This window comes from Strigops habroptila, chromosome 9, assembly GCF_004027225.2.
Source record: "Strigops habroptila isolate Jane chromosome 9, bStrHab1.2.pri, whole genome shotgun sequence".
NCBI lineage: Eukaryota > Metazoa > Chordata > Aves > Psittaciformes > Psittacidae > Strigops > Strigops habroptila.
Genome location: NC_044285.2, coordinates 22,947,187 through 23,084,693, shown reverse-complemented (window position 1 = coordinate 23,084,693; position 137,507 = coordinate 22,947,187). Strand labels below are relative to the sequence as shown.

Genomic DNA, 137,507 nt, shown 5'->3' with positions numbered 1-137,507 from the left:
GGCTCTACAGCCACAGGAGACTCGATGTCCTCAAGTGCTGCAGGCTTCATTGCTCCTTTCGACATGTCCACTTGGCTTTTGTCAATCTCCTGGTGTTCCTGAGGCTGCTCATCTATTTCCTGGATGACCGCCAAAGCCTTATGCACGATGCCCTTCACAAAGCGCCTGGCTATTTCATGCCGCACCAGCTCAGAGGCTGTTGGGCTGAGCAAGGCAAATGCCTTTCTTTGTGCCTCTGCTTCTGCCTCCTGCTCGTCAAAGCCATGGGAAACTGGCGCCAGTGCCTTCTCGTCTTGTTCCACAGCAGCAAGATGTGTGCGGTGCTGCTCTTCCTCAGCAGCTCCAGCCGGGGTAGGAGCTGCAGGCTCGGTGTTCACTGCAGCGGCCGGGGCAGGAGACACGCTCTGCAGGTCTCCGGCTGCCTCTCCTGCCGCATCCATGCCCATGCCACTGGGGCTGCTGGATCCCTCCTGGATATGAGCCTGGGGCTTCTGGTAGAACTGTGACACCAAGGAGTTGACCCAGATGTTGCGTATGTTTATGACTTTCACTTGGGCCAGCATGTTGTCGATGTCCCCAACACACTGTTTCTCTTCCTCCTCAAGCAAGTCCACTAGCTCCTCCTGTAAACACACAGCAGAACATGAGGAGCTGACAGCTCTCCCCAGCTGTGTCTCTCTTGGGAGTGCAGGTAGTTGTGTGGGTACCGTGCCGTGGGCTGCCTTCTCCCCTGCGGCCCTGTGACCAGCGCCAGGGCTGGGGGGTGCATTGGCCCATCACTTGGGCTCTGGGGCTGATGCTGGTGGCTGCTCACTGGGGAGGTCCCTCACGGGCTGCTCTCCTTCCGTGCCTTTGCTCCAGAGGAGGGGTGCGGGACGGGAGAGCAAGAGCAGAGGCAGGGGAGGGAGGGATTGTCAGTGGGATGGCGCAGGGAGCACCAGCAACGTCCCTGCCACACACACCCCAGGATCTGGGGCTGTCTCTAGCAGCTCGGGATCCCCGGTGCTGGCCACACGCGTGTCACTCACCTGGTGCTGAGAGTCCTGAGCCAGGAGAGAAGCTGCTGCTTCTCCTTCATCGTCTGCTCCAGGGGCAAGGTGGGGTGTTCCAGCCTCTGCCCCAGGGATCTCAGTCAAAGAAGCTGCCATATCTCCCACGTCTGCTGCCAGGGAGACAACGGTTCTGCTCACCTCTTCTTGTTGGTCTCCAGGCATGGGAGACTCCATGCCTTCTCCATCCTCATCTCCTGCTGGGCTGAGAGGGGCTGTGCTGGGCTCTCCCTGAGGCTCAGCCTTTCCAGAGTCCTCAACTGGTGCAGGCAATGGTGCTGCCATGGCCACATCTAAGTTTTGGCTCTTGTCCTTTTGTTCCACAGCAGTGAGCGGTGCGTGGTGCTCCTCTTCTTTAGCAGCTCCAGCCAGTGTCGGAGCTGCCCGTTTGGTGTCCATGGGACCGGCTGGGGCGGGAGATACGCTCTGCAGGTCTCCGGCTGCCTCTCCTCCTGCACCCGTGCCCATGCTGCTGCGGATGCTGGATCCCTTCTGGATATCCACTCGATGCTCCTGGAAGAGCTCTGGCACCAAGTGGTTGACCCAGATGTTGTGTACGTTTACGACCTTTACATGGGACAGCATGTTGTCAATGTCCTCAACACACTGTTTCTCCTCCTTCGCGGGCAAAGCCAGTGGCTCCTCCTGTAAACACACAGCAGAACATCAGGAGCTGACAGCTCTCCCCAGCCGTGTCTCTCTTGGGGCTGGAGCTAGTTGTGTGGGTGATGTGCCATGGGCTGCCTTCTCCCCTGTGGCCCTGTGACCAGCACCAGGGCTGCGGGGTGCATTGGCCCATCACTTGGGCTCTGGGGCTGCTGCTGGCGGCTGCTCACTGGGGAGGTGCCTCATTGGCTGCTCTCCTTCCGTGCCTTTGCTCCAGAGGAGGGGTGCGGGACGGGAGAGCAAGAGCAGAGGCAGGGGAGGGAGGGATTGTCAGTGGGATGGCGCAGGGAGCACCAGCAATGTCCCTGCCACACACATCCTGGGATCTGTGGATACCTCAAGAATGTCGGGATCCCCGGTGCTGGCCACATGCGTGTCACTCACCTGGTGCTGAGAGTCCTTAGCCGGGAGAGAAGCTGCTGCTTCTCCTTCATCGTCTGCTCCAGGAGCAAGATGGGGTGTTCCAGCGTCTGCCACAGGGATCTCAGGCAATGAAGTTGACACCTTTTCCTCATGTTCTGCCAAGGAGACATTGGAACTGCTGTCCTGTTTTTCATCTTCTACAGACATGGGTGATACCATGTCTTCTCCAGCCTTACCTGCCACTAGGATGAGAGGAGCTGAGCTGGGCTCTGCCTGAGGCTCTACAGCCACAGAAGACTCTGGGTCCTGAACTGTTGCAGGCGTCATTGGTGCCATGGACAAATCCACATGGCTTTGGGCCATGTCCTCCTGTTCAAGATGCTGCTCATCCGTTTCCTGGATGACAGCCAAAGCCTTGCACACGATGCCACTCACAAAGCGCCTGGCTATTTCATGCCAAACCAGCTCAGAGGCTGTGGGGCTGAGCAGAGCAAATGCCTTCCTCCGGGCCTCTGCTTCTGCCTCCTGCTCATCAAACACGTGGGAAGATGGAGCCAGTGCCTTCTCGTCTTCTTGTGCCACAGCAGCAAGAGCTGCACGGTGCTGCTCTTCCTCTGCAGCTGAGCTGACATCTACTGTTTTGGTCTCTTCTTGGTGTTCTCCAGACATGGGAGACACCATGTCTTCTCCAAGCTTGCCTGCTCCTGGGATGAGAGGGGCTGTGCTGGGCTCTGCCTGAGGCTCTACAGCCACAGGAGACTTGATGTCCCCAAGTGCTGCAGGCCTCATTGCTCCCTTTGACGTGTCCACATGGCTTTTGTCAATCTCCTGGTATTCCTGAGGCTGCTCATCCATTTTCTGGATGACCGCCAAAGCCTTATGCACGATGCCGCTCACAAAGCGCCTGGCTATTTCATGCCGAACCAGCTCAGAGGCTGTGGGGCTGAGCAGGGCAAATGCCTTCCTCCGGGCCTCTGCTTCTGCCTCCTCCTTGTCAAACACGTGGGAAGCTGGTGCCAGTGCCTTCTCGTCTTGCTGTGCCACAGCAGTGAGAGCTGCGTGGTGCTGCTCTTCTTCTGCATCTGGGCTGACATGTGTTTTGGCCTCTTCTTGGTGTTCTTTAGACATGGGAGACACCATGTCTTTTCCAGCCTCACCTGCTCCTGGGATGAGAGGGGCTGTGCTGGGCTTTGCCTGAGGCTCTACAGCCACAGGAGACTCAACGTCCTCAAGTGCTGCAGGCTTCATTGCTCCCTTTGACACGTCCACTTGGCTTTTGTCAATCTCCTGGTGTTCCTGAGGCTGCTCATCCATTTCCTGGATTACAGCCAAAGCCTTGCACATGATGCCACTCACAAAGCGCCTGGCTATTTCATGCCGAACCAGCTCAGAGGCTGTGGGGCTGAGCAGGGCAAATGCCTTTCTTTGTGCCTCTGCTTCTGCCTCCGGCTCATCAAAGCCATGGGAAGCTGGTGGTGCTGCTTCCTCCTCCTCTTCTGCTACGGCAGCGAGAGCTGTGCGGTGCTGCTCTTCCTCAGCAGCTCCAGCCGGGGTAGCAGCTGCAGGCTCGTTGTCTGCTGGACTGGCCGGGGCAGGAGACACACTCTGCAGGTCCATCTGCAGATGGGATGTTCCAGCATCTGCCACAGCGATGTCAGGCAATGAAGCTGCCACTTCCACCTTGTGTGCGTCTGAGGAGACAATGGCTCTGCTGTCCTGTTCTTGATGGTCTCCCAACATGGGAGACACCACATCTTTTCCAGCCTCGCCTGCTGCTGGGACAAGAGGGGCTTTGCTGGCCTGTCCCTGAGGTCCTGCAGCCACAGGAGACTCTATGTCCTTTGCTTCTGCATGGGACATTGCTGCCATCGCCACATCCTCACGTTGGGCCATGTCCTGGTGTTCTACTTGCTGCTGGTTGGTTCCCTGGACCACAGCCACAGACTGGACCAGACGATTCCTCTCTTTGCGCACGGCTGTCACCTGCAGAGCTGCATCCATGATTTCGGTGCTCTGCGGGGCAGGTGCCTGTCTCCGTGCCTGTGCTGGTGCCTGCTTGCCAAAGTCAGGGGATGCTCGTGCCGGTGCCACTGGAGGGAGAGGTGCCTGGTGCTTTTCATGAGCTCTGGCCAGGCAGCTCTTCTTTGGCTGCTCTATAGGCTTGATCTTGCTGGGCAGTGGGGGCAGGCACTGGGGAAACACCTTCTGGTGCAGCCCCAGGGACTTGCTGTTGAGGCTGCCCTTGCTGCCTGCCACCGGCACTGCTGGCAGGTGCTCTGCTGCTGGCTCAGCATTCCTCAGTGAGGGCTGAGTGGCTGGGGCCTTGCTGGTGTCGGCCGCCCGGACAGTGTCCCTTCTTGTTTGTGTCCCTGCAGCCCTGCTTTGTGCTGGGTTCTGCCATGCTGCTTGCTGCTGCCAGGGTCCCTGGCTTCCAGTGCTGTACCTGCGCACGACTGCACTCATGATGTCTGAGGTCTTACTTATCGGGGCAGAGGCTGTGGACCTCAGTGGGGCACACTGACTGCTGCTTGAGCTGCCAATGGCCGAGTTGCTGACACTGCCAGAAGGTAGAGAGGCTGCTGGTCGAACATGTTGCAGCCCGCAGTAGCTGACAGCTGCTCTTGCTGAATGAGGTGGTGGCCGGGGTGCGATTGCCACCAATGATGGCAGTCGGGGTGTCTGCCCCTGTGTTGACCCGCTGGTGCGGGGCAGTGCCACTCGGTGCCCCAGGCTGCCCACCTGCAAGAGAAGCCGAGGAGAGAGGCTGCGTGACGGTGTCCCTTGCGCCCACGTCCCAGCTGGCTGAGCTCATGCAGCCGGGTGCCCCTGCCAGCCCCAGGGCAGGGCTCAGCCCTGCAGGCAGCTGCCGCCTGCTCCCAGAGCCGGCTGGGGACAGGGCTGGCCACTCGCAGCCCACAGCCACTGCCCAGAGCATCCCCGGCACGCCCGGGCAGCCTGCTGGGCACGGCACAGGGGGCTCAGCTTGCTCCCTCCTGCACCTCCCGCCTGCCCGTCAGCAGCTCCCAGGGACAGGAATACATTCGGCCCCGTCTCCCTCAGGCTCCCTACCTGTGCCTGCTGGTTGACGACAGGCTGAAACCTCTCCGGGTAGGGCACCCGTGGCAGCGTGATCCCATGGTGGGACGCGGCCTGGCTCGGGCTGCCCTGAGGCGCTTCCTCGGGCTGCCTGTTGGCCACCTGCGGGCAGGAGGAAGAGGAGTAAGAGGTGTGTGATGGAGGCGGCTGCCTTGGCACAGCGGCCCCTGCAGTGGCAGCAAGCCCGGCCCCGGCACCGAGGCAGCTCCGTGCGGCCCTGTCCCACCACCAGCCTCTCCCTCCTGCCCCAGCTCTCACCTGGCACATCCTCTGCGCACTTGGCCTGCCCTCAGCGGGCTGGGAACGAGCGTTCGCCTCTTTACCCACGGGCATCTTCCACGGCCTGGGACGCTGACCTGCCATGGGCTTCCAGGGAAATTGCTGCCTCCTGAGGGAGGCTGCTCCTCTGGACTGGGCTACTCCAGGGCTCTGGCTTCTTGCATAATCCACGCTCACCACGGGGTCACCCCTGTCACAATGGCCTTTGGGCACGAGGAGCCCCCCCTACATCACAAAGCCCCTGCAGTCGCCATGGAGATGCCCACGCCCGTGACCCATCCCAACCGGTCCCAACCAGTGACGGGCATCTCCACAGTGACCACCAAGGCTTTGTGATGTTGGCGGCATCGTGCCCATGGCCACTGGGCACACCAGGGCTGCTCCTAGCAGTCATAGAGTCAAACAGGTTGGAAAAGACCTTTAAGATCATCAAATCAAACCCTTGGCCCAGCACTGCCAAGGCCACGACTAACCCCTGTCACTGAGAGCCTCGTCTACATGGTGTGTGAACACATGCTGAATCCACCACTGCTCTTGGCAGCCTATTCCAATGCCTGAGTAGACCTGAAGTGAAGAAATGCTTCCTAATATCCAGCCTAGACCTCCCCTGGCTCAGCTTGAGGCTGTTTCCTCTTGTTCTATGCCTTGTTGCTTGGGAAAAGAGACCAGGCACCTACTGGCTCCAGCCTTCTTTCAGGCAGCTGTAGAGAGCGATAAGGCCCTCCTTGAGCCTTCTCTTCTCCAGACTAAACCCCCCCAGGTCCCTCAGCCATTCCTCATCACACTTGTGCTCCAGGCCCTGCACCAGCTCCGCTGCCCTTCTCTGGCCCCGCTCCAGCACCTCGATGACTCTCCTGTAGTGGGAGCCCAGGTCTGAACACAGGATTTGAGGGGTGGCCACACCAGTGCCCAGTACAGGGGGACAATCACCGCCCTAGTCCTGCTGGACGCACTAGTGCTGATACAGGCCAGGATGCTCCCAAGTGCAGGACCCAGCGCTTTACCTTGTTGAACCTCATCCCATTGGCCACAGCTCATTGATCCAGCCGGTCCAGATTCCTCTGCAGAGCTTCCTGCCCTACAGCAGATCAACACTCCCACCCAACGTGCTGTCATCCGCAAACTTACTGAGGGTGCATTCGATGCCCTCATCCAGATCATCAACGATCTGGTTCTGTGATTCTATTGATGACTGGAGGAAAGGTAATGATGACTGGAAGAAGGGTAATATAACCCCCATTTTCAAGAAGGGAAAGGTGGAAGACTCCGGGAACTACAGACCAGTCAGCCTCACCTCTGTGCCTGGCAAAATCTTGGAGCAGATTCTCCTGGAAAGCATGCTAAGGCACACGAAAAACAACGAGGTGGTTGGTGACAGCCAACATGGCTTCACTAAGGGGAATTCCTGCCTGACCAATTTGGTGGCCTTCTATGATGGAGCCACGGAACTGATGGACAGGGGCAGAGCAGTTGACGTCATCTACCTGGACTTGTGCAAAGTCCCGCACGACATCCTTATCTCTAAATTGGAGAGACATCAATTTGATAGATGGACCACTCAGTGGATAAAGAACTGGCTCAATGGCCGCACGCGAAGAGTTGTGGTAAAAGGCTCGATGTCCAGTTCAAAAACTGTAACAAGTGGTGTCCCTCAGGGGTCGGTGTTGGGACCGGTCCTGTTCAACATCTTTGTCGGCGACATGGACAGTGGGAGAGTGTGCCCTCAGCAAGTTTGCCGACGACACCAAGCTGTGTGGTTCAATTGATACGCTGGAGGGAAGGGATGCCATCCAGAGGGACCTTGACATGCTTGTGAGGTGGGCCGATGCCAACCTTATGAAGTTTAACCAAGCCAAGTGCAAGGTCCTGCACCTGGGGCGGGGCAATCCCAGGCACTGCTACAGGTTGGGCAGAGAAGAGATTCAGAGCAGCCCTGCGGAGAAGGACTTGGGGGTGTTGGTCGATGAGAAGCTTAACATGAGCTGGCTTCAGTGTGCACTTGAGCCCAGAAAGCCAACCATATCCTGGGCTGCATCAAAAGAAGCGTGACCAGCAGGTCGAAGGAGGTGATCCTGCCCCTCTACTCTGCTCTCGTGAGACCTCACTTGGAGTATTGTGTACAGTTCTGGTGTCCTCAACATAAAAAGGACATGGAGCTGTTGGAGCAAGTCCAGAGAAGGGCCACGAGGATGATAAGAGGGCTGGAGCACCTCCCATACAAAGACAGGCTGAGAAAGTTGGGGCTGTTCAGCCTGGAGAAGAGAAGGCTGCGTGGAGACCTCATAGCAGCCCTCCAGTATCTGAAGGGGGCCTATAAGGATGCTGGGGAGGGACTCTTCCTTAGGGACTGTAGTGGTAGGACAAGGGGTAATGGCTTCAAACTTAAACAGGGGAAGTTTAGATTAGATATAAGCAAGAAGTTCTTTACAGTGAGGGTGGTGAAGCACTGGAATGGGTTGCCCAGGGAGGTTGTGGATGCTCCATGCCTGGCGTAGTTCAAGGCCAGGTTGGACAGAGCCTTCGGCAACACGGTTTAGTGCGAGGTGTCCCTGCCCATGGCAGGGGGGTTGGAACTAGATGATCTTAAGGTCCTTTCCAACCCTTACTATTCTATGATCCTATGATTCTATGATTCTATGATTAAGATATTAAGCAACACTGGTCTCAGTACCGAGTCCTGGGGGACACCAGCAGTGACCAGTCACCAACTAGATGTGATACCATTCACTGCTGCTCTTGGGGCTCAGCCATCCAGCCAGTGTCCAGCCCAGGGAAGAATACACCTCTCCTGGCCATGAGCAGGCAGTTTCTCCAGGAGGGGCTCTTTGGCTGAGGCAAGCAGCTCCAGAGAGGACGCTTCAGCCCCAGAGCATGTGGACATCGCAGCGCCCAGGAACCTCATTGCTGTATGGCCAAAAGCACCACAACGGAGGAACAACTCATTGCTGCACCAGTGAAGAGGAAAACTGCGAGTGCAGCCAAGAAAGAGCAGCGGGGGATAGCAGTAGGAGATTCTACTTTGAAAGGTAGAGGCATTGCAGCAGGTTGCCCAGAGAAGTGGTAAATTCTCCATCCCTTCCAGCGGAGGAGACGAGGGTTGGAAGGGACATTAAAGCTCCTCCAGTTCCAACCCTCTGCCATGAACAGGGACACCTTCCACTAGAGCAGGTTGCTCCAAGCCCCATCCAGTCTGGCCTTGAACACTGCCAGGGATGGGGCAGCCACAGCTTCTCTGGGCACCCTGTGCCAGCGCCTCAGCACCCTCACAAGGAAGAACTTCTGCCTAATGTCTAATCTGAATCTCCCTCAAAAGCCCCTCTGTGTGAATTAAGCTGAAAGAACACCCAAGGTCCGTACACAAACACCAACTTTCATAGAACAAATATTCTGTAAACGTTCACCCTCTCACAGCTATACTCCACCTGAGCTCTGCAGCTTCATGAGAAGTCAAGGTGGGCCTTGTGCTACTTAGCAACTTTCAGAAAAAAGAGAAAGAGAGAGAGAGAAAGGGGGGGGGTGGGGAGGAACAGATACTGAGAGATCACCAGTCTGCCAGTGGAGGTGTTCAATGTGGAGAGAGTGCCCCAGGGGCTCACAACATGCCCCTATTTATTGGCCCCGGTTCCTGGACTTCTGGAAGCTTCTCTCACCCCAGTTTCAGGAGTGACTGACACACCAGTCAGTCAAGAGAAATTGCTCCAGGCCCCTCCCCATGACTTCCCTTTCCGACTTCTGGAACCTTCTGTTGATACATTCTATCTCTGCCTTCACAGCCAGAAAACCCAAGCGAGGAAATAGCCAGGCATATGGGGACAGGGAGGGAAGCCAAGGCCACGCACATGCTCATGCTACACTGCAGCTTCCCAGACACAGCCTTCAGAGCTGGTTTGCAGCAAGATCAAGTTGTTCTCCGCTTGCTCCAGTTGCACTGTGGAACTCTGCATGCCAGCCATACAAAGGGTGGCCAGCAGTACAAGGTGGTTTCCCATCCCCAAACACAAACCAAGAGCTCTGTCCGTATTCCTGCACAAGTACATCTGCAGCCTCAGGCCCACCTCCCTGTCATTCCTCTGCTGCAGCTGCGGAGACACAAGGCCATGGCTCGGGGCAGCTGCAAGGTCCCCTGCGCTTGGGCACTCAGAAACTGCAGGATGGGAATGGGGGGGATCGAGCAGGGTCACCCGTCTGCTTCCCATTTACAGTTCTGCGTCTGGAAGCTTCTCACTGCATTGCTCCAGTGCTTGCGCGTGCAAGAGGAGCAGGAGAATCGCAATCCTTCGTCCCTTATCTCCGCCCTTAGCAACTCCAAGCCTCACTCCTTATTCCTCCCATCCCTTCTACACCCCTCTCATTCTGGTCACCGGGCTGCAACACGCAGCAGGCTTCAAAAGCCAGCTGGCATGGGAGCCACTGCATCACACCCTGTTTCATCCCATCGGGATGCACTTTCCCTACATGTGCAGCACGCTCTGCCAAGAGCCAGCAGAACTGCAAGCTCACCAGCTGGGAAGTGCTGCAAGGAAAGAGGTGGCTCCACAGGCATCTCTGCTACCGACACGAGGGAAAAACTGGACCAGGCAGAGTCGAGCACTGGGGGGAAAGGGATATGGTTTATTGGCCTGAGAAAGTGTCCACAGCGAGCGCAGGCTGCAGCACGATGTCCTCAGCGCAGCTCCCTCAGGCCTGGAGCTGGCAGTGGGGCACTAATCCTCCACTTGCGGGTTCATGCAGGAGCAGCAGAAAGCCCTGCGCAGAGCCTTCAGCACCCTTCTGAAGCGGGGTGGTCGTCGCCGTTGGACTGTTCCTGCGCCTGGGAGGGCAGCGATGCCTGCGGGGGAAGGAGAGATGTAGGTGCGGGGCTGGGCGGGCACTGGGAAAGCTCCTCCTGCCACGTGCCACCGAGGGCTTTCTGCGGGGGCTTTCCACCGAAGGCTGTCAGCTCTCGCCCAGGGAGGGGAGGCCGGGGCACGGCCGAACTCATGCACACACTGCAGCCGGCCTGGCCTGGGTGCCCCTCGACTCAGGGACGTACCTGGATCGTCCTCAGTGTCCTGAACAGCTGCAGGTGACACTGCCAGTTCATCCTTATGTAATGGCACGGAGGCAGTGGCTTTGCTGGCCTCTCCTTGTTGCTTTTTAGGTGCTCTCCTCGCTTTGTGCCTGAATGAGACCTGGAGAGCTCTGTCAATAAGTGTGCGCCGCCTTGGGGCAGGTGACTGTGCTGGTGCTGTCCATGCAGTCCTCTGCTTGAGGCTCTGCTGCCACAGGTGGTTCCGGCTCATCAAAGCAAGAGGAAGCTGGTGTCGGTGCCTCCTCCTCTTTTGCCACAGCAGCGAGAGGTGCGCGGTGCTGCTCCTCCTCAGCAGCTGGTTAGACATCTACTGTTATGGCCTCTTCCTGGTGTTCTCTAGACATGGGAGACACCATGTCTTCTCCAGCCTCATCTGATGCTGGGATGAGAGGAACATTGCTGGGTTCTGCCTGAAGCCCTGCAGCCACAGGAATCTCCATGTCCTCAACTGCTGCAGGCCTCATTGGTGCCACTGGCACATCCATGCTTTGGGCCATTTCCTGATGTTCAAGAGACTGCTCATCATTTTTCTGGATCACAGCCAAATCCGTACACACGATGCCCCTCACAAAGCGCCTGATTGTTCCCTTTCAAAGCAACTCATGGGCTGTGGGGCTGAGCAGAGCAAAGCCTTTCTCCATGCCTCTGATTCTGCCTCCTGCTCGTCAAAGCCTCCTCCTGGTCTTGTGCCACAGCAGTGGGAGGTGTGTGGTCCTGCTCTTCCTCAGCAGCCAGGTAGACATCTACTGTTACGGCCTCTTTCTGATGTTTTCCAGACATGGGAGACATTGTGTCTTCTCCACACTCCAGAACAGAGCCTGGCTGTTTCCTGTTGTACCAACTCAGAGGCTGTGGGGCTGAGCAGGGCAAATGCCTTTCTTAGTTAGCTTTCTTCCTTAACTTCATTTGTCTTCCAACACAACACAGCCAGCTCTGGGGCAGAGCACAGCAGCAGCGCTGCGGCATGGACACAGCTACATCTGCTCCTCTGGATGGGTTGGGTTATGAAAAGGTGCTTGTCTAGCTACTCCTCAGCCATTCTCGTTTCCTTGAAACGCGTTAGTCCTTCAGAAATGTCATCTGTTTGTAAAACATTTGCATTTCAGTGAAAGCTAAGCTAAAAAAACCCAACTCCAACACCTGGAAAATGTTTTGCTTTATTTGCAAGTCTGCTCTTCCTTTGTCCTCTCTCTGGTTTTTCCCTCAACAAGATGAAAAGGGGAATGAAGAGAAGAAAGAGAGGGAGGTAAAAGAGAGAAGGGAAAAACAACAACAGTAACAAAAACCTTGGTAACTAGAACTTTCTCATACAAGTTTTGGCAAGATATGCAAGCATGAATTTTTAGAAAAACACGCTGGGAAAGCACTTGGGAATTAATTAAATAATAAATTTGTGGACACTTTTTGCCATATTTTGGTTAGCTCTACCAGCTCTTTCAGCTGAGATTGGACCTTCTCTGTTCCCTTTTCCACTGCAGTTTGACCATGAGGATGAGCATCAGTGTCACCCTTACAAATGGATGAACCTGGTGTCATGGTGCTGTGGCCATCGGGGTTCAGCTCTGCTGCCCCTTTGGATCTCGCCTCGTTGGCAAGGGGAACAGAAACTGCAGGCAGCAAAATGCCCCTTCTTTCCCTTCGGAGCAGTGGTCTTGCAGGCGATCCCCCTCCCCAGAGGCAGTGGCTGAAGGAGTCTGTGGACTTTCCAGCTGGTGAAGACTGCTGCTGGATGCTCTTCTGGAAGGGCTCATCTCCTGGATCCTCTCCCTTGCATCCTGTGGCAGGCAGAGAATTAGCTGCTGCCAGGTTCAGCAGGGGGCAGAAAAGGTGAGGGCTGGTTCCTTGGTTGCAGCCTCATCCAGATTTGAGCCTTCCCTTTCCTGGGCTTACACACTCTTCCCTGAAGGACAACCTCTCAGGACAACAACCGTGCCTGGCTAGCAGGAGCTCACCTGCCCTGGGGAGGGGGAAGATGGAGCTGATAGAAAGCCACGAGCTTCCACTAAGGGTATATGCTCCTCTAAGCCATGCAGTCCCATGCAATCCCTTTCTTGTGCCATACACAGGTGGGGTGAGCATCATCCCTGGGTGGAGAGCCTGGGGCAGACTTCCCAGGAAAAAGTGAACTGGGGGGCTTTTAGGGCTCCTTAGGTCAGGTTTGTCACACAGTGAAGCAAAGTTACTGCCCATCTCTCCCTGCCATGACCAGGAGGAGATTCCACACCATCAATGGTCTACCAGACATACATGGGGCCTGGATCTTATCCCGGCTCTCTGCCCAGGGACAAACTGTCCCAGTGACGGAAGGAGATGATAAGGGATGTTACCAAAGCTTTTCTTTGGCTTTTTCAGCTGGAAATTGTCATTCATGGTCCTCTCCCACTCCTCCTCATCCCACATTCATCTCAAAGTGACCACATCTCAACCTTCCTTCCCTTTTCAAACACATCTCCCCATCCCGCATTTCCACCCAAGACAAATGGCCATAAGTCATTTGCTTTTCTGGAAGGAAATGAAAAATCATGTGAGGATCTGCATCCTCTTCCCTCTCCTCCAGAAGTGGCTCAGACCAGAGGACGGATCGGCATGGTACAGAACCTGTGTTCACCTGTGTTGCCACCATCGCCACATGCAGGCTTTGGGCCATGTCCTGGTGTTCCACTTGCTGCTGATCGGTTCCCTGGACCACAGCCACAGACTGGACCAGACGATTCCTCTCTTTGCGCACGGCTGTCACCTGCAGAGCTGCATCCATGACTTTGGTGCTCTGCGGGGCAGGTGCCTGTCTCCGTGCCTGTGCTGGTGCTTCCCGCTTGCCAAAGTCAGGGGATGCTCGTGCTGGTGCCACTGGAGGCAGAGGTGCCTGGTGCTTCTCAGGAGCTCCGGCCAGGCAGCTCTTCTTTGGCTGCTCTGAAGGCTTGATCTTGCTGGGCAGGGGGGGCAGGCGCTGGGGAAACACCTTCTGGTGCAGCCCCAGGGACTTGCTGTTGAGGCTGCCCTTGCTGCCAGCCTCCGGCATTGCTGGCAGGTGCTCTGCCGCTGGCCCAGCGTTCCTCAGTGAGGCCTGAGTGGCTGGGGCCTTGCTGGTGTCAGCCGCCCGGACAGTGTCTCTTCTTGTTTGTGCCCCTGCAGCCCTGCTTTGTGCTGGGTCCTGCCGTGCCGCTGGCTGTTGCCGGGGTCCCTGGCTCCCAGCGCTGTCCTTGCGCACGACTGCGCTCATGATGTCTGAGGTCTTATTTGTGGGGGGAGAGGCTGTGGACCTCAGTGGGGCACACTGACAGGTGTATGGCCATGCAGCTTTGCTGCCATAACTGGGGAGGCGGCGCAGCTGGGCAGTGGTTGCGAGAAGCTGCCATTGGCTGGTGCTTGAGCTGCCGATGGCCGAGTCGCTGACACTGCCAGAAGGTGGAGAGGCTGCTGGTGGAACAGGTTGCAGCCCGCAGCAGCTGACGATGGCTCTTGCTGAGTGAGGTGGTGGCCGGGGTGCCATTGCCACCACTAATGGCAGACGGGGTGTTTGCTCCTGTGTTGACCCGCTGGTGTGGGGCAGTGCCACTCGGTGCCCCAGGCTGCCCACCTGCAAGAGAAGCCGAGGAGAGAGGCTGCGTGACAGTGTCCCTTGCGCCCGCGTCCCAGCTGGCTGAGCTCATGCAGCTGGGCTCCCCTGCCAGCCCCAGGGCAGGGCTCAGCCCCACTCTGAGGTGGACATCAACCGAGAATGAGTGAGGGTCACCCAGAACGAGCCTTTCAACTACAGCAGAACTGGTGAGCACATGCCAGCCCCACGAGCTGCTTCGCAAGGGAAAGGGGCCTCTCTGGCACCTCTGCGGGGGCCAAAGGGACCTCAGCATCCTCAGAAGGAGCTGGGGAGATCTGGGGAGGGAGGAAGGCATGGAAAACCCTGAGCCAGCAGGAGACCTGCAGTGGGAAGCTCTGGGTCAGCTCCAACCACAGCTTTGCTGAAACCCATCCCCTCCCCAGGCTCCTCATGGCTTTCAGGGACCTCCAAATTCCCAGGAACAGTGCAGAAGGACTCTGCCCCTCACAGAGTGGGAGAATGCTGCCTCTGCCTGCATCCCTGTGCTGGAGAACAGGGGCTTGGGACCTCCTGGAGGTCAGGCTGAAGGTCTCTGCCCAAGGGACTGGCTCAAAGTGGGCAGTTTGGGGCTGATCCAGGTGAGTTCAGGGGACAGGACAAGGCTGAAAAGCGAAAGCTGAATGTAAAGGATTGCTGGGATCCCATGTTGTGCACTACCTCATGGCCTGACAGCGCAGCAGTGGAGGATGCTGCGTATGACATGGTGCCATGGGGAAACTGAGGCAAGGAATCGAGCCAAGCCATGGATTGTGGGGAGGAAGGGAATCCAAGTTAGCACTCTGCAAGCCATGCTTCATGACACCTGAGAGCATTCAACAGAGGGGCACTAAGCAGATGGAGTTTAGGTGGCAAAGCAAGGGCAGATTGCCATGTTGGTAGCACTGTTCCAGAGGTCTCTGTGAGTAGGTGATGCCCAGCATGGCCATTAACGGCCATTAATACACAGTGTAAAGGCAGAGTTTCCTGTTGCCGTGCTGTTTGGGGTACGGACGTGTTGAGATTTGCTTGTGCACGCACACAGGCTCCATCAGGCACACGCACTTGTGCACGTTTTCCCTCTGCTCCACTGTAGCCAGTGCACCAAAGTCACCATTACAAGGGGCACATTAGATGCAGAATTTTCCGGTGAGGGAAACTGCTCTGGATGGGATGCCTAAAGGCATTTTCAGTGCTGGGAAATAAAGGCTTACTTATTTCCTTTAAAATTGGTGCTCAAAGATGAATAGCAACGATGAAACCCTGTCACAGTGCAGACAGGTTGTTGATATTTCCGTAAGTCCTCAGAAACCCCACGGAATTATTTTTGATGGGCTTCAGCTCCAGAATGAGCAGTGAGATGAGTGGGAGCAATGTGCTCACAGGTGGGCTTGGTTATCCTTACCAGGCACCAGAAGTTTCTCTGAAGCTGTTGATTGTTCTGAGAGGGTTGGGCTTGCAGAGGAAGGTGTGCAGGGAGCTGGGTTGTTTTTTTTATTGTGCTTTCCTGACATGAGAAGTATGAGGTGAACTTGGCTTTGCTCTGGGAGGAAAGTAGTTCTGGTTTTGTTGGAGTGCTGGGGTCTGCTGATGTGCATGGGCTTCTCCTTGACTTCTCCACTTGCTGCCTTGAGCCTTCTGTGTGCTCCTGAGGGACAGTTTAGTGCTGCCTTCTTCCTTGAGGACTAAGAACAACAGCATGGCAGAGAAAGGAGGTGAGGAAAACTGGAAGGAATTTGCATGCTGCCCTTAGAGTGGTATGCAGAAAGCAAGCTGGCTCTTTTCTGAAGGTCTTAAACCTCTGAATGCTTAGTTTGTGCTGTGATGGTGCCCTTCTTGGAACAGGGTTTGTCTGTGCCCTGTGCTGTGGTGTGGGTAGCCAGTAGGGTTTGCGCTTTGCTGGCTATGTTTTAGAGTCTGGTTGTGCTACTATTGTTAGTGTGAATGATGCTTGCATTAGCACCAGGCAGTGATCAAACACGTGTTGTGTCTTTGTTAATAGATGCTTTTTGCTTTGCTAAGTGACTCTTGTTCCTTGCACTGACATATGTAAGAGTCTAAAAAATTATATTCAGCTCCGTGCCTGTGGTTATTGCTAACAGTACCGACTTGCTGGCTGCAAAACCCTTTTTGCTCTACCTCTCCTTTAAATAGTCCGTATATTCTTTGGACTATGCCTTGCTTACAGCATGCAGCAATAACATGAGCTGTGTCTAATCGTGACTTTGTGTTTCAAAGCATTTCATGTGAGTGGCTGGTGTCACTGTCACCAAACAAAGAAGGAAAGAGAATGACTCACTGGCTACCCAGGTGCTGTAGAAACAAGTGCCTGGGCCAAAGGGCTGATGAGATCTTACCCACACCTCATCTCTGTCTACCTTGGGCCCCCTTGCTCTGTCTGTGAGAGGGAAAACTGAGGCACGGAGCTGCTGCATCATCTCCAGGGCTTGCCAGATCCCTGCTGGTGCAAGCATCACGTAGATGCCTGTTGGAAACTACAGCACTTGTAATGAAAGATACTGGGTGGCAGAGTAGGTCCGTGTTCTCGTTTGGCATAACTGGCATTAACTTGTGGGGTTTCTCCTCTTCTTTAGTACCAATAGGGAAGCACCTTCCAAAGGCTTTGTCTCCTGTTTGCACCTGTCCCATTGTCCTTCTCGAGACACTCAGAAGCAGTCACCTCTTCTTCTCCCTTCCAAATTCAGTATGAAGCTGCTTTTCACACTGCCTAAAATCCCTGATGCAGGAGAATTCCCACCCTGCTGGGACCATTCGCCTTCCTGGTGTTCCAGGATTTGCAGTCAACAGGTAGTTCCTTTGTTGTTGTTTTGGTGCCTGGTTTGGGGTTTTTTAGTTATTTAGTGAGGCTCCGTGACTCCATCTGACTGTCCTGGTCCACAGGCTCAGCCTTCCATGTAGCCTCAGCAGGGGTCCGATAGCCTCAGATATAACCCCATGGAAATCACAACAGAGACACTGAATGCTCTTTGTTAGTAACATGCATGCGGTTAAAATGTGATGGTCCTAATTCAGGACAAGGAGTGAAGAGGTTCCCACCTCTCTTTGTGTTTCACAGGGAGGTTGCTCTGTGCTGGCTGAGGATGTTTCTTCAGCGCAAGCGCAGGGAGGGTCGGGATTGAGGAGGATTGACCCAAGATACGTCACTGGCTGGTGATCTGCACAGTGCAACAGAGTGATTTCTAACAAGGTCAAACACAGGCTTCTTCAAAGTGGCAGAAATAGACCTGTGCAAGACCGGAAGAGCCGCTTTGCTGGCTTGATCCCATGCTTTCTCCTTGCTATTCAGGAGGGCCGAAGTGCCTTTGGGTGCCTTTTCTTCTGGCCCCAATGTGAGCTCATGGATGCACATTCAGGAGGAATCATCCCCTCTCCTGCAAACAGCAACACTCAGGATCACCAAGAACAATCCAGCCTGTTCTCAGCCCTTTGATCTTAAGCAAAGGGTTTACAGCAGAGTCTGCTCTGCTGCCGGGTTGTGCTTTAAGGAATCATTTCATGTTGATCCCAGTGCCTTATGGAGGCTTTCTAGTTGTTAACAAGAACTGAGTGCCTACTGTACGGAGGTGAATTTGCCACCTCGGCCATCTGTTGGGTGAAAAAGCACATGAGGATGCAGACAGCCCAGCTATTAGCATGTTACCGGGATGAATAGTATGCATAGAGTGGCAGCTTCTATGTCTTTGCAGATGGTACAAAACACACCAGCAGGACTTAAGAATATGAAGCATCTGGCTGGGAGCTAAACTGAGGAAAAAACCATGTCTCTCTAAACCCATGTCTTGGCATTTCACACCATGATGGGGGTTTCTGGCAAGTAAACACCTAACTATAGGCTTTGGTTAAAGCTGCCAAGTAGCACTATGGAGCATGGAGCATCTCTCGTCCCATGCTCAGTCTCACCTTTTCTTTGTCTATTGCCCTCAGAGAAGTCTTCAGACTTCTCATTGCTGACCAGGTTTCTCCCTCCAGATTTATCATCTACATTTCTTTTTCCAGAGGGAATTGGACCAGTGTGTCTCCCTACATTCCCTGGCTCATCTTGCCTAAATTCCCATGGCCACAACCTCCACTCTGACTCTTTGTAGGCTCCCTCTGTAGCTGTGCTCCATGCCCTTTTCCCTTCTCTGTGGTTCTCTGCTCAGGTATTTCCAGTTCTCTCCTTTCCTCCATACGTTCTGCAGCAGCTTCCCATCAAACCTTGTTATTCCCAGCATCCCACCCCCAAATGCCTCTCCTGTTTTCCCTCTGGGGTGTCTGCTGGCTGAGGGAGGAAGGTGTGTTGGCATTGCTGTTCTCCAAGGGAGGAACGTGATGCTATTTTGGAAGCTAACCAAAGCTTAAAGGCAAATCCTGCTTCAGGATGTGCAGCAGACAAGTAGGCGTGTCTAGATGCAATCCACCAGGAAGCTGGTGGATGTTGTGGATTGCCCAAGAGATGGGACTGGCTTTTGGCTGAGGCTGTGTTAGGGAATCCTGATGTTCTTTCTGGCTGGGCAACGTATTTCCTGTGTCTCCACATCTGGGATTTTACAGAAGCCTTGTCCTGTTGAATGTAGCTGTAGTGGAGTTATAAATGAATAATCCCTGCTTCTGGGGCTGCTCTGGAGCAAGGTGGCTTTCCTGCATGGGTGTGTAAATCAGTCATGCTGTTAAATTAGTTGTGTTCCCTGCCCGCAGCTCGTTTACCTGCTGGGACTACAAATATCCCTCCATATGGTTAGAGTAGGTGTCAGAATATGCCGAGCATGAGAGGTTCATGTCTATCAGAAGGAGTCTTTACCTCTTGTTAAATGGATCAGAAACCCTTTTGACAGAGAGGATGAGGAAAGTCTGCTGTGTTAACCGTGACACTCTTTGCCTCAGCAGGGATATTCCTGCAAACCCTTCATCTCGGGTCTTTAGATCAGAGGAAGGTTCAGGTCGTGTCCTTGTAAAGCCCTGCTCTGGGTCTTTTCCAAGCCCTTCATCTCTTCCCTTAGGGCTTTTCTGGAATGACTTCAGTGGGCGGTGACTCAGTTTCCCTACCTGTAAACCAGGAACATTAGCAATTTCCCTGCTTCTCTGGGTTTCCCAAGTTACTGGTTTTATTTAACCCCCCTCTATGTTTCTTTGGGAAGCAGCTACCACAGAAATACCAAATAGTCCTTTTCAGTCTCAGACTTGAGTCAGCTACACAGGCACCAGCCATTCTGTGCTGCACTGAAAAGAGCATGCTGGTGACACCAGTCCTCCACAGACAGTAAAAAAGGATTCAAAGGAAAATGGGGGGAAACAAAAAAGTCTAAAGCCATTTTTCAGGGTTCCAGCACATTCTCCAAAATTTTTGCATCTTTTTGGCACTACCTGATGTTTCAAAGAGCTTTGATGATGCTAGATTGTATTAGGAAATAGGTTTAGACCACTCTAGCAATGCTTTTGCCAGTCTAATCTTGTCAATTCTTGTTTGTTTTTCCTCAGCCTTGTTGCTGCTCTTGTCTGTGTGTGATCATCCAGAGCAAGACTAGAGGAAATCCAGGGAAGACTGCTGGAATCCCTTCCGTCTTCTCCCTACGTACCAGAAACCTGATCATCTGACAGTAAGTAGTATTTATATGCTTTTATACATCAAACATAACCTGTAAAACTGCTTTATTTCCAAGTTACCATCATGCATTACCCAGAAGCAGCTGAGAAATTGTGGTTTAGCTTTGTATATAAATACTGATGAGAAATCTGAAGCATGTTTTTCTGTAGAAAATACCTATGTTTATATCAGACTCAAATAGATCCAGAAAAGATGTTGTTCCTTATGCTCCTGCTAAAGTCTGTTTAGAAGAGATCCCAAGCAAGGATGGCTCCGTCTAAATAACAAGTAGGATTAGTTTGGGACCTTTCTACTCACTGGAAAGGCTTCTGGAGAAACATATACATATCTGCTCGTGTGCTCTGTTGAATGTGTCAGACAATGCCGTTATTTTGCTCAGCACAAGAGATTCTAGCAGATAGTTGTCATAGTTCCCCACTTCTGTAATGGAACTTAACTTGTGTAAAGGCTTCTCACAAGCTGTTATGAATTGTATAGAGGTTCCTGTGTTAGTATTAATGCACTAGTTCTGTAGTTCTGTGCTCATCCTAATGTGAGGATAAATGACTTGTGAAATGCAGTTTAGATTTATGAAACACACATTTCAGCTTCGTGCTCTCAAAGTCTGTGCTAGAGGCACGTTATTCCGCATACGCCTCAAACTTCCAGCAGGGATCGGAGCCTCTTGGGGTTGGGCTGCCTATGAACATGCTGTGAATGTTGGTGGGGCTGTTCCAGTGCTCGCCACGTGTAGGTGATGCCCAGCAACAGCTTTCAGGGTTGAGCTCTAACAAGCTTATTAAACATCATCCCTTATTAAACAAAGGCACGGGGATGTGACTCGGCCAAGGGTAACCAGCGTGTGGTGAGAGGGGTGTATAGGAAGGGCGAGAGCTGTGCTGCGACTGCTGGTTAGCAAACACAGAGCTTAGGACATGTCGTACCCTACCACTGGTCTTACTGCAAACCTCCCGCGTGTGCTCACAGACGTGGCTGTCTATTGGGGGCTGATTCACCCCCGTACCTGGTTTTTTCCCCTGTAAAATCACTCTCAGGCTCTGGCACCTTGTCCTGATACAGGCCGGGGAAGCACGAAGCGGAGCTGTTGAAGTTTGAGAGCTGAATTGCTTAGTTCTTGCCTTTCTTTAATTACTGCAAAGTCTGCTCTGCCTTTCAGGGAGTGGCTAATTCCACCCTGAACTCACGTCAGAGGGCAACTAATGCTGCTTTACAATGGGGATAGGAAAAAAGTGCTAATTCTGTACCTCTGGGGAAAAGGACCAGAGGCTGTGGTGGGGGCTTAGCACTTCCCTGGTGGAACTACTGACCTGGAGAGGACTTTCTGTATGCTGGGTTAAAGCAACCCAGCTACAGGTAGCATGCCAGGTCCTGACGCTGATTGTGTTAAATCCGCGTGGTTTTGGAACAGAACTGTGATGGACGGTGTTGCTGGTGATCAGAGCTTTCTCTGTCATGATAAGGAGAGAGAAGCTGAGCAGAAATTAAAGCTCTGTCCCCAGTTGTGTGTATCTGAAGCTGTCCCTGTGCTCTGCAAGTTTAGGAGGAATTCAAGGTCTTGCTTAATGCTGTTATTGTTCATTAGAACATCTAAATGCTGGGGAAATGTTCCTACGATATCAATACAATCCAATAGCTGTATTTTCCCAAGAAATACTCAAACCCTTTCAAGCAAATAGTGAAGAAAAACATTCATTGGAAGAAGAAGAAAAAAAAGTTTGACTCTCTGAAAAATGGGACTTCAAACACTTCCCAGCCAGGAGGAAATCTGGTTGTGCCCAGTGAGTACGAGACAAAACAGTTGTGCTTCCAGTGACACAAATCCCTAAACAACAAATATGGCTTGAATAATAAGATCAACTTGCTTATGAGTGCTCTTCCCTCAGCAAACTTGGAGATCAACAGCCAGTTATTTGCAGGAATAATCTTGCAAATTTCCCACCGAATAGATTCAAGAAAACTTAAGTTGCTCCAAGCCATTTGTGAGCAGAGGTAAAACTAATTCTTCTCTTAGCTCAGATCCTAACAGGCACTTTTCCCCCCTTGTTTGATGGAATAGCTGTACTTAACCCGTGGCCTTGTTTATGCTGGGAAAAAAGCAGATCCTTTACCTGAATCACTTCAAAAGCTGAGCTACTTCATTAACTGTGAGTTTCCAGTGTAGGTTCCAACGTAATTGCTGTATATAAACCAATTGCATCTGAAGTAAGGATTTGGACATGATGAACGGCCTGAACTTCTCCACAAGCCATTCTGTGAGCAGAGGAGCAGCAAAGCCCAGCTTTATAAAACTTGCCTCCTGTAAAAGCCTTTCATGCAGCAGGGGTGCTACAAAGGTTTCTTTCCCGCTGCCCAACCACGGTTTTTACAGAAGTGGTCACAAGTTAGTTATCTTTGGGGCTTCTGTCCTCCAAAATGCTGCCCTCCAACTATTGGATCTGGCTTTCTGCTGTTCTATTTGCCAAATCACAGGGGAATACAGTGAAGCTTAAAACTTAAGTGCTACTTTCTCTAGGAGGTGTCTTTTCCCTCTTAGCATAGGACACCAGTGGTCCTGGATATTTGTCTGTGGTTTTGTCTGTTCTTTCACCAAATATAAATTAACTCAAAGGGGCAAAACAACTCCTATGTTCTGATCAGCTTCTGTCTCTGCAGCCAACTTGCTGCTTATCTTATCTTGATAAATTCCCCTCCAAAATGTCTCTTTCCAGCTCAGTATGTTCAGCGTTGGCTTTTGCTGCTGTATTGCAAACAGGCCTGTTGAAATACGCTTTTATGTGAAGCCATGGGGGTGTCAAAGTGTGCAAAGGGAGAGGAATAGACCCATCCTCCTCCTTTGGAGCTGCTCTCTTATCAGCCCCAAGGCTGACCGGGAGCTCCATCCCAGCCCCAGGCTGCCTGTCTAGTCCTGTACCAAACTCTGCCTTCTGCCCCTGCCCCTTGGTGCTTCCATTCGTTGTCTTGCTATGTCTATTCAGCTCTTTCATTTTTCAAATGTCAGCCAGCAACTGCATCCAGGTTTTCTCCTGCAATGCCGGTAACATAACTCCTGTGGCTCAAGCTCTTGACAAGCGTGTTCTCTCCAGGGTGTTTTGATGAGCATAAACTCAGGATCTCTGGAAAGACACAGGCACAAAGTTGTGGGTGTTTTGTCTGTGCATATAGATTTCACCTGATAAGACTCTTTAAAAAGGAGAAATTAATGCTTTCCCTCAGACTTCATAGGGGCCAGGTCCTCATTACTCACCTACTGTCTGCACTCCCCCTTCCCCAAGGGAGGGCTCCCCTGGGTTTTTGAGACAAACAAAAGTTCTCATAATTGAGAGCAGCTTTGTGTCTTTTAAGAAGGAAAGCAGGGAGATCAGAAACCCCCATGCACATACTTCCCTTAAGCTTCACCTGCATGCAGAAGCCTGTAAAGAAAGCGATGGGTTTGTTTCTTGAAGATATCAAGTCCAACTGTTCATGACAACTCACGCAGCACCTCAGTACCTACAGTAAGAAAACTGAAATAGAGACTTTCAGAATCAGACTTTAAAATGGAGCCTTCCAGCCAAGATCTTCAAAAGGGGACAAGAGGTGCGGAAGGTCCCTCCAAGCTCTGAAACAGGGATGAAAAGAGGGGAAAGAATAAAGGTGTTTATTGGATTTAAAGCTAGCTTTCTAATGTGGGTGCAAAGTCAGTCACTTCAGATGCACCGCCTGGGATTTTTTTATATCACTTCTTATCTACCACTAAGTAAGAAAAAAAATCATTACGGTTGCGATGGAAACAGCACAAGGACTTTCAGAACCTCACGAACCTCTTTTTGCAAGTGAAAAGTTCACAGTGTCCTTCCTGGTGGCTTTAGGTCATTTACTGTGAAGCAGACATACTGACCCAGGCAGAACCAAACAGATTCTGCATAGAAAGTTGCAGGCCTGCAGCTAGAGCATCGCACGTGTACCAGAGAGAGGCAGCTATAGCCTGCTCATACCATAGTGATGCAGGCCAGGGGCTAGAGTGTCGCATGTGTACAATAGAGAGGTTGATAGAGCGCCCTGTGTACCATAGAGAGGTGGATAGAGCAACCCATGTACCATAGAGACGCAGGCGTGTGGCCAGAGCGTTGCACGTGTACCATAGAGAGGTGGCTAGAGCGCCGATCATACCACAGAGACGCAGGCCAGCGGATAGAGCATCACACGTGTATCAGAGAGAGGACACTAGAGCGCCCTGTGTACACTAGAGACACAGGCTTGAGGCCAGAGCATGGCACGTGTACCACAGAGAGGCGGTTAGAGGCGGTTAGATGCAGAGAGGTGGCTAGAGCGCCCCATCTACCATAGAGATGCAGAACTGCAGCCAGAGCATCTCACCTGTACCATAGAGAGGTGGATAGAGCGCCGCTCATACCATAGAGACGCTCGCCTGTTGCTACAGCATCACACGTGTACCATAGAGAGGTGGCTAGAGCGTCATGGGTACCACAGAGACGCAGGCCTTTGGCCAGAGTGTTCCACGTGTACCATAGAGAGGTTAATAGAACACCCCGTGTACCACAGAGACGCAGAAATGTGGCTAGAGCATTGCACATGTACCATAGAGAGGTGGCTAGAGCGCCCCGTGTACCAGAGAGACGCAGAACTGTGGCTAAAGCGTTGCATGTGTACCATAGAGAGGTTGGTAGAGTGCCTATGTACCATAGAGACACAGGCCTGTGGGCAGAGAGGTGCCTAGAGCGCCCCACATACCATAGACATGCAGACTTGTGGCCAGGGCGTTGCACATGTACCATAGACAGGTGGCTAGAGCGATACTCATACCATAGAGATGCAGGCTAGTGGCTAGAGCGTCACAGGTGTACCACAGAGTGGCGGCCAGAGCAACTTCTCTTGTGTGACTGGTGTGTCAGTCACTCCTGGAACTGGGGTGAGAGAAGCTTCCAGAAGTCCAGGAACTGGGGCATGTTGTGAGCCCCTGGGGCACTCTCTCCACACTGAACACCTCCACTGGCAGACTGGTGATCTCTCAGTATCTGTTCCTCCCCACCCACCCCCCCCCCCCTTTCTCTCTCTCTCTCCCTTTTTTCTCAAAGTTGCTAAGTAGCACAAGGCCCACCTCGACTTCTCATGAAGCCGCAGAGCTCAGGTGGAGTATAGCTGTGAGAGGGTGAACGTTTACAGAATATTTGTTCTATGAAAGTTGGTGTTTATGTGCGGACCTTGGGTGTTCTCTCAGCTTAATCCACACAGAGGGGCTTTTGAGGGAGATTCCCATTAGACATAGGCAGAAGTTCTTCCCTGTGAGGGTGCTGAGGCGCTGGCACAGTGTGCCCACAGAAGCTGTGGCTGCCCCATCCCTGGCAGTGTTCAAGGCCAGGTTGGACACAGGGGCTTGGAGCAACCTGCTCTAGTGGAAGGTGTCCCTGCCTGTGGCAGGGGGTTGGAACTGGAGGAGCTTTAAGGTCCCTTCCAACCCTGGTCTCTTCCGCTGGAAGGGATGGAGAATTTACCACTTCTCTGAGCAACCTGTCGCAGTGCCTCTACCTTTCAAAGTAAAATCTCCTACTGCTATCCCCCGCTGCTCTTTCTTGGCTGCACTCGCAGTTTTCCTCTTCACTGGTGCAGCAACGAGTTGTTCCTCCGTTGTGGTGCTTTTGGCCATACAGCAATGAGGTTCCTGGGCGCTGCGATGTCCACATGCTCTGGGGCTGAAGCGTCCTCTCTGGAGCTGCTTGCCTCAGCCAAAGAGCCCCTCCTGGAGAAACTGCCTGCTCATGGCCAGGAGAGGTGTATTCTTCCCTGGGCTGGACACTGGCTGGATGGCTGAGCCCCAAGAGCAGCAGTGAATGGTATCACATCTAGTTGGCGACTGGTCACTGCTGGTGTCCCCCAGGACTCGGTACTGGGACCAGTGTTGCTTAATATCTTCATCAGAATCATAGAATCACAGAACGAGATTGTTCATGTGACGTGCGGAGAAAGGCCTTTACAACCACTCAGCCAATAAGGTTGTAAAGTAGGTATGTTTATTCAGTGCTGGGCGGCACGTGGGTCGTCCCACCAAAGTCGTGCCCCCCGGCAGCCGTTTGTCTTCTAAATATATAGCATTGCGTTTACATATTCATGAGGTCCCCTATACATAGTCATAACCTATCCCCGCTTCGTATGCTAATTAAAACTCCTTCCACCGCACTTGCGCAGTGCCTGCTGGTGGTGGTCGTAGGGGGTCGTGGGGATGAAGGCTAACAGCTCCTCTTCGTCACCGCAGGCAACCTTTTGGTCTCGCGCAGGCTCAGTTGCTCCTTGGATCGTGTCCAAACCACAAAACTATCTTCCACCTGTTCTCGTCTTCTGCGCGGGCTCAGTCTCTCCTCTCGATTGGACGATCCCATCCCAAAAGTTACCAATGTAACTAACTTTGCATAAGTGTTAAGTCCCGCACTTTGTTAACCCTTAGGTTGCGCTAACAATACGACTAAGGTATATCATACTAATTACATTAATAACACAAATTAAGACTAATTACCCAACCAGCAACAGGTGGGGTTTTTTTAAAATCTTAGGATTCCCCTATCTCACATGATCTGGATGAGGGGATCGAATGCACCCTCAGTAAGTTTGTGGACGACAGCAAGTTGGGTGGGAGTGTTGATCTGCTGTAGGGCAGGAAGCTCTGCAGAGGGATCTGGACCAGCTGGATCAATGGGCTGTGGCCAATGGGATGAGGTTCAACAAGGCAAAGTTCCGGGTCCTGAACTTGGGAGCATCCTGACTTCTGTCAGCACTAGTGCGTCCAGCAGGACCAGGGCGGTGATTGTCCCCCTGTACTGGGCACTGGTGTGGCCACCCCTCAAATCCTGGGTTCAGTTCTGGGCTCCCACTACAGGAGAGTCATCGAGGTGCTGGAGCGGGGCCAGAGAAGGGCAGCGGAGCTGGTGCAGGGCCTGGAGCACAAGTGTGATGAGGAATGGCTGAGGGACCTGGGGGGGTTTAGTCTGGAGAAGAGAAGGCTCAGGGGGGGCCTTATCCTCTCTACAGCTTCTTGACAGGAGGCTGGAGCCAGGAGGTGCCTGGTCTCCTCTCCTAAGGAACAAGGGATAGAACAAGAGGAAGGGGCCTCAAGCTGAGCCAGGCAAGGTTTAGACAGGAGATTAGGAATCATTTCCTCACTTCAGGTGGCTGAAGTCACTGTCATATTGCACTGTCATATTGCAACCCTCTCTTAGAGAGAATATGTTGGAGGAGCTTCACCACTGCCTGTTCCTCTTTGGATAGCGAGTGCCCCATCTCCTCCCCGGCCGCTCACCTGGTCAGGGTGAGATTTCCGAAGTTTTGCAGGTACCTGACTGTCCTCCAGCATCGGGGCAGTGCTGATGTCGACCGGCTCTCCACCCCCTCTTTTCCGCCGGCTTGTCAGACTCATCTGTACGAATCGCCGATCTGAGGGTCCCTGTTCGGGCACCACTTGTAGACGCGGGAGTCACAGACAACACTGAGACGACCAATGTGATCAAGCGATTGCCAAAGTTTATTGCTGACACATCTGGTTATATAGTTACATTGCTCTGTTAGCTGTGCGTCATACACCCGGATACAATGATTTTATTGGTCCTCCCTAAAAGTCCAACATGCTTACTTGCTAAATGTTGCAATTTACTTGCTAAATATTGCATATCTGTCACCACCCTTAAGATATTCTGCTTTTGTGGTTTCACGTCTTGTTTTTCCTCTCAGTGGAAAGTCCCAACATAACAAAGTTACTCCCTTACACATAGTTTTAGCTGCTCTTGCTAAATAACCCTACAGTTGCCAAAAGGCCTAAGCTCTGCTTCAAGCAATAGTTCTGCCCATTGATCTGTGGCCTCTGCTCACCTCCGTTACCGGCTTATCCACAGGTGCCTGGTCTCCTCTCCTAAGGAACAAGGGATAGAACAAGAGGAAAGGGCCTCAAGCTGAGCCAGGCAAGGTTTAGACAGGAGATTAGGAATCATTTCCTCACTTCAGGTGTAGTCAGGCATTGGAACAGGCTGCCAAGGGCAGTGGTGGAGTCAGCATCCCTGGAAGTGTTCACACACCATGTAGACAAGGCCCTCAGTGACAGGGGTTAGTGGTGGCCTTGGCAGCGCTGGGCCAAGGGTTTGATTTGCTGATCTTAAAGGTCTTTTCCAACACGGTTGACTTTATGACTGCCAGGAGCAGCCCTGGTGTGCCCAGTGGCCATGGGCATGATGCTGCCAACATCACAAAGCCTCGATGGTCACTGTGGAGATGCCCGTCACTGGTTGGGACCGGTTGGGATGGGTCATGGGCGTGGGCATCTCCATGGTGACCGCAGGGGCTTTGTGATGTAGGGGGGGCTCCTCGTGCCCAAAGGCCATTGTGACAGGGGTGGCCCCGTGGTGAGCGTGGGTTATATAAGAAGCGAGAGCCCTGGAGTAGCCCAGTCCAGAGGAGCAGCCTCCCTCAGGAGGCAGCAATTTCTCTGGAAGCCCACGGCACGTCAGCGTCCCAGGACGTGGAAGATGCCCGTGGGTAAAGAGGCGAACGCCCATTCCCAGCCCGCTGAGGGCAGGCCAAGCGCGCAGAGGATGCGCCAGGTGAGAGCCGGGGCAGGAGGGAGAGGCTGGTGGTGGGACGGGGCCGCAGGGAGCTGCCTCGGTGCCGGGGCCGGCCTTGCCGGCACTGTGCGGGCCGCTGTGCCAAGGCAGCCGCCTCCATCACACACCTCTTCCTCCTCCTCCTCCTGCCTGCAGGTGGCCCACAGGCAGCCCAAGGAAGCGCCTCAGGGCAGCCCGAGCCAGGCCTCGTCCCACCATGGGATCACGCTGCCACGGGTGCCCTACCCGGAGAGGTTTCAGCCTGTCGTCAACCAGCAGGCACAGGTAGGGAGCCCGAGGGAGACGGGGCCAAACGTCTTCCTGACCCCGGGAGATGCTGACAGGCAGGCGGGAGGTGCGGGAGGGAGCAAGCTGAGCCCCTCGTGCCATGCCCAGCAGGCTGCCTGGCCGTGCGGGGGGTGCTCTGGGCAGTGGCCGTGGGCCACGGGTGGCCAGCCCTGTCCCCAGCCAGCTCTGGGAGCAGGCGGCAGCTGCCTGCAGGGCTGAGCCCTGCCCTGGGGCTGGCAGGGGCGCCCAGCTGCATGAGCTCAGCCAGCTGGGACGCGGGCGCAAGGGACACCGTCACACAGCCTCTCTCCTCGGCTTCTCTTGCAGGTGGGCAGCCTGGGGCACCGAGTGGTGCTGCCCCGCACCAGCGGGTCAACACAGGGGCAGACACCCCGTCTGCCATTAGTGGTGGTAACGGCACCCCGGCCACCACCTCATTCAGCAAGAGCAGTCGTCAGCTGTTGTGGGCTGCAACCTATTCCACCAGCAGCCTCTCCACCTTCTGGCAGTGTCAGCGACTCGGCCATCGGCAGCTCAAGCACCAGCCAACAGCAGCTTTTCACAACCACTGCCCAGCTGCGCCGCCTCCCCAGTTATGGCAGCAAAGCTGCATGGCCATACACCTGTCAGTGTGCCCCACTCAGGTCCACAGCCTCTCCCCCCACAAATAAGACCTCGGGCAGCATGAGCACAGTTTTGCGCAAGGACAGCACTGGGAGCCAGGGACCCCGGCAACAGCCAGCGGCACGGCAGGACCCAGCACAAAGCAGGGCTGCAGGGGCACAAACAAGAAGAGACACGGTCCAGGTGGCCGACACCAGCAAGGCCCCAGCCACTCAGCCCTCACTGAGGAATGCTGGGCGAGCAGCAGAGCACCTGCCAGCAATGCCGGAGGCTGGCAGCAAGGGCAGCCTCAACAGCAAGTCCCTGGGGCTGCACCAGAAGGTGTTTCCCCAGTGCCTGCCCCCTCTGCCCATCAAGATCAAGCCTTCAGAGCAGCCAAAGAAGAGCTGCCTGGCCGGAGCTCCTGAGAAGCACCAGGCACCTCTCCCTCCAGTGGCACCAGCACGAGCATCCCCTGACTTTGGCAAGCGGGAAGCACCAGCACAGGCACAGAGACAGGCACCTGCCCCGCAGAGCACCGAAGTCACGGACGCAGCTCTGCAGGTGACAGCCATGCGCAAAGAGAGGAATCCTCTGGTCCAGTCTGTGGCTGTGGTCCAGGGAACCAACCAGCAGCGAGTGGAACACCAGGACATGGCCCAACGTGAGGATGTGGCGATGGCAGCATCGTCCCATGCAGAAGCAAAGGACATAGAGTCTCCTGTGGCTGCAGGACCTCAGGGACAGGCCAGCAAAGCCCCTCTTGTCCCAGCAGCAGGCGAGGCCGGAAAAGACATTGTGTCTCCCACGCCTGGAGACCATCAAGAAGAGGCCAGCAGAGCTGGTTTCTCCCCAGCAGGACACATAAGGGACGTGACAGCTTTTTTGACCGAGATCCCTGGGGCAGAAGCTGGTACACCGCACCTTGCCCCAGGAACAGACAATGAAGGAGAAGCAGCAGCTTCTCTCTTTGCTAAGGACACTCAGCACCAGGTGAGTGACACGTGTGTGGCCGGCACTGGGGATGCCGAGGTTCTGGAGGCATCCACAGATCCCAGGGTATGTGTGGCAGGGACATTGCTGGTGCTCCCTGTGCCATCCCACTGACAATCCCTCCCTCCCCTGCCTCTGCTCTTGCTCTCCCGTCCCGCACCCCTCCTCTGGAGCAAAGGCACGGAAGGAGAGCAGCCCGTGAAGGACCTCCCCAGTGAGCAGCTGCCAGCAGCAGCCCCAGAGCCCAAGTGATGGGCCAATGCACCCCCCAGCCCTGGCGCTGGTCACAGGGCCGCAGGGGAGAAGGCAGCCCACGGCACGGCACCCACACAACTACCTGCAGCACCAAGAGAGACACAGCTGGGGAGAGCTGTCAGCTCCTGATGTTCTGCTGTGTGTTTACAGGAGGAGCCAGCGGACGTGCCCAAGAAGGTGGAAGAGTGTGTTGAGGACATCGACACCATGCTCTCCCAAGTGAAAGTCATAAACATACGCAACATCTGGGTCAACCCCTTAGTCCCAGAGGTCTTCCAGGACCCCCGAGCGGATATCCAGGAGGGATCCAGCGTCCTCAGCAGTGTGGTCCCAGATGTGGCAGGAGCGGCAGCCAGAGACCTGCAGAGTGTCTCTCCTGCCATGGCCAGTCCCACGGACACCAAACCGGCAGCTCCTGTCCTGGCTGGAGCTGCTGAGGAAGAGCAGCACCATGCACCTCTTGCTGCTGTGGCACAAGAAGAGGTGGAGGCACGCGCTTCTCCTGGCTTTGACAAGCAGGAGGCAGAAGTACAGGCCAGAATAAGGGCACTTGTCCTGCACAGCCCAACAGCCCCTGAGTTGATTCTGCACAAAATAGCCAGGTGCTTCGTGAGGGGCATCGTGCGCAAGGCTTTGGCTGCCATCCGGGAAATGGATGAGCAGCCTCAGGAACAGCAGGACGTGGCCCAAAGCAGAGATGTGTCAATGGCGGCAATGAGGCCTGCAGCAGGTGAGGACACCGAGTCTCCTGTGGCTGCAGAGCCTCCGGCAGAGCCCAGCACATCCCCTCTCAGCCCACGAGCAGGCGAGGCTGGAGATGACGTGGTGTCTCCCATGTCTGGAGAACATCAAGAAGATGCCAGCAGTGCTGATGTCTCCCCAGCACCACACAAGGAGGAAGTAGCAGCTGCATTGACAGAGATCCCTGGGACAGAGGCTCAGACACCCCACCTTGCCCTGGTAGCAGACAAAGAAGCCGCTTCTCCCTCGGCTCAGGTCTCACAGCACCCAGTGACCGAGGCACCTGTGACCGGCACCACAGATCCCGAGGTGCAGGAGGCAGGTGCCTCCCCCAGGCTGTGTGTGGCAGGGAGATTCGTGTTGCTCCCCATGACAGAGCCTCTGAAGGAGCAGGTGAGTGCCAAGGACAGGATGGGACAGCACAGGGGGATGAGCCTCCCTCTGCATGGGGTCAGCCACTGCGCTGCTGAGCTGCAGCACACTCATCCCAGTGGTGTGATTACAGGAGGTACTGGGAACTGAGAAGGAGAAGGAACAGGAGAAAGAACAGGAATGGGAAGAGGACATAGACCAAGAGCTGTCCCAACTGAATGATCTGGAGCTGGTCACCAACGGCAACATCTGGATCAAAGCCTTGGTCCGGGAACAGGACGTTTTCACCATACAGGACATCTATGTCAACCCCTCCGTACCAGAGCTATCCCAAGCCCCCCACACAGGTTCCCAGGAGGGGTCCATCTGCCCCAGCAGCGTGGGCACGGATGCGGAAGGAGAGGCAGCCAGAGACCTGCAGAGCGTGTCTCCTGCCATGGCCGGTCCCATGGACATCGAGCCGGCAGCTCCTACCTTGGCTGGAGCTGTGGAGGAAGAACAGCAGCACACACCTCTTGCTTCCATGGAACAAGAAGAGGAGGAGCCCCAGGCACTCGCTTCCCCTGGCTTTGATGAGCAGGAGGCGGAAGCCGAGGCCCGGAGGAAGGCATTTGCCCTGCTCAGCCCCACTGCCTCTGAGTTGGTTCTACAGGAAATAGCCTGGCACTTCGTGAGTGGCATCGTGCGCAAGGCTATGGCTGTAATCCAGGAAATGGATGGGCAGCCTCAGGAACACCAGGACAATGCCCAAAGCATGGATGTGTCAATGGCAGCAATGAGGCCTGCAGCAGTTGAGGACATTGAGTCTCCTGTGGCTGCAGGACCTCAGGCAGAGGCCTGTGTGGACGAGCAGCAGTCACCAGCACAGGCCCAGAGTCAGATGCCTGACCCACAGAGGGTCACACTTACTGACACAGCTCTGCAGGTCCTAATCAGGAGCAAATTGATGAGAGCACCCAAAAAGCCTCAAAGAGGATCCAGCATAGCCGTTACCTCTCTGATAGAGCAGAAGGAAGAAGTTCTGGCTTCAAAAACTGAGATCCCTGTGGCAGAGGCTGGAACACCGCACTTTGCCCCAGGAACAGACAATGAAGGAGAAGCAGCAGCTTCTCTCTTTGCTAAGGACACTCAGCACCAGGTGAGTGACACGCGTGTGGCTGGCACTGGGGATGCCGAGGTTCTGGAGGCATCCACAGATCCCAGGGTGTGTGTGGCAGGGACATTGCTGGTGCTCCCTGTGCCATCCCACTGACAATCCCTCCCTCCCCTGCCTCTGCTCTTGCTCTCCCGTCCCGCACCCCTCCTCTGGAGCAAAGGCACGGAAGGAGAGCAGCCCGTGAAGGACCTCCCCAGTGAGCAGCTGCCAGCAGCAGCCCCAGAGCCCAAGTGATGGGCCAATGCACCCCCCAGCCCTGGCGCTGGTCACAGGGCCGCAGGGGAGAAGGCAGCCCACGGCACGGCACCCACACAACTACCTGCAGTCCCAAGAGAGACAGGGCTGGGAAGAGCTGTCAGATCCTGATGTTCTGCTGTGTGTTTACAGGAGGAGCCAGCGGACGTGCCCAAGAAGGTGGAAGAGTGTGTTGAGGACATCGACACCATGCTCTCCCAAGTGAAAGTCATAAACATACGCAACATCTGGGTCAACCCCTTAGTCCCAGAGGTCTTCCAGGACCCCCGAGCGGATATCCAGGAGGGATCCAGCGTCCTCAGCAGTGTGGTCCCAGATGTGGCAGGAGCGGCAGCCAGAGACCTGCAGAGTGTCTCTCCTGCCATGGCCAGTCCCACGGACACCAAACCGGCAGCTCCTGTCCTGGCTGGAGCTGCTGAGGAAGAGCAGCACCATGCACCTCTTGCTGCTGTGGCACAAGAAGAGGAGGAGGCACAGGCACACGCTTCTCCTGGCTTTGACAAGCAGGAGGCAGAAGTACAGGCCAGAATAAGGGCACTTGTCCTGCACAGCCCAACAGCCCCTGAGTTGATTCTGCACAAAATAGCCAGGTGCTTCGTGAAGGGCATCGTGCGCAAGGCTTTGGCTGCCATCCGGGAAATGGATGAGCAGCCTCAGGAACAGCAGGACATGGCCCAAAGCAGAGATGTGTCAATGGCGGCAATGAGGCCTGCAGCAGGTGAGGACACCGAGTCTCCTGTGGCTGCAGAGCCTCCGACAGAGCCCAGCACAGACACTGAGCCAGCAGCTCCTACTCTGCCTGGAGCTGCTGAGGAAGAGCAGCACCATGCCTCTCTTGCTGCTGTGACACAAGAGGAGGCACCAGCTCCAGCTTCCCCTGACTTGGACAAGCAGGAGGCAGAAGCAGAAGCCCGGAGAAAGTCATTTGCCCTCCTCAGCCCCACTGCCTCTGAGTTGGTTCGTCAGGAAACAGCCAGGCTCATTGTGAGGGGCATCGTACGCAAGGCTTTGGCTGTAATCCAGGAAATGGATGAGCAGCCTCAGAAACAGCAGGACATGGCCAAAAGCATGGATTTGTCAATGGCACCAATAAGGCCTGCAGCAGGTGAGGACATCGAGACTCTTGTGGCTGCAGTGCCTCAGGCGGAGCCCAGCACAGACACCGAGCTGGCAGCTCCTACTCTGCCTGGAGCTGCTAAGGAAGAGGAGCACCGCGCACCTCTTGCTGCCATGGAACAGCAGGACATGGACGAAAGTGTGTACGAGACAATAGCGCCAATAAGGTGTGCAGCTGTTGAGGAAGAGCTCAGCATGGACAAGCAGCAGACACCAGCACAGCCACCTGCCCTAAGGTGGCGCACGCTTATTGACAGGGCTCTGCAGGTCTCATTCACGCGCAGTGTGAGGAGAGCATCCGAAAAGCATCAGGGAGAGGCCAGCACAGCCACTGCCTCCCCGCCATTACACAAGAATGAACTGGCAGTGTCACCTGCAGCCATTCAGGACACCCAGGATGAGCCAGGTACGTCCCTGAGTCGAGTGAAACCCAGGCCAGGCCAGCTGCAGCACGTGCACGAGTTCGGCCGTGCCCCGGCCTCCCCTCCCTGGGCGAGGGCTGACAGCCTTCAGTGGAAAGCCCCTGCGGAAAGCCCTCGGTGGCACGTGGCAGCAGGAGCTTGCCCGGTGCCTGCCCAGCCCCGCACCTACAGTTCTCCTTCCCCTGCAGGCATCGCTGCCCTCCCGGACACAGGAGCAGTCCAACGGCGACGACCACCCCACTTCAGAAGGGTGCTGAAGGCTCTGCGCAGGGCTTTCCGCTGCTCCTGCATCAACCCGCAAGTGGAGGACTAGCGCCCCGCTGCCAGCTCCAGGCCCGAGGGAGCTGCGCTGAGGACATCGTGCTGCAGCCTGCGCTCGCTGTGGACACTTTCTCGGGCCAATAAACCATATCACTTTTCCCCCAGTGCTTGTCTCTGACTGCTCCAGCTTTTCCCTTGTGTTGATGTCCTGGGTTCAGCCATAGCAGTCATTTTTCTCCTTCTTAGTAGCTGGTGCAGTGCTGTGTTTTTTAACTTTCAGCCTGGGAACAACGCTGATAACACTGATGTTTTTAGTTGTTGCTGAGTAATGTTTATTCCAACCAAGGACTTTCTCAGTCTCATGCTTTGCCAGGGAGGAGGGGAAGCCGGGAGGAAGCAGAGACAGGACACCTGACCCAAACTAGCCAAAGGGGTATTCCGTACCACAGCACGTCACGCCCAGTATATAAACCGGGGGGAGTTATCCGGAAGGCCCAGATCACTGCTCGGGTCGGGCTCGGTATCGGTCGGCGGGTGGTGAGCAATTGTATCCTCTCCCCTTGTTATTTCACCAATCATTATTATCATTGGTGGCAGCGGTAGTGGTTTTGTATTATACCTTAGTTGCGGGACTGCTCTTATCTCAACCCATGGGAGTTCCATTCTTCCGATTCTCCTCCCCATCCCTCCGGGAGCGGGGGGAGGAAGAGGGGGAGTGAGCAAGCAGCTGTGTGGTTCTGAGTTACCGGCTGGGCTCAAACCACGACAGTTCTTTTTGGCGCCCAACATGGGGCACGAAAGGTTGAGATAACGACAGATCTGACCAGAGTGTGTTTAATCATATTTGTGATAAGCATTCATTGTTACTACTTGTCACAATGGTGATTATTTGGCTCTCAGACTTGTTGCGCTTGATCTCAGAATTTCAGCATGTTGTACCTTACTTACAGCCACTACTTGCTGTTTTAGCGTTTATCGGCTGGGGGGCCTGGGCTAAGGTTCTTGTTTCACTGTACTTCATGGTAATGACTTGTAATACAATAGACTCATTGATCATGAAACTGCTCTGGTTTGTGCTTCCAGCATGGCCATTACCTCTATACATTGGGAGGTATATAATGAAATATTTTAGCAATTGCATATCTTTTTTTTTCTCCTCGGGGGGTAAACTTACGAAGGAAGCATTCTCTTTCACCCCCCGTTCCCCCACCAGCCTATTTGCAACAGCAGTTGAGAGTTCTGAAGGTTTTAGATGGCCTTTGAATACCCTTGAAACCTGCCTGCTGATTGTGCTGGGGATCAGCATGTTGGCAAACATATGGAGTGTGTTTTACCCACGGCCATCCCGTCGTAGGAACATCCTATTTCGTTTAATCTCAAAAATTCAGCAGTATCAGGTTCGAATCTGGTCTAGGATTAGACGACGATATAGGAGGACCACCAAGAGATTTTCCCTGAGGCTGGACAGTTATGAGTGGCAGGGCGTGTGGGATAGCATGGGCAAGTATCTAGGCCAGTGGGCCCCTCCAGTGCTTTGGAACTTCACCACTGAACAAGTGCAACATCCGGAAAAACTAGTAAAACACTTAAACGAGGTGTGCTGTCGTCCTGGTTATACCAGAGAGGGACAAATCATGGCAACGTGCTGGGGCTTGGCCTATGCCTACAGAGCCCTGCTCAACACTATCCAGAACCTTCAAAGGGAAAAAAATGTCTCTGGATCTGATGGCAAAGCAACAGACAACGCAGCTATGCCAACTACAAGCACAGCAGCTACTCAGACCCTGACTGCAACAGACAACACAGCTACTCCAAGTACAGCAGCTACATCAACCCCAGTAACAAGCACAACAGCTACTCAAACCCTGACCACAACAGACAACGCAACTACTCCAATTTCAAATACAGCAGCTACACCAACCCCAGTGACAAGCACAACAGCTACTCAAACCCCAACAGCAACAGACAATGTAGCTACTCCAAGCACCGCAGCTACACCAACCCCAGTGACAAGCACAGTAGCTACTCAAACCCCGACAGCAACAGACAATATGGCTACTTCAAGCACCGCAGCTACACCAACCCCAGTGACAAGCACAGTAGCTACTCAAACCCCGACAGCAACAGATAATGCAGCTGTTGGTGTTACTCAACTCCCAAGCACAACAGCTGCACCAACCCCAGCAATAGACAAAAGCCTACAGCACCCAGGATTCCCAGGTGCTGTAAAAAACACAGCACTGCACCAGCTACTAAGAAGGAGAAAAATGACTGCTATAGCTGAACCCAGGACAGTTGATAACAGAGAAGCCTGCGGAGCCACCTCTTTCCTTGCAGCACTTCCCAGCTGGTGAGCTTGCAGTCCTGCTGGCTCTTGGCAGCACGTGCTGCATATGTAGGAAAAGTGCATCCTGGTGGGATGAAACTGTGTGTGATGCAGTGGCTCCCATGTCAGCTGGCTTTTGAAGCCTGCTGCGTGCTGCAGCCCAGTGACTGGAATGAGAAGGGTGTAGAAGGGATGGGAGGAATAAGGAGTGAGGCTTGGAGTTGCTAAGGGCGGAGATAAGGGACGAAGGATTGCGATTCTCCTGCTCCTCTTGCACGCGCAAGCGCTGGAGCAATGCAGTGAGAAGCTGGCAGTGTTTCCAGAAGCAGAACTGTAAATGGGAAGCAGACGGGTGACCCCGCTCAATCCCCCCCATCCCCATCCTGCAGTTTCTGAGTGCCCAAGCGCAGGGGACCTTGCAGCTGCCCCGAGCCATGGCCTTGTGTCTCCGCAGCTGCAGCAGAGGAATGACAGGGAGGTGGGCCTGAGGCTGCAGATGTACTTGTGCAGGAATGCGGACAGAGCTCTTGGTTTGTGTTTGGGGATGGGAAACCACCTTGTACTGCTGGCCACCCTTTGTACGGCTGGCATGCAGAGTTCCACAGTGCAACTGGAGCAAGTGGAGAACAACTTGATCTTGCTGCAAACCAGCTCTGAAGGCTGTGTCTGGGAAGCTGCAGTGTAGCATGAGCATGTGCGTGGCCTTGGCTTCCCTCCCTGTCCCCATATGCCTGGCTATTTCCTCACTTGGGGTCTCTGGCTGTGAAGGCAGAGATAGTATGCATCAACAGAAGGTTCCAGAAGTCGGAAAGGGAAGTCATGGGGAGGGGCCTGGAGCAACTTCTCTTGACTGACTGGTGTGTCAGTCACTCCTGGAACTGGGCAGAAGTTCTTCCCTGTGAGGGTGCTGAGGTGCTGGCACAGACTTTTCCCAGAGAAGCTGTGGCTGCCCCATCCCTGGCAGTGTTCAAAGCCAGGCTGGACACAGGGGCTTGGAGCAACCTGCTCTAGTGTGAGGTGTTCCTGCCTGTGGCAGGGGGTTGGAGCTGTAGGAGCTTTAAGGTCCCTTCCAACCCAAACCAGGCTGGGATTCTATGATTCATGAATCAATATCATGTTGAGGAGAGGATGCCCTCGAAGGGAGGATTGAAAGGGGACTCTCATGCTTTCCCAGAGCACACAGAGCATTTCCCAGTCTGAAATATAGGAAATACTGGATAGAGGCCATACAGCCAAAGGGAGGCAGAGCAGGGCTGCTGGGCTGCAGGTAAGGGGTGTCCTAGGCAGACGTCCACTCTCTGTGCTGCTGTCTTGCTTCTCCCCCAAACTGGTTTTGGAGATGCATGAGCTCTGCCCAGTGGAAGGCTCCCATCTCCATTGCTCTCTGCAGCCATCTTGTCTTCACCTATCCTGTGATTTGCAGGGCACATCCCAAGTTTCCAGGGCCTTGTTGGAAACCCAGGAGTTACTCTGCCTTTCCTTTATTTCCAGATTCCTGTCTCAAGTGGAAGAAGATGCAAATGCACTCTGCCAGCCAGAGCACATGAGTCACGGACACCTTGGTAAATCACTGCCATTAAATGCGTTGTGGTTTAAGCCAGCTGGTAACTCAGCACCATGCAGCCGCTTGCTCCCCCTCACCTTCCCTAACCTCCACAATACATTTGCTCAGCGCCTGCTGCCCGATCCGCAGCCCAACCCTTCGGGGTGACTCCCCCCAGTTTCTATACTGGGCATGACGTGCTGTGGGATGAATACCCCTTTGGCTAGTTTGGGTCAGGTGTCCTGTCTCTGCTTCCTCCTGGCTTCTTGTGCCCCTCCTCGCTGACAGAGCATGAGACTGAAAAGTCCAACACTACACACCATCCCTCCTGCCCTGAAAGACTGTGATGACAGATGGAGCCTGACATCGTGGACTGAATGAACTCAGCAAGCTTTACAGGGATGGTCTATGGACTAAGGCATGATATTTGTCTCGTCGTGTGTACATATATAGAGAGACAAAAAGCAATGATATATTGAAAAATGTGGGAGCTGAGCATGACGTGAATGGTATGGAACACAGGATGCTGTCCTGTGTTCACCTGTAATAGTTATTTTTCTCCTTCCTAATATCTGGTGCGGTGCTGTGTTTCGGCTTTAGTCTGAGAACAATGCTGATAACACACCGATGGTTCAGTCGTTGCTCAGTAGCACTTATCCTGATCAAGGACTTTTCAGTCTCATGCTCTGCCTTCCATGAAGATCATGTTACAAGTTTAGAAGGTTCTGGAGGAGGTCAAACATCACTCAGGTCTACCTGGGCTTACTCCTGGTGACACTCACAATGCATTTGTTGAAGCTGCTCTTGGCCAGGAGCAGCGTGTTGCCCAGGATGGTGTTGAGGAAGGACGACGGGAGAATTGAGGAAGAGTCCCATATCTCAAAGATGGAATCATTCAAGGTTATACCACTTTCTCCTCATTTCACGTGGATACTTCTGCGTGCATCCCCATCTTGAAGATGACTCCATCCTGTTCACAGGCTGGTTCCTGCGCCCCCCATCCCCCACTGGACCTGTGCCAGCACCTCACCACTCTCACAGGGAAGAACTTCTTCCTAAGATCTAACCTAGGAAGGAGGAAAACATCCTTCCAGCCAGGCAGTGCTGGGCTCGAGTCGCCGTGTTGCTGCACCCGTGTGGCAGGACCAGGATCAGGGACTCGGCAAACCCAGGGAACTCCAGCCATTAGGCAGAATATAATGAGTTTCCTTCACAGAGCTACAAACCCCATGAAACGACTCTCAGAGAGCTCCAGGTCCCCAGGGTATCAGGCCAGAGCTGCATCCATCCCGTTTCGGGTTATCCGATTGCAGATCTTTCCTGTGCAAAGGGGAAGGGATAAACGGTAGCACAGGGAGACAGCCTGGGTAGGCAGGGACAAAGGGAGATGATGCCAAAGCCCCAGAATCTCCAGTCACCAATTGATGGGCCACCAGGAACTGACAAGCAGAGCTTTGGAGAGGACAAACCTGGAGTCTGCAAGGGATAAGACCAGGGAAAAGCTGGAGGAAGATGAGGAGTCGGGATATGTGAGGGGGGCACCGTGCAAAACTTAAGGAATGGTTGGGGGAAGGGATAGCGAGGAGGAGAAGGGTACAAGGGGCTGGTTGGGTGTAAGCAGCACTTGTCTGATTGAGCCCTGACCACCACAGTCTGCCCCAGCTTCTTATTAAATCCTTTCTTAACGACATGTGTCACCTCCTCTCTATCCCATGTGGGATGTGCTCAAGGACTCAGTACCAGTGACGGGTGAGGACCAGTGTGAGCAACTGAGGGGAGCAGCCCTGAAGGCTTTAATGCAGAAAATACCCAGAAAACGTCTGCTAAACCGCTGCCAGCAGCAGATGTCTGTAGTCCTGGGAGCAGGAGCATCCCTCAGGAGTGCACCTGGGTACCAAGAACCTGGAACAGCCCAAGGTACCCTCGATAACCACAGAAACAAGAAACAGCAATCACAGAATTATCATCTGGAAAGGGGAAAACTAGTCAGAAAAAGGTGCAAAACAGGCTGGGAAAGCAAAGGAAAGAACATGATCTATGAGCGAAACAGAAACATGTGCTCCAAACAGTGGTGTCAAACGCCCTCTCTCGTCGCTATGGTATAAAAGAATTATGCCCGTTCTACCCCAAATGGAGCCCCTCCCTGCAGGAATTACTCTATATCCCCGCCAAGGGATGCCTGCCCGATTCTGGATTCCCGGCCATGCATCATTCATGCAGGGAGACACTGTCCAGCATCGAGTGGCCTCACTCCTGGGAGCGGTGTGATGAGCACTATACCAGTTACATTTCAAACAATACATATACATAGGTATTCATGCAAGAAATTAATCATAGATACACATACTTCCAATATTGATAAATCACAGATACACATACTTCTGATATTGGTATATAGATACGTAGATACTTGCTGCTTAAGTAGTGGTAATTTCAGTAGTACCTTGATCTATATACACATACTTGCTTTTCTGGAAGTAATTTTGTAGTAACTTGAAATAAACACTTGCTTTACCAGTAGTAATTCACTTTCTTGGCACACTTGTGCAGGCCAAAGCACTTGTGCTGCTCAGGACAGGTGCTTGGTCAGGTCCTGTCTACCCCCTACAGCAAAATGACTGAAGAGCCCAGCCTGTTGCTAACAGCTGTGCTAATCAGGCGCAGGGCTCCTTAAGCTGCCAAGGATTCCCAGGGAAGGGGAAGAGGCACACGATGAGGAAGGACACCAAGGCACAAGCAGGAGGACTTGGAGGAGCTGGATGCTGCAACATCTCTTCCACTGGCACACCCTGGTGCATCTGACATGCTCCAACATACAGAAGCAGGCACCTATTTGCCCAGGACACATTGAAACTCTCATATACTTCCTGCCTTTCCCAAAGGCTATTTTTCCCCACCAGATTTAGCTGTTACAATGCACAAAGGTATTTCCTGCAGCCTAGAGGAGGCTTTTCTGACTCCACTCTGCATAAATCTGCACCCAACGGCCACCAGGTGAACCCCAAGGCTAAAACCTCCCCGAAAAGCCCCCACAGGGTGAGCCCAGAGGCAGCTCTGACATTGTCTCACGCGAGTGGCATCTTCTGCCCTGTCCAGCTGCCCCTGGGACTACTGGCCGTGCCAGGGCAGCTGCATTCCTACCAGAACTCAAGGCTGTAGGACAGAGGAGCTGGGCTGGGCTCCCAGCCCCTAATCCACTCTGGCAAGTCCCAGCCACAGCACACAGCAGCACCCCAGGCGACCACAGTGAGGGGCTCAAGCCCTGGCGAGGCAGGGCTGGCACTGCAGCACACTCCAGCACTCCCAGGACCGGGTGTCTGTCCAGTGGGGATGGTGCCTCCTTCCAGGGCCATCAGCCCACCCACAAGCACTCACCCGACATGGCTTCTGAAGGAAGCCAGGCAAGGTCAGGAGCTCTGGAGCACAAAAGCCACATCCAGCCCTGCCAGGGATGTGCACGGTGCCAGGGGAAGAGCAGCACAGCACAGCATGGGCAGGGACACCTTCCACTAGAGCAGGTTGCTCCACGCTCCATCCAGTCCAGCCTTGAACACTGCCAGGGATGGGGCAGCCACAGCTTCTCTGGGCACCCTGTGCCAGTGCCTCAGCACCCTCACAGGGAAGAACTTCTGCCTAATGTCTAATCTGAATCTCCCTCAAAAGCCCCTCTGTGTGGATTAAGCTGAGAGAACACCCAAGGTCCGTACATAAACACCAACTTTCATAGAACAAATATTCTGTAAACGTTCACCCTCTCACAGCTATACTCCACCTGAGCTCTGCGGCTTCATGAGAAGTCGAGGTGGGCCTTGTGCTACTTAGCAACTTTGAGAAAAAAGGGAGAGAGAGAGAGAAAGGGGGGGGGGAGTGGGGAGGAACAGATACTGAGAGATCACCAGTCTGCCAGTGGAGGTGTTCAGTGTGGAGAGAGTGCCCCAGGGGCTCACAACATGCCCCTATTTATCGGCCCCGGTTCCTGGACTTCTGGAAGCTTCTCTCACCCCAGTTCCAGGAGTGACTGACACACCAGTCAGTCAAGAGAAGTTGCTCCAGGCCCCTCCCCATGACTTCCCTTTCCGACTTCTGGAACCTTCTGTTGATGCATTCTATCTCTGCCTTCACAGCCAGAGACCCCAAGCGAGGAAATAGCCGGGCACAAGGGGACAGGGAGGGAAGCCAAGGCCATGTGCATGCTCATGCTACACTACAGCTTCCCAGACACAGCCTTCAGAGCTGGTTTGCAGCAAGATCAAGTTGTTCTCCGCTTGCTCCAGTTGCACTGTGGAACTCTGCATGCCAGCCGTACAAAGGGTGGCCAGCAGTACAAGGTGGTTTCCCATCCCCAAACACAAACCAAGAGCTCTGTCCGCATTCCTGCACAAGTACATCTGCAGCCTCAGGCCCACCTCCCTGTCATTCCTCTGCTGCAGCTGCGGAGACACAAGGCCATGGCTCGGGGCAGCTGCAAGGTCCCCTGCGCTTGGGCACTCAGAAACTGCAGGATGGGAATGGGGGGGATCGAGCAGGGTCACCCGTCTGCTTCCCATTTACAGTTCTGCGTCTGGAAGCTTCTCACTGCATTGCTCCAGTGCTTGCGCGTGCAAGAGGAGCAGGAGAATCGCAATCCTTCGTCCCTTATCTCCGCCCTTAGCAACTCCAAGCCTCACTCCTTATTCCTCCCATCCCTTCTACACCCTTCTCATTCCAGTCACCGGGCTGCAACACGCAGCAGGCTTCAAAAGCCAGCTGACATGGGAGCCACTGCATCACACCCTGTTTCATCCCATCGGGATGCACTTTCCCTACATATGCAGCACGTGCTGCCAAGAGCCAGCAGGACTGCAAGCTCACCAGCTGGGAAGTGCTGCAAGGAAAGAGGTGGCTCTGCAGGCTTCTCTGTTATCAACACAAGGGAAAAGCTGGACCAGGCAGAGGCGAGCACTGGGGGGAAAGGGATATGGTTTATTGGCCCGAGAAAGTGTCCACAGCGAGCGCAGGCTGCAGCACGATGTCCTCAGCGCAGCTCCCTCGGGCCTGGAGCTGGCAGCGGGGCGCTAGTCCTCCACTTGCGGGTTCATGCAGGAGCAGCGGAAAGCCCTGCGCAGAGCCTTCAGCACCCTTCTGAAGTGGGGTGGTCGTCGCCATTGGACTGCTCCTGCGCCTGGGAGGGCAGCGATGCCTGCAGGGGAAGGAGAGATGTAGGCGCGGGGCTGGGCGGGCACCGAGCAAGCTCCTGCTGCCACGTGCCACCGAGGGCTTTCCGCAGGGGCTTTCCACCGAAGGCTGTCAGCCCTCGCCCAGGGAGGGGAGGCCGGGGCACGGCCGAACTCGTGCACACGCTGCAGCCAGCCTGGCCTGTGTTCCACTCGACTCAGGGACATACCTGGCTCGTCCTCGGTGTCGTGAACAGCTGCAGGAGACACTGCCAGTTCATCCTTCTGTAATGGCGGGGAGGCAGTGGCTGTGCTGGCCTCTCCCTGTTGCTTTTTAGGTGCTCTCCTCACTTTGTGCCTGAATGAGACCTGCAGAGCTCTGTCAATAACCGTATATCACCTTGGGGCAGATGCCTGTGCTGCTGTCTGCTGCTTGTCCATGCTGGACTCTTCCTGCGGCTCAGCAGACACAGGAGACTCCATGTCACGAACTGCTAAAGACCTCATTGGTGCCATTGACACATCCATGCTTTGGGCCACATCCTCCTGTTCCAGAAGCTGCTCATCCATTTCCTGGATGACAGCCAAAGCCTTGCACATGATGCCACTCACAAAGCACCTGGCTATTTCATGCCGAACCAGCTCAGAGGCTGTGGGGCTGAGCAGAGCAAATGCCTTCCTCCGGGCCTCTGCTTCTGCCTCCTCCTTGTCAAACACGTGGGAAGATGGAGCCGGTGCCTTCTCGTCTTCTTGTGCCACAGCAGCAAGAGCTGCACGGTGCTGCTCTTCCTCTGCAGCTGGGCTGATATCTACTGTTTTGGCCTCTTCTTGGTGTTCTCCAGACATGGGAGACACCATGTCTTCTCCAAGCTCGCCTGCCTCTGGGATGAGAGGGGCTGTGCTGGGCTCTGCCTGAGGCTTACAGCCACAGGAGACTCGATGTCCTCAAGTGCTGCAGGCTTCATTGCTCCTTTTGACATGTCCACTTGGCTTTTGTCAATCTCCTGGTGTTCCTGAGGCTGCTCATCTATTTCCTGGATGACCGCCAAAGCATTATGCACGATGCCCTTCACAAAGCGCCTGGCTATTTCATGCCGCACCAGCTCAGAGGCTGTTGGGCTGAGCAAGGCAAATGCCTTTCTTTGTGCTTCTGCTTCCCACTCGTCAAAGCCATGGGAAACTGGCGCCAGTGCCTTCTCGTCTTGTTCCACAGCAGCAAGATGTGTGCGGTGCTGCTCTTCCTCAGCAGCTCCAGCCAGGGTAGGAGCTGCAGGCTCGGTGTTCACTGCAGCGGCCGGGGCAGGAGACACGCTCTGCAGGTCTCCGGCTGCCTCTCCTGCCGCATCCACGCCCATGCCACTGGGGCTGCTGGATCCCTCCTGGATATGAGCCTGGGGCTTCTGGTAGAACTGTGACACCAAGTGGTTGACCCAGATGTTGCATATGTTTATGACTTTCATTTGGGCCAGCATGTTGTTGATGTCCTCAACACACTGTTTCTCTTCCGCCTCAAGCAAGTCCACTGGCTCCTCCTGTAAACACACAGCAGAACATCAGGAGCTGACAGCTCTCCCCAGCCGTGTATCTATCTCCTGGGGCTGCAGGTAGTTGTGTGGCTGCCATGCCGTGGGCTGCCTTCTCCCCTGCGGCCCTGTGACCAGCGCCAGGGCTGGGGGGTGCATTGGCCCATCACTTGGGCTCTGGGGCTGATGCTGGTGGCTGCTCACTGGGGAGGTCCCTCACGGGCTGCTCTCCTTCCGTGCCTTTGCTCCAGAGGAGGGGTGCGGGACGGGAGAGCAAGAGCACAGGCACGGGAGGGAGGGATTGTCAGTGGGATGGCGCAGGGAGCACCAGCAATGTCCCTGCCACACACACCCCAGGATCTGGGGCTGCCTCCAGCACCTCAGGATCCCTGGTGCCAGCTACACGCGTGTCACTCACCTGGTGCTGAGAGTCCTGAGCCAGGAGAGAAGCTGCTGCTTCTCCTTCATCATCTGCTCCAGGGGCAAGGTGGGGTGTTGCAGCGTCTGCCCCAGGGATCTCAGTCAAAGAAGCTGCCATATCTCCCACGTCTGCTGCCAGGGAGACAACGGTTCTGCTCACCTCTTCTTGTTGGTCTCCAGGCATGGGAGACTCCATGCCTTCTCCATCCTCATCTCCTGCTGGGCTGAGAGGGGCTGTGCTGGGCTCTCCCTGAGGCTCAGCCTTTCCAGAGTCCTCAACTGGTGCAGGCGATGGTGCTGCCATGGCCACATCTAAGTTTTGGCTCTTGTCCTTTTGTTCCACAGCAGTGAGCGGTGCGTGGTGCTCCTCTTCTTTAGCAGCTCCAGCCAGGGTCGGAGCTGCCGGTTTGGTGTCCATGGGACCGGCTGGGGCAGGAGACACGCTCTGCAGGTCTCTGGCTGCCTCTCCTCCCGCATGCTGCTGCGGATGCTGGATCCCTTCTGGATATCCACTCGGTGCTCCTGGAAGAGCTCTGGCACCAAGTGGTTGACCCAGATGTTGTGTACGTTTACGACCTTTACATGGGACAGCATGTTGTCAATGTCCTCAACACACTGTTTCTCCTCCTTCGCGGGCAAGGCCAGTGGCTCCTCCTGTAAACACACAGCAGAACATGAGGAGCTGACAGCTCTCCCCAGCCGTGTCTCTCTTGGGGCTGCAGGTAGTTGTGTGGCTGCCATGCCGTGGGCTGCCTTCTCCCCTGCGGCCCTGTGACCAGCGCCAGGGCTGGGGGGTGCATTGGCCCATCACTTGGGCTCTGGGGCTGCTGCTGGCGGCTGCTCACTGGGGAGGTGCCTCATTGGCTGCTCTCCTTCCGTGCCTTTGCTCCAGAGGAGGGGTGCGGGACGGGAGAGCAAGAGCAGAGGCAGGGGAGGGAGGGATTGTCAGTGGGATGGCACAGGGAGCACCAGCAATGTCCCTGCCACACACATCCTGGGATCTATGGATACCTCAAGAATGTCGGGATCCCCGGTGCTGGCCACACGCGTGTCACTCACCTGGTGCTGAGAGTCCTTAGCTGGGAGAGAAGCTGCTGCTTCTCCTTCATCGTCTGCTCCAGGAGCAAGATGGGGTGTTCCAGCGTCTGCCACAGGGATCTCAGGCAATGAAGTTGACACCTTTTCCTCATGTTCTGCCAAGGAGACATTGGAACTGCTGTCCTGTTTTTCATCTTCTACAGACATGGGTGATACCATGTCTTCTCCAGCCTTACCTGCCACTAGGATGAGAGGAGCTGAGCTGGGCTCTGCCTGAGGCTCTACAGCCACAGAAGACTCTGGGTCCTGAACTGTTGCAGGCGTCATTGGTGCCATGGACACATCCACATGGCTTTGGGCCATGTCCTCCTGTTCAAGACGCTGCTCATCCATTTCCTGGATGACAGCCAAAGCCTTGCACACGATGCCACTCACAAAGCGCCTGGCTATTTCATGCCGAACCAGCTCAGAGGCTGTGGGGCTGAGCAGAGCAAATGCCTTCCTCCGGGCCTCTGCTTCTGCCTCCTGCTCGTCAAACACGTGGGAAGCTGGTGCCAGTGCCTTCTCGTCTTGTTGTGCCACAGCAGCAAGAGCTGCACGGTGCTCCTCTTCCTCTGCAGCTGGGCTGACATCTACTGTTTTGGTCCCTTCTTGGTGTTCTCCAGACATGGGAGACACCATGTCTTCTCCAAGCTCGCCTGCCTCTGGGATGAGAGGGGCTGTGCTGGGCTCTGCCTGAGGCTCTACAGCCACAGGAGACTCAATGTCCTCAAGTGCTGCAGGCTTCATTGCTCCCTTTGACACGTCCACTTGGCTTTTGTCAATCTCCTGGTGTTCCTGAGGCTGCTCATCCATTTCCTGGATTACAGCCAAAGCCTTGCACATGATGCCACTCACAAAGCGCCTGGCTATTTCATGCCGAACCAGCTCAGAGGCTGTGGGGCTGAGCAGGGCAAATGCCTTTCTTTGCACCTCTGCTTCTGCCTCCAGCTCATCAAAGCCATGGGAAGCTGGTGGTGCTGCTTCCTCCTCCTCTTCTGCTACGGCAGCGAGAGCTGCGCGGTGCTGCTCTTCCTCAGCAGCTCCAGCCGGGCTAGCAGCTGCAGGCTCGTTGTCTGCTGGACCGTCTGGGGCAGGAGACACACTCTGCAGGTCCATCTGCAGATGGGATGTTCCAGCATCTGCCACAGCGATGTCAGGCAATGAAGCTGCCACTTCCACCTTGTGTGCTTCTGAGGAGACAATGGCTCTGCTGTCCTGTTCTTGATGGTCTCCCAACATGGGAGACACCACATCTTTTCCAGCCTCGCCTGCTGCTGGGACAAGAGGGGCTTTGCTGGCCTGTCCCTGAGGTCCTGCAGCCACAGGAGACTCTATGTCCTTTGCTTCTGCATGGGACAGTGCTGCCATTGCCACATCCTCACGTTGGGCCATGTCCTGGTGTTCTACTCGCTGCTGGTTGGTTCCCTGGACCACAGCCACAGACTGGACCAGACGATTCCTCCCTCTGCGCACGGCTGTCACCTGCAGAGCTGCATCCATGACTTTGGTGCTCTGCGGGGCAGGTGCCTGTCTCCGTGCCTGTGCTGGTGCCTGCTTGCCAAAGTCAGGGGACGCTCGTGCCAGTGCCACTGGAGGGAGAGGTGCCTGGTGCTTCTCATGAGCTCTTGCCAGGCAGCTCTTCTTTGGCTGCTCTGAAGGCTTGATCTTGCTGGGCAGTGGGGGCAGGCGCTGGGGAAACACCTTCTGGTGCAGCCCCAGGGACTTGCTGTTGAGGCTGCCCTTGCTGCCAGCCGCCGGCATTGCTGGCACATGCTCTGCTGCTCGCCCAGCATTCCGCAGTGAGGGCTGAGTGGCTGGGGCCTTGCTGGTGTTGGCCACCCGGACAGTGTCTCTTCTTGTTTGTGTCCCTGCAGCCCTGCTTTGTGCTGGGTTCTGCCATGCTGCTGGCTGCTGCCAGGGTCCCTGGCTCCCAGTGCTGTACCTGCGCACGACTGCACTCATGATGTCTGAGGTCTTACTTGTCGGGGCAGAGGCTGTGGACCTCTCGGGCACACTGACTGCTGCTTGAGCTGCCGATGGCCCAGTCGCTGACACTGCCAGAAGGTGGAGAGGCTGCTGGTGGAACATGTTGCAGCCCGCAGTAGCTGACAGCTGCTCTTGCTGAATGAGGTGGTGGCCGGGGTGCGATTGCCACCAATGATGGCAGACGGGGTGTTTGCTCCTGTGTTGACCCACTGGTGCAGGGCAGCACCACTCGGTGCCCCAGGCTGCCCACCTGCATGAGAAGCCGAGGAGAAAGGCTGCGTGACGGTGTCCCTTGCGCCCACGTCCCAGCTGGCTGAGCTCATGCAGCTGGGCGCCCCTGCCAGCCCCAGGGTAGGGTTCAGCCCCGCAGGCAGCTGCCGCCTGCTCCCAGAGCCGGCTGGGGACAGGGCTGGCCACCCGCAGCCCACGGCCACTGCCCAGAGCACCCCCGGCACGCCTGGGCAGCCTGCCGGGCACGGCACAGGGGGCTCAGCTTGCTCCCTCCCGCACCTCCCGCCTGCCCGTCAGCAGCTCCCGGGGTCAGGAAGACGTTCGGCCCCGTCTCCCTCGGGCTCCCTACCTGTGCCTGCTGGTTGACGACAGGCTGAAACCTCTCCGGGTAGGGCACCCGTGGCAGCGTGATCCCATGGTGGGACGAGGCCTGGCTCGGGCTGCCCTGAGGCGCTTCCTCGGGCTGCCTGTTGGCCACCTGCGGGCAGGAGGAAGAGGAGGAAGAGGTGTGTGATGGAGGCGGCTGCCTTGGCACAGTGGCCCCTGCAGTGCCGGCAAGCCCGGACCCGGCACCGAGGCAGCTCCCTGCGGCCCTGTCCCACCACCAGCCTCTCCCTCCTGCCCCGGCTCTCACCTGGCGCATCCTCTGCGTGCTTGGCCTGCCCTCAGCGGGCTGGGAACGGGCATTCGCCTCTTTACCCACAGGCATCTTCCACGTCCTGGGACATACAGAAGCAGGGACCTATTTGCCCAGGACACATTGAAACTCTCATATACTTCCTGCCTTTCCCAAAGGCTATTTTTCCCCACCAGATTTAGCTGTTACAATGCACAAAGGTATTTCCTGCAGCCTAGAGGAGGCTTTTCTGACTCCACTCTGCATAAATCTGCACCCAACGGCCACCAGGTGAACCCCAAGGCTAAAACCTCCCCGAAAAGCCCCCACAGGGTGAGCCCAGAGGCAGCTCTGACATTGTCTCACCCAGGTGGCATCTTCTGCCCTGTCCAGCTGCCCCTGGGACTACTGGCTGTGCCAGGGCAGCTGCGTGCCAGGTCCCAGTGACTCAGGGCACTGATACCAGTTAAAAATACCCTCACCCAGCTTCAGAGCAAGGTTGTGGGTTGGTTTTAAACCCAGCTCAGCCCCTGAGCCGCAACTGCCACAGGAGGAGCTGGGCTGCTTGGTGAGGGAGGGGATGGGGATGCAGGATAGCTGGATATCCAGCATTCCCGCGGTCTGCCCACCAAAGCCCAGCAGCAGGGAGCACACCCCTGCACTGCCGCAGTCTTTTTGTACTCCTGAAGGGTCATTTCCTACCTTTGAAGATCACGACAGTATCAACAGACATAACACACGCACTTTTATTAGTAGCAGCAAACCTTAAAACACCAAAACGTCTCCAAAATGATTCACATGCAACTCTGAAAGGTTTAATGAAGTATTTTCTGTAACCACGTGGCTGCATTCCTGTTTGCTCTGGGGTGTAGGACAGCCTAGCGACTGCTCACGCCATAGGATATGACCTTGAGCCTCTCCTGGGTGCACTTGTGTTCTCCAAAGAGATGGGATAACTCTGAGGGGAGGGAAACACACAGCTCCCCAGGCCAGGAAAGCCTTTTGCTGCAGAAGCAGCAGACCCAAGCAACAGAAACATCCCTCTGTACCGCTCTCCATTTGCTGACAGTGCCTTGGAGCAAGATGTCCCCAAGCCACCAGCTGCTCTGGGAGAGATGTGACCATCCAGTAGCTAGACCAGGGCACCCAAAATGCCTGCACCCCGCAGTGGGGCTGGGGGCTGGCTCAGGGGGGTGCTGGACCTGGGCTTGACCCATCGGAATGAACGATGGGTGCAAACACCCCAGCCCCAGGATCAGTCAAGGCACTTTGTGAGGGTCAGCGCTCCTGGGGGAGCGTCCAGTTTTCTCCAGTAATTTCCACTATAAGAACAAATAACACCCTCCTCACAAGCAAAGCCCAGAACAGCTTTGCAGAAGCAGCATGGGGAAGGGAGACAACAGGAGAGGGTTGGACCAGTGCTGCCCTGGCCAAACCAAACCAGACCAAGCCTCCCATCATCTCCCATTAACCACAGGAGCGCAAGAGGGAAGGATGAGCTCACATCGGCACATGTACAACCCAGGTGGCTGGTGCTTGGAAGAGGAAGGCGTGTCCCAGATCCTACCAGCAACCAAGGCTGTAGAACAGAGGAGCTGGGCTGGGGAACATGCCTGCATCTCCCCTCCAGGCACACCGCTGCTCTAACACACCAGCACAGGGAGTTTTGCTTTCTGAAACAAAACAACTTTGCTGCTCCATCCCCTGCCACCTTCGCACATCTCCTGGACTCCCCAGTCACAGGACATCAAAATCCTGCCCTTTTCCCTCCTTCCAAGGACCAAGACGAGTAGAATGCCTGCGGTCCCAGTCCCTGATCCAAGTCCCAGCCACAGCACACAGCAGCACCCCAGGCGACCACAGTGAGGGGCTCAAGCCCTGGCGAGGCAGGGCTGGCACTGCAGCACACTCCAGCACTCCCAGGACCGGGTGTCTGTCCAGTGGGGATGGTGCCTCCTTCCAGGGCCATCAGCCCACCCACAAGCACTCACCCGACATGGCTTCTGAAGGAAGCCAGGCAAGGTCAGGAGCTCTGGAGCACAACAGCCACGTCCAGCCCTGCCAGGGATGTGCACGGTGCCAGGGGAAGAGGAGGACAGCACAGGAACAGCCTAATCTAGGGTTTTACACAAAACTATTCATGGGGTTCAGCCCTTGAGCAATTCAGAGGTGAGCCCAAAAGAGGTTGGACAGCATCAGACGTCCGGCGCCCTGCAGGCAGCACCCACCATCAGGGAAAGGCACTAAGAGTGCAGCTCTTCAAGCTCTCTCTACCTGCAAGGAGAAGAGACATCTCCATCCAAGCCATCTCCTGGGTGCAGATCCATTCACTCAGACCCTATCAGTGACTTCCCAGCACTGCAGTGCTGGCACTGGCAGTGCTGGGAAGGTCTGGGCTTGTGCTCTACTCCAAATTTCAGGAGCTACCTTATCTCCAGGCCAGCTTATCTCCAGGAAAAGTTACTTGGGACCTGGCTGCACAAGACAACTGAGAGCTCTGATTTTCAACTAGCCACAATGTGGTTTTCCATCCTTAAGGGATCACACCCTTGTCCTCACCCTCAGCCCCAGTTTTTTGTGGTCACACAGAGCAAGCACAATCCAAGAAGATTTTGAGACTCACTTCCCAGAAACCTCCAGAGCCCTTTGGAGAATTCAAACCAACCCCCCCAATAAGGAGCATTTTTCTGAGTGGGTCTGCTCATCCTCTGCATCTGCTGCACCCCAGAGGCAGCTTGCTTCCTGCCCCTTTGGAGAAGTGGAGTGTTTCCCCTCCAGGCAAGGTTCCACTCTCCCAGAAACCACAGCATGAGTTGGTGACTACTTTTGCAACAGGAGGAATTGGGACAGGACCATCACTTCCCCCAGCACATCCCGCTGCAGAAAATGCACAACAGGAATTAAAAAGCCAGCGTCGATGGAGAGCAGGTGATGGGCTGGGAACAGCTCGGAGGTTCCCCCATGCCAGGGGTGCTCAGCGCCTGCTTTGCCAGAGATAACCAGTGGTATGAGGCTTTGGGTGGGGCAATCAAGGATATTTCCAGAGCTAATCCCAGTGGGGACTAAACAGGGAAGACAGAAAATCCTTTGAGCCTCTGGAGCGGGGAGAGCAAACGCTCAGGTGCCTCTTGCTCCTGCGAGGAGAAGCTGGTAAAGGACCCTGAGCAATCCCACGTGTCCAGCTCACTCAGTTCCAGACAACGATAAATTTGGACTCGCAGCTACGGCTGGAGGAGCAGGACCAGCCCCAAGGAGGGCTGGAGGCATCTTACCTAGAGCCGCCGTGACACTAGCGGTCCCTTGACCTGCACCACACGAAGAGACCTGCGGACAAACCAGTCACCATCAAACACCCCAGAGATGCTGCTGGGACAAAACATGCTGCTGTGGCAAAGCTCAGCTGGGAAACCTGGAACTGGGTGCCCCAATGTACGGCAAGCGTTGGGGTCTGGAGGAAATCACCCTGCCCCATCCCCATGCCGGGTGAACAGGAACGCTGGGAGCATCACAGGGATGACAGGAGCAGGAGCACAGCGGGGACATCCCAGCACCTACCCAGTGCCTGGAGGCTTTTCACAGGAAGAACCTGATGACTTTGTGCATGCCTAAGTCACCTGGGAGAACTCCTATTGCTGTTTTGAACTGCCAGACACCAGACTTAGGCTTTTATTCCTCTTTCTGTTTTCCTCTCCAAGTTTGCAGCTGGCAAGCTGAGAATTAAAACCCTCACTTTGCCAGGGACTGGGGATGGGCTGGAAAACATGGCTCTCCAGCTCCAAAAAAGGAGGAAAACCGAGACAAGTGAAGAGGAAGCACGCTGCCCTTCTGTGGGCAGGAAACCAATGCCAACCGCAGCGGGAGCTCGGTCCTCTCACCCTACAAGGGGCATGTGACATCCCCCAGCACCCGGGGGGAAGATGGGTCCTTGGGGGGCTGACCCAGGTAAGGAAAGGGACGAATAATCAGGTGTTTTCCTGACAGGCTTCCCTGAGAGCAGGGAGGCAAGGGAAGGGGGAAGAGAACACCACAACCTCCTTGGATTGGGAATGCCCTGCTTGCAATGACAGCAGTGACAAAGCCCCAGCCCTTCCCACAGGCTTCCTGGTCCCAGCATGACCATGCCACCTCAGCCAGCACAGAGCCTCTTCCCACATCCCTCCTTGCAGGCAGCACCCACTGCAGTGGCCAAAAAGCCAGGCGAGAGCCAGGTGAAGCACTCACCTGCCAGCAAGCCCAGGGCAATGCACGCCAGCATCATGGGCAGCACCACGTTTGCTGCGTCTGTGGAGAAGAAAATCCACAATGTCCGCACCCAGACTGAATTTAACCCCCCCACACCCCCTCCAAGCAAAAATCTGCCACGAAAACCTGGTGGTTTGGAGCCATTTCCCCTGTTTCTTTTCCTGGGCACCAGGAAGAAACCCACACTCACTCTGGACACGGAGCAGGAAGGAGGTTTCATTCTGGCTGACTTTGTTGTGGACCACGCAAGCGTAGTAGCCGCTGTCATTCATCAAGGCTCTCAGGATGCACAGGGTGGTATTCTCAAGCTGAATGTGGTCGCTCCTCAGCAGCAGCACCCCGTTTTTCTTCCACCAGTACGAGTCTGCCTTCCCTTTCAGGATGTTGCAAACCAGTTTGGTGTTGTCTCCTGCCTTCACTGATGAGTTGCCCACAATTTCTGGCTTGGAAAGCGGTTCTAGGAGAGATGGAGTGACTGTCAGCATTCAAACCCACAGTTCCCCAGGTCCCAGACCCAGAGCACCTTCAAGCTCTCTGGCTGTGGAGGAGGAGGGTTTCTATCTCATCACTCACCCACAACATGCAGCTGGAACCAGCCCGTGGCCTCCAGCTCGGACCTGAAGCGGTACAGCCGGTCGTCCCCCCACTGCAGCACCATCTGCAGTGAGAAGTCCGTTCTGTTGAACCTCACACGGTTCTCACAGGGGTGAGAGGTGTTGCTGCGTCCATCGAAAGCATAACTGAGGATGGCTCCTTCCTGCTGGGCAGTTTTGTATTCCCAGATGACAGCTCTGCCGACCTGCAGCGGTGGAACTGTCAGACGCACAGTGCAGCCCATAGCCGAGACGAGTCTCCCCGATGCAGGCCTGAGGTCAGCTGAGTAGCAGGGAGCAAGCGTGCGGCCTGTAGGAGAAAGGAGATGTTAGTGCACACCTCCTGAGGGGCAGCTCCTGCCACCCAGCAGCGCTGGGGACTTGAGTATGTCACAGAAGCATGCAATAGTTTGGGGTGAGAGGGACCTTAAAGCTCATCCAGTTCCAACCCCCTGCCACGGGCAGGGACACCTTCCACTAGAGCAGGTTGCTCCAAGCCCCTGTGTCCAACCTGGCCTTGAACACTGCCAGGGCTGGGGCAGCCACAGCTTCTCTGGGCACCCTGTGCCAGCGCCTCAGCACCCTCACAGGGAAGAACTTCTGCCTCAGAGCTCATCTCAATCTCCCCTCTGGCAGGTTAAAGCCATTCCCCTTGGCCTGTCCCTACAGGCCCTTGTCCAAAGCCCCTCTCCAGGTTTCCTGGAGCCCCTTTAGGCACTGGAGCTGCTCTAAGGTCTCCCCTTCAGGAGCCTTCTCTTCTCCAGGCTGCTCCAGCCCAGCTCTCTCAGCCTGGCTCCAGAGCAGAGCTGCTCCAGCCCTCGCAGTATCTCCGTGGCCTCCTCTGGACTCGCTCCAGAGTGAGGCCACGTCCCTCTGATGCTGTTGCCCGAGAGCTAGATGCAGGACTGCAGGGGGGGGTCTCCCCAGAGCACAGCAGAGCGGACAATCCATTAAAGCTATTTCTGGCTTTAAGGAGAGACATGGAAAAGCAGGAGGTCCCGACAGGCCACCGGCGCCCAGCTCCCACTCAGGAGCCCTTTTCCTCGCTCCAAACACACCAAGTGCACAACCCCCGGTGTGACCGAGCCGAAGGAGCCCATAAGCCCCTTCCCTTGCGGTCGCTGTCAAGAAAACACACCCAGAGCCGGAGAAGCCCCCAGGCCGCCTCCCGACTTTCCTTTGAGAGCTTCTGTCCGGGGAAAAGCAGCGTTAAGCAGCGCCCCGCTCCGGGAATCGCATTCGCTTCTCAAAGCGGGAGCTGGAAAAGCTGCCGGAACCCGCTGCCCCCCTCTCCGCTGCGCCCCGTTCCTCACAGGGCCGCGACCCCCCCGAACACGCGGTGCTCGACCCTCGGGCGCGGGGTCCGGAGCCCCCCGGGGCAGGGACTTGCCTGTGATGGCAGGGCCGGCGGCCGCGCTGCCGGGGCAGTCGAGGAGGAGGAGGAGAAGGAGGAGGGGGCCGGGCATGGGCACCATTTGCGGGGCCGGAGCGGGGCACCGGGAGGCCCGGAGCCCCCCCGTCGATCGCGTGCCCGGCCCGCCCCCGCCCGGCCGCCTGGCCCGGGAGCGACGGCTCCTCCCAGCGGCAGCGAGGGGTGGGGGAAGCCGCGGGTCTGCCTTCTGCCTCCCGGCCCCGCTGCCCCTCCTCCCTCCTCTCCTCTTCTCTTTCCCTTCCCTTCTCTTCTCCTGCTCTTTTTTCTTCTCTTTTTCTTCTCCTCCTCCTTCTCTCCTCCTCCTTCTCCTCTTCGTTTCCTCCTCTTCTTCTCTCTTCTTCTCCTCCTCTACCTTTCGTCCTCCTCTCCTCCTTTTCTTCCTCCTCTTCCTCTTCCCTCTCCTCTCCTCTTTCTCCCCCTCTCCTCCCCTCTTCTCTCCCTCCTGAGCCCGGCAAAACCCAAAGGCAACCCCTCTGCCTGTCCCAGCTCTCTTTTCCACAGTGCAAACCCCCCAGTGCCAAGTCCAACAGGGGCTGAAGGAGCATCACCACACTCCACGTCCCCATGGGCCCTCAGCAGCACTGGGAGGAAGAGGAGGCAGGTGAAGGACGACAATGACAAGGAACGGGACGCTGATCATTTGCTGGAGCTGCTGGAGGCAGGATGGTGGAGGAGAAACCTGCTGCTCCTGCACAAGGGTCATCCCATAAAGCACAGGGGAGCAGGGATTTTCTTCCCACATTGTTTCCATCCCTGTAGCAGCTTTGCAGGACGCCGAAGGGTTTTTGCACCAACACAAGCTGTTCTGCCACAGCAAAACCCTGCATGGTGCTTTGCATGGCCTCGTGTCTGAGGAAACCAACCCTGGAGAATAAGATAGATAGATAGATAGATAGATAGATAGATAGATAGATAAGAGAGATAAAAATAAAACCTAAGCCAAGTCAAACTGGTTTGAGCACCCCCATGCAGAGGAGCTTCCTGTTGAAGGCAGGTTCAGACACCACCTCAGCTTCTATTCCCGGCCCCAACCGACTTCGGGAACGCAATAAGCTCATAACCTGCCGTGACTGGGTCCCCTTGGACCCTGCCTCATGCCTCTGGGTCAGGGGGTGGTGCTGGTGTTGGGGGGACCTTCCAGTGTCCCCCCAGATGCTACTGGAACTGGGTGTGTTGCTCCCACTGGAGATGCACAAAGCTGCTGCACACACCAGGCGTGCACAAACTGACTCACAGAGCGAGCACCAGCTAAAGTACAGGCTCAGCAGGAACACAGCACTGAATAAAACTGCTGCAGAACGTGGGGGTCCTGAGAGAGGCCCAGGATCCTTGGGTACCCCCTGATGGTGTATGTGGCCATGTCTTCCTCTTCCAACAGCTCTTCATCACTGTCATGTTCCAACTCATCCTCCTGGGTCAAGCCCAAGTGCTGGCCTGGAGTTACGCAGGGAGGAGAGGGGTGGCCTGACACAGCGTGGGCAGAGGAAGATCCCCAAGAAGACATCACGATCTGCAGGAAGACATCAAGACCCCCCCAAAAAAATCATGATTTCCAAGAAGACATCATCATCTCCAGGAAGAGATCACAGCCTCCAAGAAGGCATTAAGTCTCAAGAGGAGGAGCTTGGCCAGTGTGTGTGCACAGGCAGGGAGACCACGGAACGGTCCCACTAGAGGGAGCGAGAAGATCAGCCGTCGTCGTCGGAGAGCAGAAGGGTTGAGATATAGAATCATAGAGTCATGGAACAGTTTGGGTTGGAAAGTACCTTCAGAGCTAATCTAGTCCAACCACCTGCAATGAGCAGGGACATTTTCATCTAAATGAGGGAGCCCAGCCCAGAGAAGGAGCTCGCAGGCAGAATCTGGCCCTTCCTCCCCACCGGATCGTGGTGACCCACTGACCAGGTCAGGGAGCAGCCCTGGGATGGACACATCTTCCTTGCAATGCAGTGGTGGGTCCTGTGGCTGATCCACGCTGTGTGAGCAGAAGCAGGGGGCTGGGACTGGATGAGCTTTAAGGTCCTTTCCAACACAAACCAGGCTGGGATTGTGTGATTCTCCGTAATGAACAAACACCAGGGCACTCTCCGAGCTGAACGTCTTCCTGCCAGTGACTCGAAGCACTTGGAACCCATAGGGAGCCTCGGAAGTGCGGTGTGATGGGGAAGAGGTTTCCCCTCACCGCTCAGCACCGTTCAAATCGCAACGCCAGAGCCCGAGAGCACGGGGGGGCGCAGCGGGAGCCTCCTGAGCTGCGCAATGACTCCACGTCCCGGGGGGCTGATCACGCGGCCACCACGTGTTAGAAACCATCAGCTGCTCAGGAAACCAGGCCAGGCTGCCTTAAAGGAACAGCCCCGGGCAGCTGAGACCTGGCTCTGGAGCTCTGCCCGGAAGGCGGACGAGTGCGCGGCTCCAGAGGGTCCAGTCTGGACCAAACCCGGCACATCCTGTCACCGCTATGAACCACGGGACAATAAACATGGTCAAATCACACTCAGCCTCCTCGCCTGAGGCAAAGCTGAAGTGAATCCAAGGGACGGGCTGGAAACTCCCAGACACACAATTCACACCCCCCAGCCCAGCCTCTGGCTGGCAGCACGGGCAGGACCCTGCAAACACCTTCTCCTGCACTTGCTCCGCACCACAGCGCTCAGGAAACCCGGGCCCCCGCTGGGCGAGCAGGCGCTGCCAGGGCACGGACCAGGAAACCCTGGAAGTGAAACCAGCTCCTGGGCCGGAGCAGGAGGTTTAGTTTTCCCAGCTGGCTCCGTCCCAGGTTTGTGCGCACAGCTCGGCACCGGCGCTGCCCTGACTCACAGCCCGGCTGCGCAGCGAACCTCCCAGCAGGCACTAACAGCAGCCCCAGCCTACCAGGTTCCTGCACCTCCAGCTCCCATCTGCTCCTCAGCAGAGCCCATGCATGTCCCGCCCCATCCCGTGCAGCAGCACATCCACAGTGGTATCACAGAACCACAGACTGGTTTGGGTTGGAAGGGACCTTGAAGCTCCTCCAGTTCCAACCCCCTGCCACGGGCAGGGACACCTTCCACCAGAGCAGGTTGCTCCAAGCCCCTGTGTCCAACCTGGCCTTGAACACTGCCAGGGATGGGGCAGACACAGCTTCTCTGGGCACCCTGTGCCAGCACCTCAGCACCCTCACAGGGAAGAACTTCTGCCTAAGAGCTCATCTCAATCTCCCCTCTGGCAGGTTAAAGCCATTCCCCTTGGCCTGTCACTACCTGCCCTTGTATTGCTCCTTGTATTGCTCCAAATCAGTCAGAAGAGGAGGCAGGACCTGCTTGAGCCTTTGGCATGCTGTTCCCTGCACATGGGCAGCTTGGAGAATGGGGACCCCACACGTAGGGATGGGTAGGGGTCCAGCTCTCATCTCCCATAGTTCTCCAAGTGCCACCTCCTGGGGAAGGACCCCCAAACAGCTTCATCCTCCTCCTCCTCACCTGCCTTGTGCTCCGATTGTGGTGAGGAGCTTGGCACTGCTGCAGGGACAAGGGCACCATCTGCAAGGAAGGGCAGGAATGTGTAAGCACAAAAGTAGGACTGGAAAGATGCTGGAGAGGTTTGCTTTAGTGCTCCTGACCTGGCAACCGAGGAAAGGGCAATTCTGTCCCCCTACCCATGCCTCTTCACTTTTCCCCTTTAATTTTCACCTGTAATCGCTGCCTCCTCCTGCATCCTGGGGCTCCATACAGGAAACGGGTCTGCACGGAGCCAGGAGAGGCACCGGGATTCCGTGAAAGAGACAGTGCCAGTCCTAGCATGCAGGATGTGGAGCGGGATGAGTTCCTCTTTGAAAAGAGAATTTAAAAGCCCTGCATTGAGTAAGAGCACTGATAAAGCAAGGTGCTGGCATAGCTGCCTAGTCCAACCGGCTCTCCCTGTTCCCCAGGTCAGGGGTCCCTGGATAACAGACACTCTGCAAGACCCAGCTCAGAAAGACCAGGTTTAATCCTGCCTCAGTGTTACTATTGAAATATCCCAGAGGGTTTTAAGGACCAAAGCTAGGCCTGGCAGGGGTTTGGTTCACAGCCTGGCCGAGGGAGAGCAGCTCCCTGCTGCTGGAGCAGCCGCTTTTCCCACGCCCCATCCCAGGAGACGAGGGAGCGGTTCTGGAGAGGCTAGAGTCTCGTGGGTTTTGTCAACACCTCGTTTCCTTGCAGAGGAAAAAGCACTAAAAGCCATAGACTCACCTGACCGCAGAGTAGCTATTTCTCCAGCCTTTCTGTTTGCTTTCCAAACAACTCAGTGTGTCTTCTGGAGTGACCGGGCGCTTTGCAGGACAGAGCGTTGGGGTCAGCGGGCAGAGGGGACAGTTGCTCTGCTCCCAGCAAGGGTGGGCTCTCACCTGTGGGCACCATGGGCACATCAGCATGTGCTTGAGCCCAGCGCCCGCCTCCGTGTGCTGGGCTGCACCCCCAGAGCATGAGCAGCAGGTCGAGGGAGGGGATTCTCCCTTTCTGCTGTGCTCTGGGGAGACCACCCCTGCAGTCCTGATCCAGCTCAGGGGCAACAGCACAAGAGGGATGTGAAGCTGCTGGAGCGAGTCCAGAGGAGGCCACGGAGATGCCGTGAGGGCTGGAGCAGCTCTGCTCTGGAGCCAGGCTGAGAAAGCTGGGCTGGGTCAGCCTGGTGAAGAGAAGGCTCCTGAAAGGGATACCTTAGAGCAGCTCCAGTGCCTAAAGGGGCTCCAGGAAACCTGGAGAGGGGCTTTGGACAAGGGCCTGTAGAGACAGGCCAAGGGGAATGGCTTTAACCTGCCAGAGGGGAGATTGAGATGAGCTCTGAGGCAGAAGCTCTTCCCTGGGAGGGTGCTGAGGCGCTGGCACAGGGTGCCCAGAGAAGCTGTGTCTGCCCCATCCCTGGCAGTGTTCAAGGCCAGGTTGGACACAGGGGCTTGGAGCAACCTGCTCTAGTGGAAGGTGTCCCTGCCCGTGGCAGGGGGTTGGAACTGGATGAGCTTTAAAGTCCTTTCCAACCCAAACCATTCCATGATTCTCTGACTCCATATCCCCGCTGGGCAGGGCCTGGGGAGATGCTCAGCAGCAGTTGCCCCCTTCCTGAAAACCTTTACCCATCGGCGCTCCCAGGGTAAAGGGGAGCCAACCGAGCCTCGGCCAGACCTGCTGCCCCGCAGGGACGCGCGGCCCATCACCGTGTCGTGTCGTGTCGTGTCGTGTCACGTCCCGTCCCGTCCCCCCAGCCCCACGCCCCGGGGTTGTCCCGCTGCCTGGAGCCGGGTGTCCGCACTCCGGGGACCATCCCCACCGGTCCCGATGCTCCGGGAGGTGTCTGCGGTGAGGCCCCGCCCCGTGACCACCCCCTGTCCCGCCCCTCGACGGTCCGTCCCGCCGCCGCCGCGGCCCCGTCGGAGCGCAGTGGAGCGGCCCGGGCCGGGCGATGGCTCCGCACCAGCCCAGCGCCGGGCATTACCTGCGCTCCGACAGCGGCGGCTCGGAGGCCCCGATGCTGGCGGACGGCTCCGGCCCCGGCCCGGGCCCCAGTCCCGGTGCGCCGCTGCAGCGGCGGCGGCGGTGCGGGTCGCTCTGGGGCAGCGTGGCCGTTATGGCCATTCTCGCCCTGCAGATCGCCTGCACCACCGGCCTCTTCGTCTACTTCACCATGGCCATCTCCAAGGTGAGCCCGCCGGCGGTGGCTTTCTCCTGCTCCCCCGCCCCCTTCGAGCCCCCTTCGAGCCCCCTTCCCGCCGGTGCGGGAGGGTCCCGGGGCCGGCGTGGAGCTGCACCCCCGGGAGCCCCGGCGGCTGTGGGGAGGGCTCTGCCCGCTCTCCACTGCCGCCCCGCCGTGACTCCAGATGTTGAGCCGGGGGCGGGGGGGACGGCTCTGCCCTGAGCTCCACCCGGAGCCGCGGAGCCAGATGTGGAGAGAGGGAGCCTTTGTCCTGGCTGCGGCCGGAGCTGAGGGTCCACCCGGGCGGGGGGCCCTCTCCTGGGGTCCCATCAGAGCCCGCAGCCCTGGGCGGGACGGGGGGGAGCTGCCCTGGGCTCCAATCCCCTTCCTGCACCCCCTCCATTCCCACCCCACCCCGCTCCAGAGCTCCAAATCCTCCTCCCCCCCTTTGGGAGGTGCTGGAAGGGGCCTGGCTGGGCCCCCCATACCAGCAGCTCTCGGGTGCTTGCTCCAGCTCAGTCACCCCAAATAACTGTGCTGGGACCCGGCCATTCCCAGTGTCACTTGTGCCAAAGCTGGATGTGAGGGACCTGATTCTGCTCACAGTCTGAACCTGGCCCCCAGCCATCAGGAGCACCCAGGAGGGGAAAACACCAAAGAGGAGAGACCTTTGCTCTGGGGAGAGGGAATCCCAGGGATGCCAGGACACTCCATCCCTTCTGATGGACTGCCTGGCAAGAAAGGGGTCCTGCTGTGCTCAGGTTTGCTCAAAACCTCAGGAGAAGCAGGGAAAACAAGGGAAAAGACCAGGCCGTGGCTGCTGTCTGGTGCCCAGTGGAGCATCTTCCGCAGCAGCTTCAGCCCCGCTCAGGGCTTTGTTTCCATCCCCAGATCCTGCTGTGAGGGATTTGCATGAAAGGGGCTGCAGAGAGGAGGGGACTGTGGGCAGACAGAGCCATGGGAAGAGCTGGACGGAGGAGAAAGCCACATAAGTTGACCTCTTTGAGCTAATCTCAGAGGCTGGCTACTGGATCCCTGCATGGGATCGGTGCTGAGGACAGAGCTCAGCATCTCCAGGGACACTGAATCACAGTACCACCACCCTGCCCTCTCCCCCCCACCCAGGTACCTCCCGTGCTCCCAGTTTTACAAACAGTTCCCACTTTTCCCTTAATTTAAACACGCCATCCAGCAGAAGGGCCCCGGGAAGGGGAGACCCTGAGAAGACAGAGATGCTGGTGGGATGGGCAGCCTGTCACAGCAAGCTTTAGTCAAGCACTTAGTGTCATCAGCCTTTGTTAGGACATGGAAGAACAAGGCATGTGGTTGCCATCCCCATGCTGGAGACGTGCCAGCACCTGGGATGTGCCTTACCAGGCCTGGGAGGAGGAAGAGGAGGAGGAGAAGGGCTGTCCCCAGTTGTGTAGGCACACACCATAATCAGTGCTCCTGGCAGCAGAGGAGCTGTGGGCGCTGGCGCTGCTCAAGCACACTCTCCTGCTGCGGAGTGCCATGGGAGCAGCCCCGTCACTTGGGGATTTACCACCTTGGCAGGCATTGTGTGTCCTGCCCCTTGGGCAGGCCGGGCTTTGCCAGGGATAAAGCCTGGGACAAAGGCAGGTCCACATCGCCTTTCCCCAACGTGAGCCACCACATTGGTTCCCCCGAGCTCAGCACCGCAGCCCCTGTGCTCCTGGTGGGTCCAGCTGGTGCTAGGAGGGATGGTTGGTCCAAAATTCCTCCTAAAAACCCCAACCCTTTTTACCTGACCTCACGCAGTCTTTCTGCTGGCAGTAGAGCCTGCTGATTGCAGAGGAGCACGTCCTGGTACAAGGCAAAGTGGGTACCCAAAAGGTCTGGTGGGGGCTCGGAGCACGCAGGGACACAGGGAAGCACAGGGTGCTGGAAGTGGCAGAGCCCCAGGTGATGATGTGGCCAATCCTGAGGACTCCTGGGTTCTGCCCTAGGATCTGGGAATAACTCAGAGAATAGAGGTAGGATGGTCAAGGTGCCAGTGTTCATCCCCAACTCCTGATTTCAGGGCAGCCCTCTCTCATCTGTGCCTGTTCCCCCACACCCTGAACAGCAGCACCCACAGAAGCCACTGTGCCTGTCCCCAGTGCCATGCCAGGGCTGGAGAAGAGCTGGGGCAGCCCCAGGACAGCCTCAGAAGGGGCTGCTCATGGTGCAGCAGCCCCCGTCATGTGGAGGGAAAGTTCCCAGCCCAAGCCAGAGGCCAGCACAGGCTAGAAAGGGTCTGAGATGTGCTGACGCAGCGCTGAGTGCGTGGGGTCCCGTCTCCAGCTGCAGCTGGATGGATGGAGCTGCCTGGAGTTTGTTTTGCAACCCTGGTGTGGCTCCACAGTGGGAAGCACGAGGAGCACAAACCAGGCTGGGCACTTCCCCCAGAGCTGCGAGCACCTCAGGCTGGCCTTTAGTGCTTCAGATGCCTCATTCCCCCAGGACAGGAGAGGAAGATGTGAAGGGAATTTTGGTCCCTTTTCTTTACCTGCTGCTCACCTCCTCTCCACACTTGGACCTGGAACTCAGTGAAATGGGCTGTTGCATTTCCCAAAGAGCTGGGGTGAGCAAGACCCTCTTCTGCCAGGGATCATGGGATGACAAGATGAGATTTAACCCATGCAAGTCACAAACCCCAGATTTTTGACAGAACCACCCAGCCTCCTGCCACCTATCTCCATCCCAGCACAGGAGACACAGCCAGTGGCTGCATCCCGGCAGAACGCCAGCTCCAGGATCAGGGCAGCTCTGGGCTCTTCCCCACCCATGGTGTGGCTCGGGTTGATGTGGGGATGTTGGGGTGTTTCTGTTCCAGCTCAAAGCCCAGGCGCCAGGGAACATGGAGGAGCTGCGGTGCCTGCAGGTCATCAACCAGCAGCAGGAGGGCTCCAGCCTGGAGGAGCTCATCAGCAACCAGTCCTGCCTCAAGCTGGCCAACACCATCAAAGCCTATGTGGCCACGGTGAGTCTGGGCCTGACAGCTTTGAGGACCAGGGGAGGGTGGGAGCCAATGCCTCAGTTTCTTCACCAGAGGGGTGGCAGAAGGTGCTGGCAAGGATGGTTGAAGAGGGAGGTGGAGGAGTGGGATGGACACCAGTGAGGAGCTGGTGGAGCCCAGAGACAGCAGGAAAGACAAAGTCCTGGAGGCTTGGAAGTGAGAAGGGGGTCTGGGACATGGGGAGCACCCGTCTCACCTTTAACCATGGGTCTGTTTCTCTTCTCTGTTGGTCCAGATGACGGAGAACGTGATCCGCAGGAGTGCAGTGAAGGGTGAGTCCCTCCTGGCCCAGCACTGTGGGGAGCAGATGGGGCAAAGCTTTTACAACCTCCTTGCTGGGGCCGGATTGCCGGGCACGGTGCTGTGAGAGCAGGGATGGTCCCACTGGGAGGATGAAGGACACACGTCATGGGGAATGGGGTGGAGGGACAGCCACGGACATCTGTCCGGAGCCCAGGGAACCAGGGGCAGCACAGACATGTTGGGTAATGATTGACTAGACATTTCCACCCCCAAATAACCTTCCTCCCCGATGGGTCAGTGGGGCATTTCCCTGCTTGCTCAGAAAGGACCTGCTCTGCTGGCATGGGGCTGGGTGTCCCCACGCTCCCTGTCCTCTACAGCCTGTGTCCCTTTCCTCACAGAGGCCCGGAGGAGCTACTTCAACACCTCGGAGGGGCAGGTTCCTCCCAAAACCAGTGGCAAACCCTCGGCACATCTCACCCTGCGCCCACAGAGCCTGGCCCAGGATGGTGAGCTGGAGAGCCCCCCTGGGCACCGGCGGGTTCTGAGATGGGAACAGGGGAAAGATCTCACCCCAGGGGCAGGGCCAGGATGGGAGGATGTGGGAGGTGTCTCCTGTCTGGTCCAAGACCCCCTTCTCCACCCCTCCAAGCTGGATGACTGTGGGAGAGAGTTAGAGCCACCCCCTCCCTTCCTCCTGACCCCGATGGGTGCTCCCCAGAGCATCTCACTGCCCTTGGTGACGCTTCCTTCTCCGCAGGGAACTCCCGGCGCTTCGGGAACCTCTCGCAGTCGTGCCGCCACGCCATCGCGCGCTGGGAGGACAGCACCATCCACTCCCACCTGCAGAACATCACGTACCAGGACGGCCGCCTGCGGGTCAACCAGGCGGGCAAGTACTACGTGTACTCCCAGATCTATTTCCGCTACCCCAGTGACGCGGCCAGCGCCCGGAGCTCCGTCCCACAGCTTGTGCAGTGCATCAACTGGAAGACGTCCTACAGCCAGCCCATCCTCCTGCTCAAAGGGGTGGGCACCAAGTGCTGGGCGCCCGAGGCGGATTATGGGCTCCACGCGCTCTACCAGGGGGGGCTTTTTGAGCTGAAGGCCGGGGATGAGCTCTTTGTCTCAGTCTCCTCCTTGGCCATTGACTACAACGATGCAGCAGCCAGTTACTTCGGGGCTTTCCGGCTTGACCTGTGACAGCCGCCTCCGCCTCGCTCCTTCCTGCTGCTCCTGCCCAGCCATGGTCCTGCGGGGCTCCAAGGAAGCAGCAGCTGAACAGCCAGAGAGGGGGCTTGGCGCAGCATCCTTCCCTGTGTGGTTTTCCCAAGGGATGGGCCAGCAGAGGGCACAGGGGGGGCTGCCCACAGGGACCCACTGTGCTTGGTACCATCCAGCTGGGAGGAAGACCATGAGCCAGGACAGGCCTGCAGGAGACACGGACAAGGCAGGACATCCTCCCCCGGCTCCCATCCAAGCAAACAGCGCAGGTAGCACCAAACCTGCTGCAGGAGAGGCACCGCGGGCACATCTGCAACAAGAAGACAAAGTGTCCCCATGGCAGGATGAGCCTCTGCGAGTCTCTGCACATCTGGTAGCGGCAGCCCCAGATGTGCTGCCAGGCTGCATGTGCTCAGGGACAGGAGCCCATGGTGAGCGCAGGGAGGGGGCAGGTCCAGCATCAGCTTCTGGAGAGGAGTGAAGCAGTATCGTTTGGGATCATCAGAAGCATGGAGCGATGCCAGCAGCTGGTGTCAGGGGAGGTCAAAGAGCAGGACCATGAAGCTGGAGCAGTCGCCAGCCCAAACAACAGCACCCAGGCACGTGGCTGCATGGCCCTATCCAGGCAGGAACCTGCCATCACACCTCCCCTTCGCTCCTGACCAAGCAGCTCCCTCCTTTCTCGGGGTTCCTGGCCCTCCCTGGCAGCGGTTATCCCACAGGACTTGAACTCATGGGTGAGCCTGGCTGGAGCAGCACAGGACATGGGAGGAACGAGGGCAAGCCCTCAGTGCTGAAGTCTGTGTTGGATGCAGGAGGTGGGTTCAAGCAGGGCAGAGCGTGGTCAAGGTCCCACAGATGCTGGGGTGGACGCAGCCCCTTCTGTAACTCCCTGTATACTCTGTATCACGTGAGGACTGGTGGAGCAGATGGACAGGGCGGCAGCATGGGCTCCATGCCGGATGCAAACACCTCCTATGGCAGCGTGGCTGCCGGGGCTCCCAGTGCTGCTGCAATAAAGCCTCTACTCCAGTGCTGGTCCTCACCTCTTGGCAGGGGCACCGCAGGCACCGGCCCTGGGCTCTGAGCTGCTGCGGTGCAAAGCACCCAATGGGAGACCTGGGCTGGTTCCCACACTTGGCCGGCACCTGGCAGCCCCCCCAGGTCCTGGGCAGCATCCCTGGGTCCTAGGTAGCATCCCTGGGTCCTGAGCAGCATGCCCGGGTCCTGGGCAGCCCCCTTGCTGCAGCCTAGCCTTATCTGCTCCCTCTTTCCCGACCTGTGCCCCAGCCCAGCTGTGGGCTGCAAGGGGCAGAGGGGCAGCTTCCCCAAGCTCCTGCAGCATCCCACAGCCTCCCGCTGCTTCCCACCTGTGCCAGTGGCATTGGAGCAGCCCGGGTGATGCCAGAGCTGATGGGAGTTGTGCTAGCCCCAGGGAATGGCGTCATGTGGTTCCCAGGAGCTCTAGCCCAGGCGCTGCAGATGGAGCCCAGTGAGGGCTCCAGGCAATAACCGGGTCCTGCCTCGTCTTGCATCTGGAGCAATTCTAAGGGCTCCAGTTCCGCCTCACCTGGTGCCTTTATCATCCCTGGGACCAGGGGCAGCTCCACCAGCCCCTCTCCCAGGAGCAGAGCTCGGCCCTGCTCCTCCTCTGCCCCTGCTCCCATCAACTCTCCCGGGCTGCACCTCATCCCAGGGGATCCCGGTGCTGCTCCTCTCAACACTTTGGGGTTGCCAAGCCCAGCCCAAGGCACGGCCAAAACCAGGGCTGCCAACATGGACTGTTCCCCATCACGCCCTTGCCTAGCAGGGGCTGCTCCTCGCTCCCACTATCCATCCCACAGCTTTCCAGCCCTGAGTCCCTGCTCTTTGCATCCTTGGTTGGGGCTGGGAGCCGAATCCACATCCCCCCACCGCGAATGCACAGACCCTGCCCATTGCTGCTCAGCAGGCTCTGCCTCCTGCTCCAGCGAGGCCAATACAAAAAGCCCCCCCCGGGACTTGGCCCTGTGACCCTGCACACAAACTCCTGGACCATCCCCAAGCCCATGGGCAGCTTTCCCAGCTCATCCCAAGCCTCCCAGCTAGAGAGCGCTGGGAGCACCAGCCTGCCCTCTGCAATAGGGGGAACAGGGCTGCTCCCCGCTCTAGGCAGGGCTGCAGACCCCTCCTTTCCAAAACCACCTCTGAAATGCTCCCTTCCTCTTCCACCTCTCGTTTCTCCTCCTGCTTTCTCAACCACCTTGGTGACCAACAACAGGAATCGGGCTCCCAAGGCTCTTAAAATCCTTCCCAGCCTGAAAGCTCTCCATGGGGAGCACTGAGCTCATTCCAGCTCCCACATTCCAACCCCTTTGGCAGCTCAAGGTTGAACCAGACAACCTGGGGCTGCAGGGAACAGAGCAGGAGGTTCCGACTCGTTCTTTGGCATGGAGCTGTAGCAGCCCCATCCCGGCGGAGCTGGCAGTGGTGCAGGTGCAGCAGCGCTGCTGGAGCCGGGGTTGCCGGGCTCGGTGCCGGCTCCGCTTTCCCGGAAAGGGAGAGGACACTGTGGGCGGATGCTCCTGGAGAGGACGGAGGTCCAGGAGCACCAGACCCAGCAGCAGCCGGGCCAAGCGCAGCGAGCGCCGCGTGGCCCCGGCAAGGGCAGATGGGGTGGATGGGGGGAAGCGCTGCCAGGGGGTGCAGCCTGACCCCAGTGTCGAGGGTGCTCCCGAGGTCCCAGTTCCGCAGCTTTTCCAACTCTGCTGCTCCAGGCTCTTCCCAGCAGTGGGGAGGGGTCTGCAGGTCCCCCCCAGCCCCAGCACCGTGGGCTGGACCTGGCCCTGGCCCGTGGGTGCCTTAAGGAGGGTCCTGCAGAGAGCCGAGGGCACAAACAGAAGGGAAAGGCAAAAGCTCACAAGGGCCAGTCGTGGGGAGCAAACCCAGCACCCGGCCAGGGGCTCTCTGGCTGCACAGCCGGGGCACAGGGAGGTTCCAGAGGCACAACCTGCTCGGGAGAGGCACTGGGCCCTGGGCTCCTCATCTAGCCTGGCAGAGTCCCCTCACGCTTCACAGCCCCAACAGGAACTTAACAATGAAAAAAACAAACAGGAAGCTGGGAAGAGCAGAACAAGCCCAGGAATTCAACGCGCATTTGACGTGCTGAACTGGGAGACGGGTTTCAGTTTCACAAACTGGTTTGAAGCTTAACAAGCAGCAGCAAGAGCTGTTGGAGCCACAGCCCGTGCAGACAGGCACATGCCACCCGGCGCCTCTGGCTTCATTCCCACTGCACCAATGCTCCAGTGCCTGGTGAGGTTGCCTCACCCCTCGCTTGTACCAAAGCGGGTCCTGACTTCTCTAAGCCTGACCTTAATGCAAAGTCTTGAAGACTGGACACCACCAACCCAATCGCCACATGTGCAGCATCCTTAGAATTGAGCAGTGACCAGGAGAACAACTCGGCTCGTGCCCTTCTCAAGCCGAGTGCTCGCTGACATAGCATCACACAAAGGGGTTTTGCAGCAATAACTGCAGAACATCTCAGAGGTGCGAAGAGGATGGGATGGGGGAGTCTCCAGTCAAGGGGGTCTGAAGTCACAACTGTAACCTGCTCGCCCTCAGCGCCTTTGCCTTCTACAGCTGCCGGGGGTAGAGGAACCAGATGGAGTTGGGCAGGAACTGAGGGCACGGGCAGGCTGTACTCAAGCTACTCACCAGAAGACCTGGCTACCCATGAAATGTCCGTGCCTCAGTTTCCCCACTTGTAGAAGATGCCCGTGGATGTTGGTCATTGTCAAAGGCCCAGGACCCACTGGTCAGACCCTGCTGTAGGAGCCTGTGGCAGAGGCACTCAATGCAGAACACTCCTGCCCACCACGGCATGAGCAAGCAAGGCTTCCCAAACCACACAGACACCACCAGGCCAGGACCTCGAGCTGCTCACTGGTGTGGATTTTACACCAAAAAGCCTGTTTGTGTATAACCATAGAACCACAGAGCAGCTTGGGTTGAAGGGACCTTAAAGCTCATCCACTTCCAACCCCCGCCACGGGCAGGGACACCTTCCACTAGAGCAGGTTGCTCCAAGCCCCTGTGTCCAACCTGGCCTTGAACACTGCCAGGGATGGGGCAGCCACAGCTTCTGTGGGCACCCTGTGCCAGCGCCTCAGCACCCTCACAGGGAAGAGCTTCTGCCTCAGAGCTCATCTCAATCTACCCTTTGGCAGGTTAAAGCCATTCCCTATTAAATATGGGGGTGTTCGCTTACAAAGCTACTGCCACAGCACGAAAGCAGTTTGCTTTTCCCGTGCCACACTCAGAACCACATGGAAGAAAAGGAGAAGTCACCTGGAACCGAAAGCTGCTCATCTCCCTGCCCTGTGACAGCACCGAAACCTCCCTGCCCTTTCCTCCTGCTTTAAAATACCAGGGGGTGAGGGGAATGCTGCAGCTCCAGCAACATTTTCACATTGACCTTATTCCTCATGGCTTCATCACATTAATTCGATCCAGACACATGCAGCTTCCTTGTAGTCGCTGCCAAAGAACTGTCTTATCTTTGCTGCCCCGAGGTTCTGCTTTCAATTCGGCACAGTCCAATGCCAAGGGCGTTCCCAGCACTGACTGCGCTGCCCTTTGTCTCACAGCAAAGCCTGCGGCTCAGATCTCGTCTCCCCCCCTCCTCTTGCTGTTAACCAGTTCATCACTACATCCAAGCCTTCCGTTCCCCTCCAGACAACATCTCATTTCACTTTCAAGTCCCGAGCCCAGAACATGTTCACAGTGGGAAGGAGGAAATCCACATGGAAAACACGTCAACACCCCAGGAAATCACTTCTTGGGACATTGTAAATAAAGAGCACAAAGAAACCCAGCCCGGGGCAGCGACCTCCTGTGCAGCCCCGATGGCACACAGGGCTCTGCCCCCTCTGCCTTGCCCTGGGGCACCCTGGGACATCCCCCAAGTGAACTGAGCCTGAGAAGGAGGAAACTAAAGCAGAAAACCCCTTTCCTTCAGCAGGAAGGATTCAAGCAGCTGTGGGAGGCGGGATGCTTGTTAAACCAAGGGGATAACATCAGTGTTCCTGCAGCGGGAGTGGGCAGGAACCCCAGTGCAGCCACAGGCTGGAGTCCAGCTCAGCCATCCCATCCCACCCATGCCATTCCCTGGACCCATTCTGCTCACAGAGCCTTCCCACAGGCTGCAGCCCCACAGGCGCTGGTGCCAAGGCCCCACTGAGGCCCCAGAGGAAAAACGCTGCTTTGAAGGTGGTTTCTTTCCTCTCCAGTGAATCGCCTGTTGCTGCTCAGAGCCCTCAGGGCTGCTGGAGCAGGAAGCTGGTGCCAGCAGCTCGGCCCTTCCTCCTTTCCCCCCACGGACATGTCACCAGCTCTCCCTGGCACAGTCCCTGGATCCCCGGCCAGCACCGACAGCTCCCAGCTCTGCCCTTGGGACCAGTGAGCTGGACACAAGGGAAGAGCTGAGCCAGCTCCATCCAGGCTCACAAAGCACACGCAGTTTTCCCCTCAGTTTCCCACAGTGCGGCAAGCTGGAGATACCAGGAAAAAGTAATTCCACTTACCTACTGCCTGGAGCATCCCAACAGCGCTGTGGAACCCGGTCCTGATCTACACAGGAGCCCACCCCTCACAGGCACCCCCATGTGTGGTAGGGAATGGCTTTAACCTGCCAGAGGGGAGATTGAGATGAGCTCTGAGGCAGAAGCTCTTCCCCGTGAGGGTGCTGAGGCACTGGCACAGGGTGCCCAGAGAAGCTGTGGCTGCCCCATCCCTGGCAGTGTTCAAGGCCAGGCTGGACACAGGGGCTTGGAGCAACCTGCTCTAGTGGAAGGTGTCCCTGCCCGTGGCAGGGGGTTGGAGTCGGAGGAGCTTTAAGGTCCCTTCAACCCAAACCACTCTGTGGTTCTATGCATCTGCTGCCTTAGTCTGGCACGGTGGCAAGGGACAGCATCAGGCTCCATTAACCACTGCATTTCATTAAGGCTCAGTGGCTCGTTGCTCCTCCAGGGGAGGGCAGAGGAGGTGAGAGCCCACTGGCCCCACAGTGACCCACCTTGTGCATCTTCATCCCGCTCCTCACACCCCAGCACCAGGCTGGGGAAAGCACCCCAACTCATATCCTGCCCTTTGGAAGGGTGATAGCCAGAGCAGGCACCCAGAACCCTCCCAAGGAGGGTCCCCAGTCATGTATGAATAGGCTATAATCACATAAACAATACAACAATCATCAATATCATGTTTTAAGACCTTTCTGGCAGGTCCCTCCCTTTTCTGAGTGAGGAGCAGGGTGCCCCATGGCCACCTCCTCACATGGAATATCACCCCTGCAGCGGGGTGTAAGACCCTGGAGGCTTTACAGCAGCTGAAAAGGGATTTGGAAGAGCCTCAGCCTCAGCCTTCTCTCTGGTGCTCAGCCCAGCACTGCAAGCAGCGGTTCTTGCTTAGCTCAGGAGACCACAGGGTTGGTGGCATTTATCAAACACATGGATGGGCTCCAGCGCAGGCTTGTGTAACCAGCCCTTTGCTGAAGGGAAACCCCAGGGCTCCTCCTGGAGTCGCTCCCAAGGTAAAGCGGTGGGAAAGCAAGAGCTGGATGGGGAAAATCCTTCCCAACCATTTCTCCATTGGTTAGAGCATGAGCATGGGCTCTCCCTGCACAGAATTTTGCAGGAAAGAGCTGAACTTGTTTTCACAGGAATTAAAGGAATTCCACAAAGCAGAGCACAACCAGCCAGGAGGGTCCGTACCCCCCAGCTCCCTGGGGGAGCACCAGTCCCTGCAGAGCCCCGGCAGGAGCCCCACGTTCCTGGTACTGGCAGCGCTGCCGTGGGTAACGCACTCATGACAAGGGGTGATTTTGCTCCAAGTTTCCCTGCACAGAGAACTACAGCTTAAACCCAACCAGGTTGGAGCTGAACCGAGCCGTTCCCTTACACAAACACTGGGGTCAGCAGGCTTTCACATACAGTCAGAGCAGCTCCAAGCTCCTATTTCCCCCTTGCCACTGCACACCAGACCTCCAGCTGTCCAAGCATCCAGCCCATCCACAGGGAAATTAACACATGAAAGAGAAGCAGAAGTGGAGAGATCTGTGCGAGCCAGAGGCAAAGAAAGGTCTCTGGCACGCTGAAGCTGGGAGCTTGCCTGCTGGCAGCTGCTTCCTGCCCCGAGCTCCCATTCCCAACGCTCCCAGATGGCAGAGCCGCTGTGATCCCCCTCCGACAGCCTGCTCCCTGCCCTCCTGCACCCCCGGAGCACCTGGGGTAACCCACCGGGCAGCCGGGAGGCTCCAGCCTGTTCACAGCTTTCCCTTTTGGCACCCCTTGTCCTTACCCTCACCCCGGGCCGCGGCAGCCTTCCTGCAAGGAGAGGGACGGGCTCACATGTGGTGTGGATCTAACTGAAGCAGGGACCCTGTTTTCAAGCTGGAGTCTCCTGCATATTGTAGGAAAGGCAGAAAAGCAAAGCTCTGTTGGTCTGGTGCCCAAGTGTGCCACAGGGAAGAGAAGCCTGCATGCACACCTGCGTGTACCCCTGCATGCACGGGACAGAAATTTCCTGGAGGCAACCCCCAGGGAACTGGGAGAAGGGGAACAACCTTCTCCGAACAGGACAAAGAAAAGCATTTAAAGGCAAAGTTTCTCCTGCTGGAGGCAGAACAGGAGCATTTCAAGTTGTGAGTGACTTAGGGGCACACCACAGTCTTTGTTTCAACTCAGCACCATCTCCTGCTGTACAAAACCCCACAGACAAAGTCAAGGCATTTATTTTCTAAGCAGAAGGGACCTGATCCATTGGTAACATCTTGGTTTGATTCAGCTTTAAGGCAGACAAGAATTCAGGCCCTCAGAGCTAGGTAAAGCAGTAGCAGCAGGTACTCGCTGATGGAAAATGAACTGGCTTCAGCTCCGTGTAGATAGAAATAAGGAATTTGCTTATATTTAAGAGTTTAAGAGCAAATTTCCAGACAACTCTATTCAGGAGCCCCACTCCCACACAGAATGGGTTTACCATGGCAGCAGCAGCCTCGCATGGACCACCCATCAGCAGAGATTTGTGCATCAGGAAGCAGAGTCAGAGCCCCCACTCCCTAACTCTGGGCCATCACTCACCGGTTGGTTCTTCTCTGCAGCCACAGTGGTGATCCGGGGGAAGAGGAAGCTCTGAGGAGCCTCAGCCATGGACCACAGAACACCACCTGCTAGAGACTGAAGCCATGTTAAACATCATCCACATCCAAAACCATTCACATACCTTCAGAATTCCAGTAAATGGTCACGATTTTATTAACAGGAAAATAATTTGGTAGGATTTGGGGCAGGGACTTGAGGGACACAGAGGTGGAACGAGGCTGAGGGTGCTCAGGAAGGGGTTTATTGCATAGTTGCTGGCAAAAGGAGAGACCCCGAGCGGTGCACGTATGTGAAGTGGCAGCACTCCCAATCCTGGAGCTGGGACCTGGAGGAGCAGGGAACAGCACAAGTGTCCATGTAAACATCCCAGGCGTGGGGCTCCCAGGAGGAGCTTCCTAGCCCCAAACCCCTGCTGGCTATGGGAGAGGTCACTGTGTGGTATCAAACATGATTGGAACACTAGGAAGTGCAAAGGCAGGGCACTAATGCAGGGCTCGGCCTTTCCCATTCTAATTCCATGCTCAAGGGAAATCAAGGAGAAGGAACCCTCAGGCATGTATCTACACCCGGGATCATGGTAAGAACACAACCGTTACCTCCTGCCTCCTCCTCGGGGCTCTCCTGGCAAGGCAGCAGCAGAGGCACTGAATACATTAACAGATTCATCGAAAGCAGCTTCTTCCCAACCAGACCTGGGCCCAGGAGATCTGCTCTCAGGGGTTTGGGCTTGTGGGGCTCTCACCCTCGCTCAGCAGAACACCCTCAGGCAGCCAATGGTTCCCCCCCCCCGCCAGTTTTGAATTTTCCTATTGTTCCCAAGTGGCTAATTGGGAATCCACCACCCCTGAGCTAGAACCACAACCTTCTGCCACCACCTGAGCGCTGTGTGCAAAATCCTCCTCCTCCAAAGCTTCTGAAGGAACAGAGCTTGTCTTTTCCTCCCCATGTTAGTGATAAGAGTCCAAATAAAGTAAGAGGAGAGAGAATTCTATAGCATTTTGCTTTTACTCCTTCATGGAATCTTTCCAATGCAACTTCACAAAAGCAACGTAAATAAAGTCTCTTTTTTCTTCTAAAAAGAAGATTCTGTTCCACAGATCATGTAGTGCAATCGGTATCTGGTAGAAAAAAAAGTATCTTCTTCAGCTCCATGGAAGAAAATGCTGAAAACAGTTCCATGGTCTCAATAAAAATAGGGAAGTGTATCCAGCATGGTCTCTAAAGGTCCTTTTGTGTTGAACACACAATACCTCCTAGTCTGCCTTTAGTTGAAGAGTATCGAATCCGGGTCCTGGTTGGCCAGTTGTGCAATGTGCTTCAGAACGTCCTTCTTGGTGATGATCCCAAGGAGCTTCCTGAAAAAGGGAACCACAGTTTCAGTGCACCAGCACCCACAGAAGGTATCCTGCCTCTCACAGGCTTCACACAGGGTGACTTTAATGCCTTGCAGGAGCTAAAGTACCTTTGTGGGACACTCCACACAATGTAGGGTGCTCACAAGCCCCAGCAGAAACTCTGTCACTGGTTTACACTTAGGAGGTTATGACCAAAAGACAAATATTAATCATTACTAACACCTACCTTTGCTGAAAAGATCAATCTGAATGTGTAGTGCTGCAAGAAACCTGGAGAGGGGCTTTAGACAAGGGCCTGTAGGGACAGGACAAGGGGAATGGCTTTAACCTGCCAGAGGGGAGATTGAGATGAGCTCTTAGGCAGAAGCTCTTCCCTGGGAGGGTGCTGAGGCGCTGGCACAGACTTTTCCCAGAGAAGCTGTGGCTGCCCCATCCCTGGCAGTGTTCAAGGCCAGGTTGGACACAGGGGCTTGGAGCAACCTGCTCTAGTGGAAGGTGTCCCTGCCCGTGGCAGGGGGTTGGAACTGGAGGAGCTTTAAGGTCCCTTCCAACCCAAACTGTTCTGATTTTATGATTTTAAGTCCTAGTGCTCTCAGCAGCTGTGCTTTCAGAAAGGTGTATGCCAGCAGGAAGGGAATTAGGCAGAACATCTGCAGGGAGCCAAGACCAGCAGGTCCAAGTGCCCCCCAGCAGGGAGAGGATCCCCGCTAGTGCCATGCTTCAGGGAACAACAGATCGCTCCGTTTCCATCTCTGCCTTCACTCCTTCCCCTCTCACCAAATGCTGTTTCTGAGAAGCATCAAAGTGAATTCAAGTAGTTGCATGACACCCACAGCCAGATCTGAGAGGAGGCTGTGAGCCCTCTCCATCAGTTTGACGGATCCATCACCGCATGGAGCTCTGTCCTCACCTTACAGGCTGTATGTTACTGCTTCAGCTGAAGGCTCAGGGTTCTCACAACTGCTTTGTTCCAGAGATTAGCTGCTCCCCCTGATGCTCAGAGCCCTTTGCTCCCTAAAGGAGAGGAGGCAATCCCCAAGCCCAGGGCCCTGCCTGCAGCGCGCTTACCCGTTGTGAGTCACCAGGCACTGGCGCAATCCCAGCTTGCGGAATATATCCACCACGATTTCCATGGGCGTTTGGTCTGTCACTGTGAAGGGACTGAGGTCCAGGATGCTCCTGAGTTTCAGCATGGAGGGGGAGCTTGGAGGCAGCGGAGGAGAGTGGTCAGTGAAATAAATAACTGAAGTGCTCACAATCCCATCCTGCTTCTTCCGGGCATTTTCTGGAAGAAGGAATATTTGATTAAGTATCATCCCTCCCTTTCCTTTCCAAACCAAAGAGCACATACCCTTTCCTCTCTGCCTTAAAAGTCCATTCCTTCCCTTCACCTGAGCTGCTTCTCCAGGCAAGCAGTGACCCAAGGAGGATGAGACATGTTTCTCATGTGTTTTGCTCTGGCCATGTAAAGGCAAGTTCTGGAATCTTTAACTTCCCAGTTTCAAGAGGAGGTAGAAAAATGCTTTGTACTTTATCACTCACTGATTTGGGTCCCATGCAGAGCAACCTCAGATGTTTTTTTAAGCACTTAAACATACTGGTGCAGGCTCCATGCCCATGATAGAGTCAGGACTAGAAACAAGTTCAGTACTTGCCCTCACTCAGGTATTTACACAGTGCATTACTCTTGGGCTGCACGGGCAGTCTGGGCTTCAATCTGGTATTTACATCCCAAGGCTCCCTGGGAAGGGGCTGGCCTGGCAGCCCCAGCGCCAGAGTGGGTGAAATCCCCTCCTGTGGCACACAACAGTGCTTATCTCTGGGGGGAGGATTACTCCTAATGAGTCCCTGGAGATTGAGAACAACACAAATGCAAGAATTCATGGTCATCCCATCCCACAGAGCAGCCTCTCAAAAGGAAGGAAATGTGCATAATAAAAGAGGGGAGATTGAGATGAGCTCTGAGGCAGAAGCTCTTCCCTGTGAGGGTGCTGAGGCGCTGGCACAGACTTTTCCCAGAGAAGCTGTGGCTGCCCCATCCCTGGCAGTGTTCAAGGCCAGGTTGGACACAGGGGCTTGGAGCAACCTGCTCTAGTGGAAGGTGTTCCTGCCCGTGGCAGGGAGTTAGAGCTGGAGGAGCTTTAAGGTAAGCACCATCCTGCTCCTTGCTCCAGCAACCAAGCACGGAGGGAGATGTGGCTTTGGCCGGATCCATCCTCCCCTCCAGCTCACCACGGGGCTCACATGAACTCTGCTACATGCTGGTGTAAGAAGGTGAGGAGCAGGAGCTCAGAAGTGACCCAATATTCAGTGCATGGACCAACCAGACTATTTCTCTTAATGAAATAAACATTAACAGCTAAGAAAGCTTTCCACACCCAGTCATCCACAGTCAGGAAGGCTTAGTTCCTGCTGGCAAGAAGTCCCCTGCTTCATGCCCTAAGGTTCATGAATTCAGTAGAGCCATACTGATTGCAACAAGAAGCCGTCCTGTCCCTCATGCTCACTGCATGCAGACCCCATGCTGCTTGGGGATGCAAACACCATCACTACTGGGTGCCTAAACTCCTAAAGTAAATTACAGCTGGTGCCATTTAAGGCCTCTGATGGCATCATTCATCATTCATCTGCACAGTATCTTGCCTCTTACCAATTGAAATTATGAGGTCTCTCCTGAGGACAAAGCCAACGAGCCTCTGGGACTCGCGGGACACCACCACTGGATAGCCACTGTAAGTGGTTTCATTGATGATGGTCTCCACGTCCTCCACGGTCATGCTGTCCTGAGTGATGACAGTCAGAGGAGGATCGTTCCTCCGCGGCCTCATTACGTCCATCGCGAGTGTCTTGTGTGAGAACTCCTCCTTGGCCTCCAGGAAAGGGTACCCGTTGAGGCGGATGTGGGCATCGTAAATGCCTTCCCGCCCAATGGCATCAGCCACCCACTTGCTGGTCATGGCTGCTGCCATCAGAGGAACGATGTATTCCAGTCCACCAGTGAGCTCAAACATAATGACCACCAGCGACACCGTCATTCGGGTCACACCACCTGCAAACACAACAGGAGATGACAGAGGACATGAGTAGGCAGTTCTGGAGGGTTCCAGGCAGGAGAGCTGCCCTCTGCCAACTCATCTAGAAAAGGTCTTGTTTCAGCAACAGGTTGTTCTGCTGGACTCCTGCACCACATTCAGCATCGCAGTGGACACCAAACATGAGCAGAAAACAGCACTGAAACCACCCATCCTGTCCAGAACATGGTGCCATGGGCTGGCTCACAAGGGTTTGCTACATGGTTTTCATGGGTTTCCCCTCAACTCGGAAGGAACCTTAAAAGATGACTGACTAACCTCTCATGTGACTTAGCTAGCTGCAAAACAGCCTGGCCATGCAGTTTTGCTCCAATACCACCTCCTAAAGGGACATACACCCTTTAATGCTGTGTGGAGGTAAAGAGAACAGTTAATGAAGGGGAATTGTATTTATTTCTCAGCAATTACATGCAAACAAGGTGTTTCCCCTTTAAAAAGGCCAAAGATGGGGTTTGGTGGCATGTTTTTATTGTTCCTGAAATGAAAGTTTCTTCTGATACAGTCCCTTAAGAGGACGAGGACTGGGATTTACTGGGATTTAAGATTGGGAATTACAGTGAAAGTGAAGTTCAGCCATGTGCACTCAACTTCTCACATCCAGCCAAGAGGAAGAAGTGTTACCAAAAACCAGAGTGCTTGAAAGAAGAGTTGCACCACGAGAAGTTAAGGCCAGAACAGGAAGTAAAATGAATTAAAAGCCCACAGGAAAACCTGAGGTCGCTGGACAGCCTCCCTTGTTCTGCTGCCTGGTCAGGTGCTCCCCATGGAAACCTGCCACCTCCAACGATACGTTGGTGCTGGCAAGAGAAGGCTTTGAACACTGCCAGGGATGGGGCATTCACAACTTCTTGGGCAGCCTGTTCCAGTGCCTCTACAACAACATCATGCATTCTACAGCAAGGTTTCCTGTTCTGGAGATGAAGCCAGCTTCTATGGACTGTGAGAACAGCAGCATTTCACTCCTACATGTCTTCACATGGTCAACCAAGCCCAAAGCACAGTTTAGACTCCTTTGCTCACCTAGACACGCTGCGGCCCCGACCATCGCGTAGAGGCCCGGAGTGATGCAGTCAGCTCCTTGGCTGCACCAGCCACTGAAGATGGCCCAGTCGTGGTGGTAGTAGGCCAGCTGCTCCATGGCCACGCCGAGCAGCCTGCCCGCAATGGCACCCACCGCCATGCTGGGGATGAAGAGACCTGAAGGCACCTGCAGAAACACCATCGGTCAAGGCCTCGCTCCCCACACATTGCAAAGGAACGTTCAAAACAGCTGTTCCGGTGATGGAAGTTCAAAATAGGGCTGAGTTAGAGGTTACACTGAAGTTGCTCCACCTGCCAAACCCCACTGCAGGAAAGCTCAGACCTTGGCCCTGCACCCATAGCTCAGGAAGCTGCCACCAAGCAAGGTCAAAACCATCAGAGCAAGGAACAGCTACAAGCAGGCATTTACAAATGAAGACATCAATTGCTTTGCCATCAGCTCTTGCATATATATCAAAAAGGCTTAAGGTAGGACAATTTAGTAGCATTCTGTGCCTGGAAAAGGGGACATGAAGCCTTGAGACACCAGTTCAGTGACAACATCTGCACCTCACACCCACTCAAGCTAAAGGGTCTCTACTGCCCTCAGTTACAAGCAACAGAACAAATAATTAGTCTATCACTTTGCCCCCTTCTTAACAGAGCTTGGGGAGGAAAACCTGTGTTTATTGAGCAAATAAAACTAAGACCTGGGGTTCCTGCAGCAGAATGTGAGCTCATTTACAGGCAATTCTCACCTTCATGCCAAAGGTGAAGATGGTGATGAAGACCTTCATTATAAGGGCCAAAGCCAGCTGCCACATGGCAGTGTAAACTCCTGGGCCAGCAGCTCGGTCTGGCAGGTCATCCCCTTTGGTGCTGTTGAAATCATTCACGTACTCGCAGAGCTTGGAGGAGTCCAGAATCCCACAGTCATTGAAGAGCTCAGAGATCAGCTCACTCGTGCTCATCCTGGTGTACTCGTTGGGGAAGGCCAGCACGGCCGTGATGGCCGTCACTACAAACACCTCCAGTACTGGGTATTTGCCGAGCTTGGTCGTCTTGCGCCGCCTGCACCAGGCGATGTTGCTGCGAATGAAGAAAGCTCCCCAAAGCCCACCAAATATGCCCAGCAGGATGAACGGCACAAGCTCCAGAAGATGCCATGGCATGTGAAACTCCACGTAGAAGAGAACCAAGCGGCTGTTCCCAAAGGGGTTGATGGAGCGCAGGGTGAATGCCGCGACCAGAGCAGCGAAGAAGGAGCGCCACAGCGTCTTGAGAGGAAAGTAGTAACTGACCTGAGAGGAGAAACAAGGCAGGGTTAGTCACTTCAACACTTGCCACTCCACCGACCACTGCCCAGTAACAAAATCACCATTGCTTGAAGTATAAGCAAGGACCAAGATCGATGTGTGCTGGGTACAGCCCCTCCTCTCCAGCCAAGCACCCCAGGCTTGATTTTGGCCTGCTCAGTTCCAGTGCAACAACTGCCCTCTATGACTTCTGACAAGGGCCTGTAGGGACAGGAAAAGGGGGAATGGCTTTAACCTGCCAGAGGCGAGATTGAGATGAGCTCTGAGGCAGAAGCTCTTCCCTGTGAGGGTGCTGAGGAGCTGGCACAGACTTTTCCCAGAGAAGCTGTGGCTGCCCCATCCCTGGCAGTGTTCAAGGCCAGGTTGGACACAGGGGCTTGGAGCAACCTGCTCTAGTGGAAGGTGTCCCTGCCCGTGGCAGGGGGTTGGGACTGGATGAGCTTTAAGGTCCTTCCAACCCTTCTGTCCCTGAAGTGGAGGTGAATTACTTGGATAATTAAAGCTGTTACAAATCAGCTGTGAGCTGAATCAGAGAACTCTTTGCCCTGCACACTCTGCAAGGTCCAGATGTGCCAAACAACAGTGCTTGCCATAGCTGCCACCACAACTGTGCTCAGCTGAGCAAAACCATCCCTCTCCTCCTTGAAGCCCTGAAGCAAGCAGTGGTGATCCATATCTGTGTCTGAAAGAGAAGGACTGGAACTTCCTTGGGAAGAAAAGAGGTTCAATGAGCCAGATAAGTTTGTTCGCAAGGTACCCTGGGACAGAGTTGTCAGGAGACGGTGGGCACATGGCAAACATGAGGCAGGCTGTGGCTGTGAGCAGTTAGTGGTGCTGGGCATGGACAAACCAGGGGAAACCAACAGCTTTAAAGCAAAGCTTCAGACAGACATCATCCAAAATAAGTTCTCCAGTATTCCCAAGAATTACCTGAAACCCCAATAAGCTTTTAGGTTGTTTGGCCTTGTAAACACACCACTCAGGAGGCTCTCCTACACCCCAGCAGGGCTGGATTTTTAACCCAGCAGGGTCAGTCCTTGCAATCAAACGGCTCACCAAGGGCCACCAGAAAACGCTGCTGTTACCTCTTCCAGGCTGAAGAGCACTCCTCCGATTGGGGCACCGAATGCTACCGACACTCCAGCAGCTGCAGCTGCTGATAAAACCTACGGGAGAAACCAAAGAGACCTTTTCAAACACCCCCAACCTTCATGTTTGTCTTTAACTTTGCAGTTTTCATCTCCAGCGAGTGCTCGGTCAGCCAGGTCTGGCCTGCTTTACAGACAGCAGGACAATGGTGGAGTGAGCCGTTCCCCAGGGAGAAGAGCTGCAGGGAGCTACACACCCACTGGTGCTGGCATTTAACACTCCCACCCAAACCAGTCGAAGTGGCATCATGGCAAGTACCTTTTCCTGCTTCAGCTGGTTTCACGCTTTTACCTTAGATAAAGCTTCAGTAAAGCAGCGTGGCAGCAATTCCACCTCAGAACACTGACTTCTCCCATTTTTGCTGTCTCACATTCAGAGCGTTTCTCACACAGTGTAACTTGAGGAGCTGGGGGCCAGCCAAAACCAGCCCACGGGGTGCGTTCCATTGGGTTCGGCTTACCAGAAGGCAAACTCGCCAACGTGATACTGCACATCCCACATGAAATGTGAGGAAATAATCCTGAGCTTCATGTTAGATGTTAACATGGTTCTTACACCATGCCCATCACCGCTCCCTTAAAGCAAAGCCCTTCAGTCTACTCCTACAGCCAAGTCCACCTCCTTCAAACAGTCCCAAAACAGTTTCTGGAGCTGCATGGCCAAACAACAAGCGTTGCAGAGGTGGAGGTTAATGCAGTGAATGCTCCCATCACAAACAAGATGACAACCTGCACTGCTGTGGTGTCCCTTCCTAACCACGATGGCTTTTGCTTCAAGGAGGTGTCACAGCGAGGCACACCAAGAACATGCCAAAAGAGAACGATTTACACCTGAGGCAAAGCTCCAGCCTCAGCAGCCTCCCCACACCAGCAGTGGCCCCCTGTACCTCTCTGCGCTTGGCTTCGTTCTTCCTGTACTTGGTGAAGAGATGACACAAGATGTTCCCACAGCAGCAGGCGACGTGCACCAGAGGCCCCTCCTTGCCCAGGCTCAGCCCAGAGGACACGGCCAGCACTAAGGTGATGGTTTTGATGATCAGCGTCCACTTGCCCAGGTAGCCTCTAATGATGAAACCACTTAAGATAGTTTTGATCTGGAAGTCAAGCACACAAAGCTCTACAGGCTTTCAGTCAAGCCCTGGGCAGAGCTCCTGTTTTACTGGGTGCTCCCAATCCTGCCCACAACTTTCCCAGTCCCCCCCAGCTATCAAAAATAACAGAGTCAGCAAAAATACCCCACCATGCAAGAGCTGAAACAGCCACTTGAGTCCTTCCTTCAGGGCCACTGACCCTGCTGAAGAAAAATCTGGCTTTTGTAGCCTTTACACAGTGTGCTTTTGTTCATGCCTCCCACAGCAAATGCCAAAACATTTGAGTTTTTAAAGGGACTGCATGGAGACCTAAGCACTAGGCATGTTTCAGGAATAGTTTGGGAAAAAAAAAACATGTATTAAGCCACCACCCAAGGTGCAAGAAATGATTATTCCACAGGGATGTGGAATCTTTGGATGGTGGATCCCCATCCCACCTCAAAAAACCCCCTCTCATTCTCACTCACCTCTGGGATCCCTGAGCCACAGGCATAAGGAGCAAAGCCCTTCACAAGTAGCACAGCAAGGAGGGAGAACAGCAAGGCCCAGACAACGTACATGAAGTAGTTGAGAATATATGCAAAAGCCCCCTGGAATGCAGAGAAAGGAACCCAAATGAGATCATTATTTCAGCTGAGATCACGTCGAGCCTCTGCACTGGAGCAAGTACAGAAATATCAGGTAATGCCACAGTTATCAGCCCAAAACAAAGAGTACTACAGCAAGTGTGAGGTTCCAAGGACAAGTTATGTTCTTGGGTTATAGGGATATGAACCAATCCTATCCCCAAACACCATTATTTAAAATAGCAAACAAGGTACACAAGTAGCTTGGCACTGGGGTAAGGTCTGTCCTGATTGATCACGTGGCTCCCTGGATAGAGCTGCCAGAAACACAAGACCTGAGCTCACCTTGCATTCCTCTGAGAGAAACTAATGAACCCCATCACAGAATCGTGAATAATTTAGGTTGAAGGGACATTTACAGTTCAAGGCCAGGTTGGATGGGGCTTGGAGCAACCTGCTCTAGTGGAAGGCATCCCTGCCCGTGGCAGGGGGTTGGAACTGGAGGAGCTTTAAGGTCCCTTTCAACCCAAACCAGTCTGGGACTCTATAAAACCAGCTGCAGGCACACGTCACCTCTCCATGGCCCAGGATGAGCTGGGACCAGCTCTTCCACTCAGGACACTTGTCTCTGTCTGTAAAGGTTGTGTTGGATTTCCAGCAGCAGTGCTCGTGGTTAAACCAGAAACCTGCTAAACACACTCCTTCCTTCAGATCTGTCATCCAGTGGGCAGAGATGTCAATCAGCCCTGCCAAGGAACCTGGTTTGAAGAAAAAAAGGAAAAAGAAGTGTAATAATCCTCCTGCTGAGACTCACACACCTGAAGGTTTCAGTCTGCCCTGCTACATTTTGACTCACATCCCAACACACAGAGCAGCACTGACATTTCTGCCTCCAATTACCTTGTGTTCTATAGAGAGCTAAATGGGGAGATTTGCTAAAGGATCTATAGACATTGAAAAGAGCAGATCAGGAACCAAAACGTGCCCAATAATATTTCAAAGACTGAACCACCACAAGCTGCATCCAGAGAAGCTGTGGCTGCCCCATCCCTGGCAGTGTTCAAGGCCAGGTTGGACACAGGGGCTTGGAGCAGCCTGGTCTAGTGGAAGGTGTCCCTGCCCGTGGCAGGGAGTTGGAACTGGGTGAGCTTTAAGGTCCCTTCAACCCAAACCAGGCGGGGATTCTGTGATCACCAGAAATTACTTCTGCCCAATGACACTGAAAAAGCACTGGATAAATATAGCACAGCGAGTGGGCTGAGGGGCACGGGGGGACATGGGGCACTTTTGGAGGATGGTGACAGCATGTGCCACCAGTCTCCAAAGTACTTAACACTAAGGCTGTGACGGGAATAGCTTTCAATTGGGAGAAAACATTTCTATCCCAATTTAAATAAAATTAAAATGAGGGGAAGGTTGTAAGTGTGCCAAGTGAAACCCAGGCAGCAGAGAGCCAGTAACTCAGATTTGAAAAGAAGAATCTTCAAACAATTTCTTGTTCTTCTGTTAAGAACAACTCCTACAATCCCCACAGGTAAGTGCTGCCATCGGCTCTGCTCTCAGCTACAGCACCAGCTCAGTACTGAGGTCAGGAGCAGAGACCTCTGCTCCACGTGAGCAAGTTCTGGCACAAGCTCCAGAGGTGCCAATAAACATTCAGCAGATCCTCCAGTTAATGGAACACCAGCTTCTGCTCTAAACATTAACAGCAGCTTTCATCCACCCTGGGCCTGGCACTGGGCTGCTCCCTCTTGGGAAGGCCCATCTCCAGCTGAGGTGCTGCTGCAGCACAGGGGGCAAAGTTCATGCTGAAGCTGTTCAAAAGGTCTTGGCCAGTTAAGCTCTCAAAGAAGCCTGACTGCAGAGACCCCTGTCACTTTATATCCGAGGTGGGGAGGGGAAGAAGAGAATCTTGCTAGTATCCTTGGCATTACCCTCTCCAGGTCCAGTGAAGAGCCTTCAAAGACCCCACACAATGTGACACCCTCCTCTGGCCCAGCATTTTGATCAGCTCTGCTCTGATGAATTACACAAGAGAGACATGGACCTGCTCGAGCGAGTCCAGAGGATGATCAGAGGCCTGGAGCACCTCTGCTATGAAGATGGTTGGGCTTGTTCAGCCTGGAGAAGAGAAGACTCCTGAAGGGGAGACCTTAGAGCAGCTCCAGTGCCTAAAGGGGCTACAAGAAACCTGGAGAGGGGCTTTGGACAAGGGCCTGTAAGGACAGGACAAGGGGAATGGCTTTAACCTGCCAGAGGGGAGATTGAGATGAGCTCTTAGGCAGAAGCTCTTCCCTGTGAGGGTGCTGAGGTGCTGGCACAGACTTTTCCCAGAGAAGCTGTGGCTGCCCCATCTCTGGCAGTGTTCAAGGCCAGGTTGGACACAGGGGCTTGGAGCAACCTGCTCTAGTGGAAGGTGTCCCTGCCCGTGGCAGGGGGTTGGAGCTGGGTGGACTTTAAGGTCCCTTCAACCCAAACCATTCTATGGTTTTATGATTCTAATTCTCCATAAATCAAAGCATTTGAAAGTAATTCTCCATAAATAGCAAAGCAGTGGCAGAGGGACCAGTATCAGCGAGCCCCTCACACAGCCTTTGCTCCAGGGATGAGGTCTCATGCTCCAGTGACCAGCTGGGGTTTGTGGGGGGAATCGATGCTGCGGTGCAGAACCAGCACTTAGCTTTAAACCGAGGTTTGCTCTTACCTGCCAATAACCCAATGAGGAGCATCAGCAGCCAGCCAGAGAAGGCGTCGCTCACACTGTGTATCAGTGCCCATGTGGACTCTTTGCTTCTACTGGTGATCTAGGAAAGGTTTTCCAAAAAGAAACAACAATCCACTAAGACACGGATGCACTTTGGCGTAAATGCTCTAAAGCTACATGGTGATTCACAGACCATAGTCTGTCATTCTATGCCACAGGCCAATCTGGACACTGAAGAAACTTTGTGCCTCATGGATACTGATACCCACTGAGATTGATACTGGTACCATGAGAGCACAGAGAAGCTGCCACCAGCACTTCCCAGTCTCCAGCTACAGCCCCGATATCTGTAACACAAACTAGATGTTGCCCTGAGCAGAGGAGCCTCCGCCAAGTGCTGCTCAGCCAAGCACAAGGCGAGTGATAGGTTTAATGCCAACACAGAGGAACAGTGGGGCTGGGAACCAGGCTGTGCTGGGGGCACTGGGAAGTGGGGCTCGGACGCGTGCAAGGTGCCCCAGGAGGGCGAGCTCCCCGGTCTGCCTGCGCCCAGCAGGGCCGGCTGATGCCCGTCAGTCTCACTGCTCTGGACAGGCAGACAAAAGGGTGACAGAAGAGCTACCGTGCACCCGTCAGCCTGCTGCCTCTCCCGGGGGAAGCGTTCCGGGACACCACTGTGTTCCCAGATAAAAAGGCACATTGATGCAGCCAACTAACACTGACTAAGTGAGGAATAAAGAAAGTAAGAATCCTTTCTGCCTGAATTCTCTGGATTTTTGTCTTTCAAATGCCATGCTGCTGGTGAGTGGAACTGCTACTGAATGGAGGCTTGGTGGGGTGGGTGCCAAGGCTATTTCCTTTATATTTCATTGAGCCAACCCTGCACCTCTTTGTCCAGCAGAAACTTCTGCCTTGACCTGATTTCAACTTCTTCCGATGAAGACAGAAGCAGTCTTGTCATTCAGGCACCTCTGCAGATAGGAAATAGGTTATCCTGTTCCATCACAGGCATCACGCGTGCATCTGCGCACAGGGGCATGTGCGTGAGAGGTCTTTTGGCTTTGTACTCTTCATCCATAGGTGGGAAGAGGGTTTTGGGCAGGAAGCAGTGGGAGCATTGGAGTCCCTAAATTAGATCTGCACTCACTCAAGTTCAGGCATTACACTGTATTGCATGTACTCTCAGTGAGCAGGGTTGGTGCCCAGTTTGTGCACTGTCACTAGGACACAGGTTGGTTTGTGAGGCTCAGGGGAAAAGAAAAATCATGAAAGAATATTCTGGCAAGCAACTAGCCCAGTTGAGGTCAGCCATCGCCCCCCAGGAGGTCTGCCAGCAAGGGCTTCTGGGGAGCAGGAGCACACTGGGGACACTAGTGCTTTATGTCAAGCATTCCCTGCTTTCTAAGCAGATCCCTTGAACTGCAGAGTGGTGAAGTCCTGGGAAGAACTGCACTTAGCCTGAAAGACTGAAAGAATTCACTTCTCAAACATGCGGCACAAACAAACCCAACAGGACAAGCATCATTCACAGCGCAATTGTGTGAGCAGAGGAGTGACCTGTTTCTTCATCAATAAACAGGATCATGGTGCTTAGATCCTTCCATTGTAAACCATGGAATAGCAATGTGATTCTTCCAGAATACTGCAAATAGCCATGCAGCTTCCCTGAGTTTCGCTCTGCTCTGCAGGCTTTGCAATGCTCCAGCCTCAAACAAGTCCACCATGGCCTAAGGAAACGTGCCTTTAAGGCATTTCAGATGTGTATCAGAAATCCACCACAGCATTTACATAAATCCAAGCCTCCAGAAGCAGCAATTGATAAACTGCAACATGCTCAGTTCCGTGTTCCTGGTCCCCAAACTAAAGCTCCTGTGGAGAGGATCTCCATGCCCATCCTCAGGGCAATCCCAGGTCTCTCCCACATGTGCCTCCCTAGTCCACAGTCAGAACCCAGATTAGCTCCAGCAGGTTTGTTATCCTGCCCTCAGCACCACAAGGAGTAGGAAGAGATTTTACCTCCCTGTGCCTGTCCCGGTCCCTGGACTTCTCTCGCACCCAGTCTATAGTGTTAAAATCTTCATAGGTGCCCACGCCGGGAAGAGGTTCCTCCAGGAAATCCATCATTGTGCTTGTGCCATTCATCCCTCCTCCATTATATGAGGAAAACCCTGGCGGGAAGGAAGGAGGAAAATTGAGTATTTCTTAGTTTTCCCCTTTTTAAGTAAAAAAAACATCACCAAAACATTGACTTAGGGGGAAACCCACAGATTTAAGGTCCCTTCCAACCCAAACCAGACTGGGATTCTATGATTCAGATGATACAAATAATGAGGTGCCTCTGCTGAGGGGTCTTTGAGGCTTTGCTCAGTGTGGGTGACAGGTTTCTACCAAGCCCAGCGATGCAGAAGACAACGCTGAGTCTCCCTTGAGCAAGGGAAGATGAACGACCATCTCCCCAACCCTCACCTCCCAAAGCCAAGCAGCCCAGCCAGGAGTTTACCTAAAGATAAAAAGATAGAGCTGTCCTAAAAACCAGCCTCTATAAAGCAGTGTTAAACCTCCCTAACTCCCTTGAGCAGCACTTTCTGCAAGGAGACGAGATCAGGGTCATTCCTTGCTTACTCTTCTGGAATAACTGCCCAGACCAGCAACTTTCAGCTGTCCTGGGAACGCGCTCCCTTCTCAGAGCTGCCACAGAGCAACACGGATCAGAGCCGGAGGGCACAGACTCTGTGCACAGCACTGCAGGTCACCCACTACCCCGATCCACGGCACTGAATGTCCCACAGGTACCATCTGCATTATCTCATCCATACCATAACCACAGCTGAGGGCTCTCGCGACAAGGCCACGTGCAGAAAGGATGGCTGGACCTGACTTGCAGGCTGGGGACCAGGCACCGTTTGGGACCGACCCCATTCAGGCCAGGCTGTGGTCCCCAGAGCCCCGAGGTCTCCAGCCATGCGCAGCACGTTCACAGCAGAGGATAAGGTGCCCCTTTGACAGCACATGATGAGAAAACATCCTTTTATTTTTTCCAGGAACAATATTTAACTGTAACATGGCTGACAGCCATAAATATTTATCAAGATTATATTTCCTGCCTCAGCTTGTTGCAAATCAAGGCTCCTAGGATAACCACATTGGAAAAAGGGAAGAAAATGAGCCTGGGAAAGCCTTGCCAAAACACAATCAAGATGAACATACAGCTCTCCCCAGCTCCTAACGTACAAAGCTCTGAGTCATTTAATGCCTAGAGACAGCAAGTTAAACACAACCCTGTTAGAAGAGTACAGTTCATTCCTCCAGCACAGATTTGCCGGTGTTTTGATCACCTCTTCTCACTAAAATGGGTTAATGCTCCACTTCAGAGAGTCTGCCTGGCTCAGGGAAAAACCAGGCAGCGCTTGTTAAAGTCACAGCATCTGCCATTTCAACCCAGCAAACCCACGGGCTTTAGGAGCTGCCCTGCATGGCAAGAGGATGGCCCGATGAGGAGCCTGCACCCCTGCTCTAGCAGCCCTGGGAAAGGAAAGGGTTTGTAGACAAAAGGCAGACGGGCAGCAAACCACCCACCATTACACAGCAGAAATACCACAAAAACCCCCCGGCTGCTCGCCCTCCATCACCCTCCATTACCCGCCATCACCCCTTCAGCCAGCGAGCTGAGGAGCAGCTCCGGAGGCACCGCCGGCTCCGGCTGCACGGACACGTTCCCCCTTGGCTCACGTCCCTCCTTCCTCCATGGCAGCAGCCTCCTCACCGTGGCTCAGCTGCTGCTCCCGCGGGAGCGCCGCTGGAGCGCGGCCGCTGTCCCATGGGGCGATGGCCGCGGGAGCTCCAGCGTCTCACGGCGGCACCGGCCACATCCTGCTGCTCCGGGCCCGGGCGCAGAGGAGCCGGCAGCGGCGCGGGGCCCCCCCCGCACGCCGGGCCTGGCGTCACACCGGCCGTCACATGGGCCAGCCCTGCACCTCGCTGAAGGGCAGGACTGGGGCCGCATGCCCAGAGCTTCCCCTCGCCGGCAGCAGCGGGCAGCTCCTGCATCGGGATCGCGATCCCCGATGAGCCCAGCGAAGAGGCTGCACCCTGGAGCTGCTCATGCAGCACTCGGGATGTTTTACCTGGGATAATACATCCTTGGGACTAAACCCAGCCTGTCTGCTGTGCTGCACAGACTGCACACAGCCCAGGCTCACTGCACCAGGGCGCTGGGACAAGGGGGATGGCTTTAACCTGTCAGAGAGGAGACTGAGATGAGCTCTTAGGCAGCTCTTCCCTGTGAGGGTGCTGAGGCGCTGGCACAGGGTGCCCAGAGAAGCTGTGGCTGCCCCAGCCCTGGCAGTGTTCAAGGCCAGGTTGGACACAGGGGCTTGGAGCAACCTGCTCTAGTGGATGGTGTCCCTGCTCATGGCAGAGGGTTAGAACTGGATGAGTTTCTAACCCAATCCAGTCTGAGATTCTGTGATTAAGTCGTTGTTAACTAACACTGTTTGCCCTCACGAGCACTAGAAGTCAGGCAGGTTAAAGCCATGCACCCAGACCTCCAGATCCCCTTCACCCCAACATCCCAACCCAAGGGTCTGGCCAACCTGGCCCTTCACCACCTCACCCGCAGCCTGTCTGCACAGGGACACCCAGTACCCACATCAGCCCCGAATCCGGCTGCTGCACCAGCCTCCTCCACACTCACACATCTGCAAGGGGCTGGAGCAAGCCAAGCTTCAGCTTGACTGTGGATTCCTGACACTGGTGGGCCAGCCACAGATGAACTGAAAAACCCCTTCTTTGCCCACCTAGCTGCTCTTTTGCTTGCTATGCGCTGGCAGCAGTGCTCTCTGCTCAGCGGGCAGGCAGGCACTGAAGTTTTCTTCCACCCTCTCACACAGGCAATAGCCTTCCCCAATCCCAACCCCTCCCGGGCCCCAGGAGCACTCCTTATCTTGCCATTCAGTGGAGGTAAGAGCTCAAAGGAGCTGGTGATTAAGTTCTTCTGGCTGCAATTCACTAGCGATAGCTTGTCATTCACCCATTGTCTGGCGATCCTGAAACACTACACCCTGCAAACCTTGACTTTGGCCTGCACAGATGCCTGGCCAGAGGCTGCTGCCAACCCTGGGTCTCAGGCCAGAGGTCAAGGAGGAAGGCAGGAGAAGAAAAAAGCCGGGGGAGATACCCCAGCTCAGGGATCCGAGGTGGTCCATTAGCACTTCTGATGGGTGGGTGAATCAGTCTCACCTGCCCGAGGAGCAGCAGGGCAGTGAAGCCCCTGGCCAGAAACCCTGCTGAGGTATTTAGTCCTTTGGAAAGTAGCAGCCAAATGACATCGAGGAGAGAGCTGGAGCAGCTCTGCTCTGGAGCCAGGCTGAGAGAGCTGGGCTGGGGCAGCCTGGAGAAGAGAAGGCTCCTGAAGGGGAGACCTTAGAGCAGCTCCAGTGCCTTAAGGGGCTCCAGGAAACCTGGAGAGGGGCTTTGGACAAGGGCCTGTAGGGACAGGCCAAGGGGAATGGCTTTAACCTGCCAGAGGGGAGATTGAGATGAGCTCTGAGGCAGAAGCTCTTCCCTGTGAGGGTGCTGAGGCGCTGGCACAGACTTTTCCCAGAGAAGCTGTGGCTGCCCCATCCCTGGCAGTGTTCAAGGCCAGGTTGGACACAGGGGCTTGGAGCAACCTGCTCTAGTGGAAGGTGTCCCTGCCCGTGGCAGGGGGTTGGAACTGGAGGAGCTTCAAGGTTCCTCCCAACACAAACCAGGCTGGGACTCTGTGATTCTATGAATATTGCATCAAGCTCCACCATCTGCCTCCACTTCCCATTGCACAGAACAAGTGTGTCCGGAGAACTGGTGGATAAACCCAAAACTCCATGGCAAACCCAAGCTGCACAAACCCTGCCACCCTTTGGGGTGTTATTTGTTGCTATTGCAATTCTCGATTCTTGCCCTTCGAGCTCAAAGAGAAAAAACCTTCTTAAAACCCACAGCAAAAAGTGGACCTTCCAGCCATGAAACACTTTAGCCTTCCCCTGAAAGGGGGGAACAACATCCTCCCTCCGCTCCCTGTGATCTAAAGCTCAGCAGAGGCTACCACAATGCCCAGGCACTACATCTCCTCACCTCCAACAGACTCTGCTAAAGGAATCAGGCATTGTAAATCCTATATTTCTTAAAAAATACAGTAAGACCAACAGGGCTGCAGACAGAATGTACCTGACCCTGTGTTTGGGTACCCATGGAGCTTTGGACACAATTTCCTTTAGCAGCTCTTAAGCAAATTAAGCTCTTAGGGAGCAACAGGGAAAGTTTTCTCATAGAAAAGCAACTGGTTGAAGACACAGGATGCTGAAGGATTAAATTCCTGGTTTTGAAGCAGGAGGAAGGCAAGAGTGGAAATCCATTCACTTCTGCTTGTACTGACTATTCAGTGTATTCAAAGGGGTCTGGAAAAGTGGTGCCTGCTCTGATGGGAGCTTGGGCTGGTGCCCAGCATCTCCTCGGCTGCCTTCGGAGGACTGCAACGGGACTACGAGAGAGCAGAAGAAACTCAGTGTCCATGCAGCAAGTCCTGCGGGGAAGGGGTAGAGACAAGTGTACAGAGTGTCGGGCTCAGTCAACATGTCTGACTTGGAAACTGAAGTGTCAGCAGATCACGCTCTGCAAGTCATTGCTCAACACTTGGAACAGGCAACAAGGAAACAGCTTTTTCTTTTTAAACCCCTTCAACCAACCAGCAGAAAAGATTTAGTGCTGGAGAAATGCACCTTGAACATCACGTGTGGTGCCGGTCCCGTGGCTGTCGCACAGCAGGGAGGTGATGCCAGGAGGATGAAACCAATGCCTGGGAGGCAGGACTGAAACCTCACCACGTGTGCCATCTCCTCGCCCCTTTGGGCAGGGTTAACAGCTGTGCTGTGACAGCAATCCTGAGACAGCACTGCCAGTACCCACCCGCGGCCTGGTGCGATGGCACGGCCTGGTGTGACGGCACAGCCTGGTGCGACGGCACAGCCTGGTGCGATGGCACAGCCTGGTGTGACGGCACCTGCAGCCTGGACTAGAGGAAAACTAGAAAAGCAGCAGGGGCTTTTATTAAAAAGCCAGTTTTGATTCCCAGGCACAATGTAACAGTGTGGAAATAAAAGAAATAATCCAGGAAAGCCTTATCTGTTACCTTTTATTGATGAAATGCTGAAGTCCAAACCAGAGCAGATAAGACAGGGAGAATGTGCTACTCACAGTGAGTTTTCCCCAGCCAGACAGTGCAGTGGTGAGTGTGAAAAGCCACCACAGCCCAGTCTAAATCAAGCCCGGAGTTACTCAGAGTATCTGCATTTCAGCTCAAGTTCTTGAAGAGCTCCAGCCTTCAGGAAGCACGTACCAGTTAGGCACAAAGATCCTACATGAAGATGTTTTTCAGCACAAGCATCCTGTGCTGTGGGCAGCAGGCAAGGCTGCTGGTTCCCGTGGGGGACCTGACCCAGAACAAGAGTGGTGTCACTCATCAGTCAAGGGCTCATAAGGAAACACAGAAGAGCACTGGCTGCCAAACGGACTCCAGATTTACACACCTACCAAGCAGCAGGAGATGCTTCCTCCTCTGGTCGCTTGACAAGATCCATAAGCTCCAGTTGTGCCTGTTTATTCAACCTGGGATGCAGCAGCTCTTGCAGAGAGTGTGAGTCTTGGAGAAGGTGGTAAGGCCAGGTTGGACAGGGCTTGGAGCAACCTGCTCTAGTGGAAGGTGTCCCTGCCTGTGGCAGGGGGTTGGAACTGGATGATCTTTAAGGTCCCTTCCATCCCAACCCAGGCTGAGATTCTATGTACGAGGGCTGGGTTCCTATTCCAAAACATGTCCCTGACTCACACCCATCTGACGCCACACCAGCAGGTCCCAGACACGGGTCTGCAGCCAACCCCACCACGGGAGAACCTCCGTCACCTCCTCTCCAGCTCGTTGGGCCTGTGCCACCAGATCTTCACACTGCATGCCTGACACTTGCCAGCAAACTGCTCCTGAAGTCGCAGGGGAAGTCTGCAGAACTGAAACTGATATCTGGGTGAGCAGCTCTTTCCCCTTTTCATTTTCCTCTTTTATTTCTGTGTCAGCCCCGCTGTGGACTTGAGCATCCTGCCAAGAGCCAGAGCCTCCCGCAGGGGAACTGCTCCTCTCTGCCACCAAGCTCAGGGCAGCCCCCGAAGCGCTGCCACCCCCAACACTCCAAACCACAAGTGCCAGCGGGGGGACCCCTGCTTCTTCCATAGAAGTAGCCACAGGCCTTCAAACACCCTGAGTGGAGATCCGAAAAACTCATTTAAACAAGGAGGGAAATAACCAAGCGCTGCTTCAGGGCAGCAGCAAAACTAAACTCAGCTCCAGTTAGCCAGTGCTGCCTCTGAGCTCCGTTTCCTTCCAAGAAGTTGAAGAATTCAGCTCCTTCTCTCTAAAGACTGAACACGAGCACACATTCAGCTTCAGAGAGCTGGTACCCCAATGGCTACAGAAAAGGCAGATCTCCCCAGCAGGTCAGAAAACAGGAATTTACTATTCCGTTACCAAGATCATAACATGATTATTTCATGTACCCGATTCTGCACATACTCATAATTCATAGATCCTCAGAAGTCAGTCGCAAGTTGTTATTCCAAGCTCTGTGCAAGGGGTTCTGAAGTGGACCCCAGACATGACCAGTTCTAGACCAGGGTTTGGAGCAACCTGCTCTAGTGGAAGGTGTCCCTACCCACGGCAGGGAATTGGAATTGGATGTGTTTTGAGGTCCCTTCCAACCCAAACCAGGCTGGGATTCCCAAAGCCAGGCTGGAGCGAGCACCCTGCCCAGTACCTGCACCGCAGCCGACCCCATGCACCAGCCACCCTCCTTCATGTTAGATGGAGCCCGGGAAACATCACACTCGGTGTGTACATCTTGCACTTGTCCCCTCTGTGCACAGACAGAGGCTCTTTAACCACAAACCAATGCTTATCACTCAGTCAGTGCAACTGCTGAAAGCCACGGTGATCCTTCCTCCATGTAAGCCTGACAGCAGTGAGGGCGACCGAGCCAAGCAGAGAGAATCCTTCCAGCATCCCCTGCAGCAGAATTGCTGGTTGTTTCAGCTACTCGAGGCAGTCTGCCTTCACGTGCACTACCTAGGGGCAGGCCACGCGGCTGAGAAGCCAAGCAGAAGGATTTAATTTTTGCCCTGTAATAAACAGGATGGGGGAAGGAGAGGACGAGAAGGTGTATGGGAGGTCATGGAGGACTGCACCCTGCTGGCCAAACTAAGTGAGTTTGCTTATAAACTAACTTATGATAACCCACACAAGACAAAAGTCAGGCAGATTGTTCTTGTCTAATGCCAAAGCTCAGCAAACCCAGCAGATTCATCTCTCCCCTGCTCATTTCACAGCCTCAGGCTCAAGCTGGAGGAGATGCAACAGACCCTCACTGGACCGATGGTGGCAGGGAAGGCAAGGGTCTCCAGCTGCGTGCAAACTCAGCACCAAACCCCTTTGTGCTGATACAGCTCAAGATTCTCTCCACAACAGACAACCTCTAAGATTAGAGGTAAAGCAGGAGGGAAGGGCAGGGGAGCCTCTGCCTGTCCCACACACCCTGAAGAACTGCCCTGTGCTGTCATCCCTGCCCACCACACTCATGACACCTCCCTTGTGACAGGGGCAGCTCTTCCCTACAGCAGCTATTTTGGGAAACTCCAGAAAGGACGACCCAGAAGCCCTAAAAGCAAAGCAGTGGGAGATATGCTGCACTGGATAGCAAATAAACCCCAGAGATGGCCAAGGGAGCAGTTTTCCTTTCTGAGATGTTACTGGGGAGGGTTCTCAGAACCTTTCTGAGGACAGCAGCTCGGTTGCTGGAGATGGACAGGCAGTGCCTCCCCACTACAACAAAGTCACTCACATGCTTCTTGCAATGGCCGTTTATCTTAAGGAGATTTTCTGCTTTGCCCAGGACACCTCCCACCAGCCTCCACCATGAAGCGATGCTGGGAGCCAAAGCTGGCACTGAGCACACGTTCAGCTGCTCTGCACAGGTCTGCTCAGGGATGCAACACAGAGCAGAATCCTGAGAACCATTCACACTGGTGCTGTGAAACCCAGGACCCAGCCTAGGCAGAGGCAGGGGGGCCCATGCAGAAAATACTAACATCAAACCCCACCAAAAGCCCTTATGAAAAGCAGAAAGCAGAGGAATGTGCAGGTGTTACCTCCCATCTCCCTGTCCAGAGGTGGGTCGTCCTCTGCCATGGAGAAGTCCAGAGATGCTCCTGCTATTTCCAGCATATCTTCATCACTAGTGCTGCTCTGGAAGCTCTCCCGTCGATAGCCCTTCTGATCCATGGCCAGAGCTTCCAAGCCTGGGGCAAAGGGAAATCTGTTAGAGCACAAGCATGAAGACTCATCTTCTGAGCCAATTGGGCTGATGCCCACTTGATGCTTTCTCAAGGAGAAATGCAGTGACACCATCTGAAGTCAGGCAAGAACCAGCAACTGCTCAGCCACGAGACAGGCTTCATCCAGGCTCTGAGACCCACGGACTGCGAGCAACCACCCCAAAACCCAGAGCAAGCCCCTGCCTGAGCTGCCCATGGCTCCAGTGAACTGCCCTGTGTCACCTACCACCACAGCTTGTGCTCTGGTGAGCCAAATATGATCTATGATCCAACTGGGATCTGACACAAGAGCAGCCCGAATGCCTCATGCAATGTTCTTCTCTATAGAAAACCAATTCTATTTCTAAGTTCCTGGTCTAAAGGAGCTATTTCCATTTTGTCCTTTGTATCTCCTTTGTATTTCCAAAGCCTGTGAATCGATTTCTATCTGCTGATCACTGCCAGAGAGAGCAATTCAGAATCTTTATCAGCAAGTAAAAAGTGACCCAGGTCCTATGGAGCCAGGCTGAGAGAGCTGGGCTGGGGCAGCCTGGAGAAGAGAAGGCTCCTGAAGGGGAGACCTTAGAGCAGCTCCAGTGCCGGAAGGGGCTCCAGGAAACCTGGAGAGGGGCTTTGGACAAGGGCCTGTAGGGACAGGCCAAGGGGAATGGCTTTAACCTGCCAGAGGGGAGATTGAGATGAGCTCTGGGGCAGAAGCTCTTCCCTGTGAGGGTGCTGAGGCGCTGGCACAGACTTTTCCCAGAGAAGCTGTGGCTGCCCCATCCCTGGCAGTGTTCAAGGCCAGGTTGGACACAGGGGCTTGGAGCAACCTGCTCTAGTGGAAGGTGTCCCTGCCCGTGGCAGGGGGTTGGAACTGGAGGAGCTTTAAGGTCCCTTCAACCCAAACCTGGCTGAGATTCTGTGGTTCTATGTTAGACAAGGCCAGTGACATCTGCTGAGGTATTTTTAAGTCCTTTCCATGACTGCTCTCAGCAGGTTTCAGTGACATTTTGTTCACTGGTGTTGACCATTTCCCCTCCCGTCGTGCCTGGTATCTGCTGCTGGAGCTCTGTGCAGAGCCCAGCACGGCGGGAGGACCCTCACGGCACAGCTCCAGCTGTGCCACGCTCCCCTGCGTGTCCTTCTCTAAGATGGAGACAAACCATGAGCACAACCCAAGTGAAGGATGGTCCTTAACCACCCGCACACAAAGCTGCAAGAGGAACCTGGAAACATGCCATTAGCTTCACAAACAACTTTAATTAAGCCCCTGGACCTGCTGCTGGATCCAGCCATTGCCAGGAGCTGCCCATGCCATGAGACCCATCGTCTCTCCTTCCCTTCTCCAGGATGGAGGGAAACTACAACAGCACAAGCTCTGAAAACACAGTAATGAACTAAATTGGAGAAAAAATTCAGGTCTCGGCCTCCAAATCAGCTCTTGCACCCTGGGGTGGGAATCTTTTCACCTCAACAAGATGGTTTGCTCTCACAAACACACGTATTATTTCAAGAGAATTAGAGAGGAACCAAATGTGCAGCTCAGCCTTATTTCAGGAAGGGAAGAAGCCAGCCATGAACAGCATAAACGACACACTCTGCAGAAAGCACTTCCTATTAAGAGGAAAGCAGCCATCACAGCTCACAAACCCAGCCCTGGCGCTGTCCGAAGTGACGCGGTGGGCTCCTTGCTGAGCCCTGCTCTGCAGAACACGCTGGCACCTCCCTTGTGAGCCCTCTTCACTCATGAAACTGGTGCAGAACACACCAGTGAGGAACGTGCTGAGCTACTTGCAGGGAGCCCCATGAACACCAGCTCCCTGCCCACCAGGCAGAGAACTAACAAACCTCAATGCTGGTGTGCCGCAGGGCTTGTCTGCAGCACAGCATGGGTATTCCCCCATAAAACCCTGTGTACGTACACATGTATCTGTGGAAGGGAAGGTTTAAAATATGTCTGTAATCACATAAGGCATGAACTCGTGGCCCTGCAGCTGAGCCCCACAGACAACAAACAGCACAATGCTGTCAGCACCAGCAGCCAGAATCCCCATCTCGGGGGCAGAGACTGGAGCAAGGTCACCTCCTGCTCCCCCAACCCATCCCCACATTTGTTCTCGTTCAGTTTTAACAACCAGACCCAAGCCAACAAGCAAGCACCACCTTCCAGCCCACTAACACCCTGCAACACCCCGCACGTGTGCAGCACAGGAAGGACACAGGATGCTCATTCAGTGCTCGCTTCTCTCTGAGTCCTAAGGCTGGAGATGCAGGTTTAAATCCCTTTTTCTTACAAGAATGCTCCTTCTATGGGTGAGAAACACCTTTCCAGGTTGAGCCACGTGCACCAACAAGAAAACCAGACTGATCTCAAGCTTATCTACGTTGTTCATTTACTGCAATACTTCATCAGGCAGCGGCTGCTCCTTTCCTACCAGACGTACATACCAGGAGGCTCCCGGTGCACCCAGCGCTGGCGTGAGCCAGAAGCCATCCTCCTCCTCCTCCAGCAGCTCCCCTACACCTCCTCTGCCTCCTTCAGCCCGTCCTGGCTTCTCCTATCGCAGTCGACCAAAGGGAAGCAGCGAAGCTGAACCCAACACAGGGTCGGCCCCTCAACGCCTGGAAGTGACTCAGAGGACAGCGCTGGCACCCAGGAAGCTGGAGCACCCAGTGCCACCCTGCAGTGCAAACCCAGCCCCGGCGGGTGCTACCTCCAGCCTGGAGCACTCCTCAGACAGCACCAGACACTGCAGGGGCTTCTCCTCATTTCATGCTTCGACATCACAGAACCCTGTGGGGACATTCTTGGATGAAGCAGGAGGACATGATTATGTGGAGCTGACCAGAGAAGGCCAAGGGATATAAAAGAGGGACGTGAACAGGATGGACCCGGATCAAGAAGGAAGTACCGACGAGAAGATGGCAAGTCATCACGACTAACTACAGCTGTACAGGATTAGCTAACGCTGCGTGAACAGTAGAGTGTAGCCCATAAGATGTCTAGCATAGGCGCGCGAACAGATGATGTTAACCAGGGAGCTTTTGCCAAGACTAATTCCTTGTTAATCGAAGGTATGTAAGTGTAACGGTAAAATAAACTAGGTCTTCGATCTTCCTTCGGAGTCCATGCCATCAATCCCCTCAAATGGTGACCCCGACGTGACAGGAGGAAAGAAAGACGTAGCTCGCGGAAGAGGGCTGCGTTCTCCGGAGGGGACGTCTCGGCTGAACGATCGTCTTGCCGGCTGGACCGAGCGAACAACAAATCCCGGGTTGAAGATTGAACAAGATCGCCTGTGCTGACACGTGAACAGGTGAGCAACCGAGAGACAGGAGAGAAGTGCAATAAGATGGTTCGAACATATCGACAGAAAAACGTACTGTAGTGAAGCTGTTGCAGCACGTTTTAAAGAAACGAGGGGTGTCATATGAGAAATACCCGTTAGAACTCTTGTTGGCCTGGCTGAAAAGTAAGGGTTTGCTGGCCGAAACGCCACAGGCGTTTGACTGTGATTGTTGGAAGAAGGAGGGAGACCTGCTTTTTGAGCATGCTTCTAAGGGGGATGCTAATGCTACTCGAGCCCTCACAACCTGGTGCTTAGTTTATGAAACATTGAAAGAAATGCGATGTGAAAAAACCATTGTTAAGGCTGCTTCCAAAGCCGTTGAAGTACAAGAGTCAAAAGAAGGGACTAGTATAGTACTAGAGGAATGTAAATCAGACTCAGACGAGGAAGAAGCGGGACCAGTTGATCATGACCCAGGGCCCCTATCTGAGCACAAAATCCCATCGGCACCGCCACTGCCCCCAGGACAAACCCCAGAACGGCCTGTAGAGCGGCAAACAGTGACTTTACCACTCCCATCACCAGAGGCCATGGCCGTAGAAAGGAGCGGCCCGGGTGAACAAATTCGTGAGGGGTGGAGACAGGTCCATCTGGACAGACTGAAAGAGGAGGCAGAAGAGCACCATATGTATCCAAACAACCCAGGGCAGTATCAAGCCTTTAACTGGGAACTCATAAAGGAGGTCCACAAGGCGGTGATGTAAAATGGACTAAATGCACCCTTTACACGGATGCTGTTGGAGAATGTATTGGGAGGTCAATCAGTAACACCATATGAGTGTATACAATTAGCATCATTAATTTTAACCCCCACACAAAAGTTGTTATGGAAAGATAAGTGGGGAGAACTGTGTGAGATACAAGCCATTGAAAATCTAAACCGACAGCAAGGGGACCCACGTTTTGGGGTCGGAATAGAGCACCTTATGGGCACAGGACTGTTTGCAACCCCCGAGGCCCAAGCTCCAATGGTGCCAGACATCCTAAGAGACTCTGCTGCATTGGCCTTAAGAGCTTTTGCAGCTACCCCTGAGACAGGAAAACAGCCAGTATCATTTGTCAAGATACAGCAGGGGCCTGGAGAACCTTTTATGACGTTTTTAGATCGCCTGAGGGAAGAGGTAAATAAACAAATAGACCATCCGGAAGCAAAAGAATCTTTATTATTAAAGTTAGCTATAGAAAATGCTAATCCAGACTGTAAAAAGGTGTTATTATCCCTGCCACGAACAGCCACCTTAGTGGACATGGTAGAGGCAGCGAATTGAGTTGGATCTTTGGAACATCAACAGAGAATGCTAGCGGGAGCCTTTGCTGCAGCAATGAAACCCTTAGGGAACGCCCCAAAAAAGTGTTATAACTGTGGACAGCCCGGACATTTAAGCTTTCAATGCAGTAAACCTAGATCAGGACAAGGTGGCTCACCAGATGAGCGTGCTCCGGGATTGTGCCCAAGATGTCAGAAAGGCAGACATTATGCCTATCAGTGCCAATCACGCTTTGATAGAGAAGGGAAACCCCTCCAAACAAAGCAGGGAAACGGGAAGCACAGCGCAAATCAGCGTCGCGCCAAGACACAAATGCCCCTGAACGTGGTGAAGGACCCTTCCTCAATAGACAACAACCCTCTGGATGCCTGGATCAGCTCACCGCAAAAACTAGCGCAAGTGCCGGAGTGGATGTAACCACTGCAGAAGAAATCACTTTAGTTTCAACCCAAGTCCACACAGTGGCGCTCAATGCGCACGGACTGCTGGGACATGCACTGAGTGCGCTCTTATTGGGACGTTCAAGTATCACCTTACAGGGCATTTTTGCATTACCCGCAGTAATCGACACGGACTTTTTAGGTCAGATAAAAGCAATGATATGGACTCCCAGTCCCCCTGTGCATATTCCAAAAAACACACGAATAGCCCAGCTGGTTCCCTTTAAGAGCCAGACTCCACGATCGGAACCAGTTAGGCGAGGCAGTGGAGGCTTTGGCTCCACCGGTCAAGAGGCAAAAATCATGTGGGCATTAGAAATCCAACAAACCAAACCTAAACTAAGAGTAATGTTATGTTGGGGAGACCAGATGTTTTAGATAGAAATGTTAATCGACACCGGTGCGGACGTGACCGTTATTGCAGAAAGAGATTGGCCTAAAACCTGGCCACTATCTGACCCCCAAGGAACACTTGTGGGGGTCAGAGGAAACACCGCCACAAAACAGAGTCGTCATATGGTGACTCTCCAGACACCTGACAGGCCAAAGTGCCTGGCGAGACCTTATGTAGCGCCAATCCCTCTAAATCTATTGGGACGAGATGTATTAGGCCAAATGGGCTGTGTTGTTTCCACAAAAACCCAAAATTTTTAATAAAGGCCACTGACGGGTAACCAATGCTCAAACTAAAATGGAAAACAAATAAACCTGTTTGGGTAGACCAGTGGCTGTTGACCAAAGAAAAGGTTGCCCTCTTGGAACAGCTCGTCCAAGAACAGTTACAAGCAGGACATATCCAACCATCTACTAGCCCATGGAACACACCGATATTTGTGATTCCAAAAAAAATTGGGAAAATGGAGGCTGCTACATGACTTATGCTGAATAAACAAGGTGTTAGAAGATACGGGATCCCTCCAGCCAGGGCTTCCATCACCCACCATGATTTACAAAGACTGGAACATATTGATAATAGATTTAAAAGACTGGTTTTTTACAATTCCGATTAATCCAGAGGACAGTGAATGATTTGCCTGTTCAATACCTTCAATCAATAAACAAACACCAATGCGCCGATATCAATGGACAGTGTTACCGCAGGGCATGAAAAATTCACCCACTATGTGTCAAAACTATGTACATGAAGCATTAACGCTGTTTCGACAAAGACATCCAGATTTGTTAATATATCACTATATGGATGATATTTTAATAGCCAGAAAAACAGACCCAACAACATTTAAAGGAAAATTGTGTATGACATTACAGCGTTCACAACTACAAATAGCACCGGAAAAAATCCAATCTACTCCACCCTGGAAATATCTAGGCTGGAAGATCTTAACCCAGACAATAGAACCTCAAAAGGTGGCGATTCAAAGAGAAATTCGGACACTGAATGATGTACAAATCTTATTGGGAAACATTAATTGGGTTCGAACACTTTTGAGCATTGACAACAAAACATTAGAACCTTTATTAGAACTGTTGAAAGGAGATACAGATTTAAATGCCCCTCGTGAGTTGACCCTGGAGGCCCAACGGGCATTAAAAAGGGTCAATGAGGCCTTGTCTCTGAGACAGGCTCACAGAGTGATATTTGGTGTACCAATCGAATTGTTAATCATAAATAATGATTTTCAACCTGTAGGTGTAATTATGCAATGGGCTCAAAAGGAGCCCGACCCTCTCAAAATATTGGAATGGGTATTTCTAGCGAATCAGCCCACAAAAACCATTATAACTCGACCAGAAATGTTTGCACCATTAATAATGAAAGAGATCGAATTATAGATTTATCAGGCAGCGAACCACACACTATTGTTATTCCCCTCACAGAACCCTATCTACAATGGTGTCTAAAAAATAGCCTCCCACTACAGGTGGCACTTGCAAATTTTGGAGGGCATATTAAGATACATTCTCATAGTCACCAACTGTATACTCTAGTCCAACAAGAACGCCTTGAGGAGCACCCTAAATAGAGTCAGATACGAGTAAACGGCCCGACTGTTTTTACAGATGTTAGTGGGAAGACAGGTAAAGCCGCAATCGTTTGGAACGATAACGGCGAGTGGAAATGGATAGTAATCTATTCACAAGGTTCCACTCAAATAGCTGAGTCGAGAGCGGTGTCAGAAGTTTTTAAACGATGGAGCGATGTTCCGATTAACATTATATCTGATTCGATGTAGTAGGGGTGGTCCAACGACTCGAACGAGCTTATTTAAAGCATTTTTCGGTCGAAAACTTATTTTTACAAATGAAACAGTTATGGTTTTTATTAAAGCACTGAGATCATCCTTATTATATTTGTCACCATTGCAGCCATACTGGTTTACCAGGTTTTTGTTCAGAAGTGAACGCAAAAGCAGATCTCATGACACAACCTGTCAGCATATCCCCAGTTCCTAATGTATGGAAACAAGCCCGCTTATCACATGAATTTTTTCACCAATCAGCAAAGGTCCTTAAACGCCAATTTCATATACCATTAACCAATGCCAAAGCCATAATACAAGCCTGTCCCAATTGTCAACGATTAACAAAAGGACCAACGATCGCAGTCAATCCGCGTGGCCTCCATTCGCTCCAACTGTGGCAAATGGATGTCACGCACACTCCTGAATTTGGTCGATTGAAATACGTACATGTATCCGTCGATACCTTTTCACAAGCAGTTTGTATGACAGCCTTAGGAGGAGAAACATCTCGACATGTTCAAACTCATTGTCGCCAAGTGTTTGCCACCTTAGGAATTCCAAAACAAATAAAACCAGACAATGGCCCGGCATATGTTTCCCACTCCACACAACAATTTTTCCACCGCTGGGGCATGCAACACGTGACGGGTATCCCCCACTCCCCCACAGGTCAAGCCATCGTAGAACGTATGCATCAATCAAACTTTACTTACAAAAACAAAAACAGGGGGAGGCTGGGGAACCTCCAGCAACTAGATTGGCTAAGGTACAATATGCATTGAACTTTTTACATCTCCCAGGGGAGGCTGTGGTTCCTCCCATAGTAACTCACATGCAGGTATTATCGACAGGAATGACAGAACAAACTGACTCAGTCAAGGTAATGGTGAGGACCCTGGAAGGTGATTGGGAGGGTCCCATGAAACTACTAACATGAGGCCGAGGTTATGGTTGTGTCTCTACAGGTCAAGGGACGTGGTGGGTCCTGGTGAAATGGGTAAAACCAGTGCTGGAAAGGGCCTCGGGGGAACAACCTTCGTTATCCGTGTCTCCTTGAGTATGACCCTTGAGCCGTGGCTGGTAACCACTTGACAAAATGTTTGGGTAACCTCTGTGAACTTAACCAATCAATCATCCTTTTGTTTGGCCTTGGCATCCCCCGGCGACCCTTTCCGCACCTGCCCAATAGGGTTAGGTGACCTGCAAGACTGGAAAAGTTTTCAAGATTATGTAAATGATACAAGCTGCCTGTCTGGGCCCAAAAATGCGACCGGAATCCAAACACTGATTACAGCGCTGAATCGCACTGGCCCAGACCCGGAAGAACTTGATATCATGGCCACCCCTGGCAATAATAGTTGTGTGAGGTTTAGCTTCCCGGGGGATGGAAATGTGACAAGTGCCCTATAGGCCCTGGTCACGAACTTTTTTATACAGTATCTAGGAAGAGATAGAATGAGGAAATGGATAGACCGTACAGGTATGCAAGACATAAGTCCACGTGATTATGGATATGATAATACCACTTAGTGGTGTAGTGGACGATTAAAAATAGTAGAAACATCAAAAGTAGCCACGCCAAAATTATTACCACTGGGCATATTTCTAATATGTGAAGATCGGGCCAGGAATTCCTGCCCGTCCAACAGGAGGACCACGTACCTTAGGAAGACTCACCATGTTTGCCTCATCTATGCACCAGTTGTTAAATAACACCACCCAAAGGATTAGGAAAAAGAGAACGCTAGAGACTATGGGGAAAACTGTAATTCAGAGGTTATTCACTGGAACGTGGCAGAAAGAGTATTGATGTCTCTATTTGCTCCTCACATAGGAGTAGCCAAGGCGCTAGGAAACACTGACAAACTTTCATGTTTAGTGGCCAAACAGAATAACCTAACTTCGTTTTTGTTATCGGAACTTGCTTTAGATGTAGGATCAATTAGGCACGCGACGCTTCGGAATAGAGCAGCCATAAACTTCTTATTGTTAGCTCATGGACACGGCTGTGAAGATTTTGAGGGCATGTGTTGCGTGAATCTCTCTAACCATTCAGAGTCAATTCACAAAGAGCTGCAACAACTGAAAGAATTGTCAGAAGAACTCAAACGATGTAGTGGAGGTGATTGGTTGCAAGACCTCTTGGGAATTGGGGTATCACTGGTTGGTTACAGGAAATAATCATCCGAGGAGGAATGTTATTGATTTTAGTTTTGTGTATGATCATGATAATTCCTTGTATATTGCAATGTGTTCAGAACATGATTCAAAAACACATTCAGGCCATCAACCTAGTCCATGTTGAAAACAAAACAGGGGGAATTGTAGGGACATTCTTGGATGAAGCAGGAGGACACGATTATGTGGAGCTGACCAGAGAAGGCCAAGGGATATAAAAGAGGGACATGAACAGGATGGACCCAGATCAAGAAGGAAGTAACGACGAGAAGATGGCAAGTCATCACGACTAACTATAGCTGTATAGGATTAGCTAACGCTGCGTGAACAGTAGAGTGTAGCCCATAAGATGTCTAGCATAGGCGTGCGAACAGATGATGTTAACCAGGGAGCTTTTGCCAAGACTAATTCCTTGTTAATCGAAGGTATGTAAGCGTAACGGTAAAATAAACTAGGTCTTCAATCTTTCTTCGGAGTCTGTGCCGTCAATCCCCTCAGAACCCCAGCCTGGTTTGGGTTGAAGGGACTTTAAACCTCATCCAGCTCCAACCCCCTGCCACGGGCAGGGACACCTTCCACTAGAGCAGGTTGCTCCAAGCCCCTGTGTCCAACCTGGCCTTGAACACTGCCAGGGATGGGGCAGCCACAGCTTCTCTGGGAAAAGTCTGTGCCAGCGCCTCAGCACCCTCCCAGGGAAGAGCTTCTGCCTAAGAGCTCATCTCAATCTCCCCTCTGGCAGGTTAAAGCCATTCCCCTTGGCCTCTCCCTACAGGCCCTTGTCCAAAGCCCCTCTCCACGTTTCCTGGAGCCCCTTTAGGCACTGGAGCTGCTCTAAGGTCTCCCCTTCAGGAGCCTTCTCTTTTCCAGGCTGCCCCAGCCCAGCTCTCACAGCCTCGCTCCAGAGCAGAGCTGCTCCAGCCCTCACAGCAGCTCCGTGGCCTGCTCTGGCCTCCCTCCAACAGCTCCACGTCCCTCTGGTGTTGCTGCCCCAGAGCTGGACCAGGACCGCAGGAGTGTCCCTGCTGTGGATGCGATTCTTGGCTCCTGCTCCACCAGCATCAAAACACAACTTAGCAGCGAGCTGGGAGCAGCCGCCTCCCCAAGCCGAGCAGGAGGAGCGAGCTACCACTTAGTGGCTATTGCACTTGACAGCTCAGGGCTCTTGTTCCTCCCCAGCCCCGCGGCATCTCTTCACAGGGGCAGGCACATCCCTCCCTACAGTTCCCAGATCCAGCAGTGCACAGATAAGGGAAAAAGAAAATAAATAATAATCCAATTGTAACTGAAAAATCCAAAGGAAAGGAGAGAAAACCGGATCACTTCATGGCCACAGCCCTGGCAGCTGCCTGGAGACAGCAGAGCAAGGCTCTCCTGCAGTGATACCCCTCCCCAGGCTCACGGTGCCATTAAAACACCCCAATCCTTTCTCCTCCTGAGCAGAGGAGGTTAATCCACAAAAGAGGAACTTCAGCCAGTTTGCAAACCAAGTGACTGGTTTGGGGTTTTGTTGTATTCCAGCCCATGAAACATGTAACTCCGCCAGGCTGGGGCTCGATGTGCACACTGCAAGGGCATTGCAAGAGGGCTGGGCACCCACCTAAGCCAAAACACCCCAAACCCAAATACAAAACCAAAATAGCCCCAACCAAACCACCCCCAAAAACCAACTGTCATTTCTTTGCCCGCTTTCAGCCACTGTGAGGCAAAGCTGGAGGCAGCAGCCTCGGGAGAGCTCCACGTGTGCTCCTCGTGCTTCCCTCGGCTGCAGAAGCCTGGGAAGCAACAGCAGGCAAAGGGAGGACCATGGAGATGACCACAACCACAGGCTCCACCACCAGCCCCAGGCTGCACAGGACGACCTAAACCAAGAAGCCTCATGCGCAGTCACACGGCCAAAGTAATCCCAATCTCCCCTCTGGCAGGTTAAAGCCATTCCCCTTGTGCTGTCCCTACAGGCCCTTGCCCAAAGCCCCTCTCCAGGTTTCCTGGAGCCCCTTTAGGCACTGGAGCTGCTCTAAGGTCTCCCCAGAGCCTTACCCATGTTCACTTCTCACTGTCCACAAACCTCTTTCTCCTCTGAAGAGCAGGCAGCATTTCACCCCAGAGCATCCTCCCACTTCTCCCATTCCCCTTCTCTCCCCGTAGATGACAGCTCCCTGGGGTGGCTGAGGGGGGCTCCGGGACTCCCCCAGCCCAGAAGCAGGGACCTGGAGAGGCTGTCCCCGTCTGATGTCCACCCCACAGCTCCACGCAGCAGCTTGTCCTCGGTGGCCACTGCAGCGAAGGCAAAGACTGGGTGAGCTGTTTGCATTAGGCAGGAGCTGCAGGGCCACGTGGGCTGGGACAACAGATGGGCTTGGAGAGACTGGGAAATCCACCAACACGGGCCGAGCATGGAGACTTGGATTGGTTTAGGGCTTGGTTGGGGTTCTTCTGTTGTTTGAGGGTGCTGAGGCGCTGGCACAGGGTGCCCAGAGAAGCTGTGGCTGCCCCATCCCTGGCAGTGTTCAAGGCCAGGTTGGACACAGGGGCTTGGAGCAACCTGCTCTAGTGTGAGGTGTCCCTGCCTGTGGCAGGGGGTTGGGACTAGATGAGCTTTAAGGTCTCTTCCAACCCAAACCATTCCATGATCCTACGAAATAGCACCACTGGCACCACAATGAGCCCCCAAACACCAGTTATGGTGTTTTCGCACCTCTTCACAGCATCCAAGCCTTGAACCTGAACCAAAAGCACTACACGAACACCTGCGCAGCAGCACCGCAGGAGTCCAAAGCACCCAGCGCCAGAGCTTCTCCTGCCAAGCAGGTGCCCAGGGTTCCCTGGGCCGAAGCGGGGAGCCTGCTGGCTCTCACACATCAGGCTCCCTGGGAGCCCCCATCCGCTGCACCAAGGAGATGGGTGAGCTTCCATGCTCACCCATCTCCACAGGGACTCATGTGGAACAAGATCTTCCAACCCTGGTGCTCCCAGTCCTCCAGACACAACTGCACATGAAGCTGTGCTGTGTGACCAAGAGGTTGTTGTTATTCCAGAGGGAATAATTAAAGCATGATGCAAGGTGCACACAACTATCCCACCCCGCACTGGCAGCTCCGTGCTCGGGCACTCAGACCTGAAGCCAAACTCCCGGATAAACCCGCCGGATGAGTCCAAGAGCAGACGACAGGAATGTCAAACCCGGCTGCACACCCAGCCCGCGGCACTGGCTGCTGGTGCCACTCCAGCCACCCCAGAACCCCCGAACCACTTGTGGCATCATGGGGAGGAACTCTACCCCTGCAAACCTGCTCAGGGTGAGGAATTTCGGGGGACAGAGCTTTGGAATTTTAGGGCCCACGGTGATTTTCTAACTTCTTTCCAGTAGCTGAAGGTCAGGAGCTACGAGTCCGCAGGGCGAGCAAAGGGAATTTGCTGTTGTGGTTTCAAGTGGGTGCAGAGTGCGGAGGCTTTGGAGGTGCAGGTTCAACACAGCTCCATTATAAACCACTTTGGGTTGGGTGCTGCTCCCAAAGTTTTCCAGCTTCTGGAGAACAACTGATAGTGACAACGCCACAAAGCCTTGGGCAAACCAAAACCAAATCCAACCTCAACAGGTATTTTGGTGCAGCCACGTTTGAGGCCGTACACCACAGGCCTTCCCCATCTCCGAGCAGAGCGTGGGGGACGTCCCGGAGAGGCGCAGCTCAGGCAGGCTCTGAGGCTCCAGCTCAATGACGGTTCGGCCGCTGTGCCCCAAAGAATCACAAACAATTCCCTATTTAGCACAACCGTCATTCCAGCAGCACTGACAAACAAAAACAACCCTGTTCTCCAGCTCTTCTGGGAACAAAGGCGGTCGGAGGCGCAGCAGTGTCTGCCAGGCACACGTCCCAGCGCTTCCAGTCCAGCCCCATGGCTGCCCCAGCCCCACGGCCACCCCCAAAGCCCTACAGCCAGCTCCCCAGCCCCACAACCAGCCCCCCAGCCCCTCCGTGGCCACCAGGAATCCAGGACAGAACCACCATCGCATGGACAACCCTGAAGCGCGCCTGGCACAGACACCTGCCCTGCACAAGTGTAAAAATCTGCATCATTCCTTTCATTCCAGCTGCCAAAAAATTTGGGTTATTACCCTAAAGATTCACAAAGGCCTTAAAACTCGGACAAACTCTGCTCACAACAGGCAGACACTGGGGACACACGGGACACCGGAAACACACGGGACACCGGGAACACACGGGACACCGGGAACACTGCGTGACAGGATTCCCAAGCTCTGGCTGCCCCATTTCTTGCCTCATCTACTCCCAGAGGCTCCTTAGGATGGGACGTGCCTCAAGCACCCAAAGGAACCGAGTGAGGCCCACACCGCCCAACTGTGCTCCAGCTGAGCTGGATGGAGGGAGAAGCGGGCACCGCGTCCCCGTACCCCCTGGTATCCTCCGTACCCCCTGGTACCCCCCTCTATCCCCTTGCACCCCCCGGGCCCCCCGGCCCCGCCGCTCCCGGCCCCCAGCCCCGGCCGGGAGTGTTCACCCGGGCCTAGAAGCCCCCCCGCTCATCGGCCAAGCGGCCCCGGTACCTTGTCCCGAGGCTCGGCGGCTCCTGCCTTCACTTCGGCGCTGTCGGGAGCTGCTGGAAGGGGGAGAGCGGTTGGATCAGGGGGACACCCAGGCGGGGAGAGGAGGCTCGCCAGGCTCCGGCCCACGGCCCTCCGCGGAGCGCCGGCCGGGGCCTGCCGACCCCCGTGTCCATGTCCCCGGCCGCAGCCCGAGCCCGCTCCGCGCCCCGCGCCCCCCGCCCGGCATTCACCTCCGCCGCCCCGGGCCCGCTCCCCGCGGCCGAGCCCCGGCCCGGGCCCAGCACCGCCCCCCGCACCTGCGCGCGCCGGGCTCCACCCACCGCGGGAGGGCGGGGCCAAGGGGGAGCCCCGCCCCTCCCGGCCCCGCTCATCCAATCCGAGAGGGGTTGGTGCGCAGGCGCGCTGAGCTGCTGGGAAGGACGGGCACGCTCTGCCGGCGCCATCTTGAGTGTGGGCGCGGGGGTCCTTAAAGGGGTACGAGCCCCGTTGTGCGGCGCGCGGGGAGCACCTCCGGCCCCGCCGCACCCCCCATCGCTGCTCCCGCACCGCGGGCCCCAGGCACAGACACCCCCACCTCTGGTCTCCCCCCTGCGGATTCCCCCGTTACTGACCGCCCATTGCCGAGCCACTCGCGGCAGCACCAGAGGGCAGCAGCGGGGCGGTGAGCGCGGGGAGGTGGCACCGCTGTGCCCGGCTCCGGGCAGGAGCACCGCGGGGACGTGGAGCTGCTGGAGCGAGGCTATAGGAGGCCACGGAGCTGCTGCGACGGCTGGAGCAGCTCTGCTCTGGAGCCAGGCTGAGAGAGCTGGGCTGGGGCAGCCTGGAGGAGAGAAGGCTCCTGAAGGGGACACCTTAGAGCAGCTCCAGTGCCTAAAGGGGCTCCAGGAAACGTGGAGAGGGGCTTTGGACAAGGGCCTGTAGGGACAGGACAAGGGGAATGGCTTTAACCTGCCAGAGGGGAGATTGAGATGAGCTCTGAGGCAGAAGCTCTTCCCTGTGAGGGTGCTGAGGCGCTGGCACAGACTTTTCCCAGAGAAGCTGTGGCTGCCCCATCCCTGGCAGTGTTCAAGGCCAGGTTGGACACAGGGGCTTGGAGCAACCTGCTCTAGTGGAAGGTGTCCCTGCCCGTGGCAGGGGTTGGAGCTGGAGGAGCTTTAAGGTCCCTTCAACACAAACCAGGCTGGGGTTCCTGGGAGGGTGGCCCTACAACTCTCCCACAGAAGGCTGCACCCAGCGCCCTGGCATCCTCTCACGTCCCAGCAGACAGTGACTGTCACGGTGGGGCTGGCTGCCTGAGCTGCAGAGGAAGCAGAGCCACGGTGCCTCAGTTTCCCCTCTGCCTCCCACCGGATGGCTCCCGTTTTCAGGATGTGGGAGAAAAGGCACCTTCATTTTACCGTAACAGCGACCCCAGAAGACAGCTCCAGCACCACACCGTGCAGGAGAAGATCCTTCAGAAGAGGAAGGCCCTGCCACAGTCCTGACAAAGGGAACCCTGGCTTCATCTGACCTTGCCTGTGATCGCAGCTTCGCTGTGCTTCCACGGGGTGTGCTAAGAACTGAGCACCAGCTCCTCTGGTCTCCAGGCACAGGAGGTCCTGCCTTGCCCTTAGTACTCCCCACAGCCAGCTCCTGTGACAGCCCCACCGTTTTTCCACTAAATAAACTAATTTATTTCCTCCTGGAAAATCAGCATTTATTTTCTCATTGGCATCACATGCAAAAGGCCTGAGAAGAACCAGAAACAACCCAGACGGGGAGGTGCAGACTTGGAGACCTCGGCAGAAGCCAGACTTTCTGTGAAGCCGTGGTGTTTTGGAGGGAGGTGCAGGGCTGTGGGGCTGGGAAGAAAGGGCTGGAGAGGGCTCTGCTCCGCTCCACTGCTGTGCAGCTCATCCTGACAGCAAGCAGCGCTGCGGCCGGGGCTGGGCTGCTCCATGGGGAGCTTCAGGAGGAGAAACCCAGACCTGGAGGTTCTTGCGGACGCTCCCTGGGCAGAGCTGTGGTGAGCAGGAGCGCAGCCCCCATCCGTGATTTCCTGCACATTGTTTCTACACCACTTCTCCAGGAGCTTCATCTGAAGAGAGAAAAACATATGGTGGCTGCATGTGAGGGCCGGAGCCATCACGTGAGGGCAGGACAGCCCCAGGGCCGCCTGCGTGCCCCCAGCTGCTGGGAAGCCGCTTGCTTCAGGGAAACAGGAAGCCCTGAAATAGCCGAAGCTGGAAACGTGTGGCTGGGGGGGAGCGGAGCATCCAGTGTCCCACCACCTCGTGTGCAGTCCCTGCTTTGCCCTTGGCATTGTTTTGGGATGAGCCCACTGCCCTTTTCCAGCTCCACACTGTGACCAAGCAGGGACGGAGCTGCTGACCCCATGTGCTGACCCAGAGGGAGCAGAAGGACCCAGATCGTGGTGCAGGCTGATCACACAGAGGGTGACCGGGAAGGATGGGATGCTCCGGACCACACTGGCTGCAGAGAGGATGCTGCTGCTTCATCCACCCAATATTTGCACCCAGTGGCTGCCAGCGGCATCTCCCCAACATCGGCCTTCCGAGCACTGGCAGCCAGCACACAGCCAGGAGCCGCACATAGCGAGGGACACACTGCAAAAGAGCAAATATCCCAGCAAAATGGGAAAAGAGTTGAGCTTTGAAACCCAAACGTGCTCTGCAGTGGCAGGACAGGCAGGAGAGCAGGGCTCAGGGGACACAGGGAGGAAGGGAGCGGGCAGCTGGCGTCACGCTGCCCAAAGCAGAAAGGTATTTCAGGTCCAAAGATCGTTGCATGAACACCCTGGTAGCTTCTAGGTGCAGCAAATTGGGGCTGATTACGTCGAGGAGGGTTATTTGCAGGCTTAGCCCCTGGCATTCCTGCTGAGGAATGGTGCCCCAGGCCTGGACCCTCCTGGTGTTAGATGAATTAGTTGCATATTGAGGTTAATGCCAGCTCAGGCAGCCGGGAGCCCAGCCCCACTCCGCTCCTTGCTTCTCCCTTGAGCTCGCCCCGGCCTGGGCCATCAAAGGCTTTTGGCTGGGATGGAGGTGGGGCTCCCGCCACTGGTGGGGACCACAGGAGGGCAGTTCCTGGTGAAGCAGAGGGCAGGGTGGCAGGAGAAAGCCAGGAGAGACAGGATAACCTTTCCCTGCCGGCATCCCATGCCCCAGCCGTGCTCTGCTGCTGAGTGAAATACCACCAGCCAGGAGGCACGTGAGGCTTGAGCATTCCCGGTCCCAGGGGACAGCCAAGCAGCCAGCTCCTGGTGAGCAGAACAGAACAATCCCGGGAAGTGACCGGGGTGAGGGGACAGGATGCTGCGCTGGCCGCCACCACTGGCATTGTCTTTTTGGATACCTGGGGGATGAAGTCAGAGCCCAGCTTGCTCAGAGGAGCCTGGAGCAGGGAACAGCAGCCAGGGAAAGGAAACACAAGCCCCCTGATCACAGACACCCGCCTCAGTCTCCACCTGAGTGGAGCCTCAGCAAGGGCCTGAGGAGCTTTTCTCTTCTCACCCTCACAGGGAAGAGCTTCTGCCTCAGAGCTCATCTCAATCTCCCCTCTGGCAGGTTAAAGCCATTCCCCTTGTCCTGTCCCTACAGGCCCTTGTCCAAAGCCCCTCTCCAGGTTTCTTGTAGCCCCTTTAGGCACTGGAACTGCCTGCAGGAGGGCCTGCGAACACGTGGAGGCACAGGCAGCATCTGCCCAGAGGTGGTCCCTACATGGTGGCCACCAGGGAGGTTTCTGGCTGCGCTCCATGCAGCAAGGGCGGGAGGTGGCTGGTTGCCACCCTGTGTGGTTACAGCCACCTCCATGCCCCAGCCTGGTCATTCGGGTCCCAGGAGAGCAGGAGGTCTCCTCTGCACCCGACATCGCAGCTGGAGCCAAATGTCCCCAGCCCGGAGGAAGGGGCTTCCTGGAGACCCTGTGAGAAGGGTGACGGGAGCCACCGCCGGAGCAGCGCCTGCTCTGCAGAGCAAACCACAGCACGGCCCCGGGCAGGGGTTTGCAGCCGGGCTCGGAGGCAAGGCGCAGGCAGGAGGCCCGGGCGGCTGCTGCTCTCGTTAAGCCACTTCCGTCCCCCGCGGCCCCGCGGGCGCCGCTCCGCTGCACGGGAGGAGCAGGTCCCGCAGGCTGCAGACCGCAGGGTGGTGAGCACACGGCTTGGGGTGCTGGCAGCTCTGCTGGTGGCCCCGTGCAGCCACCGTGTCCCTGCTCCAGCCTGGAAAGGGCTGGGTTCCTTCTCCACTGACCGTGGTGGGATGGAGGCTGCATCCCAGCCTGCTCCCCGACCAGCCTGGACCAGCAGCTCCCAGCTGATGCTCCAGCATTCCCCTGGGAGCAGGGGAGCTCAGGGACTGACCATTCCCCGCTCCTCCAGCTCCCAGTACCTCCAGAGGGTGGGTTCCCACCCTCGCAGGTCCAAAGCACCCTCAAGACTCTGCAGAGCCCCACACAAAGTCCATTCTGACCCTGCTGCTCCTTGGCCCTGGCCCAGCCTCTGAGCTGCTGCTGCTGGAAGAGGGACCCAAGGGAGGAACTGATGTCCTGCAGACGCGCTTGCTCGTGGTGATTGGTTTTGCAGCCCCTCCACCACACGTGCCTGCAGGGGCCACCCAACCCCTCAGCACTGACCACCTCCATCAGCCACAGCCCTCCCTGCTCGCGGGGTTCCAGCCACCCCATCAGTGTGGCTGGGATGCAGTGGTCCTTCCAGGCTGCACCATAGCCCTTGGATAGCTGTCTCCCCGGGGCTGGTGGATGCTGCAGCCCCCATCTCAGTGCCACCCCCCACCCTGGTGTGTCCCCAACCTCTGCCTAGGTCCCCAGGAAAGTTATCCCCCATCCTATCCCAGCAGAGAATCTGCTGAAGCCACTGTGCCCAAAGGGTTCTGTGCAGCCATGAGGACGAGTCCATCCTGGTGGGGTTAGGCTGAGCAGCACCATTGCTGCTGCTGTCGCTGCAGGACAGTGCTGGCATCAGGTCCCATGTCACCCACACGTAGCACCAGCACTGTGGGGTGCCCAGTGCCAGCCACACCGTGCCCCCAGCACCAGCCCAAGGAGCTGCTGGCAGCTCCACCACTGGGTGCAGGAGGTACCATGGGTGCTGGAGAGGATCCTGCACAACACGGGCAGCTCAGCAGCACCCACCCAGCCTGCCTGTGGTGAGGAAACCCGGGTGAAGCCCAAACCCTTCTCCTGGCAACCCTCGCAACAAACAACCCCTCTGAGCAGCACGGGGTGCTGTTCTGCTGCAGGGGTGTATCAGCCACAGCAGATCTGGTGCTCGGCTGTGTTTATACTGCAGCTCTCAGCCATGTTTCCACACTGGGGCGATGGAAGGAAACAACATGTGGTCCCCAGCCCAGCACTGAACATCACCATGACCCAGTGGAGACAGCACCGAGGAGTGGGTTGGGGGTGGCCTGTTAAAAACTCCCTTCCCACAGTGCTGGTGAGGCCCTTGTGATGCCCTGAGACAGAATGGGACCGTGGGGGGAATAAACACACGTCAGAGCAGAGCGTGAGGGCGAAACGTCTGCACCAGTGACTCAGAGGGGAAACACGTCCCAGTGACACGAGGGTGGCTGCCACCACCCGTGTGCACGGCAGGGACTGTCCCCATGGCTCCTGCTGCCCTCACCCCTATGATGTGGGCTGAGCCTCCCTGTGGTGGGGTGCGCCAGCCCCCGTGGCACATCCGAGCATCACGGGCATAGCTGAGCATCATGGGCAGACCTCAGAGCATCCCCACAACCCCCGCTCCCACCACACCACTCTCACCCCCATCTTCTGGCTGCTCAGCAGGACCTGGGGGTCCATCTGGTAGGCAGATCAGAGGCTGCATCACACAGTGTGGGGAGAGAGACAGTGGAAAGTGTCCCCACGTGTGACCTGCCCTGCACCAGGCTCCCGCCCTTGCTCCCACCTCCTCAGTGTGCAGGATCAGTGCATGCTCAGCAGATCCCTGACCTGGCAAATGAGGTGACCAATATCCTCCTGATCAGCACCCCAGGAGCCAAGGGGTGAGGGAAGACACTAAAACAGTCTCATTTCCTGCTCAGATGGTTGCAACAGAGCGACACGTGGCCCTGCTCCACACAGACATCACAGGGAAGGAAGGGATGAGCAGAGCCCCACGTTCCTCCTCTCCCTGAGCTCCTCCCGGTGCTCACGGGGCAGCTGTTGGATAGGGGAACCCAGGGATGGACAGAGCATCCCTCAGAACCGCCACTCCCCGCTCTGAGCTCAGCTGCCCCTGGGTCCTGGGTATCCTCAGCACCTCCTGCCTGCCCCAGAGCCACTCGCCTGCGGGGACACCTGGGACCCAGCTAGGCAGGGGGGCTGCAAACCTCCATCCCCTGAGGACCTGCTCCTGGGGCTGCTGTGAGGGGCAGTAACCAGAGGAAGCATCACCAGGGCTCATCCATCAGGAATCGGGACCCTTGGAGCAGCATCACCCACCCCAGCCTTTCCCTGCACACTGGGAACAAACCCACAACCCAGCTCTGCATCAGGGAGCTCTGTTTACCTCTTGTTTCTGTACGTGAACCAAGAAATACTCCCTATAATACATCTTTAGGCTAAAGTAGGTGGCTTTTAAGCATCAACAGGAGCAGAGCAGGTCCCACAGCACCACAAGAACAGGTCCCCAGGACCACCAGAGCAAGAGGAATGGGCAGTGGCTCATCTCCACTAGCACATGGACGTAAAAGGGATGGACTGTGCCCTCCTCTTGCACCTCCACACTGTCCAAGAGGCAGAGCTGTGTGATGGGATGTCTGAGTAGCTGCCAAGGCCATTTGCCCACCTTACAGCTCCTGATGAGCCTCTGGTACAAGGCTCCAGCCCTCCCCTCCTGCTCCCCATCAGGGTCCAGCCTGGCTGGATCCATCCCCATTGGAGCAGCCGGGCTCCCTGCCAGTTCCTGGGGCTGCTCCAGGCAAGCCCAAGCTCACGGGCTCAGGTTTGCTCAGAGGAAAAGACTGGACACACACAGAGACAAGCGGAGGCTTCCAATCCCTTCATGCAAACACATCCCCTGTACAGCCACAACCTTTTTACACTATTTACAGCAGCAGCCGGGGCGCAGGCTGGGGCTGGGCTTGAGGCTACTCGTGCAAAGCAAAGCACCAGCAGTGGTTGTCACTGCCTGTGACACATCTGCCACGGGAACAGGCTTCCCTGATCCAGGAGGGGACACCGAGGTCTTGCTGATGCACTGTGAGCTCATCTTCCCCAAAACCACTCAGGGTTCTCCTCTGGCTTCAACAGTGGCACAGACCTCACTGACCCCTCACAGCCACAAGAGCTGGGCACAGTCTGCAGTGCTGCATCCAGCTCTGGGGAGCAGCACAAGAGCTGCAGGAGCGAGTCCAGGGGAGGCCATGGAGCTGCTGTGAGGGCTGGAGCAGCTCTGCTCTGGAGCCAGGCTGAGAGAGCTGGGCTGGGGCAGCCTGGAGAAGAGAAGGCTCCTCAAGGGGAGACCTTAGAGCAGCTCCAGTGCCTAAAGGGGCTCCAGGAAACCTGGAGAGGGGCTTTGGACAAGGGCCTGTAGGGACAGGCCAAGGGGAATGGCTTTAACCTGCCAGAGGGGAGATTGAGATGAGCTCTGGGGCAGAAGCTCTTCCCTGTGAGGGTGCTGAGGCGCTGGCACAGGGTGCCCAGAGAAGCTGTGGCTGCCCCATCCCTGGCAGTGTTCAAGGCCAGGTTGGACACAGGGGCTTGGAGCAACCTGCTCTAGTGGAAGGTGTCCCTGCCCGTGGCAGGGGTTGGAGCTGGAGAAGCTTTAAGATCCCTCCCAACACACAGTCTGGGATTCTCTACGATCCTCCACCAAGGGCTCTCCTCGTCTTGGTGCTGGCAGAGGGTTGTGGGAGCGGAGCAGGGTCCCCATGGCTGGGGCAGTCCGTGGTGGCTGGCACAGGGTGTCACCCTGCAGGTGGGAGGCTGGGGTGGCGCAGAAGCAGAGGGTGCATCAGGAAGACACGGGGCTCATCTGCTGCAGGTCCTTGTCTCCAAAGTCGCCGCCAAAACCACCTCTCACATCTCTGCAGGACAGTCAAGGGAGGAAAAGAACATTGGTGAGATGGCTTTGGGGACAGGAGGGCTGCGGGTGCTCTGCCCCCCCAGGCAGCACCAGCAGCAGGATCAGAGCAGAAATCTGCTGGGGGGCTCCTGTCCCCCTCCTGCTTTGCTGCCTCCCTGAAGGGCTCAGCACCAGCACCAGCGACACTTCCCACCACCACCACCACCTTATTTTGGGCAGTGGGGAAGGGAACAGATTTTGGGAACTGTGACTTGTGGGGCCTGCCTAGAGGGAAATGCTTCACTTGGTTTAAATCCAGTTCTCTGCTTGGGCTGTCACCCAGGGACCCCTCTGGGGAGGAAGCACGGCCTCTGCCTCAGTTTCCCCAGCGAGGAAGCTACTGGGGACCAGCCCCCCCATGGCAGGGCAGAGCTGCCTGGGTAGAGCTGCTGGAGATGCCAGTGCAGCATCGCCACCCGTCCCAGGAGGAGACCAGGGCCTGGCCATGGGCTGGGATTCCCCCTCTCCCACCACAGACACCCTCGGGAGCAGTTCCCACTCTGCACATGCACAAGTTTCACTTCCACAGGCACATGTCAAGCGGTACTTATCGAGTGCAAATCCTCCCTTTCCTCCCTCCAGATGGGATATTTCCACAGAGTTGACTTTTTCCAGTCTGGGGAATGCCACAAAGGAAAACCCTCCTTTCCACCTGCTCACCTTCCCCGCATAGCAGCGGGCACAGAGGTGCTGCAGGCAGGGCAGAGCCACAATGTCTGCACACCTTCTGAAGGTGCCAACAGCTCTGCAGGTTGTGCTGTTTGACACCTTTCTGCAGTGGAATTCCTGCCCCAGCTAAAAGTGCTTGGAGAGGGTTGGGGAGGGACATCCAGGTGAGCCCCCGCCAAAAGAAAGGACAGAAGGATCCCACCTGCAGCCGGAGCCAGGCTCTAACCCCGCAGCGGGAATCCCGCAGCAGCGGTGCTGGGCCAGGCTCTGCCAAGCTGCAGGCGGTGGAGAAGCCCCATCTCTGTGTCCTGCCCCACTGGCTCAGGGAACACCAGGATCAGAGCTCTGTTCGTACCTTCCAGCACTTTATCCAGGTCCGCAATGAACTCCTCCAGCTCCTGCGTGTCGCCAAGCTTCGCTGATGGAGAGGAACAGAGTCAGGTCTCTCCCATTCCCCAACACGGGAGAGGAAAGATCCCTAGCCCTTGCTTCCAACCTCAACTGCTCCAGCTGCCTGCTGTGTCTGTGCCAGCCAAGAGCTGCCTGGGAGCAGTGGGAGGGGGTCCTGGGAGCTGCGCCCGCAACAGGAACCTGAGCTGCACAGCTCAGTACCAACTCCAGCCACACACCCCAAGCACAGTGTCCCCAGGGGTCGATGCGTCCCATGGGATTATGGCCCACGCTTGCACCCAGCCACTGGAGGCATCAAAAGAGCAGCACCGAACCTTTCCAAGGCCAGCACTGCCTGACTCCAGAGCCCAGGGCAGCTCCAGCATCACCCATCCTGGGGCAGGATGCTCCTGTGTGCACACACACATCAGAACTGTGGATGTACTGAGGGCAGCACGGGCAGGAGAACCCCAGGGCTAACTCTGCCTGCAGACACAGCATTTCCAGCCCCAAAGCACCTCCAAATCCTATATGGCTCCACCAGCACCCGTCCTGAGGCCAGCCAATGGCTGTGGAGCTGAGCCAAACATGAGAGGGAAGCCCCAGCAAACAGCCCTTCGGACAGCTCGCTCAGCCTCACCTTTGGAGGGGTAAGCACTGGCCGGGGTGTTGAGGTCCTCCTCGCTGGAGTTGAGGCTGCTTCCTGGCGATGTGCTGGTACCTGCAGATGTGAAGCATCAGTCACCATCCGTAGCCACAGGCACCTTATAATGGAGCTGCAGGAGCAGGGACTGATCATGAGCATGGCACAGGGCCCTGGTCCACCCTCACTCTTGGCCCATCTGCTCTTCCCCTGTTATGAGGAATACTTGGGAAAAGGGAACTGAGCTGCTCTGCCAGGTCCAACAGCACCAGAGGTTGCCTGACCACGGCTGTGGGGACTCCTCAAGGCTATTACAGTGAAGCAGTTCCCTCTGAGCTCCGGGTTATCTCAACCCTTGTGCTATCCTGCAGCAGCCAATGCAACAGATGTTGGCAGCCCCTGGGTCATCAACCCATGCCCACGAGAGATGAGTCAGGTGAGCAGCTCGGAGGCAGGACCAGCAGGAAGCTCAGTGGTTTGCCATGGAGGAACCCCAGAGCTCCCAAAGCTGCTCCATCCCGATGGACACCATCCTCTCCACAACTCGTCATTGCCCAGCCCTGACTCACTCTCCAGCTCATCGATGCCGCTGTCGTACACACTGGTCCCCGCTTTCCTCTTCAGCTCCTCCAGATGCTGCTCGTACTGACGCGCGGGGCCCCTGTCAAAGTCCTCCATCACCTCATCAAACTCCCGCAGCAGGTCACGGAGCTCGTCGGCCATCGCTGGGGACAAGAAGTCAGTCTGGGGCAGCACCAGCACACAGCGCCCCGGGGATGCTGAGGGCGGGGGCCGGAGCTCGGCTGCCCCGGCCCCGGTGGGATCCCGCGGGTCTGCGGCCCCGGCCCCGCCGGTGCGAAGTCGGGGAAGACCCGATGGGGCCCCCGGGACACGGGCAGAAGCCGCGGCCGGAGCCCCCCGCTCCATCCGCTCCCGGGGATGTCCCGGCGGGAGGGTGCCGGTGCAGAGCCCTCCGGGAGCGGGGGGATGCGGGGAGGGGCACGGCGCAGCACTCACCGTCGGGCGGGCTCCGGTCCGGGCGGTGGCAGCGGCGGGTCCCCCCTGTCGCGGCGGTTTTAGCCCCGGGGCCGCCCCCGGCGCTGGGCGGAGCGTCCCGGAGCCCCGCCCCTCCGGACCGCAGCGCTCCCGCCGGTCCCCTCACGCCGTGGGTCTGGGTGCGGGGTCTCACTTCTCCCACCACGGCAGGGCCAGAGATAACCCACACCCCCTCTGCAGAACTCACCTTGTCCCCACCTCCGAGGGTCCCGGGTGACACACGGGGCCTGGGGACCTTCGTCCTGCGGAGCTGGGTGGCCCAAACCCAGCCATGGGGGTCCTCCCGAGGACGGCAGCTGCCGGCAGCATCCCTCCATCCCAGCCCTGCCTCCATCCATTCCTTGCCTCCATCACACCCCAGCTTCCTCCTCAGTGCTGCGGGTCCCCTGCACGGTGGGACCCTGGGCCAGGCTGGCTTCTCCCTCTGCTGGAGATGTTCTTGAGACCTTTACAGTTCCTCCCAGGTGCTCTTTTCCTTCCCTGCATCACCAGCCACCAGGATGTGAAGTCCTGTAGGATGTTTCCTACTTGTCTTTGCTTTCCTTCAACCAAGCTCCACAGAACACACCAAGTGTTCAAGGCCAGGTTGGACACAGGGGCTTGGGGCAACCCGCTCTAGTGGAAGGTGTCCCTGCCCGTGGCAGGGGGTTGGAACTGGAGGAGCTTTAAGGTCCCTTCAATGCAAACCAGGCTGGGATTCTATGAAATCCTGATGCACGCCCAGCAGTGACAGCCCAGGTTGCTTCTGAGGGAGAAAAAAGCCTGTGTCCTGCTCAGGAAGCCATTCCTGGGTACTACCATCACTGGCCAGTGCTGGGCTGCCCTCACGTGGAGTTTGTAGCAATATCCCCATTGGCAGCCAGAGCAGTTTCTGAGCCTTGTGATGTGTACAAAGACCCCACAGGGATTATTGTATTTTCTGTAGTAAATGAAGAATCACCATGCGCTTCCCCACAAGCCCTCTTCTGCCCATCACCCCTCATCTTTTCCATGTGATTCCATGAAACAGGGAGTCTCTGCCACCCTCTAAATACTGGAATATGGGGATAAGGTGCACCCTGAGCCTGCTTTTCTCCAGCCTCTCAGCCATCCCCCACAAAAAAGGCTGCCCACATCACCCGCCTTTTTCTTGGATTCCAAATTCTTGGTGGACATTGGTAACAGCTCAGAGAGATCCACCACTGAGGAAACACCTCACCCTCCTCAGCACATGACTGGTAACGGCCTTGGGCTGTCAGGACTGCCAGGAGATAAGTGTCACTGCACCACATGGGAACAGCGCGACCGCCGCTGAGGAGCAGCGGTGGGCTGAGGAGCAGAGTCAGCCTGACATGCCAGAGCCTGCCTGGGAGGAACGTGGATGGTCCACGGAGGTCCAGCTCTTGCAGCAGGTGTAATCCTGTAGTATGTCTGCAGAGAGCAGTGTGGGTATGGTGCTGTTACACAGTCGGTGCTCGAGTGTGCTGCTGACCTCAAAACCTTCAGCAGGCTCATGGTGCCCCGAGTTTATCCACTCCTGCAGACACAACAGCACCGCTCGGCTCCAGAGCTTATCACTGCTTGCGAGGCTTTCGGCGGCTATCTCTCAGCACATGCTCCTTTGCTGTTCTCCAGGAACCACCCCTCCACCCGCCCAAATTGCACCTATCCACAGGGAAGGGACCTTTTCAAACAGCTCAGCCCTGAGCAGCGCTGCTGCCATACCCTGAGACAGGCACCACCCACGGGCAGATGCAGCTGAGGCTGTGGCGGAACTCATCCTCCTCCTCTCAGGAGAGGGGCACAGGAAGGCTCCCACATCCACTAACAACCCTCTTGATGTCGCCAAAGCCATGAGGCTTCTCAAGGCACTGATCCTCCTCCCATCACATCCCTCACCAGCATCCTACTTTCCTGCCCCCTCTTCAACTGCATTTCTCTGGAGGCAAGATCTCAGCTGTGACCATGATACTTTCTAACCCAAACCATTCCACGATTCTGTGACTCCGCCAGCTCAGCTACAAACACATTTGCACGTACCCAGCTGTGAATTCCAGTGCCTGAGCAGCAGGAACAAACTAAACCAGACATTTCTCAGCCAAAGATCATGAAATGACACCATAATGTGTAAAATACATCAGAAGGTCTAACCTGCTGAATATGAAGTCAAGGAAAATTGAAGTTTATAGTCCTCAGAGTATACTGTGCTCTCCTGCTACACCAGCCATACCCTTTGGGGTTGATACAGTGCTTTATATCTATAAAATGAGCAGTTTTAAACCTGGGTTAAAACAAAGAAGAAAGCTGTGATTCATTCTGGACAGAGCAGGCCAGGATGTCTTTGCAATGATAGTGCTGTTGCTGTAGCTCCATGGGCATTCCTCCAGCTCCAGGAGAGCTTCCTCTCCGCACAACAGCACATGGTAAGTGGGATCCCAAAGCCCCAACTGCATTTTGCATCCTCACTGTGCTGCTAACAGTTCCCATCCATTCGGTGTCAGGCCAGTCTCCTCCCTGTCTGCACAGGGGGGCTCAGCCCCAGGCTATTGCTCCCCCATCTCTGTAAGCCACCAGCCCAACCAGTGCCTGGAGCTACACCAGATGGGGTCAGTTTTGGACCTCCAGGTCACATCCCCCAGTCTGTCAGACACCTTCCTGCTGCTCTCCAGCCTGCTGCTCTCCAGCCTGCATGCCACTGGGATGTCCGCTGGTGGCAAAGGGGCTCCCGCAGGTATTCATGCTCCTGTCACAGCTCCGCTCCTCCGAAGTGGCACAGAAGACGTGGCTCTGGTGGGGAAGGGTTGCCCGGCTGCCCAGTCCTGTCCGCAGCAGGCAGTGCAGGGGGGCTGGCCCAGCACTGCTAGATGCCAACGTCCAGGTTTAGGAATGAGATGCTGCTGTACAGCTCTGATGAGACCGAGCTGCTCTCCAGGCTGCGAGTCCACCCCGGCAGAGTGGATGGAGCGTGCTTCTCTCTTGAATCCTCATTCTCTGTGCTCCTAAAAGTGAAAAAAGAGAGATGTGCTATCTGCAAACTGCTTCCATTGCCAGTTCCACACCCAAACAGCCTCTAGCAGTGACCCCAAAGATTTGCCGTCTCTTTGGACAGTCCCAAAAGGAATGTGAGGACAGACAAGCACCAGGAGTGTAAGGTAACCTTACAACTCGTAAGGCCTGTGCTCTGGGAAACCACTTTGTACAGGACAGTCCGTGTCAGCTGAAGGAGTCACCAGCTCTACAAGGAGACCCAAGGCTGCTGAGCTGCCCTGCTTCACACCACAGGGGAGCAAAACACCTCCTGTGTTACATGCCATGATCACGGGCTCAGATCATGGGACATGAGACCCTTTTACTCCACCTTCTTTAATCACAAGGAAGGGGATGAGCTCAAACTCTGAGCCTCCCTGGGACTATCCTCTCTCATAGCCAAAAAGCAGAGCTACAGACCTGGCTGGCAGCCACACGCAGACCCGTACACACAGGACAGGCAGAAAGTGTACAAAAGTGCAGACAGCACCAAGGGTGTGGAAAACCTGGAGAAGGCTGGTGATGGAACTGATAATGGAGCAGGCATCAGTGTGTGGTCCTGAGAGGCTGGAGCAGTGGAGGCCCACGAAGACATGTGCAGTGGAGGAGGACTGGTGCAGAGCAGGTTTGGGTGAAGGAGGGAGCATGGCACAGGCTGGGCAGGAAGGAGAATAAGAAGCTCCGAGGGATGGAAAAGCTGGGATGTGATGGTGCTGAGGCGCTGGCACAGACTTTTCCCAGAGAAGCTGTGGCTGCCCCATCCCTGGCAGTGTTCAAGGCCAGGTTGGACACAGGGGCTTGGAGCAACCTGCTCTAGTGGAAGGTGTCCCTGCCTGTGGCAGGGGGTTGGAACTGGAGGAGCTTTAAGGTCCCTCCAGCCCAAGCCAGGCTGTGGTTCTGTGGTTCTGTGGTGGCTCAGCGGTGGGTGCCGGCACGGGAAGGGTTTGTGCCCCCGCAGCCGGGCAGGGACTCACGGTGCAGCGCGGAGCCTCCGGCGCAGCAGGTACTCGATGACATCGGGGTCTGTCTGAAAGAGCCTCCTGAAGATGTGTCGCTGCGTTTCGGGGGGCACCTGGCCAGGACACACAGACATGCTAGTGGCACCTCCTCCTCTCCAGGGCAGTGAGGGCAGCAAAGGGATGCCAGGTCCATCCCTGCTCACAGACACCCTGTGCTGGGGTGACTTCCCACACACAGCCCAGGCCTGAGCAGGTCTCAACCCTGCTTTCCCCACACCAACCCTGCTCCTTTGGCTCCCTGCAGACCTGACCATTGCTATGAGGCTTTTTGGGGACCTGAAGTGCCACATTCCCATAGACCTGCAGGGAATGGACATTTCTGGTACTTCTCGGGAATGTCCCAGGTCCCTTCCTAAAACCAGGGCCAGGAGGAATGCTCAGTGATGATGAGGAATGCCCCTGCTGATCCAGGGGGCTCTGCTGGGGGTTCCAGAGAGCTGCACAGCCCTCATGGGGCTGTCCCCAAGGAAAGCAGCCACTTCAGCTACATGACCGCTTGGTGCCCACCTGCATCCCGTGGGGAGAGCTTCCCTCTCCCTGGGTCTCCCATTTCTTCCTCTTCTTTCCCCCCTCACTGGGACTTTGTGAGAGAATCAGTTCAGAGGCGCTGCTCCTGCACTTGCTGTTTCCCAGTTGTTCCCTGCCCCAAATAAGCTCGGTCAGATGTCACTGGGGTGGAAAGTGACAGAGAGGAGGGGACCTGTTCATGGCACAACCCTCAGCTCCATCTTTACAATGTAGTAACAAACCATCCCAAACGAGTATTTACAGCTGCCATGAGGAACGAATCCCATTTTCACGAGCCAACTGGAGCGGGATGGCGAATACATCCTTCCTTCTGCTGCCATTAGAAGAGTTCAGAGGGGAAGGACAGGTCCAGAGAAGCTGCCCTGAGGAAGCTGCACCTACCATGAACAGGGTCTGGTGGTGCTCAATCAGCCTCTGGAGCACCAGTATGATGGCAGCGCTGTCCTCATAGTTCACAGCAGCAGCATCTTTCTCTCCAGGCCTCTCTTTCTGCAGGACGTTGGGACCAAAGATTGTGGCCAAGTTTGAAACTGTCATTTTATTCCCAGGAGTCTGGCAGGCGCGCATGAAAGGAAATCACACATTATAGATGCACCAGCAGGAGATGACCAGGGATAGCCTCACCCTCCCGAACAGGAACACGAGCTGCTGAGCGAGGCCAGGGTGTTGATATGGGTCCAGTTTTGGTCCTCCCCAAGTTCGTGGCAGGGCCAGCCAGAAGGGTTTGTGTGCTGGAGCATACGCACATCCCGTCCTCGCACCAGAGCCTCCATTCCCATCTCTCTCACTTCCACAACCCCCACCAAAAGGTAGTACCCAATATTCCTGTATCATCTTACAACATGGGATAAAACCAGCGTCTCTGAATCACAGCCTTAGAGCTCGAATTGTCCAGAGAAACCCAAATCAACCCTTACACACAATGTGAAATCCCCGGTGGAAGCTGGAGGTGGGAAACCAGGGTTAGTCCATGAAAACGGCCCTTGCGCTGCCCTCGGGGACAGAGCGCGGAGGAGCCGCGCCCCGCGCCCTGCCCCGGGGCTCCCCCGCCCCGCGCGGCCTCACCTCGCGTCCGTCGGCGCCGCGGGAGCTCCGCGCGTGCCGCGCCACCTCGCCGAGGAAGCGCAGGAGCCGCAGCAGCGTGTCGCTGTGGCAGGGCGGCAGCAGGAACAGCAGCAGCTGCAGCGCCCCCAGCTGGGCCGGGCCCGCCATGGCTGCGCGGAGAGCGGCGCCCGTCAGTGCCGCCCGCACCGCGCGGCAGCGGCCAGGCGGGTGCCTCGCCCTGCGCCCCACCCGGGCAGGGATGGGTCCCACAGCAAGGGCCGCGTTTGGTTTTGCGCAGCCCCATGGCCGCTGGCGGCCCCAGGGCAGAGGGATTCGTGTAACCCAGTTATCAACAAACAACCCCAAAAGCACAGAGTGCAGCACCCGCACGTGCCCGAGCCAGCAGCACATCGCTAATCCCATGGCTGTCAAGTGGGTTTGGCAAAGAAGAAGGGTAAGGAAGGATCTGGAAGCCAAACAGCAGCTGGGCAAGGAGATGGCACAGAAACCCTCTAACAGGCCATAAAACCTTATCAAGGGACCAGGCTCAGGTTCCATAATGTGAACTACATGTGTAGGACTCCAAATAAAAGACACCAATGGAAAGACAGCGCAGCCACTTCCAGCCAGGAGGCAGTACTGCCCTGCTTTTCATCCCCATTTTCCTGACCTCCCTAAGGAGACCCCATGCTGAGAAATGCCCCAGTCTCAGGACATACATATCCTGAAGAAACTCTGTGCTATGTGCCCGCAACTATCAGAGACGTGCAGTCCCATGCCTTTGCTCTGGGGTGATTCGAGCAAGAAGGTCTGTTGACACTCCTGCTTCACAGTGCAGGTGTGCTGTGTGCTCAGATACCTGAGCTTGAAGGCAGAGGATAGCCTCGTACCTTCCCCTGCATCCCTGCATGTCCCTGTTCCCACCATCATGTGCCCTGTCTTGCCCCCTGACGTGGCACAGCCCGGTGACAAGCCCACCAGTGTGCAGCTGCTCGTTTCTGATGTGGAAGCAGGGATTCAGGGATTTGGAGAATCAAACTGAGCAGAGAAGGATGGCAAAAGCAGAGCAAAGAGATGGTGAAGGAGACCAAGGAAGAGCAATGCTGGAAGCTGTGGAGACTGCCCAGAAACTCAATCACCCAGAATCTGGAGGGCAAAAGGACCTGGGCAGAGGATTTGGCAAGACACCCTTGAGCAATGCAAACTGACTGAGTTGTGCCAGGATTGCTCAGGAAGAAAATTCCCTTTTCCCCCTTACAAAAGCAGCAGTGGAGGGTGGGTTGGGCAGAGGGTCTGCACTGCAGGTACTCACAGGCTGTGCTGAGGAAAGCTGAGTAGAGCTCTCTGGGAATCAGGGAATCTGGCATGTCCCGAAGAAACTCTTTGAGCAGAGCAGCCACATCGTGAACACTTTGATGCTCATCCAGGAACACGTCGAGTCCTTGGTCAAACTCCTCCCTCAGCTTAAACATGGGAGAAATGAGAATAAAGTGAAGTCAGTTCTTCCTCTTTACACAAGCCACACTCTCAGGAGCTGTCCCTGTTCAGAGCTACCACAGTGACAAAGGCCTGTAGGGACAGGACAAGGGGAATGGCTTTAACCTGCCAGAGGGGAGATTGAGATGAGCTCTTAGGCAGAAGCTCCTCCCTGTGAGGGTGCTGAGGCGCTGGCACAGGGTGCCCAGAGAAGCTGTGGCTGCCCCATCCCTGGCAGTGTTCAAGGCCAGGTTGGACACAGGGGCTTGGAGAAACCTGCTCTAGTGGAAGGTGTCCCTGCCTGGGGCAGGGGGTTGGGAGCTGGATGAGCTTTAAGCTCCCTCCCCATCCAAACCAGTCTGGGATTCTGGGATTCATTCCCCACCCATAACAAGCATCCATCCCTTGGATGCTGCAAAGTCATGAGGATACAGTAAACGTCTCTTTACCTGCTGAACTCTCTTCTTGGAGCTCCCAACCCGAAAGATGCCCACAGTGTGGAGACCTGGGAGACAGAAAGGTGAGTGCTCTGCATCCCCACAGCCCCCCGCTACCTTGAGCGGTCCTGGGAGCACCTCAGCATCATGACATGGTTCTACTGCACTGCTCGTGTGGGGGTGCATCCTTCCTCCTCCCAGCAGAGGAGTAAGAGGAGTAAGAAGAAGGGGTTTGGAGCCATAAGATTTTCTGGGGTTGTCTGTGGGTCAGGGAGGAGGCCTCATCTCTAGTCACTGTGAGGAGCTACTGGATTTGCAGGAAGAGTTAAGGCACACCAGGAGATGGGTCACTGATACACCTCAGCCCAGATGCTACACCCAGCCCAAAGGACTCTCCCCGGGTTTCAGGAGCGTTCCCTCCCCCAGGAATCAGCTCCCTCCTCCCATCCTGGGGAATGGCCAGTGCAGGAAGCCCCAGCCCACCACGGAGGATGAGTTTTACCAACCCACTGTGGGACCAGAGTACTTACCGTGTGTTTCAATGTGTTTGCAGCATCTGTCCACGATCCGCGGGACCTGCCAGGTGATGGGGTTGAGACTCAACATCTTCTTCTTGCCCGGGCTCCTCCGTGGACCCAGCTCATGCGGGTGTGACAACTGCAGAGCCTCCAGCAGCTTGGAGGTGTTGTCACTCAGGTCAGCGATGGAGTCCACGGACATCGCGCCCTGCAATGGAGCAGAGGTGGTTCCATCACTCTGTGACCTCGGAAGTTTCTGGGAAAGGGAGGCATCACCTCCAAATGGACACAGAGGTCTGCAGAGCCTCTCTGAGGTGCCAAGAGAACATTGCTTTATGTGCACTGCTCCTAGTGCGAGGTGGTTCTGAACACAGCCTTGCTACTGCGGCAGACCCTACACCACATGCAGACATGAGGAGAGAGGAAACCTGTATGGGGACAGGCTGAGAGAGCTGGGCTGGTTGAGCCTGGAGAAGAGAAGGCTCCTGGAGGGGAGACCTTAGAGCAGCTCCAGTGCCTAAAGGGGCTATAGGAAACCTGGAGAGGGGCTTTGGATCTCCTCCTATCCCTATCTCCCTTTGGCTGCCTGGCCATATCCTCCTGGTGACCTTGGCTCCATAAGAGCTGAGCCAGTGAAGACGGTCCCACCCCTCACAGCCCATCTCTGGGGGAGCTGGGGCACCCCATGTCCCTGAGGGCAGACAGGACCAGCATGCAGCACCACGTCCATCAAGACCCCGGCTCAGCACCATCACCGCCCAGTCCCCCAGCGTACCCTCCGCTGGCGCCAGGACCCGCTGCCAGAGAGAGTCGGGGGAAGTGGCTCCTCCGGGAGGGCGCTGCAGGGCACCGGGCTCCTGCCCATGCCCGTCCTCTGGTGCCTTTGAGCCCGGAATCTCCTCACGGTCGCCTCCACCTCCAGGCAGAGCCGGCGGCTGCTCCTCACCGCCTCCTGCAGCTGCCGGTGCGCTCGGTCATTGGCAATGACCTGGGAGAGCGGGATCCCGAAGGTCTGAGGAGAGCAGTCTAGGGGAGAGCACAGGAGCAATGGAAAAGTGTCACCAGCAGGAAAGAAGAGCGGGAGCTGCAGAGCCCAGCGCCAGAGCTGTGTGTGCCTGGGTAGGAGAGTAGACCAACAGAGTGAATAAGAGGATACTGTAAAGGTGGGAGAGTGGAGAGGACAGCGAATAAAACCACTTCCATACACAACAAGGAGATCTGTAGCTTGAATCCAGGATGAGAGCCCCGTAACTATCAGTGCCCTTGTCCCCTCCTGCTCCCTGCTCCTCCTCCAGCTCCCCAGGAGCGCCTGGGAAGAGCATCCGCAGGGAACCATGTGGTGGGACTCAGGGTGGAGGGCAGGCAGGGACACGAGTGGGAGGGCACAGAGAGGGAGACAGGGAGGAAGAGGAAGGTGACCCAGGAAAACTGGCCTCCATCCTTGGGCTTGCTGCAGCCCGTCCGTGTTTTTCCTGAGCTTTCCTTCCTTTTATTGGTTACAGCCTCATAGTGTCTGTGAGGTGGAGGCTTCATAAATCACCAGAAGTATTTGATGCGAAAGATTCTCACCAAGTTATAGCCTCCAGTTCCAGTGTAAGAACCTCGGCTACATCTGTCCCAGGACTGTCTCACCGTTAATGTCATTTTCCCCAAATAACTTTTCCAGAGGACTTTGTGCTGGTGTGAAGAAAACTCACAAGTTGCTCAGGCTCGGAGCAACCTGCTCTAGTGGAAGGTGTCCCTGTGCATGGCTAGGAGTGGAACTGGAGGAGCTTTAAAGCCCCTTCAACCCAACCCAGTCCATGATTCCCAGCTGGCTGTGCTCTAGTTCTCCTCCGGTTTGTGGCTAACATTCACAGTAAAACAGACCCTGAAGCAGCGAGACCAGGGGTAAAAGGAGCAGATAGAAATCCTGATGTGTGCACAGCTTTACGACGCGTGCTTATGCACACACACACTTCATCCACACACCCCCCCATCCCTTCCAGATGCTCTCATGCTTCTACATGTATCGTTACGCCCACTCCAGAGAACAGCCAACATGGGAAAAAGCTCCTTGCTGAATCTGGGCATTTGCCATCAAAAATCACCAATTCCACTTGGGAGCAGGGACTGGGCGTGGGACAGAAGGAGGCTGCTCACCCTTCTTCTCCTTTGAGAAGCTCTCCAGCTTCTGGCGGATAGATTTGCCACCTTTAGGTCTGACTGTGAGGAGAAAAGAAAGCAAAGGTTTGGCATCATTAGGCTGGTTTTGTACCATCTCCCCCTAAAGCCATTTGCTTTCCACCCCCTTGCCCCAGAGCACGGCCACAGGCACCTCCCATGGTGGAGGGAAGCTGTGAGGCTGCTGTGGCCATGGCCCAGAGGATGCCTGGAGCACGGTGGGTACCAGCTGCCTGCAGGAAACAGTCCCAGAGGTTGGCACCACCCTCCCTGAGTGCAGAGACGTGCCAGGACACTGCAGCGAGGGGCCCGAGCAGGTTCTCACATGTGGAAGAGCAGCAGGAAAACTTCAGCTGTCCAAAGGCTGCAGCTTAAACCTGGTCTGGCCACTTTTCAATTCTGTGTGCACCTTGTGCACGACTTGGTATTGATGATGATGCCCTAGCAATTACCTAACGACTCCGGAAGCTGCCCTAATTCATCCTCAGAGTCATGGTCTCCACACTGGAAAAAGGAATCCAGCCCCAGAAAAGCTTTTGGGAATGCCTGACAGAGCACAAGGACAGTTAGACAAAACATCCCATCAGAAATCCATCTGGCCCTGGAGAGGCAAGCGCTGCTCCTCAGGATTCCCACATTGCACATCCAGGGGCAGCAGCCAGCAGCAGTGAACTGAAAACTCATTCACAGCTTCCCCTGGATCATTCCAGGACACATTGCCCTATTCTGGCTTGTGCTCCTTCTTCCTGTGGAATTCTCTTCCTAGAAACAGCTTGTGTAGTTGTTTGGGTTATGGTGTAAGATTTAGAGGCAAGCTATGGCAGTTGGTATGAGCAGCATGTGCATTAATCATTCTGCAGCACCATATGTGTTGTTTCATTCAAATGACCAGACACAGCAGGAAGACAAAGAACAACCTGGAGATAAATCCTACAAAAGGCCAACAAACCTCCTCTGTTCCAGCATAGCCACGACATGCTGAGGCTGAGCATCAGCGTAACTGCCCTCCTAAAGCTGTGCAGAGCTTCCTAAGAAGAGGCAGCAGATTGCGAGGAAACCCTCTGGATCCCCTGCCCAGAAAGCTGAGCTGGGAACACGTGTGATCCTCTCCAGAGCCAGGAGACGAGGACCACCTCTTGCCACCGAGATGCGTTACAGCACGCTCGATGCTGCGCAGCCCTCCAAGGCCTCACTTTTCTTGCTCCTCTCCTGCTCAAACCACAGAGCTGCTCCCGCAGGCTTGGCCAAAAGGAGATGCAGGGCCCAGGACGTGTTCTCTCTGTAGTGCAGGAGGGTCACCCTGGAGGAGGGTGTTTGCTGTAAGCTCTGAGATGCTGCAGAAGCTTGTTGGGATTGAATGAGGAAAGGACTGTGAGAAGGAAAAGAGCAGCCAGAGGGTATCAAAGCTGAAGTTGCCCAAAGGCTGGTTCACAAGGGGATGCACACCCTGCGATGCTCATCCTTGAGCTGCCTGGACACACAAGCATTACAACAGGTGCTTAAGACCTTTCCTTAAGGAAAATGACAACTGTGCAATGGCTGTTTGCAAAACACAGCAGGAATTCTGTGTGGGCGAATGTTGGAGAGCAAGCACAGACAGATGGATGGACCCAAATGGGGACCACGCAGCCCAAATTCAGGTGCTTCCAAACATTATGAACTTTCCTTTATAATGCTGGGATAGGAAACTGATGCTGCAGGTGCAATAGTTCCACAGTTAATCCTCAGCCTCTTGCATTGACTCCCAGCCAAGGAGAGCAATGAGCAGGTAGAAACCTAAAGGCTGTGAAGATGGACAAAGGGAAGGAGGGATTCCCCGGCAGCAACCGCTTCTCTCAGGAACCGACTGAGCATGAGAGTGATGCGCAAAACACACACAAGGATGAGGTGAGGACTTTGCAGTCCCTGCACTTATCCCACAGGAAGAGAAGCCCATCGGACAAAATGCAGCGCACTTAACAGCCAGGAAGGGAATGTTTGGGGGTTTTCCACTGGAGAAGCTGTTGCTGCAGGGTATCGCTGAGAATGGGATCACAGAGCTCAAAATGAGCAGGATGTTTGTGGTCCGAGTCCCCAGGGGCTTGAAGGCAGTGGGGTCACTGGTGCTGCAGCCCTGGAGCAACTGGGAGCTCTGGCAATGAGAAGGGAGCATCCTCTGCCCTACTGGGATGCCAAAACACTGCCGAGGGCAGAGGAGGCATTTCAAGGTGGTCTGTCCCCTCTTGAGTAAGGAGCGAATCTGGGAAGGAGTCAGTTATTCCCCCACTCACTGTGCTTGCTCGGTTAATGTGTAGATGGCAGCTACAGGAACCCAGACCGTGCCTCTGCCTATGTAGGCCAGTTCAGAGGAGCTCAGTCCCTCTGGAGCTTCTATATTTATCTGCCCATTAATTTCAGTAGCGCGTCTTTAGCCTTGCATATACCCCATTCCAGCATCAGGACTTTGTGTGGGACATCAATCCAAGAAGCAAAGCTTATCCCATCCCAATGGCATTAAGATAGTCCCAGTAGAAGACCTTGCCAAGGCATTCTGCATCTGGTTTGGATTAGGGGATCAGAGGCAGACAACAGGCAAGGTCACGTTCTCACACTCCTATGGACACACAAACCCTCCTCAAAAGGCTGATGAGGCCTTTGAGGCTCAAACCAAAGCAGGGAACAAAACATAAAATGAACATAAAATGTGTCACAAAAGTCTTCCCATAAACAACATCCTGTGTTAGGAAGAGCAGGAATGGGGATGAGCAGCATGAACAGCTCAGAGCTCCCCTCCCTCAGCAGGAGCCATCCTCACCCATCCTCTACCTTTAGCCAGGCTGAGATCTCTGGGGAGCAGCTTCTCCTGCAGCTGGTACAGAGCAATCTCTTGCAGAGTGGCTCTCTCCAGCTCCGAAAGGCTGTGCAGGGGCACAGGCTGCATGTCGGTGCTTTGCCCTGGCAGCAGGGCAGGGATGAAGGTCTCTGGAAGACATAGAGACAGAAGAGTCAGGAGCACAGGGCAGGGACACCTGTGTCAGGAGGAGCTGCCGGGAGCACCGCAAGGTATCTGCACGTGCAGGGGACACGGAGCCAGCCCTCAGCTGCTGGTGGCTGTTGGGCATGTGGGTGTTATACCCGAGCTCCCGTTCTGCAGAGGTGCATGGAGGGGTTTCCCTCTGAAGGGACCTTCAGGGGTTTGCTTGAAGTCATAAAAACCTACTAAAGTCTAAAAAGCAGCTCACATCCCACTAAGTCACACTCATTCCCCTTTACCTACAAGCTCCTCTCTGCCTTTCCCCTCACTATACATCAGTTTGTTTCTTAGTTTAACACTTGGCACTGAGCATCACCCCTTCCTGCAGCGCCTTCCCAGTGCCTGCACCTCCAGCACAGGCTGGGTGCAGCCCCAGCCCCACGCCAGCACCGCGCTGGCTCCTCACCCTGCACCGACCTGGGCACCCGTGAACCCGCCATGGCCCAAAGGGCAAAGAGCAGCAGTGAAGAGGAGCAGGGGCCGCGGCTACAGCGCGGGCGCAGGAAGATGCGGTCAGAGCAGAGGCTTCAGAAGGAGCCTTCGCAGGGATGGCTTTAAGGCAAAAATAAATACCTGGAAATCGCCCAATGCCCGTGACCAGGGGGAGACATGATTAAAACTGGGTCTGTGGGTGCCCACGACTGCCTCGTACACTGGGCTCGGGGTAACGCACCCTGTTAGAGCTGGTGTGATCCTGCTTTCACAGCAACTACTGCAGGCAGCAGATGAAGCACCAGCCCTGACCCAGAGTCTGGATCTCGGGGGCCGTGCCAGCAAAGGGCTGGGAGTCACGATACCCAGTTACATTTCAGGTGGGGCACAGCCCATGGAGATATTTGTGTCCTGCTTGGAAAGGGGCTTTTTCATCATTAAACAGCATCAGGGGCTGTCCTTCAGGCTCCTAAGGTTGCTCTGGCCACCCCTCAGCCTTCCCCTTCCTAGGGCAAGCTCAGCCAGCAGCCATGGGTGCCAGAGATGGCTTTCCCTAACTTCAACCCTGCAGACAGACAGAAATCTGTGGAAGGAAGAAGCAGCCCTTTAGGAATGGATTTTATTTACTGTCTCAGCAGGGCTGCATAGAAGAGGTCAGTCTTTAACTAACTGGTCCAACCAGGCTTTGCAAGCAGAGATCCTGGGACATGAGCTCCCATAGGAGAGCCAGGGGCTCAGGTGAAACATTGGCTGTGACAGGGAAGAACATCTCCACTCACCAGTAATAGCTCCTGTTTCTGCCACAGCAGGAATGAGGGAGAGCAGCAGTGGTGCGGAGCAGGAGCCTCCCGGCGGGAAGGGAGCAGCTCGGCCACCAGCAGATGCTGCAGATGGACAGGCAAACCCCAGGACAGACAGACAGAAGGGAATTACCTTGCTGCAAGTGATGGTCACAGCTTGGGCAGAGCCACAGGCACAGCCTGGCCTGAGATGGGATGGTCAGAGCGCGGTCAGGGAGGATGCGCAGTCACGGAGGATGCGGCTGCCCCGGAACAAGGAGGGGGAAACCCGATTAGGAGAGGGAGCAGAACAGAGGGAAAGGAGGAAGGAGAAGTGAAGGGAGCTGCTGCTTATCTGGCCCTACACAAGCATAAACGCTCTGAGAATAGCCCTAAAATGTGCCACCATCTCCTGCTGTCTCATGAACTCACACTTCAACTGTTAACCCCAAAAACTTGACCTTGCTGCTTGCCACAAGTGTGACCACCACCAGCCTCGATGGCAGCTCGGTGGCTGTCCCTGCCCCGAGGTGGGTGATGCCCCACGGAGCCCGGGTCAGCAGCGGGATGAGCAGAACTTGCTCCAGCCTGGGCAGGCACCGGAGCTCCTGCAAGGAGCAGAACCACAGTGCGGCAAATTCCCTTTGGCGGGGGCTGCCAGAGGAGGAATGTTACTAACTCGAGAACAGGAACAAACTGCCTCTCGCTGTGAGTGTTAACATGGCATTGGCAGCGTTAACATGGCATTAGCAGTGCTAACATGGTACTTCCTCTCTGCAATGACTTTCCCCGCTTATTTTTAGGACTAGGGCTTATTTAAGGAAATCTCATGGGAAGAGCTCAGCTCAGCGGCCCCTTCCATTCCCAAGGAGCTGCAGTTGCTCCCCATTTTCAGCCGCAGGAGGACGGAGCGGAGGGATGAGGTTTACCTTCCATGCAGGAGCAGCAGCAGCTGCCTGGGCTCCTTCTCTGCTTCCAGCAATGGGTTTCCAAGCAGCGGCCCCGCAGCGCGCAGGGGAACGTTCCTGGTGCCGGCGGGAAGAGAAGAGCCGGGAGGAGCCGCTGCAGCCGAGCCGAGGGGAGGAGAGGGGTGATGAGAACGTGGGTTCCTGCCAAGACAGAGCGAGCAAGAAGCAGTGTGTGGAGAGGGGGAGGGCAGGGGCAGAGGGAAGGACCAGCACTTCCCACGCCTGACAGTGTCTGCGCCTTGGCAGGGATCACTTGTTGCCCAATCCAACTTCTCCATCCCGTGTCTTCCCCACTCTTCCCTGTCAGTAACCAGGGCACCCAGGAAGCATCCACTGCTCCGGCAGATGAGACCTGGAAAGGAAATTGGCCAAGGAGGGCCAACGGATGGTTTCTGCCTTGGCTCTCCATGGTGCTCCCTCAGCGGCTCCATCA

The 137,507-nt window shown here is 55.4% G+C and overlaps 6 protein-coding genes and 1 long non-coding RNA gene across 20 annotated transcripts; 1 reads left to right on the top strand and 6 right to left on the bottom strand.

The window, feature by feature from the left end:
* Positions 1-43,555: 43,555 nt before the first annotated feature.
* On the bottom strand, positions 43,556-50,295 carry LOC115613297. Of its 3 annotated transcripts, none has more exons than XM_030498594.1 (6): positions 49,641-50,295; positions 49,356-49,484; positions 46,769-49,025; positions 45,708-46,363; positions 43,997-45,298; positions 43,556-43,792 (listed from the first exon to the last, which is right to left on the bottom strand). In XM_030498594.1, the coding sequence occupies exons 1-4, from the start codon at positions 49,691-49,693 to the stop codon at positions 46,022-46,024; spliced, it is 2,781 nt and encodes a 926-aa protein (XP_030354454.1). In that variant the 5' UTR covers positions 49,694-50,295; the 3' UTR covers positions 43,556-43,792; positions 43,997-45,298; positions 45,708-46,021. The 3 variants fall into 3 exon arrangements, with proteins under 3 accessions (XP_030354454.1, XP_030354455.1, XP_030354453.1); XM_030498595.1 differs by having other exon boundaries at positions 43,556-45,298; positions 46,769-46,902; positions 46,984-49,025; XM_030498593.1 differs by having other exon boundaries at positions 43,556-45,298.
* A 59-nt stretch (positions 50,296-50,354) lies between these two features.
* On the bottom strand, positions 50,355-56,034 carry LOC115613322 (contactin-6-like). Of its 2 annotated transcripts, XM_030498648.1 has the most exons (5): positions 55,848-56,034; positions 54,438-54,767; positions 54,055-54,321; positions 52,895-52,946; positions 50,355-51,896 (listed from the first exon to the last, which is right to left on the bottom strand). In XM_030498648.1, the coding sequence occupies exons 1-4, from the start codon at positions 55,930-55,932 to the stop codon at positions 52,912-52,914; spliced, it is 717 nt and encodes a 238-aa protein (XP_030354508.1). In that variant the 5' UTR covers positions 55,933-56,034; the 3' UTR covers positions 50,355-51,896; positions 52,895-52,911. The 2 variants fall into 2 exon arrangements, with proteins under 2 accessions (XP_030354508.1, XP_030354507.1); XM_030498647.1 differs by lacking the exons at positions 50,355-51,896; positions 52,895-52,946 and adding an exon at positions 53,626-53,903.
* A 5,224-nt stretch (positions 56,035-61,258) lies between these two features.
* LOC115613319 (tumor necrosis factor ligand superfamily member 10-like) lies at positions 61,259-67,058 on the top strand. The gene is made up of 5 exons (XM_030498643.1): positions 61,259-61,544; positions 64,375-64,521; positions 64,793-64,829; positions 65,202-65,309; positions 65,561-67,058. Exons 1-5 carry the CDS (start codon positions 61,308-61,310, stop codon positions 66,001-66,003), a joined length of 972 nt encoding a protein of 323 aa, XP_030354503.1. The 5' UTR covers positions 61,259-61,307; the 3' UTR covers positions 66,004-67,058.
* Positions 67,059-72,249: 5,191 nt separating this feature from the next.
* LOC115613335 lies at positions 72,250-72,825 on the bottom strand. The gene is made up of 2 exons (XR_003993362.1): positions 72,513-72,825; positions 72,250-72,474 (listed from the first exon to the last, which is right to left on the bottom strand). It is a non-coding gene; the product is annotated as an uncharacterized LOC115613335 (long non-coding RNA).
* Positions 72,826-74,291: 1,466 nt separating this feature from the next.
* LOC115613300 (H(+)/Cl(-) exchange transporter 5) lies at positions 74,292-111,154 on the bottom strand. Of its 9 annotated transcripts, none has more exons than XM_030498602.1 (14): positions 111,141-111,154; positions 110,845-110,894; positions 96,676-96,825; positions 88,471-88,622; positions 86,455-86,554; positions 84,324-84,508; positions 83,652-83,774; positions 82,981-83,155; positions 81,876-82,111; positions 80,388-80,930; positions 79,630-79,816; positions 78,168-78,566; positions 76,586-76,802; positions 75,391-75,517 (listed from the first exon to the last, which is right to left on the bottom strand). In XM_030498602.1, exons 3-14 carry the CDS (start codon positions 96,806-96,808, stop codon positions 75,427-75,429), a joined length of 2,541 nt encoding a protein of 846 aa, XP_030354462.1. In that variant the 5' UTR covers positions 96,809-96,825; positions 110,845-110,894; positions 111,141-111,154; the 3' UTR covers positions 75,391-75,426. The 9 variants fall into 9 exon arrangements, with proteins under 9 accessions (XP_030354458.1, XP_030354462.1, XP_030354464.1 ...); XM_030498604.1 differs by lacking the exon at positions 111,141-111,154 and adding an exon at positions 111,075-111,111 and having other exon boundaries at positions 82,031-82,111; positions 82,981-83,187; positions 110,845-110,897; XM_030498599.1 differs by lacking the exon at positions 111,141-111,154 and adding an exon at positions 111,075-111,111 and having other exon boundaries at positions 110,845-110,897.
* Positions 111,155-117,852: 6,698 nt separating this feature from the next.
* On the bottom strand, positions 117,853-123,883 carry LOC115613328 (regulator of cell cycle RGCC-like). 3 transcript variants are annotated; one of them, XM_030498660.1, is made up of 5 exons: positions 123,822-123,883; positions 121,205-121,360; positions 120,633-120,713; positions 119,958-120,020; positions 117,853-118,895 (listed from the first exon to the last, which is right to left on the bottom strand). In XM_030498660.1, the coding sequence occupies exons 2-5, from the start codon at positions 121,356-121,358 to the stop codon at positions 118,888-118,890; spliced, it is 306 nt and encodes a 101-aa protein (XP_030354520.1). In that variant the 5' UTR covers positions 121,359-121,360; positions 123,822-123,883; the 3' UTR covers positions 117,853-118,887. The 3 variants fall into 3 exon arrangements, with proteins under 3 accessions (XP_030354520.1, XP_030354519.1, XP_030354518.1); XM_030498659.1 differs by lacking the exon at positions 123,822-123,883 and adding an exon at positions 121,653-121,740; XM_030498658.1 differs by lacking the exon at positions 123,822-123,883 and having other exon boundaries at positions 121,205-121,680.
* ARHGAP36 (Rho GTPase activating protein 36) lies at positions 123,832-134,896 on the bottom strand. The gene is made up of 11 exons (XM_030498626.1): positions 134,891-134,896; positions 134,688-134,843; positions 131,862-131,924; positions 130,495-130,745; positions 129,732-129,927; positions 129,214-129,269; positions 128,601-128,751; positions 127,310-127,458; positions 126,626-126,796; positions 125,672-125,769; positions 123,832-124,669 (listed from the first exon to the last, which is right to left on the bottom strand). Exons 2-11 carry the CDS (start codon positions 134,800-134,802, stop codon positions 124,531-124,533), a joined length of 1,389 nt encoding a protein of 462 aa, XP_030354486.1. The 5' UTR covers positions 134,803-134,843; positions 134,891-134,896; the 3' UTR covers positions 123,832-124,530.
* Positions 134,897-137,507: the final 2,611 nt, after the last annotated feature.

Bases quoted from the DNA above. Each gene is read 5' to 3' on its own strand.
- LOC115613322 (XM_030498647.1), bottom strand. From the start codon at position 55,932: ATGGTGCCCATGCCCGGCCCCCTCCTCCTTCTCCTCCTCCTCCTCGAC. The intron at 54,768-55,847 runs GCAAGTCCCTGC...TTTCTCCTACAG, and splicing joins CGCCGGCCCTGCCATCACAG to GCCGCACGCTTGCTCCCTGC. The intron at 54,322-54,437 runs GTGAGTGATGAG...CATCTCTCCTAG, and splicing joins GTTCCAGCTGCATGTTGTGG to AACCGCTTTCCAAGCCAGAA.
- LOC115613319 (XM_030498643.1), top strand. From the start codon at position 61,308: ATGGCTCCGCACCAGCCCAGCGCCGGGCATTACCTGCGCTCCGACAGC. The intron at 64,522-64,792 runs GTGAGTCTGGGC...CTGTTGGTCCAG, and splicing joins TCAAAGCCTATGTGGCCACG to ATGACGGAGAACGTGATCCG. The intron at 65,310-65,560 runs GTGAGCTGGAGA...CCTTCTCCGCAG, and splicing joins ACAGAGCCTGGCCCAGGATG to GGAACTCCCGGCGCTTCGGG.
- ARHGAP36 (XM_030498626.1), bottom strand. From the start codon at position 134,802: ATGCAGCCTGTGCCCCTGCACAGCCTTTCGGAGCTGGAGAGAGCCACT. The intron at 128,752-129,213 runs GTAAAGAGACGT...CCCATGTTTAAG, and splicing joins CCAAGAAGAGAGTTCAGCAG to CTGAGGGAGGAGTTTGACCA. The intron at 127,459-128,600 runs GTGAGTACCTGC...CTCTCCGCGCAG, and splicing joins AGCTTTCCTCAGCACAGCCT to CCATGGCGGGCCCGGCCCAG.
- LOC115613297 (XM_030498593.1), bottom strand. From the start codon at position 49,693: ATGCCCGTTCCCAGCCCGCTGAGGGCAGGCCAAGCACGCAGAGGATGC. The intron at 49,485-49,640 runs GTGAGAGCCGGG...TCCTGCCCGCAG, and splicing joins GCACGCAGAGGATGCGCCAG to GTGGCCAACAGGCAGCCCGA. The intron at 46,364-46,768 runs GTGAGTGACACG...GTGTGTTTACAG, and splicing joins CTAAGGACTCTCAGCACCAG to GAGGAGCCACTGGCCTTGCC.
- LOC115613328 (XM_030498658.1), bottom strand. From the start codon at position 121,562: ATGGAGCGGGGGGCTCCGGCCGCGGCTTCTGCCCGTGTCCCGGGGGCC. The intron at 120,714-121,204 runs GTGAGTCAGGGC...TCACATCTGCAG, and splicing joins CGGCATCGATGAGCTGGAGA to GTACCAGCACATCGCCAGGA. The intron at 120,021-120,632 runs GTGAGGCTGAGC...CCTCTCCATCAG, and splicing joins CAGTGCTTACCCCTCCAAAG to CGAAGCTTGGCGACACGCAG.
- LOC115613300 (XM_030498598.1), bottom strand. From the start codon at position 99,334: ATGGCTTCTGGCTCACGCCAGCGCTGGGTGCACCGGGAGCCTCCTG. The intron at 82,112-82,980 runs GTACAGGGGGCC...TTTCTCCCGTAG, and splicing joins ACGAAGCCAAGCGCAGAGAG to GTTTTATCAGCAGCTGCAGC. The intron at 75,518-76,585 runs GTAAGCGCGCTG...TCCCTTTTTCAG, and splicing joins TGCCTGGTGACTCACAACGG to GAAGCTCCTTGGGATCATCA.